Genomic DNA, 144179 nt, shown 5'->3' on the forward strand with positions numbered 1-144179 from the left:
GAAAAGAAACTAATTAGTGGAGTGGGAAATGGTGAAAGGAGGAGAGGCCTCATCTCTGGTTTCCTTTCTTTCCACTTTCTTTTCTCAAAGGAGGACCTTATAAGCTTCAAAAGATCCAAAGGATTTTGGACTTCACATCTTCCCATCAGCATCCTAGCATCACCTCCCCTCCCCCAGGACAACAGCCTGGCAGTAGTGTCAGCATTAGGAGCCAAGGACAGATTGGATACAGATTCCCCATGCTCGAAAGTAACTTCTTGAAAACCTCACAAATGAGAGAAAAAGACTTCCAGAAACCAGGAACTGTAAGTTATCTTTGCCACTTGTGCTCTCTAAGGTTATAAGATTTAGAATGAGCATTTTTAACCTTTTGTTAATATAGTTTTTGTTTTGGCTTTTAGAAGCCAATAAGATGCTCTGGGTGAGGAAACAGGACCTTTCCATCACAAATAGTAGACATTTTCAAAAGCTGGCTCCCCAAGGCTCCACATCAATATTTAGTAGGCAGAACAGTCTACATACTCCAATGACCAGGGCCCCCATTGGTCAGTCCCCCATTACATTCAAACCAATACAAGAATGTCTTTATGAATCCTTTATGTGAAAGACAGGAGAATGGGTCGAGCTCTCAGAAAGATGAGATTCACACTGAATTATATATTAGAGGGAGTTTGTTTGATGAATGTGAAATAGGAATCTCTTTGAGGTATATATCTAAAACAAGCATGGATGTGTATGGAAGATCAGCAAAGCAGACTGAAAAGGGAACTTTATACTAAGGAGATAAAAAATGAAGTAGCATAGACTTTCTTAAAAAAAACTATACAATCTATATGTGTGTGTATTTTATGTATGTGTGTGTGTGTGTGTGTATATACACATAAACTCATTGGACAACTCTGAAGGGTAAAAAAAAAATACACAGTAAGGTATTCCTAAAAGTATTCAGGACTTTTTTGATATATAATGTTCAAATCATCATGTACTACAGTTTGAACCAGGGATTTGGATCTGGGGTTGGAAAGGAATGAAGCTTCAGAAAACCGTAAAGAGAATTTGGGGAAATTTATATGCATATATTTCTATTCATGACAAGAGTGATGAGAGATGGATAGCCAGAGTGCTGCTCTCTTGCAGTGTTGGGGAAAATTAAGTAAGATTTCTAGCACCCCAGGTAAACCTCCGCTACAGCAAACTTTTGGGAAGATACGTTTCATTGGCCAAAGGATTACACAAGCATAGATGAATGTCAGTCTGTATCACTGGAGGAAAGTCTCCAAAACAATGAAGTAAAGCAATGAAGTAAACATCAAGTTCAGTAAATTTCTTTTGGATTTTGAGGTGAATTATTAAGTGGTACAATGACAAATGTAAGATTATAAACTTCTCTTTATTAACAAATACTACTAAGTTCAGATATATTTAATTAAAGATAAAATATGTTATATGCCACCTTTGATCAAAATCTAAATTTGAAATGACAAACTTTTTTAGGATATAATTTAAAATTGAAACAGTTCCTTGTCATTGAAATGTCTGGGCACTTATAGTTTAAGCAATATTAGTTCTTCAAATGAATAAAACTGTGTTGTTGCTTTTTTTTAATTTCCAAATTGTAGAAAAATGACTTTCATTTAGATCATTTTTTTTCATTTTACCTTTTAAGAAATTTATAAAGTACTATCTATGTATTTTATGTGGGAATTTGGTTAACAACTTATTACAAGTACCCTGGCAACAATTTTAAAATATCAATTAATTAAAACATAAAAATCTTGAGAAATAAGGAGCATAAATATGTTTTATACATTTACAGAGAAAGAAACTAAAACCCAGAATGTTAATGACTTGCCCAAGGCAATAGATGGTGCTCAGGAGAATAAGAAGATAGTAACATTTCTCTATTGGAGGTCTAGACAAAGATCATATTACTTCCTAATTACAAAGTATGCAAAGTATACTGTTTATCAATATCTGTATGCCAGGTGAAAATTTAGCCTCAATAGATTTCTTTCTAGAATTAAAACCAAAATATCCAAATACTGCGATTAATTGAAATAAAAGACATAAAGCATCTAGGTAAAATATTTTATTATTAATCATAATAATATAATAAACAAGGTTACAAAAATAACTTTATTAACTAATAATGTTGCCATTAATTACAGAAAATTTATAATACAAGTCATAACCACAGTGTTCCCTTGTTTGGGTAAGCTTCCAGCTACACCCATTCAATAGGCAGCATTATTATTTTCCTATTTACATGCAAGACAAATGGTCATAACATCCACAGTATTCCACTTAATGGGTTCTCAAAGACAAACACTTTCTGTGCAAATGGAAAAAGCCTATTTAAAAGGTACACTGTCAAGACATATAGTATCCAAAAGGTTTCTCATGGCTTACATTTCCTTTTGAAATTCTAATGGTTATACTTATTTTTAAAGATTGAAAATTAACTTTGGTTTTGGACTCTCATGAAAAAACACATACAAAGGCACACAAGTCGTTACTTTGAGATGAAACTTCCCTTTTCTCAAATAAGTTTATTTACAAAATATACTGAATAATTTATCTTAAAATGGCTCCTCCCTTCAAAAACTGCAGAGACACAAAGGGGTTTTGGCTGCATCCTGTCATTAGCCTGTATAATTAATACAGTGTCGTATATTCTCTTTGACACATCATTTATTCATCATGAATATAATGATTCTTCTCTAAAAGCAAATTGCACAGAAATATTAGGAAAACACTGGATGCAAACCTAATTTTGAACAGATAAAGTCTTTTCATTTCTTGACAGTGTTCCTTTTAAAGAAAGAGCTGTGGCTATAACATTCACTTTGTACAGTACCATTGGTACCAACAAGAAATATTCACAGGAATAAGTGAAATACAACTTTGCTATCACATCATTATTCTTCTCTTTTCTTGCCCTCCAGTGTCTCATGTTCCTCCTTATATCTTGAAATCACTTGAACACTTGGATAGCAAGTCCTAGCCTATTATAGAGATTTGACTCCATATAAACCATTTTACTGAGGCACTGCCACAGAAAACAGGTAAAAAAATCCCTACACATCATATAATAACACTTCCCCCCAATAAAAGTATATAAAAAGGTTGTATGCCTTCTGCCCAGCAGAAGGATAATAACATATTTTAGGTTTTTTTATCATTATTCTTAGTAGAACAGAATACCTACCAATGTATCAGTTAAGAAATACCCACTTTTAAAATTGTCGAAACAGAAATCGATTGCAATCTTTTAATCTAAGAAACCTTTCTTGATAGATCAAAATGATGTTTCATTCTAATTAAATGGTTATTTCCTATTTTCTCAAAAAGATCTTAGAGTTGCAAGGAAGATACATAAATTTTATTAGTGTTATACTTTATTCAAGATAAGGAACATTAATCAAAAATAGATTTTAATGTATTTTACCAAAAACTATCAATGTGATTACACATTATCATAATAGTTAAAAGTGACCTGGTTTCTCACCCTTACTATCTTTCTCTCTCTTTAAATTCCTATTATACTTTACAGAGTTCACTTTAAAACAAATGGAAGTTTTCTAAGAATTAGACCAAGGTATCAAATAATTCCAATTCTGGGGGGGGCAATCAGTTTTTGAGAATAAAGAATCATATTTTTAAAGTGTCAGAGTTGTGTCTTATGTTTTTAGGTATATCTGCTTTACTTATCTATTCATCTTCCCATTCATGGAAATGCACAATAACTGACAGTGAAACATTTGTTTTTCAAAAATAAAGGGAAAACATTTTTTTTAAAAAAGCATCTATACATGGTATAAAACTTTTTAAAAATAGTCTTTTATATGTGAGCTACAGTGATACTGAAACCATGACTATCTTAAGGAAATACATTTAAGCATGTGTCTTCTTTTCAACACACTCCATTTTTCCTGGTTAAAATGGTGATCAATAAAAGTGAATGAAACCAAACCAAGAGATTTAGAATGGATTCATCTTGCTTTACAGATAAGTTACTGCAAGAACTAAATCTGCCAGTTCTTATCTCAACGAATCTCAACTAACACATCTCTCTGGCTTCTAGCATCCTTCACTGAATAGGTTATCTCACAACCAGATTTCTTTCTTATTGGATCGTATCCCAAACAGTTCAACATAGTTTCAAAGAAGGTTATGTTAAAAATTAAACAGTGTGAAAGCTGCCTAGGACCTAGCTGTGGTTCTAGGTTTTAAGAGAGATAGAGACACACACACACACAGAAGGAGAGAGGCAGACAGACAGACAGACAGAGACAGAGACAGAGTTAAAGAATCAGAAGAAAAGATACAGAGATAGAGACAGATATAAGCACAGAGAAAAACACAGACAGAGAGTGAGTATTAAAATTTCATAGGGACTATATCCTGCCAGAACCAAATGAGTAAATAACTATAGCTCCCAATGATCTCGAATTCTGAAGGATTATTTGGATTTTTGTAAGAAACTTGCCACTTTACTCATTATCATAATGGATTGCAACCAATAAGACAGAACTCAGATGCTGTGTTTCCAAACAAAATCTACACATGAAGAGACAGGTCAAAAGACCTTGTTGGTCTTGTTTATTAAAAACTAAGTAAAATTTTTCATCAAAAAATCTCTTGTAGCTTTTCAACAGATCAGTTCACAGTGAACTTGGTGCGTTGCCATACTATAATGATTCTGTTTCATCATTAAAGATGGCTTCCTGTATAATTTTGTTCTTTCCTCCTCTAAACAGATTTTCCTTTATGGGATCATTTCTTAGAGCTAGGAGGGACAAAGAGGTCAACTTATCCAACTTCATTATTTCATATATCAGACACTGGAATCCAGAGAGAGATTAGAAGGGCCCCCATTAACACACATTATAAATGGCATGAACAAATTTGAACCAAGGTCTTCTGCCTCGAAATCCATCATTTTATCCCCAAAGACATACTGGATCGGGAGAGGGATTTTCCATCCAATTTCAATAAGTCCATATTGAGGAGATGCTTATAAAGTTGAGCTACATGATTAAAATACCATTTTTCAATACAAATCAAATTACTTCAATAACTGTTCTCAAAGTAATCTCGGTACTCATCTGGCAACTATAAGTTTTTAAAAGAATTAACTTGTTTTATTGTTTAAATATAAGAAAAGGAATAATTTATTTTGAGCATCTTTTAGTGAAAGAAATAAACTTTTCCCTCTTTATGTATCTATATAAAATCTAAAAGATTTTTTAGGTAAAGAGATATAAGAAACTTGAATAAATAAATGGACTTAAATTGAATAGGGAAAGATTATATGGATGTCCATTCTACTCTTCCTCTGTGAAAGGAAACAAAACCACCAATAAAGCACATAACATGCTAAGAGTTGGCAAATATCTAAAATAGGGCTTTTTAATCTTCAGTAGGTTATGATTACAGAGATGCCAATCAACTTTTGGTAGTGGTAACACACCTCATTTATCTGAACAAAAACCAAGTGAATTTGTTTTATTTCTGATACTATTCTGTACTCCTTTTCTAGCCTTCAGAAACTGCTATACTGCCTGACAAGAGACCAGAATTACATGATTCCCAAATGGTGGTGACCATAAACTACATGCCATGACTCTGTGTGTGTTGTGTGCGTGCACATGCATGTGTGTGTGTGTGTGCATATGTGTGCATGCACAAGTGCATGCACATGCACACATAAGGTTAAAGGGTATGGAATGAAAAAAATGAGAATGGTTATCTTAAATGATAATGGAATGTAATTAAATTTAAAGGAACTCATTAAAGACAGGATACTATATAATGCTGATGAGTTTGATATAGTATTATTTTTAAATTGTGGTTTATTCTTAAGGTCCCAACTTGGAAAGTGGCATAGGGAATTTAATTGGTCTGTTTCCTTAAAAATCCTTTATCATCTAGCAATAATAACTTTGTAATTTTTTTTACCCATTCAAGTATCTTCAGGAGATATGTTACTAGACTTGCACATACCTTAATTCACTTCAACATTTACAAAATAACACTGACAGACAGAATGACAGAAAACACTCATAAATATTGATGAGTATCTTAATAAACTTGACAGTCAAGTAGGGTGTTGGGTTTTTTTTTTAGGATTTTTATAAGTGACATTTTAGTTTCATGCGCTCTGTAAGAGGAGCTATAGTGGTAGAGGTTCCAGCCACCCTTATTTCAGCTATGACTGAGGTACCTTATATGTCAATATGATTTTGTGAATCCATTTTGCATAATAAGCTACTCGAACAAAAATCCCAGGGCGGTTTGGAATGGCACAGCCGCGACCAGGTACAATAACTCCAATGACCATTCTCATTTTATGTTGTTCACAAACCAATGGTCCACCATAATCTCCCTAGGAAAGGACATGCATAGCAAAAAGCATTATTTTAGAGATAAAAAGAGAGTTCTTTATAATTTAATACAGTCCATTACAGTTATATGAGGTTATAAATAAGCATTTATTGTTAATCCCATCCAAACAAAATGAAAATAATTACATCCCTAACAGGAGGCTTTGCACTGAGTAGAAGTTTGGAAAGCAGGGGGCATGTTCAAGGGTTAGGGAATAATCTAATTTAAGTGGAGTATCTGATACATTGTGGGGGAGGGAGGGGTGGCAAGATATTAGGATTTGCCTAACCCTAATTTTAGGTTTTCTTCCAGGTTGAAATGTCATTCCTTTTACTTGCCAAATACTCATAAGATTTCTACTAATGTGATCAAAAATGGTTTATCTCTTGTTTTATGTTTGGGGGACAGGGGACAAGGAATGCAAACAATTGCTCTGAATAAAACCATTTCACAAAGCCTTTAATACTTTCATAATCACAACATACCATAACATTGCAAAGCTTGTAGAAATGCCATTCAGTTATCACTGTATCCTATGGAACTTCCCTTTGTAATTGAGTTTTATAATGTCATGTTTTTTATGAAGTCATTTAATGAAATGAGATGGATTATTCTGGTATGATAATATAGCACACTTAGTGCAAACTTTTTGTCTTTTTAATATGAGAAAAATACAGAAGAAATACACAGGAGAACATAATTACTATCATACATTCTAGATTTATAGATCTTTTTACCTCACATGGTCCTGTTCCTATTTTTTCAGTCCCAGCACAGATTTCAGACTCATTTAGAGTGATCTTCCCTTGGTGATATTGACTACATTTCTCATTTCCCATGATAAACAAGTGTGCTACACGAAGGAGACCATCAAAGTTGATTACTTAAATTAAAAAAAAATTAAAATCACAGTTATATGTAGAGAAATCATATAGTGTTTAAATAGAAGTCCTATTTAAATAAGCAACATAGCATTTTAATTGAAAGTTAAATATCTTACATCCAGTGTATCCCCATCCATACACACTACAAGTAGTCTTTTCAGGAATTGTACAGCCGTAATTAGGTAAATCAATCGTACTAACAAAGTCATCCAGTACTGCAGGTCTGAAAAAAAAAAGTCAACACACTTCATTTTATTTGATATTTTTAGAAGTTTTACGACAGAAGAAGGCAAAGGTATACATTGCATTATGACCTGTTAACTTCTTTCTAAGTTAAGAAAAAAATAATCTTCAAATTTTAAGTACTAACTTTGCAAGCTTTAGTAAAACCAGGTCTGATCCTTCAGGTCCATATACTAATTGAGAGATATTTCGAACTTGTTTGTGTTTCTCTTCTCCTCTTCCATGAACATCATGAATTCCAAGCCAAGCTTCATAGTCTTTCAAATCTTTAGTTCTAAATAAAATATTGAAATGTAATATATAATTTTAGTATGACTTTGGTGGCTATGCTTTTACTTTATGTGTGTGTATTCTTCTTGGTCTGTTTGCATAATATAGCAAAAATCAAATGCAATTCAAAATGGCTGTAGTGTACAGCATAACAGTGTGGAAGGCAATACATTTGTAGGTGGAGATCCTGATTAAGCATAGTTATGCAATGATGATCCATAAAGTAGCTTAAATTGTATGTTTCCTACAAATCCCTGTAGCCTGCAATGTAGTGAAAGGAACACTGAAATTTAAATTCAAGCTCTACCATTTAACTTTTGTCTAGTCAGAATTCCTCTGTGGGCCTCAGCTCCTGTTTCTGTAAAATTAGGAGCTAGGACAAAACTATAGGTAAGGTCTTCTAGGTCTTAGGGGATATACCACTCATGCCCCAAAGTGCTATGTGAATTCTGTATCTTTAGAAGACCTGGGTTCAAATCCCCACCTTTGACACAACCTGGTTCTGTGACTCTGGGCAAGTCACTGAATCCCTCAATGCTCCAAGCAGCTATTTCAGAAGAGTTTCAGATATACTTTATAGTCTAAAAATTTTCCTCACCATGGCTAACTTCTACCAATTTAAAAAGTCTTTAAAAATCAATGAATAGATAATTTTGATATATTTAAATTTAAAATGAAAATAAAACACTGACAAAGATGCTTACTGGTTTAAAAAGGACAAAAGAAAAAAGGATCATGTCTACTAAGAACTAGGTGAGGTGGAAAATTTCTTAAGGCATACAACATACTGTGTCTCTCCCTTTCCTGAGGTTGATTTTCATAGGAATTTGTTTGAAGGATAATGCGTATGCTGGTTTACAAATGCCAAATGAAATGAGGCCAAGGGCAAAGGCTGTGGATTAAAATGTAAATAAGAGTAGTAAATCATGTACTGTCTTCTTGATTTATATCTCCAAATAATAAATATAAATGAATGGAATTAATAGCAAAACAAAAACTAACAAAATCAAAATTATTCTAAATTAAAACTTAATTTTTGAAATATCTTACCGAGAAGGGAAACATTGTCTTGCAGTTAAAACCCAACTTTCTTTTATTAATGAACCTCCACAGATATGCCTATTTCTGTGAGGAAAGCAATAAGAAAATGTAACAAGTAACATAACGAGTTTAACACACATTTATTAAAGCACATGCTAAAAGCAGTAAACTGCCACACCCTTTCCAGTAAGAATGAGAGTACCGAAATATTTATTATTCTCAGCGCAAGAGAAGAGGTGGAAAGCCAGATGAAGGTGCCTCATAGTGCCTTGGGGGATGGCAAGATGGAATATGAAGTATGATGTAGGGCAGGTTGGATATAAAAGGTTGAGGTGAGTTGGCACTCAACCACCAATCAGACAAGTTCAGACTTTGCTTATTTCTATATAGACATTTCTTGATAACAGAATTAGTCTTTATCTTCAATATTACGTATTACATGATTTTCTAATTTCATTATGCTTATCTATAATTACGTTATTTCCATGAAAGCTTCTACTATATAATGTATATGGAAACACAATGTGTACATATGTATGTGCATGTTGTATAGTTGTAACATACAATGCAATCTAAATAATATGCACTAAAATGAGGAATCAGAATTTAGATAACATAAAAAATGAAATTAAAATGAGTGTGGAAATTCCAAGAATGCTTTATCTAGTCTTGTGTGTGGTCTATGGTAGCAACCAGTAAAATGTTAGCTCCCTCAGGGCACTGACTGTTTTTAGGGTTTTAAAAAATTGTTGATATTTTTTCTTTTGCAGCACCATCATTTCCAAATGTATGCATTTCCCCCCCTAATTTAGGGGAGAAAGGAAGAAGGAAAGCAATTCAGCAAAACTAGCCAACATGTTAATCTATTCTGACAATAAATGTAAAATTTTTCCTGCATAATTCTCCACCTCTGTAAAAGAAAAAGGAACAGAAGTACATTTTCTCAGTTCTTTTTCAGGGACAGTCTTGTTCATTATAATTGTAAAGTGTAAAATGCTCTGTGTTGGTGGTGGTTGTTCTTGTCATTTACATTATTATAGGCACAGTATATAATACAAGGACTGTTTTTCATTATATCTTTATTATCTCCATACCTAGCCCAGTGCCTTGTTTATATTGGACTTTTGATAAATATTTGCTTAAAGGAATTAAATGAATAATAAAAAAAATGTAGTCTGGAAGTAAAAATATATCATCCCTGGAAAATTGCACAGCATATACAGTTCCCCCACCTCCTAACTTCCAATATTAGATTCTCATGGCCATTGGTTTTTTCTCAACTAGTTTGATTTATATAATGTTATACAAATATAAACAAAATAGCTTCTCCACTCATTTTCCTTTATAAGATTAGCCTGCAACAGAATCATTTCATACCATTCATTTTCTAGACATAAATCCCTAAAACAAAAATATTTTAAGTTCTGGATATGGTATCTGACATAAATAGATTTACACCAACAAAACTGATAAGTTCTAGAATGAGCAATTTGGTAGATCATTTATATAAAAGATTCTATATTGAGAATACATAAATATATAAATGTGTATATATACATTTATGTGTGTATATGTACACACATAGATACATACACACATATGGGAGGCAGCTATTCTTGGCATATATACATATACATATATATTTTTATTTTTGCTTATACATAATAGAAATGGAAGTGAGAGAAACTTTTAAAAATTAATAAACTGAATACATATTTAGGCATTCTGCCTGAAATGTAATAATTACCTGTGTTTCAAACTAACCATCCATCCCACATTTGTTTGCGTTGGGATTCCATTTACTACTCGTAACTGTTTTGTTTTTGCACAGGAAATGACAGGATCTAAAAACATAGCATTAAACATAGCATTAAAAAACAATACACCTGCATGAAGTCCAAATACATGCATACATTACGTTTGAAAGTATCATTTGTAAATTGATTGCTAAAAACTGAGAATGCATTTTTTTTTCCATTTAAAAATACTATTTACCAAATTGTGGCCTATAATCTACGTAACAGAAGTCTACTGTTAATAGTACAAGAGAACCTGTATTGGTAATTAAGGTGGGACTTTTTAATTGTTTTCCCTTTTGAAGCACTGAAGTAATCAAGTGCCTTTGATTAAGTCATACTAGGTATAAAGCCCCAGGCCCACACCCTTTTGCTGATTAGATATGGAGCCTTAGGGCCCTAAGAAGGGTATATAAACTCAGAGGTTAGCATTTTGTTCAGGGGCTCTCATTCACTGGGAGAGTGTCGTGTGATTTGACCAGACAAGACTCTGGGTAGCCATTGTTAAGAGCCCCCTGGCTTTGGAAAATCCAGATGTTGGTGCTTCTCTGGTAACTGTATATTGTGATTTGGTAAGACAGAAAGGTTGATCTGTTTATAATGTCTCTGTAATTTCTGTTTGTATTTGCTCTGAAGTTCAGGGTGCTGGCTTTTCCCCCTGAACTAACTAACTAACTAACTAACTAAAAACATATACACACACACACACACACACACACACACACACACACACACACACATATATATATACACATATATATACACACACATACATATATGTGTGTGTTTATATATATGTATATGTGTATATAGACATGTATATATATACACACATACATATGTATACACACAAACACACATACATGCCTACATATATATATATGTATATATATATTTGTATGTATGGTGTTCCTAAAGTCTGGACATATAGGCAAGTGACGGCAATGTGCAGTTATTGCATCAAGTTCATGTGAATCTTGCAAAGTGCATAACCTTTGCATCACAGATGATGGAAATCATATTGAAGATGTTACTTGTTAATATTCCAATTAAATAAAAATTTCATTCATTTCATTTTTTGAAAATATGCATTTTTGCCTATGTGTCTAGACTTTGGGAACACCCTGTATAGATAGATAGATAGATAGATAGATAGATAGATAGATAGATAGAGATAGATAGAAAAGCAGATCAAAGGACCTGTGCTGGCAGCTCTTGTTGCTGGTCCTGTTGGGTCTTTCACCCCCACAGCAGCTGCTAGCCCCATTGTTGTTACAGAACCTTATTACCACATGCAATAATGTTTTTAAATGAATAAAATTAAATCCCTGGGATCACAAAGGAGGCAAATTATATTGCAATAGTTATCAAAATGTTTAAAAAACAGGTTATGAACCCCAAGTTAAGAACCTTTTCTTTAAGACACATCAGATAAACTCTAGATGATTTCATTAATGATGAATTGATTTTGGTGACTCTAGGGCTAGGAACATTGGTGATGAGACTAATTCTGGGGCTGTGGGACAGATGTCCCATTTAGTAATTCCCAAACTGGTGGTGGATGTAGGGGAGTGTTGGGAAGAGTAGAAATGGGAACAGTTGTGATAGCTTAAACTCCATTCCTTCCTCCCCTTCACACTAGCAGGTATCAGTCTTGTTTCTTAATGCTGTCATTCTTAACCAGTCTTAGAGTAAGGTAAGAAATAAGGGTGGGGAGTATAGAGGAAGGAATGGTCCCAACTAATAGGAAATGGTAAAGGAGAGGGGAAAATAGAGAGAAATACCAAGCACAGACAGTGGGAGGGAAAGTGAATTATTCTGTCCTCTTCTTTAGGACAGCTATTCATGAAAATCTGTTAGCCCAAAAAACTCACAAAAAAAGTTTAGATCATGCAAATTAGTAACAACCAATCCAGCAATTCCAAAGCAAATAGGTTAATGTGGGATGCAGGGTTCACAAATTATGACCCATGGTACCAAGAAACTCAGTCTCAAACCATCAAGAATTCCACATTGTCCTCCCCCTGTCATTATTATGTGGGGTCTAGGAGAGGGCAAAGGTTTGAAAAGCCAGTTTATTGATCAGGACTCATTCTGCTACAATTGCAGTAGGCACTGATTCTTTTGTCATTTGCTCTAAATCCAAGGTCTACCAGAATTTTACAGCATGATATATGCAAACTTGCAGAGCCCTACCCTCTCATTTTACAAATGAGGAAAATGAAGCAGAGAAAGGTTAAGTGATTTGCTCAGGCTAACACATCTAATGATTATCTGAGACCAGCTATGAACCCAGCATTGTCCTGATTCCAAGTCAGTGTCCCCTCTTCTATACCATGATGGCTCCCACAAGTATAAACTCCCAAAGATTTCTTTTAAATATTATTGATAATTAAATGATTAGAAATACATTTCCCTAGAGATATAATAAGTTAGATCGCTTTTTGTCATGGTAGAGGGGCTTACATAGCTCAATGAAACTATGAGCCATACCCTGCTGAGTTACCCAAGATGGGCAGGTCATAATGGAGAGTTCTGACAAAAGGTGATCCACTGGAGAAGAAAATGGCAAACTACTCCAGTATCTTTACCAAGAAAACCCCATGGACAGCAATGAAATGATGAAAGAGATTACATTGGAAGATGAGCCCTCAGGTCAGAAGGTGTCTAATACACTACTGGGGAAGAGTGGAGGAAAACTACAAGTAGCTCCAATACTAATGAAACAGCTAGGCCAAAGCTGAAAGGAAACTCAGCTGAGGATATGCCTAATGATGAAAGGAAAGTCTGATTCTGTAAAGATCAATATTGCATAGGAACCTGGAATAGAGGATCTATGAACCAAGGTAAGCTGGATGTGGTCATGCACGAGGTGAAAAGATTAAACATTTACATCTTGGGTGTCAGTGAATTTGAATGTATGGGTATGGGTGGATTTAATTCAGGTGATCATTATATATACTACTATGGGCAAGACTCCCTTAAAAGAAATGGAATAGACCTCATAGTCAATATAAGGGTGAGAAAAGCACTACTGGGGTCTAATCTCAAAAATAACAGAATAATATCTGAATCCAAGGCAAACCATTCAATATGGTTTAATTCATTCAATAGTAATATAAGTCTATGCTCCAACCACTGTTGCCAAAGTTGATCAGTTCTAGGAACACCTACAACATCTAGAAATAACTCCCCCCAGGGCGAAGCCAAAATGGCGGCTGGTAAGCAGGGAATAATGTGAGCTCCGAACGGAGACCCTCCAAAAACTTATAAAAAATGGCTCTGAACCAATTATAGAATGGCTGAACCCACAAAACAGCAGAGGGAAGCAGGGCTCCAGCCCAGGACAGCCTGGATGGTCTCTGGGTGAGGTCTATCCCACATGGAGCTGGGAGCTGGGAGCTGGGAACGGAGTGGAGCAGAGCCCAGCCTGAGCGGCGTGGACCATCCAGACCAGAAGCGGGGCGGAGGGGGCCCTAGCGCCCTGATTCAGTGAGCTGCAGCAGTTACGAGACTTCTCAACCCACAAACACCAAAGACTGCGGAGAAGGTTAGTGGGAAAAGCTGCGGGAGTGGAAGGAGTTCGCGGTTCGGCTTCCAGCCCCGGGGGCAGCGGAGGTAGGGCAGCTACAGCTGTTGTTACTTCCGGCTCCAGGCCCACCTGGTGGGAGGAATTAAGTGGCCGATCAGAGCAGGGGTGCACAGCCTGCCGAAGATCTAAGCCCAGTTCGGGTTGGGGGTTGGGGAAGGAGGAGTGCTGGTGTGGCAGAGCTGGCACCTCCCCCCCAAACGTGGAACATAGAACTCTGTAATCTACAAGCAGTCGTACCCCACTGAAAAACTCAAGGGTCAAGTTAGTTGGCTGGGAATATGGCCAGGCCGCGAAAACGCACCCAGATTCAGTCTCAGACTTTGCATTCTTTCTTTGCTGACAAAGAAGACCAAAACATACAAACAGAAGAAATTAATAAAGTCAAAGAGCCTACAACAGAAACCTCCAAGAAAAACAGGAACTGGTCCCAGGCCATGGAAGAGTTCAAAAAGGAGTTGGAAAAGCAAGTTAGAGAAGTAGAGGAAAAATTGGGAAGAGAAATGAGAAGGATGCGAGAAAACCATGAAAAACAAGTCAATGACTTGCTAAAGGAGACCCAAAAAAATACTGAAAAATACACTGAAGAAAACAACACCTTAAAAAACAGACTAACTCAAATGGCAAAAGAGCTCCAAAAATCCAATGAGGAGAAGAATGCCTTGAAAGGCAGAATTAGCCAAATGGAAAAGGAGGTCCAAAAGACCACTGAAGAAAATACTACTTTAAAAATCAGATTGGAGCAAGTGGAAGCTAGTGACTTTATGAGAAATCAGGATATTATCAAACAGAACCAAAGGAATGAAAAAATGGAAGACAATGTGAAATATCTCCTTGGAAAAACCACTGACCTGGAAAATAGATCCAGGAGAGATAATTTAAAAATTATTGGACTACCTGAAAGCCATGATCAAAAAAAGAGCCTAGATACCATCTTTCAAGAAATTATCAAGGAGAACTGCCTTGATATTCTAGAGCCACAGGGCAAAATAGAAATTGAAAGAATCCATCGATCACCTCCTCAAATAGATCCCAAAAAGAAATCTCCTAGGAATATTGTTGCCAAATTCCAGAGCTCCCAGATCAAGGAGAAAATACTGTAAGCAGCCAGAAAGAAACAATTTGAGTATTGTGGAAACCCAATCAGAATAACCCAAGATCTGGCAGCTTCTACATTAAGAGATCGAAGGGCTTGGAATGCAATATTCCGGAGGTCAATGGAGCTAGGATTGAGACCTAGAATCACCTACCCAGCAAAACTGAGTGTCATGTTCCAAGGCAGGATATGGATTTTCAATAAAATAGAGGAGTTTCAAGCTTTCTCAGTGAAAAGACCAGAACTGAATGGAAAATTTGACTTTCAAACACAGGAATCAAGAGAAGCATGAAAAGGTAATCAAGAAACGGAAATTGCAAGGGACTTACTAAAGTTGAACTGTTTTGTTTACATTCCTACATGGAAAGATGATGTTTATGATTCATGAGACCTCAGTATTAGGGTAGTTGAAGGGAATATGCATATATATATATATGTGTGTGTGTGTGTATCTATGTGTATATGTATGCATGTGTATGTAGGTATATATATGTGTGTGCTTTTATATATGTATATACATACATACATATATATATATATATATATATGTAAAAGAGAGAGAGCAGACACAGGGTGAGTTGAAGATGAAGGGAAGATATATAAAAGAAATAAAATGAAATTAAGGGATGAGAGAGCAACATACTGAGAGAGGGAGATAGGGAGAGATAGAATGGGGTGGATTATCTCGCATAAAGGTGGCAAGAGGAAGCAGTTCTGTGGGAGGAGGGGAGAGGGCAGGTGAGGGGGGAATGAGTGAACCTTGCTCTCATCAGATTCGGCCTGAGGAGGGAATACCATACATACTCAGTTGGGTATCTTACCCCACAGGAAAGAAGAGGGAGGACGATAAAAAAAAATAAAAGGGGGGGGGGATGATGGAGGGGAGGGCAGATGGGGGTGGAGGTAATCAAAACAAACACTTTGGAAAGGGGACAGGGTCAAGGGAGAAAATTCAATAAAGCGGGATGGGTTGGGAAGGAGCAAAATGTAGTTAGCCTTCCACAACATGAGTATTGTGGAAGGGTTATACATAATGATACATGCGTGGCCTAGGTTGAAGTGCTCGACTTCTTAGGGAGGGTGGGTGGGAAGGGAAGAGGGGAGAGAATTTGGAACTCAAAGTTTTAAAAACAGATGTTCAAAAACAAAAAAAAAAGTTTTTGCATGCAACTAAAAAATAAGATACACAGGCAATGGGGCGTAGAAATTTATCTTGCCCTACAAGAAAGGAAGGGAAAAGGGGATGAGAGGGGAGGGGGGTGATAGAGGGGAGGGCTGACTGGGGAACAGGGCAACCAGAATATATGCCATCTTGGAGTGGGGGGGAGGGTAGAAATGGGGAGAAAATTTGTAATTCAAACTGTTGTGAAAATCAATGCTGAAAACCAAACATGTTAAATAAATAAATAAAGAAAGAAAAAAAAAAGAAATAACTCCCCCCAAAAAAGATGTCACATTCATCATAAGGGATTGGAATGCTAAAGTAGAACATCAAAAGATAATTCAAATAATAGGCAAGTTTGGCCTTGGAGTACAAAATGAAGCAGGACAGAGACTAATGCAGTTTTGTCAAGATAATTCATTTGTCATAGCAAACACTCCTTTCAACCCAAAAGGTTCCTCTACACATGTACATCACCAAATGTTCAATATCTAAATCAGACTGATTACATATTTTACAGTCAAAGGTAGAAAAGCTCTATACAGTCAGTTAAAACAAGACCTGCAGCTCATTGTGGCTCAGATTATGAGCTTATTATTGCAGAATTCAGACTTTAAGAAAGTAGGGAAAACTATCAGACCATATAGATATTATATAATATCCATTATGAGTATAGAGTAGAGGTGATGGATAAATTTGAGGGATTAGATCTAGATTAAAAAACTATGGACAGAGGTTGGTAATAGTATACAGGAGGCAGCAACAAAAAAAAAATCATTCCACAGAAAATGAAGAGCAAGAAAGCAAAATTGCTCTGATGAGTCTTTAGAAATAGCCAGGGAAAGAAGAAAAGCAAAAAGTAAAGGAGAAAGGGAAAGATATACTTGACTAAATGCAGAATTCCAGAGAATAGCAAAGAGAGATAAGAAGGTTTTCCTAAATCAGCAATGCAAAGAAATAGAAGAAAAAAATGAAATGGGTATAATGGCAACCAGGGTGGGACTTTTTGTTGTCTTTTGTTTTGGAGTGTTTTTCAGCACTAAGGCAATCAAGTGCCTTTGAGTCTTGCCTTTGTTTCAATCAAGAGCCTTTGGTTGAATCAGGAGTCTTTGATGACCTGCTTATGTCATGGGAAGGCTTAGGTCACATGGATTTGAGTCATGTGTTTGTGATGCCCTCTGACCTTGAAGAAGTATATATATACTCCGAGGTTAGCATTTTGCTTGGGACTCACTTAGTGGAAGAGTGTTGTGTGATTTGAAAAGACGAGACTCTGGGTAGCCATTCAGGAGCCCCTCAGCTTTGAAAAACCTAGATGTTTGTGTTTTTCTTCCCTATGTATGTAATACCTTGGTCAGATGGGTAGAAGCCTGTCTGTTGATTTGTGTTATTTTGCTCTGTTTGTATCATTTCTGCTTATAATTTCTGCTTGTGTTTTCTCTGTAGTTCAGGGTGCTGACTTTTTCCACTGAACTAAGTGAATGATATATGTATGTTTAATTAAAATAAGATTGTTAACCCCTTAAAGTTGCTTTCCTTAGAAAAGCTGTGCTAGCAGCCCTCCTGTGTGCTGGTGTTATTGGTCTTACATAACCATAGTAGTGGCAAGTAGCATTGTTGTTACAGTGGGAAAAGACGAGATCCCTTCAAGAAAATTAGATATATCAAGGGAACAGTTTGTGCCAAAATGAGCATGTTAAAAGACAAAAGATAATAGAGACTTAAGAGAAGCGGAAAAGATTAGGAAGAGGTGGAAAGAATATACAAAAGAATAATAGAAGAATGATCTTGACATCAATAACCACTATGGTGTCATTACTGATCTAGAGCCAGACATCCTGGAGAATGAAATCAGGTGGGCCTTAGGAAGCATTTCTAACAACAAGGCTCATGGAGGTGATGGAATTCCAGCTGAGCTATTTAAAATCCTAAAAGGTGATGATGTTAAAGTGCCAGATTCAGTATGTGAGCAAATTGGGAAAAATCAACAGTGGCCACTGAATTGGAAAAGATTAGTTTATGCCCCAATCCTAAGAATGGCAATGCAAAGCAATATTCAAATTACTGAACAAATGCACTCATTTCACATGCCAGCAAGGTTACACTTAAGATTCTGCAAGCTAGGCTTCAGCAATATGTGAATCAAGAAAAGCTGGCTTGAAAAAAATTCTTGGCAATCGGTCCCATCATTTCTTGGCAAATAGAGGGAGAAGAAATGGAAGCAGCATCAAATTTTATATTCTTGGGCTCAAAGATCATTGCAAACGGTGACTGCAGCCATGAAATTAAAAGACCCTTGCTCCTTGGAAGTAAAACTATGGCAAATCTGGACAGCATGCTAAAAAACAGAAATATCACCTTGCTGACAAAGGTCCATAGAGTCAAAGCTATGGTTTTTCCAGGAGCATTATATGGCCATGAGAGTTGGACTGCTGCTAAGCACCACAGAATCAACGCTTTTGAATTGTGGTACTAGAGAAAACTTTTGAGAGTCCCTTTGGCCAGCAAGGAGATGAAATCAGTCAATACTTAAAGAAATTAATTCATGCTATTCACTGGAAGGTCAAATACTGAAGCTGAAGCTTAACTACTTTGGCCATGTGATGAGAAGAAAAAGAAAAGAGGATGGCAGAGGAAGAGGTAGATAGACCGTGTCATGGAAATAATGAACATGAACTTGGACAAACTTTGAGAGATAGTAGAGAATAAAAGGCCCTGGCAAGCTATGGTCCAAAGGGTCATGAAGACTTAGACACAACTGAATGACTGAACAACAACACAGTAAAAATAACTATGTTGGAGGGATTTTTTTTCTTAAACTTTGAAAAGAACAAGTCTTTCCTTCCAGTGGTTGGTCACTGGAGCACTGTTCAATTTGAGGCATCATACATTACGGAGGATACTGACAAAATGAAGCATTTCCAGAGGACAGGGACAAAAATGACAGAGACTTGAAACAATATCATTTGGTGATGGCTTAAAGGAACTAGGCATTTTATCCTGGGCAAGAGGAAAAAATTAAGAGAAGTATGATTTCTATATTTAAACAACCAAGGAGCTCTTACATTGGGGAGAGATTTTAAGTCAGTTAAATTATATTCAACTACCAATCATTAGGTTGGAGCCCAACAGAGATACTTCTCAAAAGAGTATCATCTCCTTTATAAGATGAGAGCACAGAATAATTCTGAAGAGTATAACAGAATGGTTCACCTAGTAATTCTTTAATCTTTTCTCCGTAATGTGGTGAATTCTTAACATGTAGCATTAGATTAGATTTCAACTCTAAGATTCTGATATTCTAGAATGAGCATTTAGAAGTTCAATAAATATTTATTAGCTGCCTAATGTGTGCTAGGCATTGTGCTAAGCAATGGGGATACAAAATGAGGCAAAAGACAATCCCTGCCCACAAGGAGCTTACAATGTATTCATAATGCATTTATGAGGTAAAAATCTTAAAACATGTTAGCCTTTTACCCCACCCTCTGCTATTTCTAGTTGCCCTTCATATTCTTTGTTATTTTTATGTTTAACATACATGTCCAATGACTCCAGTGTTTATGTTAGTTTTCCATGTGCTTTGTTATGACTTACTTGATTTGTGAAATTGAAATAATCCTTTTACCTCCTTCAACCTAAGAAGGTATAAAAATGTAAAAGCTTTCAGTAGCTTAGCTGAGTTTGGTGTTTAGTAGACCCTTTAAAAATGATTTAAATAATCTTGAATAAAGTGGGAAACATGGAAGTATAACATTTTGAACATGAGGGAAGTATGGCAACTGAATAATTTTTAAATTATTTTTCTCATGCCTCCATGAAGTCAAATTTACATAAGTTCAGTTATCCTAATAGCTAAATCAACTCAGCAAGTGCATATTAAATGGCTATTATTGTATCAAGAATATTATGCTAGTTGCATTAGTTTATATCTCTAGTGGGAGATAAAAACCAAGACAGATGCTGGCCCTCAAGAAGCTGATATTCTAGTACTCATTCAAATTAAAATACAAAAACACATATCCAAAATCAAATACTACTACTTTACATGATCTATTTTGCCAGCATCTCTTTCTCTTTCCCTAACATACACATGTAATGATCCTCCAACAAAATTAACAAGTACATTTTAAAGAGATATTATTTATCTATTATGTAAAATTAAAGAATTTTAAATCCTTGACAATAATAAAAGTCTTAGGAAGAAAACTTAAGCAAATCATGAAAGATCTTTATACAGGCACAAAGGAAATATAATTGTATGTGTATGTATGTATATGCATAAATTAAGTGCTTATATGAAGATTACTTACGGTCTAAATTGACTATTGTGGGTGTAGTATCACCTTCACCTGTAAAAGTAAATGAAATGTTTTAAAATTGATGAGAAATGACTGGAAAAAGTCCTAAAATAAGTAGCTATGTAAAGGAAACAAAATACTTCAAGATGCTACATATTGCTGTGATTACCCTCTCTCCCTCCCCCTTCCTCCGTTCCTCTCTCTCTCTCTCTCTCTCTCTCTCTCTCTCTCTCTGTCTCTGTCTCTCTCTGTCTCTCCCCCTCTCCCTCCCTTTCACTTTGTACATATACACACAAAAATACATCTATATGTATATATGTAAATATGTGCTGCATGTGTATATATAGATATACATATCAGAAAGATATATTTGTGTATGTACAATGCCTTCAAAGCTTAAAAAATAAGGTAAAATTCTTCAAGGTAATTATAAATTGTTTCTACTGGAAGAAATTAGATGGCTGTACATATAAGTACTGGATGATTTATATTCTTTCATCGTTTCTTTTATAACTCTTTAGGAGGCTATCAGGTTTGGGCTTTTATGCCAGTTGGAGATTGAATGGATAGCAGTTTCAGTTACATTACTAAAATTAAATAACTGTTAATTTCTATTGAAATGCCAAAAATTGTCCAGTCATGGGAAATGTATTATCTTGAATAGGACTTAGTTATCTTAGAGGAAAAATGTAGATAACACAACTATTCTTGTCTGCCTTTGTTTTAGCTATTTAGATAAACTATTTTAATCTTATTTAATAATTTTTTCATTTAAAAAAACTTTTTTACTTAGACTGAATTTGAAACTAACAAAGGTGCAGAACTAAAGGAAATGAACATACTACATATATGTATATAAGAAATTCCAATGGTTATGAATCTGAGCTACTAATGTAGTGGTTATTTTGTTGCTAAGTGGAAATTTAGGGTTCCATTTCATGTTTCAAAGTTCACATTTTGAGGGTGGAATGCTACAAAAGGGTGAGAAGTTAAGGATGGAGATCTCTTTGATAGCTGTGTGGAACATTAATTTCAATTTCAAAAGACACTCTTTTTTACAAACCCCCTACCAGGGGTTAAATGCAACAAAAGAGACAGGCCAGGAAGATGCTTGGGATAGGGAATAATTAAGCAGTAATGAATGAGGCACAAGGCATTTCCTGGAGCTAAATGACTAGCTGTTCAGAATTGATGGCCTATAGTGCAGTCAGGCACAATTAACACTAGCTGGCTGTTAATCCCTGGAATTGCCCTGAACTCAAATAAATTAGCAATGGATGCAGGGTGTGTGTTGGTGGGGGGAGAGACATAAGGAATGCAAATTTGACAGTTATTTATTGTAAGGTATTTCTAAGGACTTATTGTCTAACATTTAATTTACAAACAGAGGAAAGATTGGTAAAAGGGTAGGAATATGAATCTCATCATTTCCCTTCCCCCCATCCAGTTTCCCTTTAGTTTATTTTGAGGTGGGTTTTGTCTTTGAATCAGCTGCTGACAGCTTATTAGTTGGTATGGATAGGAGGTCTACAAATTGGGAGAGGTGCAGGCTAGGGAAATTAAAACATCAAGGTTATTGGTTTCTCCGCCCAAGTCAATTACTTGCAATTTTTAAAATGAATAGCTTTGTGCTCCTTTGGTTGCTTTGATGTGAAAGACTGCAAGACAACAGAATGCTCCATCTAGCATCTTATGAAGGTGTGACTTGCAAGGCCTGTGGTTCATTATTGGAGTTTGAAAAAAAATATTTTATAATGTAGAAAGAAGTTGATTTAACTCTCTTATTTGATTAACATTAATAAACAAGGTACAGTTTTTTCTTCTTGCTCCTTTCCTCTTGGAAAGGGGAACTTTTGTGTTATTAAGGGTTAGGCTGCTTTTCTTAAAGAAAAGGACTGCAAAAATATATAATGAACAAAGTCTTTCATAGTAATAAAGATATTACATATGTCAGTTTCCAAAATGTCAAAGTTAAATCTAAGCTAGTAATTCAGACATCTGAACACTTTTTTAAAATGACCCTCCGGTATTAATTGATATTGGAATAAGACTTAGCATTTGAGAATGCTTTAAAAATGGTGTTTTTTGGTCAGGTCATACAATCTAAGTAATATGATTCTACTTATCTGATTTCTTTTTTTGATGGTAGTTTAAAAGCTGCATGTAATATTATTTTGGAAGACATTTTAGAATATAAAAGTTAAAAGGTTGTCTTCATATTATAGTAGAAGTTCTGAAATTAATTACATATTCTCAGCTTCTTGTGGAGCCATGCAGAGTCATCTTCACACTAGACATTTTCTGTTATGTCATTTCTAACCCTCCCTTCTCCCACCTTGCTTCTGCTCCACCCCCTAAACCAGACAAACAGAGACCATGCAAGGAAGGAGAGTAGTCACTGAGTTCTTAACCTCCTGAAACGTCATCTTCATGCTGGCCAATGTCCACCCTGCCATGTAAGCATGTGCTGGTAAATGTTTAAAAACTGGCTCTCCAAATGCATACACACACATATACATATATGTATATGGAAATATACACACATGTACATTTAATCTATACTGTTTACATTTTCTCCATCATTTTATTAAGCTTAGACAGTCAACAAAACAGTAAATCAAACCTTGATTTTTTTTTGCCAATTTCCAAGATATATGCACACTGAAAAAATACAATTGGCTCTCAAGAAATGGTTCTAGAGCATGCTTCAGCACACCTCTGCAATCTGTAGCCACACCATCCCTACCCTACTTTCCACCTTTTGCCTAAGAACTATAATGAAATCTTCAAAGCCGATGTCCCTGGTAAGTTTTGTAATTTAACCAAACTATTATTCTTCTTACTGTTTTTGTGATTTCTGAGACTGTAACTCACTTTCCTGGCTATCACTAGTTCATCAGAATGGACACTCGGGTAGTAATGGAACTAACTCAAATTTGTGTTTATATCCCCAGAAGTAAACACAGTGCTTGGCACATAATGATTTATAGATGCTTTTAATTCATTTGTTGATTCATTCATTCACTGAAGTCTAATAATTTACTTGTGTTGAAGTACTTGAAATATATATATATATATATATATATATATATATATATATATATATATATATATATATATATATATATATATATATATATATATACCAAGTAAAAATTTCTTCTGCCATTTTGAGAAAAAAAAATAAATATGATTATGAATGTTAGTAAATAATACTAGATTTGAGTGAAAATTCATGATTATGAGCTAATCTGAAAATAAAAATAAAAGTTTTATAAAAATAATTGTTTAATTTTTTAAGGTAATATGGCAAAGAATACTAGGTATGGAGCCTCAGGACCTAAGGTCACATTCTGGATTTGCCAATACCTGCCTCTAAGACCCCAATTAGTCAAGGCATTTGGTCTCAGTTTCCTTATCCGTAAAGTGAGGGGCTAGGCTAAAATATGTTTAATGCCACTTTGAACTCTGAAACTGTAATCCCATGATAAATATTCTTAAAAAAACAAATCCCCACAAATTTCTACAATGATATGAGTAATTGCTAAATAAAAGTATTTGGAATAGCAAATTGTAAATTTAGTCCTGGGCAGCTTTGGAAGTATTTGATTTTAGGGCCTTATATTTTGGTAATGGTGGAATATTGGTAGAAAAAAAATAGTAACCTTGGTTTGGGACCAGAGAGGAATAAAAATGGTGGAAACCAATTTCTTTATCAATTAGTTAGCAAGCTTTCATTGAATATGCGAATTGTTTTAGGTGCTAGCGATACAATAAAAAAGTGAAATAGTCCCTACTCTCAAAGATTTTACATTCTTTTGGGGAGAAAACATGTACATATTTAACAATATTCAGAATAAATCTGTACAGAAGAAATACAAGAGATGGAGGGAAAGGAATAGCAGTAGAGAGGAGAAGGGCTGAAAATGCCTCATATAGGAGCTGGATGCTTGTGCCACATATTGAAGGGAGAGAGGTAGAGATGGATCCAAAGTACATTCAAGGCATAGAGGATCACCAGTGCCAAGGTATGTTAGATGGGAGTTGGAGGATCCATGTGTGAAGAACAGAAAGAAGCCAAACAGAAAGTTTGTCTTAATTGTAGAGTATAAGAAGGGGAGTAAAGTCTAGTGAGCCTAGAAAAAATAGGTTGAGGCTAGGTTGTGAAGTGATTTGAAATCTAAAGAGATAAATTTATATTTTATGCCAGAGGCACAAAAGGTTTTTTTTTAATCAAGCAAAGGAGTTTCATGGTCAGATTTGTACTTAAGGAAATTCATTTTAGTAGCTTTGTGGCAAATGGGTGAGAAAAGGGGAGACTTGAAGCACAGGGGACAATTAGGAAGCCACTGAAATAGTCTAAACAAGAGATGATGAGAGCATGAACTAAGGTAGTGGCTCTGCGAATAGGGAGAATGGGTCAAATGTGAGAAGTGATGGAGAGGTAGAAATGGAGAGATTTGTCAACCATGCTTTGTAGACTTTGTCTCTATTACCGTGACTCTATGTTTTGTTCATTCATCTGGCCATCAACATATGCACACACATACATATTTTAGTTTGGCAGAAGATTTCTTTAAGCTGTTGCTTGGAAACTAATCTGAAACTTCTGGGCTGCTATAATGAATAAAGTTCTATATACAGTGCTATATAAATTATTCTTACTTCACAGTCTGGTTTCTGACCTCATTACTCAGTTGAAATTGTTCTCTCCAGTGCTACCAGTGATCTCTTAATTGACATATTTGATGAATTTTTCTCATATATACTCTCATTTTAACCTCACATGTTAAATCTGGGAGCTAGGTCCTATTATTATTTCCATTTTAAAGCAAAGAAAACTGAATGAGGCAGAGTCATTTTTGAGGCAAAATTCAAACTCGGGTCTTCCTGAGTCCTGGTACAGGACTGTATTCAATACACTACCTGGCTTCTTTTTCTATGAACAAATCATCTAAAGGAAAGGTATCTTAATTCACTGCAGCCAGACACATGTAGTGCCAAGTAAAGCAGGTTTGGTGTTATTGGACTGAGAGCCAGCCTCAGAACCCAGACAACCTGGCCTCAAGTCATGCATCTGACATACATTCTGGCAGTGTTAGCCTGTGTACACAGTCACTTAATCTCTCATTGCTCCAGGTGTTTCTCTAAGATTGTATGTTGCAAAAACAGTACTGCTCTGAACTAGCAGAAAGTTGCCTCACTGGATAATTCCCCATGACAATGAGATCACCAGTCTAGTCCCCATCCCTTATCCAGACAGGGATGGACAAAGTATGTGCAAAGTAGAGAACTGCCCAGGTTACAATAAGCAAGAAAACATAATAAAAGATACTTAAATATTTCTTTTATAGGTGAAGATTTTTTTCCTATCTAGAAAAAATCAATTTTCCATGACATATATAGGCTTTATCTTATGATGTCATGTCGCATGTTTTACGATGAAGGATACACAAAATCCTCCAGGGAACAGCTCCAAAAGACTCATGGTAGAAAAAGCTATCCACATCCAGAGAAAGAATTACAGTCTGAATATAGACTGAAGTAAACTATTTGCTCTCTCTCTCTCTCTCTCTCTCTCTCTCTCTCTCTCTCTCTCTCTCAGTTTTGTTTCTTCTTTCTCATGGTTCATTCCATTGGTTATAATTCTTCTGTACAACTTGACTATTGTGAAAATTAGTTTAATGTGAATGAACCTATAGAACCTATATCAGATTACATACTGTCTTGGGGGGGAGGAGGAGAGGGTGGGGGAGAAAATATGGAACTCAAAAACTTGTGGAACTGAGTGTTGTAAACTAAAAATAAAAAAAATAAATTTTTAAAAAATCATCCAGGGGAGAAAGGAATGATGAGGAACATATAGATGAGGAAATTGAGGCAAAAAGGGTTAAGTGACTTGCCCAGAGTTAAACAGTTAGTGTCTGAGGTCACATAAGTCTTCCTGACTCTAGGTCCGGTACTCTATCCACTGTTGCCACCTAGCTGCCCTGAGTTATTACATAGAAATCATATAGACATCATATTCAGACCACATATTGAAGAAGAAGAGAAAAAAATGGAATAAGGACAGGGAGGTAAAGGAAAATATATCAGAAATAAAGAAGAACAAAAGAAAAGAGAAATGAAAACAAGTTCTGGTTTTAAATTGATAAATTTCACTAGAAAGTTATATCTTTTTTATTGATACTGACATACGGAATTTTTAGTCTTTTTGCAAACAGCAGATACTCTGTCCAATAACAATCAAGCTGATTCTTGAGGATGTAATTCATAGATGATATGCTACTAAAATGGGTTATCAGATTCACTAGTAATTTTAATTTTCTTTAGAATTTAGAAACATATCTTTTGAAACATAGCCCACAAACCTGAAGCTTATGAGGTTGTTCTGTTTCTTGTTTGTCAATTATTTAATCTTCCTTTCTTTTTTAACTGCAAGGTTGTAAAATGTAGAACATTTTGTTTTCTTGGGTTATTTAAAATACATCTAGCTTTTCTTTGACTCCCTGGCACTTAGCACGGAGCCCAGCAAATACAAGGCACTCTAAAAATGATTTTTGACTAGAACACCATGCTCTGTGAACTCATCCACGTGCATAACTTTTCAACAATCCAAGTTGCAATCTATCCATAGCTGCCTGTCCTGTAAGACTCTCCACAGGATCATAAAAAAGTCCTTGGGACATGAAAATGACAATGCATTACTGAAAGATATCCCAGTAAAACCCAAACTCTGCAAAGTTCTGTTGTTGTTCAGTCGTTTCAGCCATGTCCAACTCTTCATGATGCATTTTAAATAACCCAACAAAATGTCCTACATTTCACAACCTTGTGATTAAAAAAGAAAGGAAGCTTAAACAGACAAATGAAAAACAGACCAACCTTACAAGCTTCAGGTTTGTGGGCTGTTTTTCGAAAGATATGTTTCTAAATTCTAAAGAAAATTAAAATTACTAGTGAATCAGATAACCCATTCTTAGTCACTTATCTTCTATAAATTAAGCAACTTGCCTGAAGGTCACACAGATAGTCAGTGTCTGGGGCCAGATTTGGACTCAGGAAGATGAGTTTTCCTGACTCCAGTCTCAGCACTCCATTGCACCACCTAGCTGCCTTGGAAAGTTCTACCACGTTGGAAAGTTTTCAGATATGTTCCTAGCAAAAGATTATTTTCCAAGGACCAACCTAGTTAATGTCATGGAAATTAACAAACAAGAAAACTCCAAAATGGCTCCCAATCCTACACGATCTCCCCTTCTACTTCTGTAACACAGTGGTAGAGTGATGGAACAGGGGCAGAGCATGTGAAAAATTACACCTGTAAATATTACTACAATGAACACAGTATAGTTAAAATATTTCAGCTGAAAAACATTAGAAGTAAGCACACTTACAGCGAGAGATTGGGCAGTAATCCCAAGGAACTAGTGGATTGCCTGTGTAACACCAGGGCCCATGGGCATCATCATCAGGATTGCGGCAGTAATTCTTATTCAGTTTACTAGCATCTGGTTCCCAGAAAGTATGCCTGCATAAAAACATGTCACAAACATCATAAGCTATTCACGCCAAGAAAACAAAATGTTACAAAGGAGACAGCCCATAGTTTGCATTATAGTTCTTAAACTTTCACCACTTATACAAATGTGTATGTATGTTTCAACAGACCCTTTCTTTAGAAACTTCCAATTTAAATTGGAGACATAAAGAATTCAGAAACTTTCATTTTATGTGACTGGAGTCCTTTCGTCTTCAATTGAAATATTTTAGTCAGAGATATAAGAACTGTAGGGCAGATATGCAACTTTTTTATCTGCTTGTTTTGCTATCTATTCCATAACTGCTCCTCTGAAGTGAAGAGAAAGAGAGAATAAAGGCCTCCCAAATGCAAAAGCCTTGAAAGTCAGGGGGAAAAAAGATTTTTTATTTAAAGCCACATATAAATATATGTTTATTTATTTCTTGTGTAAACATTTGTAGATTTTGCATCATTTGTAGTTGTCCAAAGAATATGAATTTAAGTGATAGTGGAAACTGAGATTCAGCCCTAGGGAAATCAAATTACAAAAAGTAAATTATATAGTAAAAATGGAAAACATAATCATCATACTAATTCTGAATTACTTCATACTTCTTCATGTTCATGAAATGTAATAGTACTGAGGAGTACGGTAAGACCTACTGAAAAGTGTTATTTGAGTAAGATTTTGATATATATGTATTTTACTACACATATTACTTCTTTTGTTTTGTACTTTGATTTTTTTAGTCTTCATTTTTATTTAATATTTTAGTTTTCAACATTGATTTCCACAAGATTTTGAGGTACAAAATTTCTCCCCATTTCTACCCTCCCCCCATTCCAAGATGGCATATATTCTGATTGCCTCGTTCCCCAGTCAGCCCTCCCTTCTGTCACCCCACTCCCCCGACCCGATCCCCTTTTCCCCTTACTTTCTTGCAGGGCAGTATAGATTTCTATGCCCCATTCCCTATGTATCTTGTTTCCCAGCTGCATGCAAAAAACAACTTTTTTTTGAGCATCTGCTTTTAAAACTTTGAGTTCCAAATTCTCTCCCCTCTTACTAGACATATTTCTAATGGTATCTTCAGCGTAAAGCCATTATTGAGTAAATAATTTGGTACATAAGACCTCCAATAGCTTGCCTATTCAAGCATCCCCCCTCTTCTAAATTTTAATCCTCTTCTTATCCACTGCCTCCTTCCTTGCTATGTACAAACATGCCCATTATCTTCCCTACCCTTAAGACTATCACTGGATCCTGCCAAGCCTTGAATGTATCCTGTAAATCTACATTTCCCCAATGCCTAAAAAAAAGACAGTCTACCATCATTGTCTCTATTTTATCACCTCCCATTTACTTCTTAATGCCACTGAAATTTCTCTTTTCAAGATCACCAATGAAGGAAGGAAAGAAGGACCAAATGTCTAAGACTTAATTAAGAAAATAAACAAACTAGGAGTTATCCTCAACTCTTTCCTCTTTGTACTGGTCCCTTTATATCCAGTCAGTGTCTGAATGTTGTTCATTTTACCTCCACAACATCCCATCTTCTTTACTTATGTGTCTGCCATACATGTGTCAGGCCCTTCTTATTTCTCATCTAGACTACTGAAATGTCCTCCTTGCTGATCTTCTTACCAGTCTCTCCCTTCTCCAATCCATTTTCATCATAGCTGCCAAACATACATTAATTATGCACATATTATATATTAGGTACCGTGCTATGTGCTAGGAATACAATAAAAAGCAAAAATACTGGCTCTGCTCTCAAGGAGCACTCATTCTAATGGAAGAAACAATATTTAAAAAAACTGCACATACGAAATATAGACAGTAATGTCAAGGGAAAGGCACTAGCAGTGAGGTAAGGAAGGATGGGAGAGTAAGGGACACCAGAAGAAGGTAATATTTGAACTGAGTCTTGAAGGTGGTGGAGGTAAGAAGGAAAATATTTCAGGCATGGGAGACAGCCAGTAAAAAGGTCCATAATGACCTTATCTCTCCCCTGCTCTAAGAGTTTTAAAGGCTCCTTGTTGCCTTTAGGGTTGGTCAGCTAGATGGTGCAGTGGATAGTGTGCTGGGTCTCCAGTCAGGAAGACTCATCTTCCTGAGTTGAAATCTGGCCTCAGACACTTAGTATCTTTGTGACCCTGGGCAAATTACTTCACCCTGTCTGCCTCGGTTTCCTCATTTGTAAAATGAGCCGGAAAAGGAAATAGCAAACCATTCCAGTATCTTTGCCAAGAAAACTCAAATGGGGTCACAGTGAATCAAATACAACTGAATAACAACAAAAAAATTGCCTTTCAGGTAAAATACAAATTCTTTTGCATTTAAAGTTTTACACAGCCTGGCCTCAACCTATGTTTCTAGAACAAGTTCACATCAATCACCCTAATTTACTCTACATGCCAGACAAATTGTTTTAGGTGCTGCTCCTCAACATAGCATTCCCTGATCTTCCTTCTTTTGTACAAGTGTACAATTTTGTACAATTCCATGCCTGGAATTCTTTCCCTTCTTAGTTCCATCTCTTGGAATATCTAACTGTATCGAAGACTGAACTAAAGTGCCAGTTCCGACATAAGAAGGCTTTTCCTGATTCCTCCCTATTGTTTGCACTTTTCCAACCCCCTCCTCCACTTTAGAATGTAAACTATCAGAAGTCTCTCTTTTCGTTTTTGTCCTTTTAGCCTCAGTGCCTAGAACAGTACCTGGCATGTAGCAGGTCCTGAAGAATGTCTCCTGATTTGAAAGAGAAAGACCACACGAAGTCTTAAATCCCACATTTCTGCCATTATCATGCCCCTTCTCCTCCCATTCCTGATGTCCAAATTCCAAGATATTCTTATGTGCAGTCTCTGTCCTATACACCCAGGGTTGCCATTTGCTAATTTTCATGACAGTGGGAAGATGTCAGTCATATGTAGTAAGTAGTAGAACAGGCATCCAAACCTAGCCCCTCTGACTCCAAACACAGCTCTCTTTTCACTCTCTCACACTGCCTCTACATTTATACTTTTCACAGTTCAGAGTACAGACTCAATCACACACTATATTTTTTAATCCATGTTTGTGCTATTCCCATATGTTGTTTACTCTATACATAAAATTGACTCACCGGTGTAAATCTTCCATATTCTTGTCCCACATGGAACAAGTCAGCCCAGATCTTGTTTTGGATAAATTTCCCATGTAATTCTTGCCATTTCCACGATAACAGTCTAATTTTTTTTTAAAAAAGACAAAAGTATGAGGAGATAATCATTGAAGAAATTTATGGCAGGATGTAAGGAAAATTATTCCTTTAAAAGCACTCAACTGAAAATAACAAAATGCAATAAAAAACTATTTACAAATAAATTGTTTACGATATACATGACACAGAATACAAAATTCCTACTCAAAGCCCAAGTCCTTTAACCTGGAAAAATTATATGCTGCTTTTTCTAAAAGCTAAATTGAGGATCTAAACAAGTTCACTGATTTTCTATATTAAAAATAAGTAAATATGAATTTAAGAATCATTGCAGCAATAAAACCAATAAAAGTTTCTAGCATGAATTTTTTAATGTCATTATATTAAGAATTAGAAAAGCCTATAGTAGATAGAGCACTAGACAAGGAATCCAGACGTCAGGGCTCTAGTTCCGTCTGTGCCATTGGTTCTTTGGGCAAACTTGGGCAGGTCACTCTAGAGCCATGGCTTCTTAAACTTTTGGTGTGTTTGTGTCATAGACCTCTTTGGCTCTCTGGTGACACTTACATGCTCTTTGTCAGATGGATGTTTTTAAGAAAAAAATCACAATTGAAGGAAATGGTAATAGTGAAAAATAAAGATTATATATTGTGTATACATGCATACATATGCATATATTATATATATAATATATATGTACATATATATTATGTATATATAATTTATTTATTTCCTATCCAAGTTCACAGACATACTCACACACCCTTCGCTCCCATTAAATTCATTTTATATACCTGGGGGAGGGGAGATTGGACATAATGTCAAGAACCTCTCATCTATTTTATGTTTAATATCCTTTCAATGCTAACAGTTCTAGGGAATTCTAAAGTATTTTCTAACATTTTTAGTTGTAGTCAAATGAGTGGCATGCTTAGTCTTAATATTTGTCTGGGCATTTATCTTAATGCCACTTATTGTTAGTTAACTTTGTGTATGTACATCTCCCCAACTACATTCCTTAGAAATAGGGAATATATCTTCCATGCCTTTTTTATCTCACACTTTACCTATCATAGTAATTTATCCCAATTAGTTGCTTGATGTAAATTGGCTGATTATTTGATTAATAATAATAGCTAATATTATGTAATGCATACTCTGTGACAGTCACCATGTGAAGTACTTTACAGATATCTCATTCCATCCTCACAACAACCTTGGGAGTTAGGTGCTGTTTTACCCATTTTACCAATGAGAAAACTAAGGACAATGGTAGTTAAGTGACCTGCCCAAGGTCACACAGACAATAACTGAGACCAGGTTTGAACTCAGATCTAGGAAGATGTCAGACTCAACACTCTATCTACTGAAATATATTCTTTTTCTTGTATTTACTTATGTGTGTACTTATCAATGTATCCACCCTGCCATCCTGTGTAGAATGAAGGTAAAGACTGTTACATTTTTTATTTCGATCTCCAAAATGTAGCAGGGTGCTTTGTATGCAGTAGGTGCTCAATAAGTATTTATTGAATATATTTTTCTGCAAATTGGTCTCTGTCTTTAATATGCTTTTCTGCTTTTCTTGCAGCCTTTCTTAGATGATTAATTTGTAAAGAACAAGGATCTTACCTGTGTAGATCTCTTTGTGCTATGTATGTTTAACAGTCCACACATTATGCTTAGTTAGACATTCAATATAAGAAAAAAATAATTATAATACTGTTTTGGGAAACTGGGTTCCATTTAACTGAAGTTTAATTGGAAATTTTTTCCAACATTATTGTTGAAAATGTTTCTTAAATATATTATTAAAACTAACTGAGTATATAAAAAATAATCTGATCTTGAATTAAGATGATCTTAGAGTGCCTTACAGTTATCATTTGAAAATGAACTATCATTAACCTATGTTGCAGAATCAGAAACTATGACATTGGTCTCTGCTGTCACTAGAACATACTATGATAAAAAAAATCAGGTAATATCAACTTTTTATTATAATTGAATATAACATAAATGCATTTTGATGATAATTAAATATTAACTTATCCAAGATGAGCATTTCTAAACTTTGTGTTTAGTCCCACAGGTTTTCTTTGTCCTCTATTCTTTTCCCTATAGAGGACTCCTTAAGAAAACTTAAGTGTGTGAATTTGACTTACTGGATAGTTAATTCATGAAGCTTTTTACGAAAATTCCCCATCAATGTGACAGAAAGTTGGAAAATAAATGCTTTTTTCCCACCAGAAAACTGTTTTGCTACTGTTGAAACAGTTCCTGAGCCAAAAATAAGTGTTTTGTACAGTTCTTATTTGGGGATATCCCAAAGAATTCAAAAAATAATGAATTTCAATATTAAATCAAAATCTTTTACATGATATAATTTCATTATATTTTAATAAAATGTAAATCCTAATTATGATGAGATTATGTACATCTCTAGCATCTCCATATAGATCTTAATCTCCAAATCTATTTCCTACCCCAACTTCTTCCTAGAATTCCAATCAGTTATTCAATTAATCAATCAACAAATTTCTCTTAAGTACTTACTATGTACCAAGCATTGGGGATGCAAAGCAAAAGCAAAAAATCAAAGAATTCAGACCATATCTAAATTAGACCATATGAGATGAGTGCTGGTGGAAAGTAACTCATATTTTCAATTGCCTATTGAATACTTCCGCCTGAAATGTTCTATTGGCGCATTCAAACTGAACATGCCTCAAAGTGAACTCAACACCTCTCACTTAAAACTGCCCTTCCTCCAAACTTTATCTCCATTAATGATATCACAAGCCTCCCAGTCTCTCAGATTCTCAGGCTCATAAGCTCTCAATCATCTTTTGATTTTCTTTCTCCGTTAGCCCATCCATTCAATCAACCATGCTGGTTCAGGGTCCTCCTCTTTGCTCACCTAGATTATTACGATAGCTTTCTAATTGGTCTTGTTTCCATTCTATCTCCTCTGCAGTCCATCACTACCTGAGTAATCTATCTTTCCTATGCACTTCTATTATCACTTTAGGGCTAGTAAAAAGCTTTCAATGACTACCTATTGTCTATCAAAGAAAGTTTATGCTCCTTTTTCTGGTTCTCCAACATCTAGATCTCACATGTTACCTAACTCTGTCTCTTCACTTCCTTTCAAGCATTTTTCATTCCAGCCAGAAGACCTCCCCATCTCCTTTTCTCCTCTTGATTCCTCCTATTCTGAGACTTTGATCATATCACGGTTCATGCATAACTGAGACTCTTTCTCTAATCCCCAACTTCTATCTTTGTTGAAGTCCTTTCCTTCAATATCCAATTCAGAATCCACCTCTTTCAAGAAGTCTTCCATATCCTCCAAGTGCAAGCGAGCACTGCCTCAGCAGTTCTCTTACAATATAGCACTTTCTATGGCTCTTATTAGCCGTCATCACATTTCTTCCTTATAGCTATGTATTCATGAACATCAGGTCATATTCCCCATGCCCATCTCATTACACTGCAAACTCCCTGAAAGTGGTGGCATTCTTCTCTTTGTATTCCTAGTGCTTAGCACAGTGCCTTGGAAACAGTAAAGGCTTAATCAATGTTTGTCAAATTGAAGTGAACACACTGCATATGTGTCTTAAAGCAGCTTAATGTAAATCCAAGGCTCATATAGGAATAGTATTAATTTCACCCTAACTACTGGTGCCTCTTTCAAAACAAATCTATGTGAACAAAACAGTTAAGTAGAAAACACAGATGTTATCAAACCCCCTTTTAATATTTCAACTTCTTGCTCTGACCATTACAAGAACATCTAATGAACAGTAAAACTGATTGGAGATTCAATTGCTTTCCCATCCACAACTCCTCCTTTCACAGCTGCTAATGAGCAGTGACACTGAGAAGATGGCGCTAGAAGATGGAAGGAGGGTTAGTAAAAGCAATGACTGTCATTCTTCTCTCTGTATTCCCAGTGTCTACCATAGTGTCTTGAGAACCATATTAAGAAATATATTGGTCAGATTGAATTAAATACACTGGACATGTGCCCTTAGGCAGCCTAATATAAATGCAAGTCTCATACAGTGGTATAGAAAGCACTAAGGTAAATTCCATAGACTGATCTTGGTTATATCCTGGACAATTCAGACATGATTATGCCATATCATACTTGTCTGTCTACATAGCTGTCTATAGATAGAAATATGTATCTGTTTATTCTTGCAAACATATATTTGCATATATACATGCATATATACCTATACATATACATAAATACATACATACTATATATGTAAAAATATACACACATACTATAGAAAGAGGTTCTTAAACTTATTTAGCCTACCGCCCCCTTTCCAAAAAAAAAAATTAATCAGTGCCCCTCCTGGAAATCTACTTTCTTTTTGTTTTGTTTTTGAAATTTGTGTCACTTCAAAAAATATTAATTTTTAAGTGATGCATCTTAAATTTAATAATTTATTATAAATTTGTGGGGGCTTTCCTGCATTGTAATTTTGATGATGCAATATTGTGTCATGTAACCATATAGTATCATATTGTAAACAAGTCATTACATACACACATTCCTGCTAATACATGGTAGACTTCCTGACAATGGGCAACATGCTTGCCTGCCAATACTTGCATTTTAAGACCTGTTAGAGGACTTGACCACTGATGGGTTATAACTTTCATTTTGTGTGTTTATTTGGACAATAATGTAATCACTACAACTTTAACTCTATTATACAACAGATGAAGTATGTATGAATGGTTTTTCAAAATTCTCTTATCTTTCCTTCTTTCCTTATGCTTTCCCTGCCCCCATATTTTATTCAGTGCCCCCCAATTGCACCTGAGGCTACTGCCACCCCCCTGCATCATTCCAGTACCCCCCAGAGGGTAGTATTACCCATTTTGGGAACCTCTGCAAATAGACTGACAGGAATGGGGGCCGTACCTGTGAATTCATTGCTATAGGGAAGTCCTTAGATGGGAGGAACCTCTCAATCAATGTATACTGGTATCTTCTCTGTAATTATAGTCTATATAGTAATTATATAGAGAGTTGCCTAGAATATTAAGAGGCTTGGCTAAGATCATACTACTATTATGTGTCAAGGATGGAACTTGAGCCTAGAATCTTCCTGGCTTCTAAACTGTCTCTCTCTGCACTATAAATAAATAAATAGATGGATAGTTACAGATGAATAGATAGATCATAGATATATGAGACAGACCAATATAAAATATAAACATGTACACGCTATTTTGTATAGATACACTGATAGCACCTGTCATCAATTCTGTCCTCAGTTTACTCACTCTTACCTAATTTAGTTATACACAAAATATATAATGATCCTGTACCTTGTTGACTTGAAACATCACATTTTGGAATCTGGGAACAATAGCCAATTCGAATGTTTGGATCTGTTGTAAAACACCAGGGTGATTCAGCCCCATCTGGATTTCGACAGTAATTTTCTCTTAAATCTCTATGAAAAAATAATCATTTTACTGTAAATCAGAAGTTTCATGTTCATGAAGTCAATACTATAATACTTCTAAAAATGCAGAATGTATGTGATGGATAAATGAAATCCAATGTATAAAGAATTCCTGAGATATAATTTGCAGCATTTTTAAAGACAAGTGTAAGTTTGTGTCAAATACATCTTTATTTACATTGTGTTAAGCTGAGAAGGGCCATAGTTAATGGTGATAATGTATTTGATGGGTAAGGCATGTTATTCCTTTAAATATATTTTAAGAAGCAGTACAATATAGAAGAGAATTGAATTGAGTCTGTAAATACTTTTGAAATTATGGAAGTTTTTAAATGGGAATATAAATATAACTCAATAAATTCAACAAATATACAATAGGGCTTATACAATTCTCCCCTTTCAACTTTTGTACATTTTCACAAACTTTCTCCCATACCTAGAAGAGACTCCTTCCATATCTATATCAATAACCTTACCTTCCTTCAAAGCCCAGTTCATGTGCCACCTCTTCCATGAAGTCTCTGATTCTTTCAACTAGAAGTAATTCTTTCTTTTTGAAACCCCATGTATTTTTGTTGACTTCTTCCATACACTTATCACTGTTTAATTTGTATTAAAATTTTTGTGCCTGCCCTAATCTCGCATTAGATTATAAGCTCCTTGAAGGCATGTGCTATCTTTTGTTTTATTTCTATTTCCAGTGCCTTGTGTATACCTAAATTTTGATGGATCTACAAAAAATTGAATCTTTTCTTTATCAGTCCATAAAAAGCTCTGCATAGTAGCTATCTAAAAAACTGGATGACTTCCATATTTTTGTTAATAATAATGGAAGCCAATATAGCACTTGTACTGTTCATCTTTTGACTACAACTCTCACTTTATGATTGGGCTACTACCTTTTCTGGTCATGCATATCCTTGATGATATTTTTATAACACATATACTATATATACAAGCCATTGTTGGTAATATGCCTGCTTATGTCTACCAGGGATCTCTTCATTACTCTTTGGGATTCCTACAATTTTGATTCTTCTGAGATTATGGTTTTCTATAATTTGTAGAAATAGAGGCATTCTTAGTCTGATAAGGATTGAACTAGATCACCTTCACATTCCTTTTCAGTATTTATATACTGTGATATTGGTATTTAGAAGCAGTTAAGTGGTACAATAGATATAACACCAGGTCTAGAATCAGGAAGACCTGAATTCAAATATAGCCTTAGATACATACTAGCTGTGTGACCATGGGCAAGTCACTCAACCACCTTCTGCCTCAGTTTCCTCAACTGTAAAATGTGAATCATACTAGCACCTACTTTACCAGGGTTGTTTTGAGGATCAAATAAGATAATATATATTAATACATGGGTTTCCCATATTACTTGTCACATAGCAGATGTTTAAAAATGCTTACTCCTATTATTACCACTAAACAATGGGCTTTGACAGCAAAGAGGAGCTTGGCATCATTAAAAATGCCTTACAGTTTCTGAAATGTAATCCAGCTCCCCTTCTTCTGCCTATTCAACTCTGGGACCAACTCAGGATTCATCTCTTGATTCTCTTCAAGATACACACCTATACACATTTACTTATGCATTTCATAAGTTCAAAGTTTGGGTTTTATCGTCTAGCATAGAAGTGACTGTGTATTTTAAATACTAGTATTTAAGTGATTGTACAACTCATTTACGAGAACCTAAAGTGTTACAGAGCTCTAAGGAATCATTGAAAGTTTATCTGTGATCAGGAGCATCTAGAGAACCTCGTAATCAATAGTGAATTTCTGTTATATCTGGGTTCTGTATACAGATGCCTCCATGAGTCTGGCAAATGCCTTTAGAGAACTGTTACCTATGTTACTCTGTTACCTCTCACATGGCAGTTACTTTAAAAAATATTTTTAACATATTAACTTCTTTATTTTATCAGTGACTTAAACTAGGAAAGTAAATACTGTAATAAATATAGAAAGTATGCTGAAATCCTCAATGGATAAATATAATTTTATGTAATTTTAAAAAATACTTTCAAAATTGTAATTAAATGCTCAACAACCAAATATAGTTTTGAAAATGTACACTTCTGGGAATTTTTCCTTATTTCTTTGCTTTCATAGACATTACAAGTCAGTGAAAACTAATTTTATTATAAGATTTTTTATTTCAAAAAAAATTCAGAAGCACTTCAAAGTTTATTGCACAATATGATTTTTAAAAATTTAAGTGATTTTATGTGGCATAATCACTCATTTACATCTAAGAGGCCTACCTGAAATAGAGAATTGTTTAAAGGAAAGAACTTGCAATTGGCTATAATATACAACAGTGAAGCTACCATATCATCAACCCACTTTCAGGTTGGCAACCACTCCTACTACATCTCTCATTTCATTTCTCTGAGTTCCTTAAGTCTTAGCACAGACTGTTTCATTTAAGGATGTAAGAACATTGATGGCCAAAGTTTCAAACTCATTGAATGGCATGTGTTCATAATTTGAGACCAACTCAAGCCTTTGGCTGTTCTAACCCTTATGAAAAAGCCAATTATTAAGAAAAAATTAATAAGAGTAAAAGTCTCTTTCTCTGTGACACCACATACTTACATTTTGATAAATTATGTGTGAGCACAAAAAGTGTATATTAAATTTCACATAAAATGTGCTTAGTTTACAATTTTAAATAAATAAGTATTTGGTGAAATAAGATTTGTTTTTTTTTATTTGACCCAAAATAACTAAATGAAAGCATTAGGTACACAGGAACCTTGCATATTTGCCAATGCCAAATTTTGTATAGTGTCTGAGGTGAGTGTCTAAATCTGGAAACACCTCATTAATCGAGGTTGGGCTAGAAAAGAAGACTAGACTCACCCTGATATTTTTCCTGAATTCTTTCCTCTCTATTGAAACATGAATTGTTTACAGCTGCTAATGAAGTGGGAATAAAGGGAAGAGGTAATTATGTGATTCATATTGCTTCATCACAAACGGTATCATTAAACAATATATCTTTGGCAAAGCTCTCATTTAGAAAAAAGATTCAGCATCTGGAAGAAAGAGCATTTTAATGGCACTAAAATTTGATGTAAAGTATTTCAAAAGTAATAAAAAACTTACCAATGTGCTACATTCTGCCAGGCTAACACACTACTAACAGATGAACTCATGAATAATCTATGACAAAATCTTAGGCTAGACAATGTGGCTTTCATTCTTTATTTTAAATTTTTTGTTTGCCTTTGTCTTAGTAAATTAAAGGATAATTCTTCATGAAATAATAGTTCAAAGGAAAAGAATCTGACTTGAATTTCTTAGACCCCGATTACTACTTTGACCTTCATAATTCACATGGATATAAAATATATGGACTCAGTTCATATGCTCATTGAAGGAAAAGTCACTTGGATGTTTATCACATAGTATATACAATAATCTCTTAAATATACATCATAATCTAACATTAATCTGGCATAATTTTAAGTGTTTCTCCTTTTCTCTTTTATAAGTATCTTTTGTTTTTCCATTTTGATTTTAACTTCTAATTTTGTGTCATCTTGGTCAGTTATAATGGATGATTCATTATGTAGACATGGAATGGGGGAAGATTGGGGGTGGGGCACTAACCAGTGAACAATAACAAAACAAGAAGCTTAGTATGAGCTCCGCAGCCAACACAGGCAAATTGTCTTTGAATATACATATGCGTGTGTGTATAGTATGTGTGTATATGTGTGTATAGCAGACTGACTAAATTACTTAATATCTCTGTTACTTAAACCTGCCAGTTTAAGCTCAAAGATTTATTTCTTGAAATACTAGAATTAAAAATGTATCCAAAGCATTTAGGTTTTAAGGAAAAAAAAGATCAAAAGTATTCTTAATCAAAATTTAATTACAACAAAGTCAAAGAACATTACTTACAGGTATTATATTTAATAAAGAGAAGACAGTATGTTACATTTTCAAAAGCAATCATTTTATCTTCTAGTAACTAAGTAGCCAGTTTAAATATACGTGGCAATATTGTCTATTTTACCAGAAAAGGAAAGTAGAATATAATTAATTTCGTTAAACGTTATATCCATATCATAGCAATTGGTTTCTTTGGCTTAAATTGTTCAAATAATTACTTTAGTTTCCCATTTAACATGGCTTGCTTGGATTTACTCTGAGAAATTTATTTGGGCTTTAAATATTTGTTTATACTTAATTTTTATCATAGTTTTCAAAAGTAAATGCTTCCTATACTACAAAATTATGTCTGAAAAAGGAAGTCTCACTCCCTTTTGTGGGAAAAAAAATCCAAAGAACACTTTTCTCCAAAGTGATTTGCAAACTCAAGAAAACACCTAAAAATTGGCATCCTTGCCATCCTTTGTTATCAAAACATGCATGCAGAGGGGAAAAAAGGTTTATGACCAAAAATGTTAAAGTTGACTTTCTTGTCTCCTCCTGTTCAAAGGACAAACTGGCGTAACAGTAATATTTTTCATCAAATTATACATACTTGCACTTGAAGTTCTCAGGAGTTATATCATGCTGATGAGGATATTGGGAGTCCCAGCGCTGGCACAGAATTCCATTCCATATTGTGTTCACAGCACCTCGATAACCTTCTCCTTGACCTCTGACACAGTGGGTTGTTTCCATAGGAATATCACTATTATTCATAGTACTATGAGCTATTTAAAACAAAGGAAGGACAGGAAGTACTGTTGTTACACATCATTGCCTTGGGCGCTCTTTCAAAGTCCATTTATATTGTTGGTGTATTCTTACCATTTTAGAAAGTTCTTAAAGTATTTGAGTTGAATCATAACACCAAATAACAGTTATAAATAGTATAATGCATTCATGTTTTCCCATGAATCCAAATCCTAGAAGGTCTACCACTGGGTACTTTCCTAAAGGCAAAATATATATATATATGTGGATATATGTGGGTATATACATACATACATACATACGTATGCATATATATGTGTACATATGTATATATACATATATAACATATTACAGTTGCACAGTACTAAAAATAAGTTTCTCTGATGCTCAAAATTATGAAGTTTTTAATGTGTTTACGCATGATCTTGCCTCTAACAAAATAATTAATACAGTCTGTAAACTCCATAGGAATTCATACTTACCAAAGTCCTAATGTAACTTTTTGCTAGTGTTTTAAAGAGCATACTTTAAATGTTCCTTTCACTCATGTTTAAACTCTGTTGTATCTGTTAACATTAATTTCTTCAGTCTCTTTCTAAGATCTTCTGCAGTACTTACCATTTTTCTTGATGGTTATGAAACTAACAGAATAAAAATGAACAAAATTCAGTTTCTACCACAATTTATGATCTTTGTTTTTGCCATTACATTGATTGAGTTCATAAAAATAAATAACTGTCTACCACTTTGAAAATATGACTTACAAACTATAGAAGAACTATATTTGATACTTTTCCAAATTATTATTTATGGACATTTCTTAAGTCTATCTACTCTAGGCCATTTACCCTTCTTTGTTCTAGAACTACCTATATCTATGTATTTTCCCTAATTCTGGCATGTTTCCCTTTATGAATGCCAGGGGGTAAATGTGGAATGCAGGGATCTAAGTCAAAGTTAATGGAGCAGGTTTAAACACCCCAGTCAGCTCTGCTTCTCTAGGTTCTCCTGAATGAGAGATAAGCAGAGAACCATAGTAATGTTCTACATCAGAATTTCACATCTGTACTCCAATCCTGAACCACAATTGCAGAGAAAAGCCAAATCAAATGTGGCTTCAGCAATGGAGAACTGAAAGGGATTTGCCTTGTTATTGGCCTCTTGTCCTTACCTGATCCTTAAGTATAATGTATGCTCCTTGAGGTCAGGAATTGTTTCATTTTTGTTTTTACATCCTTTGCACCCATAGTAGCACTGTGTGTGTGACCAGAAGGCTATTGGAATAAACACTTGTTCATTAACTAATAATTGCAAAACTTTTTGCATAAGCATTTAGAGGTTACAACTCTTCTTTGTCATTTTTATTTATTTCTATGTTGGAAGACAGTTTTCAATTTGGGGGGTTATTCTCGGAAGAGATCACAACCTGGGCCTAACCTGCCCTTCCAGCCTTGGTATCCCTGTCCCGCACTCTATGGTGCAGTCAAAGTGTCCTCCTTATTGTTCTTTATATAATACACTCCGTCTCCCATCCCCACCCCTGTGCACTGGGTATCCTCCATGCCCAGAATGCATTCTCTCCTCCCCTCTACATTTTGGAAACTTTTGTTTCCTTTAAGACTGAGCTGAAGAACCCCTATCTATATGAAGCCTTTCTGGATTTACTCAGTTTCTAATGCCCTTCCTCCCCAAACTCAGTGATTTTTATTTTGTTTATAGTCTGTATATACCTTTGTATTCATGTTTCTTCTAATAGAATGTAAGCTAGTCAAGAGCATGGACTGTTCCATTTTTGTCTGTGTATCCCTAGAATTTTGCACAGTGCTAGACAAGTATCAGGTGCTTAATAAATGCTTGTTGACTGAATATGACTGAAGTTTTAAGTAGGAAACCCATTTTACTTTGAAACAAAAGAGATCTGAGACTAATTAATAGTACAAAATCATTTTTATTATACTATGGAATGCATTATGTAGTTTTCTGATACTAAAATTGGTTTGCAATTTCTACCTACATACCACATTATAGCAGAATGACATATATACCAGAGACAGATTAGGTAATATAGAGAAGGCTGTAGCCTTGGTATTTAAAATACTCTTTTAATAGACAAAGAGACAGTGAGTACATAATTGACAAATAAGATAATCAAGAGCTGGTTGTACATGGAACCCAGTCCTAAAATGCAGCTAATACAAGACCAGCAAATGGAAGAATAAAAATATTGGTATCTGTGCAAGTGACATCCATATGTCGATGCTAGTCAATTTGCTGTTACACGAGTTTAGTGATATTGATCAACAAGGCTTTGGAGCTAATTAGTACTACTGTCAACAGAACTGGAACATCTATATTACTTCAAATCTATAGACAACTGGATTTCTAATGTTTTAAATTAGCTATAAATGGATTAAAAGGTAGCATGGGTTCAGTGGAAAGAGGTCTAGTTTAGGAATGAAAAGTCCCACCTCTGACACTTACTACCTGTATGATCTTGGGAAAGTCATTTAACCTCAATAGACCTTGGTTTCCTCATTGACAGAGTGGACTAGATAACCCCTAAGTTCTTTAGATCTAGGTAGTAGATCTATGCACCTACCATCCTTTAGTTGGATGAAACAGGGAAAGCACATGGTAAAACTTTGTTGAGAACATACAAATGATATGTATTCAAGATTATTTGAAAATATTTCATTTCCAGTTGTGAATTATGATATAAATAAGAAAATTAATTACCATTGAAATTCATCATTTAATTTAAATTGTAATGCCAGCATTTTTTAAAATATTTATCCCCAAAGGTACAGACATACATACTTGCATACTTGGGAACTCAGTCTTGCCTCCAGACTCCTTCAGTGAGGGGAAAGGGAAAAGCCAGAAAGAGTATACTCACCTGGAATACTTTGACACTTGCTCACTGGTCTTATGAACCTCTCTTTAGGGATCCCATTCCTCACCCTATTAGTATGTGCAACAGTGACATTTGCCAGATACCACCCAATGCTATTCAAAAAGAACTTGTCAGATAATTGCCAGATAATTCTGTGGTGAGCATGGGCTATAAACTTGGTACAAGATTCCAAATGTCAAAGGAAGTAAAGAAAAAGTTCTCCCCCTCCACATACAGGGTATCTTATATATTCGAGTGGATGCAAAGAGGTAAATCAGTATGCATATTCAAATTCAAAGAATTACATCCATAAATACTGATTTTGCCTTCATAAGATTTCTCATACATGTCCCCAACTCTCCTCTGACACTGACACTACGCTGGTGCAGGCCCTTATCATCTCAAGCCTAGGCTACTGAAAGAGCATGCTTGTGAGTCTTTCTGCTTCTACTCTATCCCCATTCCTCCATTCAGCTATCCAAATGATCTTTCTAAAGCGCAGATCTGACCACATCAGCCCACTATCCAACAGCCTAAAGTGTCTCTCTATCACCTCTAGGAACAAATAACAAATTCTCTGGTTGGCCTTTCAAGTCCTTCTGACCCCTTCCTACTTTTCCAGTCTTCTTATATCTTATTCCCCTCTATGTACTCTACAATCCAATGACATTGGCTTCCTTGCTATTCCTTAAATAAGAAAATCCATTTTCACAGGTTGTCTTCCCAAACCTGGGATGCTTTTCCTTCTTGCCTCCACCACCTGGCTTCCTTGACTTCCTTGAAACCCCAACTTCTATTTCCTCCTTCCCTTTTATTTTTAGTGTCTCCCCACTGTTAAAAATTTCATATTGAACTTGTATATATCTTCTTTATATATAGTTTTCTATGCATTCTCTCCCCATTAGACTGTGGATGGCTTGAGAGCAGGTACTGTGTTTTGTTTTTGCATCCCCACTGCTTAATAGAGTGTTTGGCACATAGTAAGCACTTAATAAATGTTTATTGACCAACCTAAGGCTGGATATTCAAAATAACTTTATATTTTAATGATTAGGGACCAGGTCTGTGATTTCATTGGTAGAGAGAACAGGAAATTCCCTCTTCCAGTACAGGTTATTGTGTTTTCTGCAACATTTAATCTTAGAAGCTTGGTAGACCAATGAAAGATAGTCACTAGCCAGATTTTATACAGCCAGTATACAGCAAAGGCAAGACCTGATCCCAGGTGCTCCTGGCCTATCCACTCCATCCCACTGCCTCTGAAAATGGCATATTATTATTATCTGAAGGGCTACAATTAAAGAAAAATCATGAAAAATTTTCTCTATCATATTCATGTTTGGTTAGTAAAAAATACATTGAAAGAAGAGATTGTGACATTTTCCATATCTTAATTACAATGATAATCTTTTTGATGTAGAAATAGTTAAAACAGATTTAACATGTTACTCAAATCTTAAGTTGAATAATGAACCATTCGTATAAAAAAAGTTGAAGAAAGTGCCCCAGACTGAGGTTATTTACCCATCCTTATTAAATATATAACCCGCAAAATGCTGACAAGGTCAATACAAAGCACTAGGGAATGAAAACTAGATGCTATTTATGGCATTGAGATGATCCAGGGCAGATTTAAATCATGAAACATATATATATATATATTTTAAATGTTTCAGGAATCTTGATGAGATAATAATTTGGGTCATTTACTTCACTTTCTTTTGATTTAATTGCTTCTTTTCAGCATGTATGTTTTTCTTAAACTTTTCACAGTGGTTGTTGAGATAGCCACTGAATCCTTCAGGGGAAAAAATAAAAATATAAAAACAAAAGCAAAAAAATCTCAAAACCACACAAATGTAAACAAATGAAAAAGTAAAACTAACCCTCATATTTCCAATTACTCAACAGTTTCTTGCCAGAGGAAGAAGTGGGGAAGAGAAAAGTTTATAAAAATTCTTTGGATTCAAAAAATTTAGAAGAATACAAACATAGCTAAAATATAATGATATGCATTTTCTAAGAATAAATATCAGTGTCTTATTGGGCTTCATCAGAGCATAAAGTTAACTCAGATTTAACAGCATTTTCCAGCTGACAATTGGTATAATCATCCTTATCTCAAAAAAATTGTAATTTTCAGCCACTAGACAGTTTTGCTTATTCCTGTGGTTAGTTCAGTGAAACTACTTCTCCCTGATTCGACCCACAAGCCATCAGTATTGAAGCCAGATTCTCTCTTTATATAAAACAAAACAAAAAAATCTTCTGAAATTGATTGAGTTATATATGTGCTTTTTGGTCCCCAGTTCCTAGGAATGACACTTGTAATTAAATGCCCCAAAACAAATAGTTCTTTTGTTTATTTATAAAGTAGTATAGCTGAGAATGTATTTATTTGTAAGAGAAATAAATGGCTATTAAAATGATTTTTCTAGCAATGAAGGTTTTCCAAGCTGGAGCCAGCTCAAAATAGCTGATTATTAAATTTTCAGCATGTACATTTACCACTCAGAAACTGGCAAATGCTATAAATCAGGTTTGATTTATTATTTTGTTGATTGTCTAGACTTAAGAAAATGAAAGAGAAAATCTTAATATTATAGATTAAACTGTATTTCATGCCTTACACATATGTATATGTGTGAATATGTGCATACATATTTAAATATACATATATATACACACACATAATTTGTTTTTGTTTCTAGAAAGCAAGTTGTTAAAAATTTATCACTGTACCCTTGTACAGAACCTTCAAAAAAGTATCCAGTAAATATCAGTTAATCATAATGATAATGAATGACCAGCTTACTGAAGGTTAACATGTTGCTGCTGCTAATACATTATTATTAAAATAGAATTAATTCTTCCTGAAGTATTAAAAAAGACCTATTCTTCTTTCTTAACACAAGTTGCCAACTATATCCCAGAGGCTTGGTGCAAAAAGAAAACAAATGTTTCACGCCAGTCAACTTGGGAGGGGATATAAAATGTTGGGAACGCTGCTTCTTTGGAGAAGTTAATTGAATTAGTGGACTAAAAGAGCGACTCATTGTCCTTAGCTGCCAAACAAATATCCCTGCAAATCAGCTGAAGCCGATCTACTTTAGCCAAGTAAGCATGTTTTTAAAACACTGCCTCACCACATGCAAAGAGAGTTTTTGAAGATATGTACATTAGGCCCATACTGAAAATAATGGGCATTCTTTTGAGAGTTTCTCACAAATAGAAAAGTTTGATGAGGGGGCTGTCAATGTCAGCCACTCTTTTGAAACAAATGCAAAGGCATTATTACATGATTTTTACTGGCCTAAGAGCTAAGGAATGTTTTCCTCTGATGATTCAAACAAACTTTTCTGTTTGGAAATGCTTTTAAGAAAACAACATTTGCTATTGAGATCCCTCCCCAGGCTATTAAAACATGATCATGTAAGTACTTCTTGGAACATCAATTTAATTTTGCTTAGATGTGTCCTATTGCAAAGACCAAAGATAGTATTTAGAAGTCAGGTCAAAGGCTTGTGATGAAAAGAACATTAATATAAGGGGAAGAGGCATTAAATAAAACTGAATTCTTGAAACAATTATGCCAGGGCCAGTGGTTTACAGAGAAAACAGTGGAAGACACCCTTCCCTCAAAGCTTGACCTTCTTAACTTCTCTACTTCTGTTAATAGGACCACCATGCTCCTAGCTGCCCATGCTCAAAATATGACATTTAATTGTTCTCCTTCCTTCATTCTTCACATCCATTCAGTTGCCAAGATCCAATAATACAACCTCTAAAGTATCTTTCACATCTTTCCCATCTACACTCAGACAGCAACTACCTTATCACTTCTCTGGACTTTTATAAAGGACTCCTATGTAGTCCCCTGCCTCTAGCTTTTTATTGCTCTGGTACAACCTTCGCATTGCTGCCATCTCCTGAAATGCATCTCTGATTGCATCATTTCTCTCTATAATTTTCCTAGGCCCTCTATTGCCTAATAATTAAAATGTGAATTCTCAGGTTAGCATTCACAACTCTACACAATGTGGCTCCAACCAATTTTTTTCAGCCTTGTTTTAAACTGTGCCTCTTCACATACTCTACGTTCCAGCCCAATTGGCCATTTGCCATTTGCCAGTGTCATCCAACTTGCCCCTGCCTTTGTGCCTATATTCATGTAGTATTCATTGTCTAGAAAGGAGTCCACTATTTTCAAATTATTTTAATTCCTACCTGAAATTCCAGAAATTCCAAAACCTATCTCAAGTGCCATCTCCTCCACAAAGCTTCCAGCTAAAAGAGATGGCTTGAATCATCGAAAATCATTGGTTTAGACTTCTCTTTTGCATTTCTCATGCTTTTGTTTGTTTTATAGTTATCTGCATGACTATCTCTCCTGATATACTTCATACTCCTTAAGGAAAGGAACTGTCCTTTATAACATTCTTTGCAAGTTAAACACTTAGCACAGTGCCTTGTACATTGTATTTAATATTTCTTGAAAGAAACGAGACAATTGTTCTACATCAATGGCATGGAGGTGACTCTGGATTTGCAAAAGCCCTACTAATAGAGCACCAGCTCAAAAAAAAATCCTACCTTGCTGGAAAGGTTTTAAGTATGAACCTGGCTTTACAAAGACCAGACTAGTTAATTATGATGAGGTCCAATACCAGTAATCTGGACACTTGGTTATAAATCCTTTGGCCATTTTAAAGCAAACAAAGAAAAGTACAAAATGGCCCTTAGTTCTCTGTGACCCTCTGTTTCTATGACAGTGGCAGAGTGGCAGAAAGGGGAACAGAAGTGCTAAGAATCGCAGTTTGCAGGTTGAATATAAACATGAATTGAGCTGTTGGCATCATTGCAAATGTGAGATCCTTTGGCCAACATAGAGACCCACTTTTGGTGGAACTAAATTGTATCAATCTTTGTGTCTTGTTACAATTAATAAAATTCATAAGAACTCACATTTACATAGCATTTTTAGATTTTCAAGGCACTTTACAAATGTTACCTCATTATCACAACAACTCTGGGAGGTAGGTGGTGTTATGTCCATTTAACTGAAGGTAACTGAAGGAGACAGGTTAAGTGACTTTCCTAAGGTTACATAGCTAGGGAATTTTTGAGGTTATATTTGAACTCCTATTTCCTGACTCCAGGTATAGTGCTCTATCCAAATGAAACCGCAAGACTTACAGAAGAAAGAGCTAAATGGAAAGACAGCTTATTGATTCTTCTTAGAGAAGCAAATAAAGTAATTGGTGGATTTTGTTTTTTTATATGCCCATAGGCAATAAGAAATGTAATTTTTAGATGAGATGATAATCCGAGATGCTTGATCATCTCAATAGAGGATTCATGGTGAGCATTTACAAAAAATATTTCTACAAAAACAATTAAATTTATGCACTAATATCTATTGCAGAGGTTAAGAGGCAGAGAAATTCTATGAAGAACTCAATAGCAGCCTCCAAATTAAGTCAACATATGCTTTCATGCTGATGGATTTTAACACAGAAGTCTGGATGCTAGAACTATTCCACAAACTATGGATCAGGACTAAGGAATGTCTTAGTTACATAAAAAACTCATCCCAACTAATCATGTCTAAACGATAAGTATTAATAAAATGTCATGCCAATATCCCTCCAGCAGCGTTCTTTCATATCTTTATCAAAAAACTGTGTGTTCTTGATGAGCTAGTTTATTGATGTGAACACAGTTCTCATGTTTGTGATTCTCATCCTGAGTCATCCTCAGGGTTGAAAGAGCTTCATAAAGTATGCCACTCAAACCAGCTAGGCAGACTTTTTAGGCACTGAAGTCAGTTTCTACTACCTTTCCACCCAGAAAATTGCAGATTACTCCATAGGTCACTGGGCAAATGCTTGATTGTCTTATAAAGATAGTTTAACTCTGACTTCTAGCCATAGCACAGCAAATAAACACTTGATCTTTCTCAGTGGTAAATCTTGGAGAAATCCAGGACAGTGGTGAAACTTTTCTCTTGTGAGCTTTACTAGTAACCTCCTGGTAACAAAGGGCAGAATAGAGCTTCATTATGAACTTAAAACGCCTCTCACTATAAACTGATATGGGAAAGTAGTAACAGCTTCTAATGCAAAACCTCAAATTGCTTGCACGTTTGCTTTGGATATGAAGCCAAGATTCATATCTGAATTGTTCATTGGACTCTATCCAAGCTTATACGGAAAGCTCTAGAGACAAGATTGTCCTAAAAGTCTTCAAAACTATTGGTTTATTACTTGGTACACTGCTTTGCTAGGACCCCTTAATATATTCTCATTCCATTGGGGGTTAGTGTGGGAGTGGGGGGCACATGGCTAACATTGTACTTCTTTGAGTTAGAATACAATACCAAAGTTATTATTTAGATTATGAAATGTTATAAAAGAGATTCACTAAAACAGCTGATCCATCGTGAACTGGTGCAGTACTTCTGTCCTTTGTTGAATTTATAAAATGCATAAATGTAATCAGTTTACTTCAAATATGAAAACTTTATCAGACTAACCTTTCTTAATCATAGAGAACAAACTAAATTTTAAAATATTAATGTCATATTTATTCTTAGGTTTTTACACAGAATTTTTAGTATTGGCTTAAAGTATTAAAGATGCTGCATAATATTTACAAATGGCACAATTTACCCTAAAAACGAAGCATGGCCACTCTGGAGAAAAATAAAAGCTCTCAACTACCTAGACACCTGCTTTTTGAAAACTTCAGTTTTTCCAAAAAAAAATTCTAGATTTGAAAGCAGATGGGGGTGGGGAGCCCATAGAAACAAAATCTTCTTTGGCAGTGAAAAAGCATTCAATGAGAACTCAGCAACGTTGATTCCTTGACATTGTCCATAAAAAGCCAGTCTTCCTGGACAAAAAGGGAAGGAGCACGAGAGAAGTGATGGGAGACAGAAGAGACAAAAAGAAAGAAAAGCAGGGAGAAGAAGAGGAAAGAAAACAGCCGTGAAGATCAGCAGCAGCCCAGTACAGGTGGTGGCAATTAGAAGCCACAATGCCAACAACAATCAGAAAACATGTTGAAAGGAGAGAAGAAAGCCAGAGGTAAAGAGACCAAAGATAGAAAAGCTCTGCTTACAGCCTGAGGGGAGAGGAGAGGCTAAGCAAGTATTCATCTATGCTTTAGCAGCCTGAAAAGGTCAGTCCTTTGACATGCTAGAGCCACATCAGACATGGAACAGCTATTCTATTGCTTAGATAATTGTAGGGCTCACCCTGGGGGAACAAGGTTAGCATCTGGTAATATGTTCACCATTTTTAATGATAATAACTGACATTTATATAGTGCTTTAAGGTTTGCAAAGCACTTTGGCCACCTTATCCTCATTAAGCCTCACCCCAATTCCATCATATTGATCCCTTTCACAGATGAGGAAACCGATATGCAGAGAAATCAAGTGAATTACCCTTGGCTGCATAGGTAATCAGTGTCATATAGGTAGGGGTTGAGTTCAGGTGCCTAGACTTAAAGTCTAGGGCCACAACACTGTACTGTATTACTTATTGATTCATTTTTGAGACCATAGAAAGAGCACTGACTCTGGAGTCAGAAGAAGTGGGGTGGAATCTCGTCTCTACCCCTTACTAGTTGTGTGACCTTGAACAAACCAAACCCCAAAGCACATTACACCTCAGTTTTCTCATCTGTACAAAAGGCAATAGTAATGCTTACTCTACCTACCTCATATAATTGTTGTAAGAAAACTGTTTTGTAGAGTATTTCATAACTAGGATAGGGACATATAACAATGTTATTATTTAGAATATGAAATGTTATAAAAGAGATTCACTAAAATAGCTGATCCATCGTGAAGTCATTATATATTACATATATTAGTCAAATACTCATATCAAAACACAGTTTTAGTGCTGTTAAAATCTGCTGAATTCTGTTAAAATCAAACATTAGGAAGAGCTTTAAGAAAACCATGGCCTGATGTCATATCTATAGAAATGTCATTTTCTGCTAATAAGGAATTAATAGGTGTTGGAATAAACATTTTCTAAAATACCCTAGAACAAATTCAAGTAACCCCAAATGTTGAGGTTTGTTGAATCATTAGAGCTCATCTAGCCTAATATCTGGCTGATAGAAGAATCTGGCCTACAGAGTCTTAGACAAGTAATCCAACTTGTGCTGGAATCTTTCCAATGATGGGAAGCTGATGACCTTACAAGGCAGTTTATTCCATTTTTATACTTCTTTAATTGTTAAGAAGTTCTCTCTTATCTTGAATCAAAACTTCCATCTACTGGTCCCACCCTCTGAGAATAAGCAGAATATGTCTAATGCAACTTCCAAGTTATATGGCAATCCTTCAAGCATTTCAAGCCATTGATTAGATCTTCAATGAGACTTTTTTCCCCTGAAGGGAATCCTCACCTGTGTCTGAAGACTAGACTATGAAATAGCAATAACAACAATAATAGGTGGCATCTGTATAGCACTTTAAAGGTTGCAGAGCACTGTACATGTTATCTTATATGATCCTCACAACAGCTCTGTGAAGTGGGTGCAATTTTATCTCCATTTTACAGCTGAGAAAAATGAGGCTTAAATTACTTGCCCAAAGGTACATAGCTAGTAGTAGTAAATAGTAAATATCTAAGGGAGGATCTTTCCTGAAGTTTTCCTGATTCTACATCCCACTGCACCCCACCTGGCTGCCTTAGCTGGAGTATGTGAAACAGAGAAGGAAGGGAAGAAAGAAGGTTTCACATGGCTACATCTGACATGTGACAGATATCAAGCTCTTCCCATAGAGGGTGAGAGTTATCCATTGAAGAAAAAATAACTTTTTGTTTATGGGAAAGAAGAGACACATGGGCCATTGGTAATTCCCTGCAGGGTAGTACCAACATAGTTATTTATCAACCTCATATAAATATAATTAGAAAGATGTTGTCTTCCCATGCTCCATATTTGGCACATGCTAGAGAGTCCCTGAGGATCATAAAACCTGAAGTACGTAGTGATTTACGAGAGGGCAAATTATGCCTCCAGAAGAAAACAGAAAGTTAGGGATTAAATCTTGGATGAAGAATTACAATCTTTAGGGGTATAGGTAGGGAATTCAAGTGAGGTAGGCTGATTTGTTCTCTTGGATACCACTGCGACTCAGTAGAATACAATCCAAGACAGGAATTTGACTTTAGAAGATTAGAGCATGGTGAAATGGAACATAATATATAAAAGAAGGTGAAGCAGAATTGTATATTTAGAAGATCAATATCTCATGTAAGGAAACTTAGGAATCATATGGGGAACATATGGTAGAGAGTTTTGAGTGAAGCTCAATGGAGAAAAAAAAAGAAAGTCTTGATATATACTGATGATATAAAACCTTTTCCTATGACTTTCTTTCTTGTCTTTTTTTCACTCTGGCCCTAGGTTGAGGGTAAATCAGGGAGAAATTGGCAAAATGGTTTGGGATTATCCTGGCAGCTATAAGAAGATGATGGTTATCCCCCTTTATTGGTAGTTTTTAGAAATGTTTTCAAGATGAACAGTAAGGACAGGTGTTAGGGAACATGCCTGGAATTCAAGGTACCTGGGATCTCTTTAGCTATGGAGTTTTAAGCTGCACTGCGCTAAGCTGAACAGTTGTTCACAATAAATCCAGCACGATTACAGTGAACCCCTGGGAGCAGAGAGCCACCAGGTTGCTGAACAAGGATTGAACCAACCCACATCAGAAATTGTATAGGTCAAAACTCTAAAACTGATCAATCAGTAGTGGAATTGGTCCTATGAAAAGCCCTTATATTCCAGCCTTGGTGAGATAGGGAGACCCATTCTTTAAGAGAGAGAGCAGGAAGCCATGCAATAGAATGATAGAGGGATGTTATGAGACCTGTACACTGCCATAAAGGGTTAGCTACCTTCTTCTTCCTTCTCCTGTTCTTGAAAGTCAGACTTCCAAATCATTATATGGGCAACAGGATGTTAAAAGACACCATTCCTGGGTTTTAGGCTAATGGGATTTCATTAGGTAGGGCATAGCAGCCAGGAATGTTATTGTTTGAGATCAAAACTTTGAAATTGATTTAGATAATGAAGAAAATACAGAGACTGGAGGGAGGATTTTTAATTTCAAATTTGGGAGCTATTCTCATGCCTAGTAGGCTGGTGAGCAGGAAGAGGAAACTGATTTCTTTCATTGTTCTTCTGTTTTCTCTTGTGATGCTGATATGAAATCTTTGATACACTCCCTTTCTCTTATTGTGTCTCCATGAGCTATGGGTTCAGGGAGTCCCATGACCCCATAAGATGCCCTGAGAAGGCAGCAAGAGGAGGTTTAGGAGATAGCTGGAGAAAGATTGTTATATATAGGAGTACTTGACCTATTTCATTCCATATTTGTTATATAAATTGTATGATCATAGTGTGCTAATTATCTGTCTTATGAATGTGAATGACTATAGAGAGGACAGAGATGGTAGGGAATTTAGAGCTATATAAGTATGGTAGACTTTATTTTTTGATATTTTGAATATTGTTTCATTTCCTATATTAATGCTGGACCTACCTACCACCACTGCTGAAGCCCCAGTACAGATGTCTGAAACCATAGGTGGCCATTTGGCATACAGTAGCATTTTAGGAAGGTACATGAGTCAATGAAACTCTTATGAAACCACTTCAATTGGTAGCTCAAGTGGTCTATCAATTCGTAGGCAACTAAGATTGAACTTTCTTGCCACATAACTAATACAATGACATCTTGCCTCCCTTTAAGCTTAAAGAGAGTGGTCAGGTTGGAAACATTTGAACCCGACAACCCAGGTCACAGATATAGTAATAATAATAATATGACAAGGAGAGTAAATATAGCATGGTAGATATAGAGCCATCTTCAGCATTGGGAAGAATTGGTTTAAGTCCTGTCCTTGATACATATGAGCAGTGTGACCCTGGACAAGTCACTTAACTCCAAGGCTCCAGGAAGATCTCTGAAACATAATATAAACCTCTCTCTTTCTCTGTCTCTCTCTGTCTCTCTCTCTCTCTCTCTCACACACACACATACACACACATGCATATATTCACACATACATATACATACATACATATCAATAAAATCCACAAATGTAACAATATATTTCAACTACCTAGATATCTAGCACATACTCGCAGGAAAAAAACAGAGCAACAGATAGAGCTCTGATTTTGCTTAATGATAGTTTTCATTTTTCAAAGGGTGAAGGAGGCAAACTGAACTGCTATTCTAGACGTAATCTGGACTGACAAAGATGAAATGGTTACAAAACTGGAAATGATAGAAACCTTGGTAAGAAGCAACCACTCTATTTTAAAATTCATGACAGAAGAGATGAAAGCCAGACATGCACCAGAGAGTTGGGAAGAAAGAATTTCAAAGAACTAAGAGAAAATAGAGATAGAGTTTTATGGCCTAAAATGCCAAATGCAAAGGCAGCTCAAGAGGTAGCTGAAGCTCTCAAGAATAAAATACATATGGTAGAAAAACAAACAGTTCCCATCTGGAGGGGTATATGGTTAAAGGAAACAATGTGGATGCATAGGCAACTCATCAAAAATTTTATATATTTAAGATATATACATATATATGTATGTATGTGTATATGCATGTGTATATATGATGAAAAGAGGGCAATTAATGGAGGATGAATACAAAATCATGTGATGGTCCTATAAGAATTATGACTGTGGTGATAAGGCACAAAATAGTCATAGATTGGTTATAAACACTAAAGAAGAAAGGGCATTTTTAACTATTTCAGAAACTAGAGGAAGATCAAAGAAGAGGTTCTTGTATTTGGACTATAAAAGATAAAATTAAAGAGGGTTTAACAGAACTGAAACCTAAGAGAAGTGAGAAGATTGCCAGAGACCACCTAACTACCTTTAATGAGTTCAAGTCATCAGGCCCATATGAATTTTATATCAAGGTAAAAACAAATACGATTCCTGTACAGCTTTCAGTGGTCTTTGAAAAGACTAGGAGAATAGAAGAGTTTGGCACAGGTCCATGGAGGAGTATATTTTGTCTAGATCTTCAAGGAAAAGAAGAATGTCAGTTTCAACAAACTGTAGGACTGCTTGACTTTGATTTTCTAATACCTTATGAAATCCAAGAATGGAATATTGAGTTCTGTGAACATTTAGAAAGAAAAGCAATGGTCACTAATAGCCAGAATAATTTTTTATCAGGAATAAGTCATGCCAAGCTAATAACATTTTCCTTCTTAGCAGGAACATTAGTCTAAGTAATACATATGAATATCAGCAAAGTGTTTAAGGTTTCTCAAGCTGATCTCATAGACAAGAAATGGAGGCATGAACCTGAAAGTTGTGTGGTTGCTGGTGTTATATGGATTTAGAACTTGTTGAATGAGTAGATGGAAAAAGTATTCATTAATGGGTCAATGTCAATTTGGAGAAAGATCTCTAGTGGAGTACCCAAGAATACTTTGACCATGTTCTCATTAAGATTTTCATCAGTAGCTTGAATAAAGTAATTTTATCAGTAATTTTTCTAAAGATACAACTGGCTTGTTTATCAAATTTGCTGAAGAAACAAAGCTGCAAAGCATAACACATTCATCGGGTGATGAAATAAGGATCCATGCTCCCCTCCAAAAAAAATTCAGAAAGTTAAAATGACAGACCAAATTGAATAAGATAAAATTTAACAGAGATAAATAGGAAACCCTACACTTGGGCTGAAAGAATCAACTACATGCAATAGATTAGAGGATAGGTGGCCAGACTTAAGTTTCTAGAAAAAACCTCTGAGTTGTATTGAATTGAAAGCTAAGAATGAATGTCAGTAAGAATGATATGTCAGCCAAAGAATCTAACACAACTTTGTGATGCATTAATAACAACAACAATAGATAGCATTTATGTAAATGTTTTTAGGTTTATAAAATGTTATCTCATTTGATCCTTACAACAATCTGGTGAGGTAGAATTATTGATATTTTCTACATTTTATTGATGAAGAATCTGAGGTTGACAGAAGCTAAGTAATATCTGAGGCAAAATTTGGCCTCCGCTGTTCCTGAGTCCAAATCCAGTACTCTATCTAATGAACCACCTCACTACCACATCAAGAGAAACATAGCACCCAGAAGTAGGAAGTATGCCCCAGTTCAGGGATTCTTAACCTTTTCTGTGTCATGAACCTCTTTGTCAGTCTAGAATCTGATAGAGGCCTTATCAGAAAAAAATGTTTTTAAATGCACTAAATAAAATAATAGAATTTATAAAGGGAACTCATATTAAAATACAGTTATCAATATTTTTAAAACAAGTTTATGAAGCCCAGGTTAAGAACTCTTGTCTAAAATGTTAAGAAAACCTTTAAGTAATGTATACCCTATTTTAAAAAATTGTAATGAACGTTAGAATATTTCCTCCAAACAATAAAAATATAAATACGGAGCAACCATCAGATCTCGAGAAAACTTAGCTTTCCAAAACAACTCATTCCTTGAAGAGTATGGATATAGATACTTGAGTTTTTATGTTATGGTGATGATATTTTCCTTAAGAAGTTTCTACTCTGATGCCTGGTTGTGACACAGAATTGAATCTAGGTGCTTCAAGTACAACCTCGGTGGAAAGGCTTTGAGTATGGGAATGGGAATGGATTAGATGTCTGTTGTCCAAGGATAAGTCATATTAAGTATGAAAAAGTAATATGGCATAGCAAAAAGGGAGCTGGACCTGGAGTTAGAAAAGACGTGGGTTTGAATCATACCACTGAAACTTACTGGTCATGTGATACACCGAGAAAAAGTCATCTGACTTTACTGAACTACAGTTTACTCATCTGTCAAATGGGGATAATATTACTTATAAAGAGTTATTAACGAGGATAAAATTACAAAGGGTAAAGCAGTTTGCAAACCCTTAAAGCAAAGTATAAATGGCAGCTATTATAACTGTCATCATCACCAGGGGCTTGGGCCCCACATGATACCTTTTATCCATCCCCTGGAACTGACAAGGGCCATTTACTAAGGTTTAATGCCCATCCATGCATTATCAAATGCACTATCAAATTGCTAAAGTATTCTTAAAATTCTTAAATCGAATTCTTAAAGTATTGAGTTTTATATGACGTTTTAATATCTCTTGTTCATAGAAACAGAGGCTAGAGCCAGGGGCGGGAAATCTGTGGCCACATGTGACCCTCTAGGTCCTCAAGTGCAGCCCTTTGATTGAATCCAAACCTCACAGAACAAATCCCCTTAATAAAAGGATTTGTTTTGTAAAACCTGGACTCAATCAAAAGGCTGTACCCAAGGACGTAGAAGGCCACATGTGGCCTCGAGGCTGCAGGTTCCCCAGTCCTGGACTAGACCTATATTCTTATTGACAAAGAAACTCCCAGATGAGTAAATTCCTTCAACTAATGCAGGTCAGCACTTTCTCTGCAATTTATAATCTGAGAGAAATGCCTACAGTTCTTAGAATTTTGGTGACTATGCCAGGGTTGAACTCATGTTTTCCTGGGGCTAAGGCCAGTTCTCTGTCTACTACACCACAGAACCTTCTACATTCATCTAATGCTCTAATATTAAGAGATGACTTCAGCAAGCATGTTAAATAATAAATAATGTGACAAAACTATCATTTATCCAGTTTTACAGATGAGGAAACTGTAATTTGGTGACTCACCCAGGCTCACAAAGGTATTTCCTATCAGAGCCTGGTTTTAAGCTCAGGTCTTCCAACTCTAAGGCACTCTTTGCACTACCACATGTATTTGGCTGGTAATCAGTTTTTTATTTTTACAAATTAGACACTAAACCAGAGGTTCTTAAACCTATTAAAACTCAGAATATTTTTAACATTCATAATCTGTGAAAATGCTAAGCTTTGGTTTGAGGTCTCTGGACTCCAGGCTAAGAATCCCTATGCTAGAAAAAAATCTCTTGAAAGACACTTCCATGACTGAAGCAATCAACATGTAAAATTGTTCAGACTAGCCTACCATACACTGGAACAGAAAGTTTCTGCCACATGTTGTCCTGCCTGTATGTGAAGACCTCCAAGGGAGAGGAACTCACCAAGCAGCTCAGTCTTTAAGTAGTTTGAATTGCTAGGAAATTTGACCTAAATCATGACTAGATTTGACTCTGCAACTTTCATCCATTGCTCTGAGTTCAGCATTCTGAGGCTAAGGAGAACTAGTCTACCCCTATTCAACAGGAAAGTCCCTGAAGTACTTGGAGAGACCTATTCTATTTCCCCCAAATCTGTTCATGCCTAATAAAATATGCCAAGTTCATTAATTTGATCCTCAGATGGCATGGTCTCAAGGCTCTTCATCACATCCTTGTTTCCCTCATCTGAATGCTCTCCAAATCATCAGTGTCTGTCCTAAAGTAAAGTTGCCAGAACTGAACTCAGTATACAAGATGTAACGTGACCAGGACAGAGCACAGGGAAACTATCTATTCCCTAGTTCTGAATCCCTTGCCTTCATTAATGGAGCCTAATACCCATTTTTTTTACTAACATATGTCACTATTAGCTCATTTCAAACTTATATTCCACTGGACACCTAGCTGCGTTTTTTCTCAAGCATTTAGCCATGATTCCCTCATTTGTATTTTGCTTTTTTTAAAGGCCAGTTTACAGACTTTATATTTATCCTATTAAATTCTATTGTGTTTTGGACCATTAAGTTCTTTTTAGGTCCAGACTCTACTATTTTTCCTAGGTTTTCATCATCTGAGAAACTGATAAACAATTTCTGCCTTCATTTCAAGTCATTAGTAAAATGATTAAAAGCACAGGGCCAAGAACAGATACCTGAGGCCGTTCACTGTAGCCTTCTTACCGAGGTGACATCAAAAGACTGATGGTTATTTTTTAGGTCTGACCATTCAAACAATTTTGAAATCATACAACTAAAATATCATCTACCCCACATCTCTCCTTGATACAAGAATAACATGACTTGGACACATGGTTTACTAATATCTAAGTAAAGAATGTCAGCATTCCCTGATCAACCAATTTAATAAATCCATCAAAAAGGAAAAATAAAATCTACTAGGTTGATGTAGAACAGTAGAAAGGGTATGAGTTTTAGAGTCAGAGAACCTGAGTTAAAATCTTGCCTTTTTCTTTAATCCTTGTGTGACAAATCACTTAAGCTCTCTGTGCCTCAGTTTACTCATCTCCAAAATGAAGGGGTTAGATTCTTCTAACTTCCTTTCCACCTCTAAATCCATCAATCAGAAAGCTTTAAAAAAAACTTAGTACTTATTACATACTTTATTAAGTCTTGTGCTAAGCACTGGGGATACAAAGAAAAATCCAAAATAACCCTTGCCCTCAGGGAGCTTACATTCTAATGAAGGAAATAACATATATAAATTAGTGCATAAAAAATTGCAGAATGTAAGAAGGTAGCCTTCAGGGAAAGGCAGGAGAAGCTGTGGAAATAAGGGAAAGGCCTCTTGGAAGAGGTACCCTTTTTATGTTCCTAAGAATTATTTTTAATGCAGCCATGCTGGTTCTTTGTGAATACCACTTATTTTTCTGGTTATTTACTAATCATCCACTCAAATAATGTATTCTAGAATCTGACCAAGAAATGAACTCAAGTCCTCTGATTTACAATTCACAATCTCTTCTCATTTGCCCTTTTAAAAAATCTTTTCTACATTTTCAGTACCTCTAGAACTAGCCAAAATCTTAAAAAAGTCACTAGTAAAGAGACATTAGTTATACTGATCAGTTCCTTAAGTACGCTGGTGAGGTACACCTTTACAGAGGCATGGTCTTATCATGGGTCTCTTCATGCCAAGTTCAATGAAAACTGATTTGGAATTTGTTTCCTTCACTTAGCATCTCTAACATTGCCTTACTTGTTTCTTACACATGCTTTTTTAAAACAGAAAAACTGAAGCTATGGATTTTTTTTGTCTCCTTTCCTAGATATTTTCATCCATGAATTTCTAGCTTTTTCTACTGTTATTCCCTATTCTACTTGCTGCCTCATAGCTACTACCTATGGTACCTAACTTAGTATAAAAATACACTTTTTTCCTATATAGTCAATCAGTAAGCAGTTATTAAGCTTTCATTTATAGTCAATATACAGTATAAAATAGTCAATTGAAGTCAATTGAATTATAGTCAATATACAGTATACAACAGACATATTATATAGTCAATACTATATAGTCAATCAGCAAGCATTTATTATGAGCCAGGCATTGCGCTAAGTGCTGGAGGTACAGAGAAATGTAAAAGATTCTGCTCTCAAAAAAATTAAAAAACAAAAAAACCCTCTGTTTTCAATGAGCTATTTCCTTTAATTTACCTTTTAAAGTTCTTTTGATCAGACTTGCAAGATTTCAAACAAATATATATTTTTCATCTCTTGTTAGGCACATTCTATCACTGACCAAAAGCTCATCAATCCTCTATTTAATCTGTGATACAGAAATCCAAAATCAAACATCCAAAACATGCTAAATTTTATCTTCTTGACTGACTCTTCTTTTCCTAAATCTGCCTCTTTTTTGAAGTCAGTGTCTTTCATCAGCTACAGTGATCAAAGAGTTACCTGTGCCCTTAAAATCTTGTTTCTTGTCTGAAATTTCATAGTCCTTACAAAGGTTTTTTATGGGTCCTTCTGGCAGTATCATTTATTCCTATATTAATTATAAAAATACGTAATAGCCTTCTGAGTAAAGAGGTCCTCCCTGACATCTTGAATATAATTTGTAAATAATTATTATTTACATACTTTTTTGTCTTCTTCCAACAGAATATAAACTCCTTGTCATTAGGAATTTTTTCATTCTTCGTATTTATGTATCCCCAGTGTCTAGCACAATGACTAGAACATTGTATGCATTTAATAAATGCTTGTTGATTGATTGGTTACATATCCTCCAAGAATATGGCAGCCTTCTCTATTATTATTAGTTGAACAAAATGCTGCTTCAGCAGGCAGTCACTAATTACCATGATTTGTCTCTTCTTCCTCTGGCCCTTACTGGATAATCTCTGACTTGATGGCACCGTAGAGCCACGTGGTCATTCCTCAGACAAAAAGGAGCAGCTTTCTCTTCTATGAGAAGAGCCCACAACATCTTTACTTAACTCAAAGCTTTAGACAATTCTTCTCTTTCAGGATTTCCCTCTTCATCTTCATTTCATTTTTCCTCTTTGTTTACACATTGAAGCTCTTCTGCTTCTTAAGGAACACTTGATTCTCCCTGATAACTTGGAGAACAGAAAGGTGTTCGGTCTACTCCTTTACACTGTTTTGTAAGAAGGAGACGAGACTGACCTTTGGACTTTGAGTCTTTTCAGACTCAGTTTCCTCATCTCTAAAATGGGGATTATAACAGCTTCCTCACAGGGTTGTTAGGATCAACTGAAATAATACATGCAAAGGACTTTACAAGTCAGAAAGCACAGTATAAATACTAGCTAGTATCATTGTACTTATTACTATTATTACTGCTTTTACTATATAATTGGGTTTTCACACCTTTTGTTTTATTTCCTGGGGTAGTTCTTATGGCCAGCTCTCCTGGAGAATAGCTGAGGCAGACTCTGTGGTAGTCTTCAACTCTGGAGTCTTCTTATCATCTAGTTAACACCTCACCTCCTTTTTAGCACCTTGATAGGTTCACTCATTTTCTCTCTCCAGTCTTTCCATCTTCTTCCCCTTCTCCCTTTATATTTTGCTTTGAAACCATTTCTTTAAGTAATTATTTTGCTTAACCTTGAGTTCTCCTGGTTGAAAGTGAATCTTTCTTCCCTTGCTCTAACCCAAACTTGCCCCACCGAACCCAGATGTCAACAGATCTCTTCTATGTTGATTCCATAACTGAATTTACAGTCAAATACTAGTACAATAGCTGAAAGAAATTCAAAACTTCTTTTCAGAGCCACTTCTGAAATCTACTTTGATACGGCAATGGATTACCCTTTATCTGGGCAAGAACATAAATCAGGTATCTGAATTATCACAGCATACAGAACTCTACACATTCAGAGGAGTTTGGCCTGATAGTACCCAGAGGAAAAACCAAGGCAATGAAGAATGTTGGTTGATCAGATTTCAACATGCATTTTGATGGACATATTATAGAACTTGTCTAACAATATATTTATCTGGAACAGGCAATACAAATGGCCAACAAAAAGGCTGAACACAAAGCTGAAAAGAAAGAGTAGGACTGCCTTCGGGAATTGCAGATTTTTTGTAATGACCCCCTTCTTTCCATGAAAGAAAAGGCCTATCTTTTCAATACTAATGTTTTGCTGGTGTTATTAAATGGCAACAAGACAGAGTACCCCACTGCCTCTGAGGAACTAAAAATAAGCATATGCAAAGAGCAATAGAGAAATCAATGATATGAGAATGCTGCAAAATATGATCGATGAAGAGCTCTGTAGAACAGTAATAACAGATGTCATCAAGACATTGTATGATAGGAAGAGAATATGGGACCATCACATGAGTGAGGGATGGAAGGTGGACAGAGTTCTCCACTGGTACACTCAAAATATTGGGAGAAAGGAACCCCACATAGTGAAGTTTTAGGAGAACAAAGACAAGAGTTACACAGGATGAGAATAGGCATAGATAGCCTGTGATTTGCTTTTTGTGTAGGAATGCCCAAATGGATGAGATCTCAGGACCATTTAAATACTAAATATTGCTGCCTTTGAAGTTTCAGTTGAGTGATAAGGCTAAAACCAGATTACAGAGGGGGTGAGGACTGGGTGAAAGAAGTAGAGACAATGAGCATGGATGGCATTTTCTCAGAAGAGAGGTAGAGACATAGGACAGCAGCTCATAGTGATGGCAAAATCTCAGGTCTCCCTTACTTTAAGAATGGGGGATGGGGCAACTAGGTGGCACAGTGAGTAGAGCCCTGGCCCTGGAGTCAGGAGGACCTGAGATCAAATCCGGCCTCAGATACTTGACACACTTACTAGCTGTGTGACCTTGGGCAAGTCACTTAGCCCCGATTGCCCTGCCTTTGCCCCTCCAAAAAAAAGGGAATGGAGGGAGTCAGTAGATAAAGACTGAAAATTAGAAAAAAAGTGATGGTAGTGGGGGCAGTCTGGTAGAGAACACAGGGATGGGATCAAGGGCACATGTAGAGGAGTTAGTCTTGCAAAGGAGAAGGGCCACCTCATTAGGAAATTGATGAAATGGAGAAATGAGAGATGTTGATAAGGCTTTTGGTTTGAAGAGGAAGGGAGACAAGGGAGCTCACAGAAAATAACTTCAATTTTCTCAAAAAAAAATAAAAGGCAAGGTCCTCAGCTGAGTTGAATATGGGGAGGCTTGCAGAGGGAAATTAAGGTTTGGAATAGCTTGTGTGAGGAGAATAGGCAATCAATTAGGGAGGAATAAAATGATTACCTTGCTACAAGGAGTTCACAGTTCAAGTTAGATGACATAAATTTGTACTGTACTGAGTCAACTTAGTTATATGACTTTCTTCAGGATTTAGTGGTTAGATGTAAATAGTAATGCAGGGATGTAGTGTGGCAAGGGATACATGGCAGCAAGACACAGGAGGAAAGGATCCAACGTGGTGGTAGAGTGGAGTTGAACTAGTTAACTACAAGCATAAAACTGAGAAAGGAGGAAAGGGAAACCAGGGCATTAGTAGTAGCAAACAGAAGTACTGAGGAGGGGAGTCAGTCAGTCATTCAGTTAACAAACATCTATCATGTATTTGCAATGTGCCAAGAATTGTGCTAAACATCTGGAAATATAAAGAAGAGCAAAAACACCATCCCTGCACTTAAGAGGCTCCCATTCTAATGGAGGACACAAAATGTAAAAAAATGTACACAGAAGATACATATGTACATACATATATACACAAATATGTATGTAAATAGTGCAAATTAAAAATAATCTTGGGGGGAAGGCATTAGTTGCAGGAACAGGGAAAGACCTCCTGCAGAAGGTAGAATTGGAGGCTGAAATAAGGGCAAAGAATATTTTTAAAAAAACTAATATATAGGGAGAGAAGGAATCATAGGAAGTTATGGTCATAGAGAAGAATGTCATTTTTTTTATTACGGAAGTAGATGATTGTTTGTAATGGTGAGGTATAAGATATGACCATTCTGTGTAAATATGAGGTGGAATGGACTAATCATTGGATTTGAGGAAACTGAGAAAACCAATATATTAAGGTTCCTGGCAGATCATTGACACGAATGTTGAAGTACCCTAGTAAAAGGGTAGGAATTGGAAAGGTGATGAAAGGAGTGATCCGGTAAATAAACTTATTGTGAAAGAGGAGAGAATTATAATAAGGCATGTAGACAAAATTCTTTTTAAAAAAAGTAGGTTAAGAACTAAGGGAAACTTGTTCAATATAGATCAGCTAGTGGATAGAATGCCAGATATAAAATCAGGAAAACTCAAGTTTTGAGTTCAAATGTGGCCTCAAACACTTATTAGCTCTGTGACTCTGGGCAAGTCATTTAGCCCTGTTTGCCTCAGTTCCTCATCTGTAAAATGAGCTGGAGAAGGAAATGGCAAACCCCTCTAGTATATTTGCCATGAAAAACCCAAATGGGGTCATGAAGAGTTGGACATGACTAAAAAAATGAACAACTTTTGGGTAGCTAAGGGCACAGTCGTAGCTAGGTGGCACAGTATAGAGAGTGCTGGCTTGGAGTCAAAAAATACTCATCTTTGTGTGTTCAAATCCAGCTTCAGACATTTACTAGCTGTGTGACAAGTCACTTAGCCCTGTTTGCCTCAGTTTTCTCATCTGTAAAATGAGCTGGAATCACAGTAGTATCTTTGCCAAGAAAACTCCAAATGGGGTCATAAAGAGTCAAATACAACTGAAAAACAACTCCACATAGATAAGGAATCCCATAGTGCCCAAAGAATGAAAGAGTTACAATAAGACATGGGAGGGGAAGGGTTAAGGTTGATGAAGGTTAAGAGGTGGGGGTTCAGGGTAATTAATTCTTAGCTTCCCCCTAACTCCAGTAACACCTTTATATAGGTATGCATATATGTGTGTATTCACATGTTTATGTCCACAATGCCTAACTTTTTTTGACGGGGGGGGGGGGGGGGTTGGGGGGTGATGTTAGAGTAGGTAGAGAGAAGTTTCTAGATCTGTGCTTTCATCCATTTTAGAATCTCCCATGATATGGAAATTCCCCCCACTAATGTAGATAGGCAACTCATCTGTGAATAATCATCTTAAAGAATTAAAGGTTGTGACTTACTCACAGCTATTATGTATCAAAGCCAAAGCTTGAACTCAGATCTTGTGTTTAAGGTTGGCCTTCTATTTACTATAGCACACTGCCTCTCACATTGTACAGAGCAGACATTTAATCCTTTAAAATTGGGAGAATTAATCAGAGAAAGTAGGACAGGGCCAAGAACTGTGATTTTAGGAACCAAAAGAGAGTTTGTTACATGGATTCTCCCTCCTAAAATTATCTTTTATTCTATTTGCCAGTACAGATAACACAACTCCCCTTTTCCCCAACCCTCCCAACCTTAAGGACAGAAAATTTTATTTAAGGCTTTCTGTTTCCAGTGCTTATCACAGTACTTTGCTCACAGTAAGTACTTAATGAATGCTTTTTTAAAAAAAAAATTGAGTTGAGTCATGAAACAGCCTGTGCAAAGACTTATGCAATGGCAAGAGGATGCTGAAAGAGAGCTGCAAAAAGGCAGGCTGAACTGGAATTGTGTGGTGCAAACTGCATATGAGAGCAGGCAGCTAGCCTAGGATTAGCTAGTGGGGCAGTGAAGGTGTTAGAAGTTTCTATTATGCTTATTACCCTTAATTCCTATATATGTCATTCATCAAGAGAGAGCCCAAGGTATATTGGCAGCACATGGATTCTCTCTGGGGAGAAATTGTTCTCTAACAGAAAGAGTGCAGGACCAGAAGCAGAGAAACAGAGGTCTCCGTTTTCACTTCTCCATTGACTCTGAGACCTTGAACATGTCCGTTAACCTCAATTTCTCTCCATATGTTCATCCACTGATATGATGAAGAACATTACCTGTCTCTGTACCTTGCTTATGAAATTATAGATATAAAGTACTTTGACGAGAATGACACTATGTGCATGTAAAAAAGTGAATACTATGATGAAAATTTTTTAAAATAAAAAAAAACAGTAAAATTCAAAGAATGGGTGGAATGAGCTGTTAACCTATCTCTTGGATAATTGTCCACTTAGACCCAGCCCTCAAGAGGAAAAGGAAGCAATAAATTTGTCTCTAACTCACCACATGTTTTAATTGCACAGTACTCCCAAGGGGTGTCAGGGTCAAGAGTATAGCACCATGGCCTCGGTTTGCCATCAGGATTGCGGCAATAATTATCATCAAAGCCCTTGTCAGGATATCTGCAAACCACACCAAGAAACGTGTCATGTAAATCTGCCTGGAAACACCACCCAGCCCTCTGTTCAAGGAGTGCTTTTCAACTAAGCACCGATCCCGTGAGCCAAGAAAAGGGAGGTTTCTTTGGGGTTGTGCATTATTAGAATTTGCTACCTATCAACCATGAGGTTGACATTCACATGCTATTGTGTGTGGGGTGCCAGATAGGGTTAATTCTGTTAATTATTTAAAGCCTTTCTGGTGGCCCAGAACCGAAAACAAAACTGAATGCCTATCTTATAGAACCCAATTAAAAATGGATTACATAAACATGACCTGCCATAGAATACTCTTTAAGAAAACTGGTCCTTTTGTAGGACATCTTTCTAAGTTTAAATTGAAAATTATGTTTCAATAGCTCCATTATTAATGACACCTTGATTCTGCTAATAGAGCATTTCGAGGTCATGTCCTCACTCTCCCAGTAGTAAAAAAGCAAATACTTAATGTATTGCTTTCTTCTCCATTAAACTTAGCAGAGTCTGACATCGTTGCTTGATATTAATTGTTACCACATTCCCTGTGGTATTACCTAAAAGAGAGGTGCCATTTTTAAAGTAGGGGTTTAATTAGAAAAGGACCAAATAAATGGCTTAGTAAATGCCAAACAAAAAGAGGAAATGAAGTTTCCTTATAATTATTTGATTGAATTTTTGTTCACATATTTAAAATTGAAGAAACTTCCTCAAAAAACCACATAAGATTTCAAGGCAAAGTGAAACGGATAATGGAGACAATTATCAGAATAATTCAGGCCCAAACTGCCTCTTGGAGAGAAAAAAAATCAGGAATTTGGATGCATCTTTGCTGCATAATTTCCACATAAACATCAGCCTGGCTGGTTAATCAGAACAACCCTGTGCTTTAGGTTTGTGTTTGTTTTAAGTCTCCACTTCGTATCGCTTGTAGAGATATTCCTGGGATTAATAATATATGTGACTCAGAAAAGGCACACATCACTAAAAAAGGAAGAATCTTATTTCATGGGATTATAGATTTAGAGTTTAAAGGGATCTTAAAAGTCATTTAGTCCATACCCCTCATTTTATAGATAAGGAAACAAAAAACCAAAAGAATGTAACCAGCTCAATATCACATGGGTAGTAAGTTACAAAACTGGGATTTAAACTCAATTTTTCTGGCTCTAAATTCAGCACACCTTTCACTATACAAATTGTCTGCTCTAGAGGGACTGAAAGGCCAGTATTAGCAGTAGTAGCCAATTTATTCTCTGCTCCTGTAGTTCAGACCTGCAGGACTATTAATGAATCTTCCTCTTCCATACCTCCCCCTTCCTCCAAGATATGCAAGAGTTAGGGAAATGAGTCATGTAAATGTTCTACCATACCCTATCTGATAGCATTGTCCCCAGAACTATCCTGATGGTGAGAATTCCAACCACTGGGGGCTTGAGTTAGTGCCAGATGGAGCTATAACTCTGTAATTATGTCCTCATCATGAACTCCTTTTCCCAGAACTCTGATGGTCCTGAGAACTGTGTCAAAAGTATCATACATATTAAGGGGAGGTTTCTGACTCTGTGTTTATTGGTCTACTGGTACAGTCAATATCATCCCCAAAGTGGGAATGCCAAAGGAGAACTTTCAAAACTAGAGCCAACACAAAATCAGGAGACGTCTTTACCTCTCTGGCAAGAATTTGTGTCGGTGTGGTGTCTGATGATCCCAGCGCTGACATATCTTGCCTGATTCAGTATGATCCATGGGACCTCGGTAACTTTCCCCATTGCAAGTCATACATTCAACTACCAAAAGAAAAGTAAATATTAGCATGTTTGTAACCTAAGACAACACAAAAAAGGATACCACTATTGTATTAAAACATCAATCTTTTCAACCATGAATTTTTTAAAAATGATACTTTAATACTGTACTCTGGCTTAGGATGTTATAAAATTGGTTTTTTTTTAAATGTTAGCGTAAAAATATCCTTTCAGTCAGCTTCAGAATAGTGTAATAGTAGATGGTGTATTGTGAAATCAAATTTAAAACCTTAAATTTAAAACATATTTAGGATGGTGTCAGATTACCCTGAATGTGAAGTACTAAATATCTAAGATTTGGATGTTTTAACTAGATCAAGAACAAAATGAGAACTTAATCACCATGCAAAAAGCATCTAGAAGACTGAGAATTTTAGCCTCTTCCAGGGCTACTTTCCCCTCAGAAGTCCTGAAACCGATTGTTTTTTGTACCATCTCAATTATTGACAGAGTATATTATTCACCCTATAATAATACAATAGGTTATAATAAAATAAAAGCCAGATACCCAAAGTAGAGGTCACAGGAAGGTAACCAACCAATTTAGGAAGTCAGAACACTGTCTTGTGTCAGAAACTATGTGTTATACAATGGACATATTTTTAAAGCATTCCACTGATCCACAGACTCTGTTGATAATGTTGACCAAAATAGGATTTCTCTGAAATTTGTCTTGCATGTAGATATTGTATTTAATTCTTATTATAAAATCACATAAGACAAGCTGCCCTATGTTTAATTCAGTGTACGATCACCTCTTAAAAAGTATAACCTGACTCTGTGAGCTAGCCAGCATCTATTAAGTATTTGCTATGTGTCAGATATTGTGCTAGGTCAGGGGTGGGGGACCTGCAGCCTTGAGGCCACATGTGGCCTTCTAGATCCTTAAGTGTGGTCTTTTGTATTCCAAATTTTACAGAACAATAAATTTGCTAGGTGCTAGTGATAAAAAGACCAACGATGAAACAATCCCTATTCATAAAGAGCTTACCTAGCAAACTAATATGTCTGTTTTAGACAATGGAGTTGCTTCACAAATGTTACACTGAGAACTCTAAATCCATCATTTTCTAGTCTTCTGTCTTGACCATTCCTTAACTGAATATGGGATTCTTCAAATGATTAAATGATGCTGTGGTTTACCATACATGCGGAAGAACAACGTCAGTGTTTCTCTTTCCAGAAAATTAGTTTTGTAACCATTACATAATTTGTTTGGAGTCTACTGCTATTATTTCAGGTAAACTGGATGTCTCTTGACATTAGACTGGAGAAAAACTGATTGTCTTCAAATTCAGTCTGCCCCAGTGATAAACAAGTAAAACTCAAAGGTTAGATTCAGCAATATATGAGCTTTTATTAATCATTTTATTATAATAGTGTTTTAGGTATAAACACATCACCACTTTGTTTCCCCACTCTCATTCATTTCTTTGTGGGCTAATCTGTACACCAAGACAAAGCATTTATTCAGTCTTTCCTTTACCTTGATACTAAGAAGCCCCAGACTCCTGAATTCTGTAAATACCTACTATGCAAATGAGGGAGGCTAATAGCACACTGCTGAAGCCATTTGGGTTGACCTAAGTCCTCTACGTGACTCATTTTCACAATGATATCCCTCAGATAGGTCAGGTGTCAGCACATTTCAGTTTCACATATGAATCGTTCACACGATTACGTAGTTCCAATCCTTCTATACTTTGCTGGGTGTTTTTATGCAAAATAAAGTGAAATTCTCTTTGTTCCTGCCTTTTCTTAGGATGACTGTGGAAAGTTCCATCATCTCACATAAGCAATATGTATATAATACTCAAATATAAGGTCTCCTATGTCTTTCTCTTACAGGTATAACTTTTCCCTAATATTTTAACACAATAACAAGAATTGACCCATACATTGTCATTGTGAGAATGAAGTGAAATAATAAATATAACGCATTTTGTAAAGTACCATATACATATTGGCTGTTACAATCAAACTCATGATTATTTATTGAACACATGCTTTGTACTCAATATTATAGTAAGTGCTGTGAGAGATGGAGAAAAGGTATGGAGAAAGGGTATAAAAATAAATATAAATAAAGGCTCCTATGTTTATGGAACCTATCATCTAGTTGGAGGAGCAAGATTTACAAACATAATAGGAGATATGTGATTGTCCATCATAGTAGTTTATGATTACATGCCAGAATATGTTATAAAGGTAAGTTCTACAAGATCAAATGGGCAACTGAGATCAGGTTGATACTGAAGGTATGATTTAAGATGGGCCTTAGAATATGGATAGGAAGAGAGGAGTCAGAGAAACAGGAGAGGCAGGGAAAGGAAGGAGAGGGCTGGGAAAACAATGTGTTCAGAGGTGCCCAGGGGAAAACACCCTAAGTAAAAAGAATGAGCCTGCTGAAGGAACAGACAGGATTAATAGCTGAGGGTGTTGGGGGGGGGGGTGAGGATAGCGATAGATGCAATTAGTTAGGTAGAGTGGCATCAGATTTAAAAATAAAAAGTCTTGAAAGACAGTCTAAGGAATTTGGACAATATCCCTGAGATCTAAGATCTAACTGCATATACACACATATACATATTTAGATTATATATATTACATCTAAATATACACACACACATACACATACACATATACACAATCAGAAAACTCAATTTTAAATGTAATCACTTATACCCTTCGGCATTTCCCTCCCCTCTTCCCTTTCTAAATAGTGGTAGGGGCTCTGTACTAGATACTTACCTGGCTGAGCCAAAGAGAAGGATAGGAGGGAGAAAGGAAAAATGGCTTCATCATCTTGCCTAAGGTGAGTAGCTTGAATCATTTAGTTCTTTAGGAACCTTTTTCCCTAACCCATGTTTCTAGTCAGACACAGGAGGACCACCTTCAGTAATTCAACGTGTGGCAAGAAAATGAGAGAAGAATAAACCAAAAGAGTATCTTCTCTTCCCCACTCCCAAGTCCACAAGATTTCAATCAAATTTGGATGGAATGGTGTGGCGCAGGACTTCCTACTAAAGGACCCCAGCAGGTGGCAATAGTTCTATAACACTGAAGAGGATAAGTATGGCCCTTTCACTTTGCTACTGGTCCTGCTCCACTTATTTTAAAGGCATCGATATAATCTTTACTATCTCTATAACAACAACAATGGATCCTTCACTTCAAAAGATCAAAATAAAATGTTGTGCTCAGCCATACAAACACAAGCCAAATAAAGTGTTCTGTTTTTAGGGAGCCTTCTTTTGGTAGGAAAAGACATGACCTAAATGATGGGCCTAAAGTGCAGGAAAAAAATCCCATAAAGACTGATGCAACTTTAACATTTTTCTCATGGCAGCAATAAACAAAAAAAGAACAGATCTGTTTTGTGTTCCATGAGTTGTCCACTATGAAAACATAAGTGATCTGTGTTTATATACTAAAGGAATGATTTGTAAATATTCTGTAGCTACGCCCATGCTATTTTTTAATCCCTTTACTAAGTTTTATTATATTGCGCTAGGAAAGAACATCTTCAGGTAGATAAAATCATTCTGATGTTTATTTGTATAAAGCGCATGCCAGTTTCTCTCTTAACTTCTTTTGGGTTGTTAACATCATTTCAAAAACTTCACACATAAACATAGAGTTAACTTATTTCTTTCCTTAAATGGATGACCTTAATTGAGTAGGGAAAACATATAATAAGGATTAGTAGAAATTCATTGATGGGGTGACTTTAAGAATATCGTAGGGAACAACAGATAATGGCAGAACACCATTTGAAAAACTTTTTAAAGATGTATGTTGTAATCATGCTTATGATTTTATTTTTTAGTCCATAGTTGTTTTCTAGATTGAGTTTTCTGTGTCAAATTTTGTCTATTAAATAAAAGTTGTGTTTTCCTTACATCGTGTGTAAAAGTTCTTAATGCTCTGAGAGAACATTTGTCATTTCAGTTAATAGAACTTATATGTGAAAGATTCAAATTTCAAAGAAAAGAATAATTGACATCTAATGGTAAAAATCTAGTTTATAACAGATTTCACTTAAATTTCAAACAACTTTTAGTCGGCTATTTCATTAGTAGGTTAGCCACTACCATCTTAGAAGTTAAACTTGCAAAATCTGTATCAAGTCATTTGTCCCAGAATAGAAAATGATGCCTCATCATAATATGAAAGTCACTTTGTATATTAAAAGGATATACCATTAAAAAATAAGCTTGGGTCTTAATAAGCTGGAAAGGCTTCAAGTGTGGTCCCAATAACAGGTTGTATCTGCTGTGGGGACCAGTCTTACTAAATTCCAAGAGGTTCCTCACTAGAAATATGACATAGGTCACAAGTATTTTGGTGATGGTGGCCAACCCATGAAACATAAAAACAAATACAAACCTTGTATTTTAAATGATGAATCAACTATTGGGCAAACTGAAGCATGAGCAACAGATATCTTTGAATCTGTCCCATTTTATTTTTTTATAAAAATAACAATAATAGTAATGATAAGCATACCTGAGTAGAAGACTTTCACTACAGGTTCTAGTTAAAAGTTTTTTATTTGGAGGTATTTTTCCCAGCTGCTAAATAAATTCTATATAATGTCTAATCTTGGGTTTTTCCACAGAAATAAGTTTTGAATATCCTTTTGTGATTGGAACTGCATTACAACCTTTTTAAAACATGGCTTATTATAACATCAATTCAAATAGCACAGGTTCTTCAAGCCACAGGATTAGTCTATAAAGATTAGTCCAAGCTCCCAAATATTCTATTGTATTTCTATTTCATATTTATAATAATTTCAAAATAAAGTGACTGTAAGCTGTAGTGATATGGGGATGAAATGGGAAGGGAAGTAGGGTCATCTCTTAGTCTTCTCTTTACTCTTATTTCTAATTTTAAGCCTTCTTTTCTGAGTGAGTGGGAATGAATGCAAACAATTCAGAGACCAAAAGTTCATAGGCTAATAAGATAAAGGAAGCCAGAAAAGTGCTCTTTGCTTTCACTTCCCCTCTAATAGTCTATGTTAGTCAGTCAGTCAAGCAGCCAGCCAGCCAGTCATCTGACTGAAGTCAGTACATTTGAGAGACAGCTCAGAACTTTTCCACATAAACTGTAGCAATGGAGACCCTCTAAAAATAGGAACTTCTGTCCCATGTGTAAATTTACTTCAAATGCTTTGTTATACCCTTGTTCATACAAAACAGACTTGTTCATAGTTACCATAGACAAGTTTATTTTTTTTTAAAGAAAACATGGAGAAAGTTATAATGAACAGAATGTGATATGGAATGGAAAGTGATAGTTTACAAAGCAAAAATGGAACTGGCTCTAGCACAAAGTTAAATTAACTTTAAATCAACGAACAATAAAAAATATTACTTTATAACAATTATCCAACAATGATAGTGATGAAAATCATCCTAATATCAAACGAATGCATGTGCAGGAAAATTGTCAAACAAGGCCTTTGGTTCACAGCAAACCAATGAAACATCTTGCTAGAAAACATGGGCACCATTCCAGTAAACCCCTGAGTACTTAAAAAAGAAAAAAAAACAGTGAATTCCTAATACAACAGAATTCATGTTTTGGGTGTATGATTTTTAAAATGTTGAATTTCTGACAAATTCATGGTTCCAGCTATTTTAGCAGCCAGATTGACCTAAGTAAATAAAACCACAGACAATGCTGAAATGCTTATTCTTCCATCTTGTGAGTCATTCAGATTTCCACTGCAATAGCATGGACAATGCCCATCTATGCTGCGGGAGGAGGTAAAAAAATGGATTTAGGGTGCCTTCAATCAAGAAAGCTTTGGAACCATTACTGTCATCTCTCAGATAATATTCTGTGTCATGCTTAGTGCTCCCCATATGTCCAGTAAAGCACAAGTACCATGTCCTCCAAAGCACACAGAGTAAAAAGGCTTACATTGTCCCAATCTATATTCTTCTCCGGTGTCTTCCAGGACAAAGCTTCCACAGAAGCAGCTGTCTGGTGAGTGGAATTGATACGTGACTAACAGGTCTACTCCCTAACCTGCCCCTTTGGGAATTGTAAGGAAGGGGCCGAAGCGAGGAGGAGCAATGTGTGTGTGCACACGTGCATACCCCTGAATGAAAGAGAGAGTTTCTCCCTCTCCTGTCCTCCCCCAGAAGGGATTCCTGAAGCTACCTCAAGGCTCTCACTGTGGGGTTTAACTCAGCCAGCTCCTATTTCCACCTGCAGGAGAGAACCATGTTCATTATTTGGCATTCGAACTAGAACTACATTCCCTCCATATTTAACAATCCTTTTAAAGATTAATCTCCAAATTAATCACATATAAACAGGACTCCACTTCTAATGCCCATTTCTATTGGTAATTTGATTAGTTACTATTAACAGTCAAGAGGGTTAGACTTCCACATTAAAGGGAAACAGTGTCCCACCATGCGTTAATGTTAATTTACCTTCTGAACACTGAGGAATGTCACAGACTTCATGGCGTACCTCTGGATTGCTTGTGAAGCACCAAGGTCCTCCTTCTTCCCCTCGAGGATTTCGACAGTAATTTTCCTGTAGGTCTTTCCCTCGATAGCTCGAAGGCAAAAAGCTAGTTTTAAAATGATAATCATTACAGTATAAGAGCATGCAAATCTTATTGTAAATGTTGCTTTATTAGTCACTGGGTACAGGGGTTATTTCTTATTCACCCACCCATTTGAAGAGAAATAAAACATTCTTGCCCTTCCTCCTTTTGTTTTAATCAAATCAGAAAAAAAATGCTTAAACTTCATTCTTTCTTTTGTTACACTGGTGTCACATTATAGCCATATGAAAATTTCATGATTTGAATTACAAGCTCAGCAACATTACTAGAATGTGTGTGTGTGTGTGTGTGTGTGAGAGAGAGAGAGAGAGAGAGAGAGAGGGGGGGGGGGGGGAGGGAGAGAGGGAGAGAGGGAGAGAGAGAGAGGAAGGATAAGTAATACTTTAAATAATACTGACAGAATCCTAAATTCTACTCAGTAGGCTCAAGATAGAACTGTGTTTGCTGTTCCTGGGCTGAATCCAAATCATGTTGTTATTATCTAATTCAGAGTTATGGTTCAGTCTTTTCAGTCCTGTCCAACTCTTTGTGACCCCATCTGGGGTTTTCTTGGCAAAGATACTGGAGTGGTTTACCATTTCCTTATCCAGATCATTATATAAATGAAGAGCTGAGGTGAACAGGGTTAAGTGACTTGCCCAAGGTTGCACAGCTAGTAAGTGTATGAGGCCAGATTTAAACTCAGGTGCCCTTGACTCTAGGCCTGGCACTAACTGCCCTCTACTTATAGTAAAGCAGCTAATGAGAGGGATAGCTTTAGTTGGCCTTTTTTATATTCCTTGTAAGCTAAAATACCACTATGGTGGTGGTATGATTTTCTACAGTGCTCTCTGCCTTGTGGTGAAGCACAGAAGGAGTAAAAGTTACGTGAATGGGGATTCCAATATCATAGATGTGTATACCTGTGTATCTATGATGTACCTATCTGTAGCATATGTGTGAAGCTCTTTCAAGTATTTTCCCTTGAAAAATTTTCCTGATAGTTAAGTATTTACCTGTTTTCCCCTTCTACTTGAAGAATTGGTTCTTCCTTCTACCTTGATCAATAGATTAACTGAGTATAGTAAAAAATGTAATTTACATTCATTTTCTATAACAAATAACTCAGGTCTATAGTTCTCTGATACATATTACCTTCCTTTAAAGAGATTTCAGCTCCTTTCCAACTATAATTTTTTAAATATAGTATTGTAAATTATTGTGGATGACTTAAGGGATTTCCAAGGGTAATTTGAACTATACCTGGTTTTCACTTTATTTTTAGCTTTGAAACCTCATCCCCATAAAATGTGGTTATATTGTTTTTTCAAATATCTTCAAATATTACGTAACTCACTTTTAAATGGATTTTCCATAAAAGGAAATAACTATAATTTATCAATCTGATCTTTCCAATATTAAATAGATTTTAATTCATACATTTTTAAAAAGCTCCTACTGAAATTATTCAAAAGAAATCATCTAATGATCTTTAAGAAGGATCTGAAATAGAATATTTAAACAATAAAAATAGACCAAGGGAATTGCCAAGTTATTGATTCATAATTCCAGATTTTATTCACTGAACTAGAAATCAGAAGATTCATTATTTCTTAACTTGTCCTGTCCTATACAGTGTATCATAGAATGTATCTGAAATGAATCTACTGTAACAAAATAGTTATTTTGCACAAGAAATCTTTTTAATGATAAACATTTAAAATACTGACACAGTTTATGTATAATGAGCCACTTGATAGCATTATGACTCTGAACATGTCATTGAACCTCTCTTGGCCTTGGTTTACTCATGTGTAAAATGAAGGAATTGGACTAGAGAAACTCTAAACTCTCTATCAGCTCTAAATCTGTGATTCTGGGAACTTATATGTACCACAGGGCATTGGTGAGGAAAATACTTTTTAAAATTTTAAAACTTTATATGCATGAGAGTTGTTACTATTACTATTGTTAAATAATCACTCACTGCATATGACAGAAAGATTTGTTTCTTTGAAACATAAGCCAGTTTCTCTCTTAGTTGCAAATGTTCCCCTATAACGTGTCTTTTTTATTTGTTTAGGTCATGACAAAAGAGAAGTTTTCTTTTTTTAAAGAACAGTTCCCACTCATTTTCCCCTCTGTTTTGGGAAATTGGTCAATGAATAATAGCCACTTCATTAGATTTCCCATTTTGACCACAGTCAGTGATTCTTTTTAATGATGAAAAGTTGGAGAAGGACCATGGCAATCTAGAATAATGGAAAGAAATCTTGTGTCCAAGGAACCTGCGTTCAAGTTTGTGTTTCAATATATGTGACTCTGTTACCCAGTGGCAAGTCATTCAAGCTTGGAGTTCCCCAGTAACTTCATTAAGAGTAGACATTAATGATGGTCAGTTTCATTCCCTACTCTCTGGCCTTTTCCTCAGTATTCCCCCCACCCTCCGCCCCTACAACTTCCTTGCAGTCCACACTAGAGAGCATGCTCTGGAGTTTCTCCCTGGGGCCTCACTGTCCAGCTTGGTTACTACTATTCCTTGCTTACTAGTTCGATTAAAGCCCATGCCCATTCACTTCACTCTGTATTCTCCAGCCACTTCCTTCTGAGCCTTATCAACTCCTTTGTTGCCCTCTCTTTGCCACCATCCTCTTATCTCCAGTTCTGAAAACATGATTAAATCAATGCTGCAATGGTTCCTGCAACTGGGGTGAGTCAGTCTTATCCCCTATGGCCCCAAAATCAACGTCTGTAACTTTCAGTAACAAGTAGTTGTCCCTGGCCACCACTCCCCTATATGTCTTGTTTCCCTGTTTCCCTCTATTATAAATGTTCTTAACTTGGCATTACTCAAGGTGGGGAGGGAGGGGAGGGAGAGAGAGAGAGAGAGAGAGAGAGAGAGAGAGAGAGAGAGAGAGAGAGAGAGAGAGAGAGAGAGAGGGGGGGAGAGAGAGAGAGAGAGAGAGAGAGAGAGAGAGAGAGAGAGAGGGAGAGAGAGAGAGAGAGAGACAAGAGAACACTGTTTTTACTGTGATTGATTTTCTTTGTAATCCTAAACATTTTTAAATGCATTTTAAAACATTATTCTGAGAAGGTGCCCATAAGCTTCACCAGTCTGCTAAAGTGCTCCAGGCACAAAAAAGGCTAAGAATTCTTACTCTACCAAAAAACTGAAGCTCTTTGAGGTCAGGGACTGGCTTTATTTTTGTATTTTTATCCCCAGAACTTTGCACATTATTTGGAGCATAATAAGCATCATATGTATGCACGTATGTATGTGTATGTGTATATATGTGTACATGTGTGAATATACATATTCTCCCCATTCATGCACATTCATTCTCTAGTAGAGAGTGTTTGTTTTTCCTTTCTTGGAAGAAAGAAAAAGAAGAATTAATGACATTATAGTTTGGGAAGGAGAAAGTAGCGTAGGAGAGGGGGAAATAGAGAGAGGAAAAGACGGAGAAGGAAGAAAAGAGGATGAGAGCAAGAGCAAGAGAGAGAAAGAAAGAGAGACGGCAAGAAACCTCAGGGAAATTTTTGTGGCAAACATTGTGCAGCCAGGGAATTTTAAAATTCCATTTCGGTTATCCATGTGAAGCATTTTCAAAACACAAACTAATATGTATGACAAATAGGTATTTTTAGATTTCTTTTCAAATTAGTTATTTTTTTTACTATGTTAAAACCAAGAATGCATAAATAACATATTTACAGAATGTAATAACCAGTGCTGTAAGAAAGTATAGTTATATTACTAAAGTTCAATATATCTTAATCTAATAATGATTGTTCCTATCAATGCTGTTTTATGAAAATGAGATGTTTTTTTGAGATAAGACCTAGGAACCTGTTTCCTACTAATGAAAAGAAAAATAAAATCCCCTGATATTTTTGGGTTCTTTGCCCACTCAAGAATGAGATCATCATTCTTTCCTCTGTTGTGAAACCAATGAACACATCATTACCTCATTTGCTAAATGACCTTTTATAATGTGAAAGTTTGCATCAGAGCATGAAGTAGGTCATCAATAAAATTTGTGCCTTCAGAAGCTATATGAATCAAGATCTAAGGCATTCATTCCAATAGTTACTTGTTCCAACTTTGTAGGAAATCTGTCTTTTAAAAATAGCATGTACAAAATATCTTTATACAAGAGTTCACATCCTTATATCATCTTTATTTTAAATATATAAAAAAGTAACATTAATGTAAATTTAGTGAACTAACATGCTACATTTATTAGAAAGTTTGAGTCGATGACATATGTGTACTTTTAATTTATCACTTGATATTTAATGGAGTTTTGCAAAGATCCAATTGCATGTATCAGTGTGTGCATGCATACATACATTCATATATATGTAATATAGTTATAGATGTATATTTACCTTTAACCTTTCTTGGTTTTGCTTTCCTCACTGATAAAATGAAGGGTTAAGAGTTTTAAATCCATGTTCCTACGCATCTCACAAAGCTGTTGTGCGGAAAGTACTTTGTAACTCTTCAGCATTCATAAGCATGTGAACTATTCTTCTTTTTAAATTAATAATAATAATACCTGTTTCATTGGCATAGGGAATTCCAAATGAGGAAACTACCTCTACCAACAAAATCAGAGATACATGGCAGCTAAATGCTTTAGTGGATAGACTTGCAGACATGGAGTCAAGAAGATTTGAGTTTGAATAATGTGTCAGGTACTTACTAGCTATGTGACCCTGAACAAGTCACTTATGCTCACTCAGCTTCAGTTTCTTCATCTGTAAAATGTGGATAATAATAATACCTGCTTCATTGAGTTGTTGTAAAGATCAATTGAGACATGAAAAATACTTGGTAAACCCTAAAGCCCTATATAGATGCTAGTTATCATTATTATTGTGGTTATTATTATATATTACTGGCTGCAAACATGTGTGTGCTTCATAATTATATGTGTGCATATATCCATCTGTCTGTATTTATTATGTATATATGTGTGTAAATATGTATATGAATATATATATATAATCACATACAGTGATATAACTGGATTTTTGTAAAAGACACATACATATAGGGTCATAAAACTGTAGTTAGAAGGGACCCAAGAGCTCCTTTAATCTACCTGTTACATAATGGAAAACTCCCCTTCAGAAGGCTAACTCAGGGCATTAGGGTTAAGTGATTTGCCCAAGGTCACACAGCTAAGCTAGTAAGTGTGTCAAGTGTCTGAGGCTGGATTTGAACTCAGGTCCTCCAGACTCCAGGGCCGGTGCTCTATCACTGCACCACCTAGGTGCCCCTCTATATACATTTGAATTTTTATATAATTTGTTTCTGTTTTATTTTGCTTTATTTTTCGATTTCTTTATACTGTTGCCTAAAAGTTAACTCCATCACCTTAAACTATTTTAGGCTATTCTTTTAACATGTCAGGAATTTCCCCATTTTATGATTGTGCATTGCTGGACGTGAACCATACACATGTCATTCTGACCTCTCTTCCAAGTTTTCATTATGACAATAGCCTCCACAAACATTTACTGATACACATATATACACATACGTATGACTACTACAAGTGGAGAAAAGGCACGATCACTTTTCTCATGCAGACCACATTCTAAAATGGACATATTAGTATGGGTATCTAAAAAGCAGGGCAAAAAAATAATGACTTGGGAATAAGTGGGCGTACCACTAGGTAAACTTCCTTTTGGATAGGAGTTATGTATTTAAAAAGTATTGTATAAACATTTTTATTTTAAATGCTTTAATAGAGCTTTTCATTTCAAGAAATGCAAGATGTCTCAAAGGTCCTAATGCAGCTTTAAGCTTTAGCCGATTAAAAATTCACCAAGACTTTTGGAACCCATATATTATTGTGATTCTGTAAATAATGGATCAGGCCCACCTTTGATATAGCAATTGACTATATAGATAAGAGCAATGGACTACAGGGTTCTAGTCCTGCCTCCTCTGCTACTAACTTGTAATATGTAAGCACATTTCTTCACATCTCTGAACACCAGTTGCCTTACGAGTAAACTTATGGGGTTAGGCTAATCTATGAGATCGTATCCAGCACTGTGATCCAGTGGACCAGGTTTGCTTAAAGCAAGGTACTTCTTATCAAACTGCTGAATAGAGGCAAATAAATAAGTAAAGACTGGTATTTTAGGAGCATTTTTGTTCCATGTCATCATCCCACCCCAATCTATGTAGATTTGGAAGGAAAGAAGGGCGAGTTGTATATGGTGAAAAAAAGGAATAGAACAAATTCTCCTGGATGTAGAAAGTGGGGAGACAAAAAGTTAGCTCATTAGTAGTACTGGCCTTAATATAGTAGATTTGCAGTTTCATGTGCAATATCTTTTTTATTTTACTGTGTTATAGAAATGCTTGTTTTATTCCATAAATTAAAAAAAAATATTCTATCAAAAGTTTTCCAGGAAACCAAGATCAAAAGATTCTTTTTTCTTTCCCTTTCTGTCTTTCTGGTGCATCTGGTCTTCAAGGCTGCTTAGTACTATAGTTGATAGAGCATTGGATCTGTAGTTAGGAAGACCTGAGATCAAATCTTACTTCAGTTACAATAGTTGTGTGCACCTGGACAAATCTGTTGACCACGGTTTCTTCTTAAGTAAAACTCCCAAAATACAATGACATAAAATGTGTACTGGACTTTGCAAAATTTAAATTGTTTTATGTATTCTAGTTATTATTATGATTATGAATATTATTATGCCTGAGTAAGATCAAGTTAAATCAAATTATTTATTAAGCACTGTTATGTTCCAGCCACTGTGGTAAGTGGTGGTATTTGTACTTTCTGTGCTTAACCTGAGGTGAAACTTCAGAGTTGCTTTTTGTTTTTTTTTTCCCTTTATTTTTGGTCATGTTGTAGACAGCTAGGTGGCTCAGTGGATATAGTGTTGAGCCTGGAGTCAGGAAGAATTCAAAAGTGGCCTCGGACACTGAGCAAAGTCATTTAACCTCTGTTTGCCTCAGTTTCCTCAACTGTAAAATGGGGGGAAATAACAGCATGTACTTTACAGGGTTGTTGTGAGGATCAAATCAGATGATAATTGTAAAGTGCTTAGCACAATATTGGGCACAAAATAGGTACCATATAAATCTTTATTCTGTCTCCTCCATTATGTTGCAGTCAATTTGTTCAAAGTTCTGAATATAGGATGAAGGCTAACTGGCTCTGGTGTTTTCTCCCATCCATCCATTCATTCGTTCATTCATGCATTCATTATATATTTATGAAACACTTCCTTTTTGTGAGGCTTCTGCTATGGACTATAGCATACTGGGCTCTCTAGTCCTGTTCATGGAGTCATAAAGGCATAAATTTTGACCTAGAGAGGACCTTGACATTATCTAGTCCATATCCCTTATTTTTCAGGTAAGGAAAATGAGGCAAGTTGAAGAGACTTCACACAGGTGGTTAAGAATAGAGACAGGATTTGAACAGGTCCTCTGATTATGATCCTATCAAAGCTTTTAAGGAGATGGGGGGCGGCTAGAAAAATATCTGAAATGGAATGCTCAAATTTATTTTTAAATTTAACTCAAACCCTCAAAATGTTAGCCTTAATTTTCTTCCCTGAGTATCTTATGTGGATGCAAAAAAGAATGAGTTTTATACATTCATTTATCTCATTATTGAAAATGTTGAACAGCAAGTAAAGAAACTAGACCTATATCCCCAGGTCACCTGATTTTTCTAGCTTATCTTTTCTATTCATTTGACCATCCATCATCATGATGCCATTAAGGCTATTTATAAAGTATTTCAATTTAAGGAGTCAACACATTACTTCAGCCAAGGGCATATTTCTTACTCCACCATCCCTAAATTATGGTCCAAGAATCAAGCACTTTATTTTAAAGTGTTTGCAGATACCACTTTCCAGAAGGACAACTAGTGGATGAAGGTCATTTCTTACTAAAACAGTGCAAGCATGGAGAGCTTGCAAAAACTAAATATGAAAGTCTCTCTGTAGTAAGGCCTTCTATCACAATGAAAAGCTAGTTGATAAAGCAGCCGATTGGACTTGACAGTTCCCAAGAAGGTCTATTAAAATTCATCCCCTCTAGTTCTGTGATGCCTCACCATCATAGAATATTGGGGTTGAAATAAGACCTCTGTGGGGTCCAGTGCATGTCCTGGCACTGTGGAAGGATCAATTTCAAATGTTATTCCTTTGTTCATGTAAAACTTACATCATTTTCTGTAAGGGCAGGATCTACGTGTAATTTTATCCTCCTAATGCAGGTCATGAAACCAAGCACAAGCCAAATTATTTTCTCTTTATTTTAATTCAAGGACAGCACTATGTTCTAGGGAAAACCAAATGTCATTTTGACTTTAAAATTACTTATTTTGAAAAGCAGTTGTAAGTCCCTGGTATTGAAATATTTACAGATGGTTAACTTAATTGTATAAAGTACTGTATTAATGAGAACAAGGTCATGAGTACCATTCTTGTGTTGGTCATCATCAGTTATCTTTGCTCTTTTCTGTGGTCAGAGCCTATACCCCTAATCCAAGTTAAATATTTTGCAAATGGCAAAAGGCCCATGATTATAACATAGTATGAAAGTGTGGATGGATTAGTGCAAATGTATTACCACTACTTGAGGTGGGGGAAAGGGACCAGGATAGACCATTAATATTACCATTTTTTGTTGTTCAAGCATTGATGAAATTTGATATTGAAATAACTCTAATTCTTAAATTCCATTATATTTCAGGCAGATAAACTAACTGCTCATTCAATTAAATTAATATCTGAGAATAATCTTGGAAAATAATGTGATTTCCTCTCCAAATCTTGGGAGTTATTAGCTATTTAAATGTTACTAGGGACTTATGTTTCTCATCTTCTAACCGTGCAATCTAGTAAATCTGTCCTTAATTCGCACACATCTTTAAATGGAAAGTACTACTGAGTGTAATCCCCCCAAATTCATAAATAATATTTCCACCAAGAAGGAGATTTTTTCTTCTTGCATCTGATGGCAGCCATGACTAAGGAGAGCATCAACAAGGAAACAATAGACATTTGCCCAGTAATCCACAGAATACACTCATTAGACTCCCTGAACTACTATGAATCCACAACTGTCTCCTATTACTCTTTCTCTTTCAAAAAGGACTTTCATGGATAGGAAGTTTTTGCATGCTTTGGGGTCAGTGGGCCACAGGCACAACCAGAAAAAGGACTTAGTAGAAAAATACAGTTTCAGCTAACTCTCCAAGGTATATCCATTGTACTAGGTCATCATGACTTCATAGGGATAGCTTGCATTAGTTATTTGTATTTCATAATATATGCAGTCATAAAGAATGAATATCTACATGAATAAAAGCAATTATAAAATAACAGAAGACCAATGAAATTTTTACACTAAATCTGTAAGGATAAATTGGCTTATCCTTTGCCAAATATCCCATACTTGCTAACTATGTGCACACACACACATACACACACATATACAAGCTGATTCAATGTATTTTATTGAATGATTTACATTATGGTAGAAGTATACTAAAATCTGGTTAAATAACTTATTTTCTTAAATTAATTTTTTAATATCTAGATTATTATTTCTTCGTACTATTCTTACCCGTGTTCGTGTGGTATCATCGAATTCCATGGCTGGCATTTGATACCACTCTTAGTTATAGATATGGTTCCCTTGTAGCTTCCCCCTTTACCAATGATACAATTTCTAATGTAGTCTATTGGAAGAAAGAGAAAATATTAAAAGCATGTGAGACATGTGCTTTACTTTTTAAAGATGGAAATAAAAACTCCATTCAGACCTGTAAGTAATTAGCTCAGCCTTACATATTATTTCAGTTAACAGAAAAAAGTTCTACTATAAGGATTCCACAAAAGCATTCAGAACATTTATTACCTAGAATTTTCAGAGGGCATTAAAAAAGTAATGATATTAGTAAAATATTTTAAAAATTGATGTTAAAATTAGCAAAGTAACAATAGAGCCTCTTGTTTAGATGAATGTGTTATTTGTGAATATGTGCTTTACTCTTATCTAAATTGTTTATAAATGTTGAATTGAGATTTTTTCCTGTCCTTATGTTGGTTTTACTTGCCAAATTAGAGGTAAGATAGCCAGAATCCATTATATATGCATGTGTGCACATGTGTGTTTAGAGGACCAATCTCATCTTCTGTTAAATGTGTAAGATAGTGATGTCAAATTCAAATAGAAACAGGGACCACTAAATCCCACCCAATATGTGGCTCTTAAGCAGGCCACATATTGACTTAGAAAACCACATGTTAACATTAAACGTGTATTATTATTTATTTTGTTAAATATTTCCCATTTATATTTTAATCTCGTTCAGCCACACTCAGAAGTGATATGGGACACTGAGAGCATGTTTGGACACCCCCAGTGTAAGATATTTATTCTTCCTGACTCATGGAGACAAGGTATACAAAAATATTCTATAACCATACAGTACTTTATAAATATAAATTCAGCATCATTATCCTTGAGCTTCTAGCCAAGGACCAGGGAAATGATCAAAGCAGATACATAATTTGCACACACAAATCCATGTGCCTAAAAATAATATTTCAATGTCCTAACAGACTTTATTAGGCACTTCTTTAAAGTTCCATTTTAAGAATGAATGTGTACTATTCATACTCATTAATAAAAGCTAAAAATAACATGCTTTTATAAACTATAGCTCTGATGATTTCAACCAATATGAAATATTATTATATAATTAATGTTCTTTGGCTGTCAACCATTAGATCATATGCTGGATAAAGTATCTTGTTAATATTCTCCATAATTTGTTCAGATTATCAAAACTGAAAAATTGTGGAATATCTTGGACTAGTTTTCACTTTTAAGTTTATTTAAGGATGCAGTTACAAAAAGCTTCTCTATTTTTTTTTGCCATAGATACAATCTTCTTATTTCCTTCAAATATCTCTATCAAAGCTATAGCAAAGTTATATTGTTACTACAGTAGTCAATTCAACTTAAATTGATGATCCACAAAAATATTAATTCAAAATAGAGAAATATAAAATAACATAGATAACTTTTTTAAACTTCATGTTTGGCGATTTTCAATCACAGCTTAAAATTCAAAATTTACATATAGAGTAGGATACCTTTGTGCTGGTATTGGAAAACATGACTAAAATCAACCTTATTTTAAAAATCATGTGTAGTTATGTTTCAGGGATATAATTTGACCCATTTGAATCTACTTCATAATGAATCACGTTATAATAGTATTTAATACTTTTTTATTAGACTTACTAAAACATTTTAAAATAAAAAATAAATGCCATATATACTGGCTTTCTATTATTCAGGGAATTTCAAACTTTTCACAAGAGAAAAGGAGCTTTGCTAAAATTTCTGACATCTTTTTCCAGGAGTTGAAATACTGTTCATTTTACTAGTGAGTCAGTGAGGGTTATGTTCTGCTGCTATTCTGTGATGTGTCTACCTGGTATGGCCAGGGCATGCCAGATGTAAAAAACAATTCTGTGGTTTGAGGACAGATTGCTAGTTTCACTCTCTTTTGGGAAGTTTCTTCAAACACTTAACACTTTTTACTGTATATATTTGATCAAAGCAAAAGCCTGTCATGACAGAATTAGTCAGTATGGAACCAATGGCCATTATTTAAAGCACATCTGAATAGATTGACTAGATTAGCCACAGTAAAGCAGCTGTCTCAAATTCTGCTATGTCAGGTCAGGGACTTTTTTTACCTTGAGATATAGAGATTTACAGTGAATCTTCTCAACACTGAGTAAGTAAAGAGCTCAGAGTTAACAATTTGATTGGCTATTTATGCAGGCTAAATTGAACCACAAAATATCATTTTAGATGAAAATTAATGGAACATTTCATTTCTAAGCCACTATTTTAAACACAAATTAGTTTTTAATTTCCCTGCTCAATTTTATCTAATTACCTGAAGAAATCATAGTCTCCACCTGAATCTTTCTTATGTAGAAAGGGTTTAATCATAGTAATTTTGAAATCATGTAGCCAAGTTACAATTACTGCCAACACTGTTTCATGGAATTTACAATTTAATTTGTTTGAAATAAGTACAATTTTGTTTTAGTACTTTATGATTTATATAGCACTTTCACATACATTATCTCATTTAATCTTTAGAACAACCTGGCAAAACAAGTAGAATAGGTGTTACTCTCCTCATTTTATAGACAATACTGAAGCTCAGAGACTTTAAGGGGCATTTTTGGCAGTACATACAAAATTCTTTGAGGAACAAGTCACAATTCCCCCTCAGGAGAACAGTCAGGCAATCTCTCCCAACTAAAAAATGCCCTAACTGAAATGGTCATGAATGTTTTTAGTGTGTCTTAATTTATTGTTGAGTCATTTTTCAGTCATGTCCACCTCTTCATGACCCCATTCGGGGTTTTCTTGGCAAAGATACTGAAATAGTTTGTCATTTCCTTCTCTGGCTCATTTTACAGATGAAGACCTGAGGCAAACAGAGTTAAATGACTGGCCCAGGATCACATGGCTAGCAAGTGTCTGAGTCCGGATTTGAACTCACAAAGATGAGTCTTCCTTACTCCAGGTCTGGTACTCTATCCACTGGGCCACCTAGCTGCCCCTCTTAATTGTTTAACTGACTGCATAATGAACCCAATCAGTTGTGAAGAATCAGTTTTTAAGTTATTTGGGGAGGGGGGAGTACTAATGAAATATTGATTCATTGGTAACATAAAAATAGCCTTAGTCATTTTAAAGGAAGCTCTGAATCCAACTGTTGCCCTTCTAGAGGCAGATGGGACACAGCAGAAGGTACACTGGACAGGGAATCAGAACACCAGACTCCAGCTCTCCCACTAACAAATTAATAAATGAGGACTTGGACACATCTCATGACCTCTCTGGACAGGTTTTCTCATCATCTGTAAGATGATGAGATTAGACTAGATGATCTTTCAGTTCGATTAAAGTTCTAAAAGTTATGATTTTGGAATAAAATGTAAAGTGAATCGTTACCTTTATTTTCATAAAGATCAAATTCATGGTCATGCTTCTTTCTCACTCCATTTGACATGCTATTGAAAGGGAACCAATGACATCGTTTTTTTGCTTTGTCAAAAGCAAAGGCCCTGAAAAAAATATCTGAATGAAAAAAAGGAATACCACTTTTATATAGCTTTTACAGTGGGGGTACATGGTATACCAAGGAGAAAAATATAACTATATACATATATATATATATATATATATATATATATATATATATATATATATATATATAACATCATCACATAGGCACAAAAGAAACTCAAATGACATTCCAACCCTTTCATGTGATCTTTACAATAGAGAATAAAATTAACTTTCTGTGGTCTATGCTTAAAATACCAGTTTTCTTACTCATGCATTTTCACTTTTAATTTTACATTTTCCTTGTAAAAATGAGAACTTTAAGCCATTGTATGAAAGCACTTATCCAATCATGCTTACTTTCTAAAATCATTTTTCTTTCAGTAAGAGAGCTCAATTAATAATATTTTTATTTAGAGAAGATTGATCATTTATAGGCTACCATAGTATACCCAATATTATAAAGTGCTCAAGAGAAAAAATTAAAGAAAATTCTAGTGAAAAACATTACTAAGATGTTTATATAATCATTTATTCTAAAAAAGTACTATGAGTGAGATTTTGTTCACTATCATTCTTGCAAGACAAACCTCTAGCTCCCTAAGTACAAACAGAGCTATATACACGAACATCATTAAAATAAAACAAATGTTTTATTTACCTTGATCATATGTAGATATTAATATTCCTTAAGTTAGCCTAATTGGCAAATTGAATTTTTCTCCCTTTTGCTATTTAAAAATTGTTATAAAATTCTTCTAAATGGACTCTTTCATGAATATTTGTATATTGCCATATGTAGGTATCCATAAATACAACCAATTTGAATTCCTACTTTGTAAGACTTCCCCTTTTAATTTTCTAAATGTATACTTTAAGCAACTCTTGATGCTCAATAATTTTACATTTTCAATAACTAGACATTTTGTGTGTTGTTAATCTAACTACTTTCAAGTGACTTAATTATAAAAATCTTGAAAGACAGTTAAGTGGATTTTGAAGAAGTTGATGAAAGTCTCACATGATATCCACTTCCCCAAAATTGATTTAAAGTCTTTCATGATTATTTTATAACTATCCTATTTTATTATATATCTGTATTTTCTCAAAATATGGCATTTATTTATTATCTCTGTGTAACATTATGCATATAAAGATATTTTTGAAACTATTTCCCATTTGAGAAAGTAACAATGGGAAGCAAAGTTCTTGATTTTAGAACATCACACATTGAACTAAAAAAATCTGTAAAACTGATTTTTTTTACTTCTCAGGATATGACATAAGAGAATAACATATGAGAAAGTCTGTTTTACTCAATTAGAAGCGAAGAATGTATAAATATTGCATCATGAATTATATTTAGTGACAATGGTTTCATCAGATAAGTCTAGTGTAACAACATTACTTCTTAGTGAATTACATTAAAGACATTCTCCATCATTATTCCTCTTATTGCACCTAATTGGGATTTGTTATCTTCTCAAGATAATGGTAGCAAATTGTCAGTGTTATCCCTCTCCAAATCTCCCTTTGTTTTAGCTCCCTCAACAAATTAAAATGTCTTGTTAAGGCCATCTATTCTGATGTTGTCCTTGTTATCTTAATTTTTCTCATTCTTCATTAGTTTCTATTTATTATATAGCCTCCAACTACCAGCTTTAGTTATCTCTTATAGTATCTAGTTTATGCATTCCTTCAATGCAGAGTGGTAACATGGAAAGGAGAAGGGTCTTCAAATAAAATTACCTGAGCTCAAATTTCAATTCAGTCATGTGACAGTGGGTAAGAAATTTGATCCCTCTGTGCCTAGTATAATGTGAGAAAGGCCGATGAAGTCCTTAGAGTCTGTAAGGACATGCCCTGTCTGGTGGGTTCTATAGATCATACACATTACATCCATGGCTTCAACCCAACACATAGGACTTTGGTAAACGTGTCTGGAGCACGTGTATGGGAGAGGCTCTTTGCCTTAATTCAGAGCATTGACCTATACAGTCTATTTCCTGTCAACTCACTGCATGATGATAAGACTTTTCATTCAATTCAATAAACATTTATTAAGCACTACTATGTGCTGGGCATTGTGCTAAGAAGTAGAGGTATTAATAAGAATAAGAGACTGTCCTGGCCCTCAAGAGGCTTATAATCTAATGAGGGAAGACAACACACAAAACGAAGCTGAAAAGGGGGTAGCAGTTGGGGTGGATTACAGGGATGAGGGAGAGAGGTATAACGAGCTGTTCTGGGCAGTCGAAGTCAAGCAGAGTTGCCAATGGAAAATGGCTGCTGAGATGAAACCGAGTATACATTTAGTAGGTTAGAGGAAACTCCCTCAGGAAACACTCTGAAGCACTTTCTCTTTCCTGGTACCATGTAAGTGAAGAGGAAGAAATGCTGTGGGCCTCAAGGTGGGGAAAAGGTAGTAACATCAGTGGAATGTCACAGCTGCCTTATCTTCACACTTGATAACCACGTGGCTTTGAATGCACGGTCCCTCTATTTTCTTTGCTTCTTTATGTTTATTCTTTCAATATTTTTTATCTTGGGTAAATGAGTATCAGAAAGGAATGGACCAAGTTATGACATTATGAGTTTTAAAAATGTTTGAAGAGTTATCAACAGTCCCCTCAGTGGCAGCAACTAATACAGCCAATAGTTGAATTCAGTAAGGAGACAGCCCTAACAAGCAACCTACTTAACTCTTCCCAGCAATGAATTGACCAAGAATCCAAGATACCATATCTTCTAAGTAATGGAGTAATTCGTCCAATTCTACAACAAAAAATGAATTTGTTGGGGATATCTTTATGGGAGAAAAGGATTCCCAGAGCCATCAAGTATCACTTTCACCCTGGTTTGGGACAGGTGTATATTTTCTAGCAGCCAATTTAAGTTTGGGTTAGTTCTCCTATTGTTGCACTTCAATTATTGTTATACGTTCTCAGCAAATATAACTTTGTAAAAGCTAATTGATATTCATTGGTTAATTGGTAGTTGACAGAAGTTAGCTAGTTAAGTGATGTTATGAGTTGATAACATTAGACAATGAATACCAGTTCCTCAGGAACCCTTGGATGGGACAAATATTAGCTATCTTTTAGGGACCTGATTTGCTAAGTTGAGTGATAGTTCAAAGAGTGAGCTCATAGCTGGTGCTACACAAGATTTCTTTATTTAAAAAAATACCTATTACAACCTGTACTACTTACCTTGAGGGGTTTTTGTGAGGAAAGGTCTTTGTAAACCTTTAAGCTTTATGTATAAATTTGAGTTTTTTTGGACATAGTTCATTTTACTTATTTATCATATTAATTCGACATTCTTCCCTTAATTTCCAGCCCTAAATATCTTGGAAAAAATCTTAATTAAATGATAGCATAATCATAAGGAGACCATTCAGATTTCTTGAGTATTTATTATATGCCAGGTGCTGTGGAAATAAAAATTAAGACATCTCATCTAGTGGAACAAGTATTGTATTTAGAGACAGAGGACCTACATTCAAGGCTTGTCTCATTGCCTCATTACTTATGTATACTTTTATAAGTATTTTAACCTTTTTGGGCCTCAGTTTTCTCATCTATAAAGTGAGAGAGTAGGTAATAGGTGACCTCTAAGGTTCTACTATCTCTGTGATGCTATGATATTATAATCTAAATATTCTACAGTCTATTACCTCACCACCATCTCTTGCAATCACTCAATTCAAGGGCCATTTTCTACACTAAAGTCATTTCTGATCCTTCCACGTACTACTGCACTCCCTCCTAAAATGACTTTGTATTTAATTGTGTGCGCATGTGTGTATTCTGTATATACACATACATACACATGCTGTCTCCCCATTGGGATGTATGCTTGTTGAGTTCAGGAACTGTTTCTCTCTTGTCTTTATACCCCTAACATTTATCAATAGCTAGCACATAATGTTGTTATTGTTCAGTCATTTCAGTCACATCCAACTCATCGTGACCCCATTTGGGTTTTTTTTGGCAAAGATACTAGAGTGGTTTGTCATTTCCTTCTCCAGCTCATTTTACAGATAAGGAAATTGAGGCAAACAGGGCTAAATGACTTGCCCAACGCTACAAACTAGTAAGTGTCTGAGGCCAGATTTGAACTCAGAAAGGTAAGTCTTCCTGACTTCATGGCAGTCTATCCACTGTGCCACCTAGCTGCCTTCTAGCACATAATAATAAGCCTACTATCTATCGCTTGATAGTAGGATAGTTCTCAGAACGGCAGATAGATAGTTGTCAGAACAGCAAATGAAATGAATGATATGATCAAAATGCAACCAACAAGAAGACATGATGACAGTTTAAATTAGTAATCTGTTCATCAGCTTATTAACCTAAAACATCTTCACACTGTAATTTTTCTATTTGTATTAGAACTGTAATTTTAGGTACAATCTCTCATCTTTGGGGCCTTACTTATGTGTTCTTCAGTAACAGAGGAGGTCAATCTAGAACACACAAATTTTGCCAAATTTACACAGATGTTTCCACATGTGGAGACTGGCTTTTTATTGTTGTTGTCATTTCCATCATCCTTTTTTCATTATCTCATTACAGTAAAATATGTTCTGAATGTGTTATACACACTTATACTATGCCGCTCTTTGAGTTTTTATGTCTTCTATGCCTTTTTATCTTTAATCAATTTTTAAATTTGATCTTAAGAATCCTCTTTTTATTTTAAACTCTTTCTTTGATGAATTTTAGTTGTTTTGTTTCCTCTCTTGCCAACTGAGAATCAATCAATAAACATTTATTTATTAAGCACCAACTATGTGCCAGGCATCTTGCCAAGCACTGGTGATAAAAAAGAGGCGAAAGATAATCTCTTCTCTCCAGGAGCTCCCAATCTAATGGAGGAGATGACAAATCAATCATCTAGTCATATTTCCTACACAGCAAAGATGAGGCTTAATAATACCGATATTCAAGACCTTTCACACTCTGATCCCAAAACACCTTTCCAGTTTAATTTATCAATATTCTACAACTCTGTGTTCAAGCCAAGTTGAAATACTAACCATTTCTCAGATCTTTTTCCTCTTTCTTATGCCTCTTTGTCACTATTAACAATGTTTTCCATGCTTACCTAACATGCATTTTACCAGCTACCTTACCCCCATCAATTTGTTATATCTTTTCCACCCTTTAAGAGAAGGAATAATACACAGCACAGAACTAGGAGAAAAGAAAAAGAATGGTTTCAGAATCTAGTTCTAACATTCACTAGCTATATCCAAGGACAAACCACTTCAACTGAGTTTGTTCATCTGTAAGATGGAAAGGAAACAATACCTAAAATTCTACCTTTTCCACATGGATGTTGTGAGAAACATATTTGAAACATTAAAGGACCATTTAAATATGAATTCTTATTGTTATTTAAAGCCTATTTCAGATATTATGTTCTCCACATCTTCACAGTCCAAAGTGATATGCTCTTCATGGAAATTATCATATGACTTTGTTTCTGCCTCTTTCATATTATAATTTGTGTTGTGGTTAATAAATATCCTTGGCTTATCTTACCTATTAGATACATTCCTTGATGTCAGGGACTATCTTATGCATCTTTCCATTCCTAAGATCTTAGCATAGTGCCTTATGATACCAGGCACTTAATAAATGTTTTATGTAACAAAGTCACTAATAACAGGCGAAATGCTTAGTAGTATTTTCTTAAGACAGAACACTAGTATTTCTGTATCTATGTTCCCACTTGGTCCAAACATGCTGTTTCAGTCATGATGATTTTTTTCCTAGAAGTTCAATATGACTTCCTTGTCTCTGGTCCATTAAACACTGGAGATGATATATGATTTCATAATATGCTATGAACTAAATTCAGAATATCACAATTTTCATATATAACTGGAAACTATAAAATTGGCAAAACTGACTAAAGCAGAGAATTCAGTTTGGAAATATAAAGAGAATACCATCCCATCCCTGTATCCAGGGAGACGTTTGCTATTTGTAACTCAGCCACAAACTAGAAAATGAAACTAACATGATTTAGGGGAAAGATTGCTGATCTAGGAGTGAGAAAATCTGAGTTAGAATCTGAGATCCTTTACTTACTAGCTACGTGACACTAGACCTCAGTTTCCTCATCCATAAAATGAAGGCATTAAACAAAGTGCTATCTAAGGTTCGTGGTGGTTCTAAGTCTGTGATAATAATGAAAATAACCAGCATTTATGCAGAACTTTAAGTTCTGTGAATTGGTCTACAAAATACCTGATTTTTTTCCTCGCAACAATTCCTTAAGGTTGGTACTTTATTGTCCCCATTTTACAGAAGAGGAAACTAAGGCTGAGAGAAGTTAAGTGACTTACCCAAAGACACATATTAGGTAAATGTCTGAGGCAGCGTTTGAACTCACTTATTACTGACCCCAGGTTCAGAACTCTATCCACTGTTCTACCTAGCTACCTCTATGGCTGATAACAGTAATAAGTGGCTTGATTTACTACATCCTAAGAAGACTGAAAAAAAGTGGTGCCTGTTGAATACATGGCTTATTGCCTAAAAGAACAGATATGCCTTACAGAAAGTATTCTCTTTCCCAACAGGAGGAAGAAAATGTATTCTGACAACCAGCTCCCAGTTTAGACCTACTGTTTCAGCCTGCCGATGGTTAGGTAGCACTTGCTCTGAAAAAGATTTATGAGTTTGCAATGACACATGGCAGCCAAAAAAGGCAATGTGACCTCGGGCTGCACTAAGAGAGGAAGAGCTGCCAGGAATAGGCTGGTGATAGTCCCGCTGTAATGTGCCCCCATCAGAGCTCATCTGGAGGATAACGTTGAGTTCTGGATGCCACAGGTTAAGAAAAACATTGATAGGAGATTATGTTGAGTTCTAGATGCCACAGTTTAAGAAAGACATTGATAGAAGAGTGTCCAAAGGAAGCCAGTCAAGATGGAGGAGAGCCTTAAGTTCATATTCTATTTAAATCAGTTGAAGGAACATTTAGCCTAAGGAAGAGAAGACTTGAGGTGGACATGATAGCTGTTTCCAAGTATTTAAAGGACTGTTATGCAGAGATGAGACTAGACTCATTCCTTCTGACAGCAGAGGGCAGAGCCAAGAGTGAGGAGTGGAAAGTTCAAAGATGCAAATTTAGACTTGATGTCAGGAAAAAACTTCCTAACAATTAGAACTGTCCAAAAATGGAATGGGCTGTCTCAAAAGAGGTGGTGGATTCACCTTCTCTGTAGGTCTTCAAAGAGAGACTAGGCAACCACTTGGACATACAGGGGATACAGGGGAATCTTTTCAGGGATGAATTAGACTATATGGCCTCTGAAGTTCTTTGCAAATCTCAAATTCAATAATTTCTGGGATCCAAATCCTTTCCTTTGGTGTGTTAACTATTTCTTGGAGCTTTATGCCATTTGTAAATTTAGTAAGCATAAAATCTATTCCCTCATCAAAATCAGTTATAAAAATGTTTTAAAAATTGGGCCAAGGGTAGGATCCTAAAACTCTGTATTGGAGATGTTCTTCCTGGTTGACACTGCTCTCTCTCTCTCTCTCTCTCTCTCTCTCTCTCTCTCTCTCTCTTTCTCTCTCTCTCTCTCTCTCCCTCTCTCTCCCCCTCCCTCTTTCACCATTCATCTGGACCTCTTTTCTTAGGCATTCATATTGTATGTACTACAGGGTGTTGCAAAAGAGTGCAGTTTTAAGTTCTAGTAGCTTAAGGCTTTAGAATACCATGTATTGTACACATCATATAAACACATATATGTACATATTATACATGTATTCTCCCCTTATAGATTTATCGCCTTGATTAGAATCTGTTTCATTTTTGTATTTGTATCACTAGTGCCAAACATAAGGTCTAATGCCTAGTAGGTACTTAATAAATGCTTGTTGGTTGATTAATGTGTTCATGACAGCTTTCATCATAGTTATTAGTTTATATGCCCTATTCCCCAACTAGACTGCAAATTACTATCTGTTCAATTTATTCAACTCCTCTCTTCTGACTTGGTATGATATGACAATGTGCCCACCTATGTTTCCAGAGTAAAGTCTTCATAAATTCCACCCCCACCCTGCCCTTCTCCAATAACTAGTTTGCTGAAAACAGTGACTGACAGATTGTTTAAGTAAAAATAAGGAAAGAAACAAACAAAAAACCACCAGGCATTTATTTAAGTATCATGTTAGGGTAGTCAGGGAAGAAGAAGGCAAAATTATCATGGAAGTCCCAACACAATTTCCTCCTCAAATCCCCACCTCATTTGTTTGCCCTTGAACATGAATGTCTCTTTTTTCCATTTAAAAAACCAGTCTTTGTAGGTAAGAGGTCCGGAAGGAAGGAATCCTGTGTAACCAAAGTTCACACTGATATTACACTTTGGGGTTTACAGAAGGATTAAAATCCTTCTAAGTAATTTATGCAAGTATTATTATTTTCATTTATAGAGGAAGAAACCAAGCCTAAAAGAGGTTAGGTGACTTTCCCACCACAACTAAGCACCATAGGTATGACCTAGTCCTAGATTGGCTGATTCCAAGTAAATTATTCTTTCCCGGGAATATGATGCTATACTCATGGAAAGGATTCTCCCTTGCATATATGTAAATGTACAAAGACTCCCTGAAAGAATTTTCCCAGCCTCTCTTCTGCAGCTCTGATTCTCATGGTACTACCGAGAAGGATTCTTACTAGATTTTGACCTCTATCCCCAAATCAAAGTAAGAAGTCCACTTAATTCTATATTATGTGAAAAGGTTAGGAACTAGACCTCAGATTTCATTAGTATATGGAACTACTGAAAGATGAAACTACCTCTGTCATTTCAGATAGGTACCTTCTATGCAAATTTGTTTCAGAGAGTTGCCTAGAAAACTGAGAGGTTAATTGACTTTTTTCCGAGTCACATAGCCAGAATCGGGGCTTGAACTTGGGTCTTCCTAGCTCAAAAGTCAGCACTCTGTCTCCACTATCATACTTCCTTCTATCCTGTGGGATAGAGTTATTTTTCATTGTCAAGTCACACAAAAACTGGCAAAGGATAGCAAGCCCTTCACTTGACTCTTCTAATGCCATTTCTAATGAGCTTATCACTTTTCATCTAAACATTTATCATATCTTCCCACTAATGCCTTTTCAGCATCCTCTTTTGCCAAAGCCAAGCTCTGTAGATATTGTCTGAGGCTCTCAACACCTTCTATTCTCAGTATCTTGAGCCTTTGACACAAGTTCCTATAAATCCTGGCTGTTGCCCAATTCTGCAATTCATATTCTCAAAATTCCTTCTGCTTCTGTTACCAATAAATATTTGTTCTGAATACACAGCCTAGAAGTTTAAAGGGAAGTAAATAAAATCAATCTAAATGAATTTCATTTTTAATAATCAAAGCTGCATACATAACAGAGGAAATCACAAAACACATAATAAATTTAAGAAAGATAAATCTCTTTTTTCATTAGACATTTTGAAAGTCCTGTTTTCTACTCCCATTTATGACTTGTGTTTCCTTCAACATAAGTCTCCTGTGGCAAGAAGTTTAAAAGACCCAAGTCTAGATTGCAAAGACTAACTACTACATGGCACATTGGACACCAGTAATTTTAAAACATAATGTAGTGTGTATAGGCAATGTGGGTGTATTCTATTATTGGAAAATTCCTATCAGAGCAACAAGGAACAACTTACTTGCAAGTGAATGGAAGGCCTTTATTCCTAATACATCTCTTGGCACATTTGTCCGTCGTGTTCAGCCTTTTGGTTTTAATATTCAGTGATGAGTCTAGTCTGATTAGAGTAGTCTTTGCTGACTTTTTGAATTCATGTAGGGTGTTTCTTTTCCTCTGGCCCTCTATGAGTAAAAACAATCAAAAGAAAAAAAAGCCTTGAAGGATGATATTCAAAAGAATGATTTTGCCTGACAATGTCAACCTCTGAAAATATGAAGTTAGATAAACCATAGTAAGGGAAGAAAAAGTTAATTGATAAGGACAAAACAAGGAACTGTCGTCACGCCTGGTCACTAATCTACAGTCTTTTAGAGAGTAGATGCTCTCTCAAACTGGGACAGAGTTCATTCTGAAGAAATAAATAACATGCTCTTCTCCAAACAGCATGAAAGCAAGAAACAGTGCCAGGAGCATATCATGTCATGTTTCATATTGTATTTTTGCATTTCTTCCTGTATTTCGTCCTTATATAATTATAATAACTGGCAACAGCCATTCAACCAAAGTTTTACAGGACAGAGAGAACTCACTAAAATCTGTGCATGGGACACATTGGCCATATTTGTTCTATATAACCATCAGGGCGAGGGGAAAATTATATTACTTAAAAATATTTTCTTTCTCATTTATTATATAAATACATCTTTCTTCCAGATAATAATTTTTTCTATCCCCTTATTGTTTCTCTTCCTATCTAGCCAAATGTGGTTAATCAAAATTTCATCTTTTAATGTGAGTCTCATTTTTCTTTATAAAAGAGTTCTTCAAGGCCACCAGATAGCATGAAGTTTTCCATTAAAAAGCCAAATAACCTAGGAGGACATGTTATTCATCCCAAACGGGCTTAATTTTATGTACAGTCTGGGATGAATTGAAAATATAATCTTTCACTTACCCATTTACCTCAATTGTCCCAACTCCTAATTGCTACCATCACTCGACCCTGTACAGTTAAGCCTGCTAATAGATTGCAGCTACTGGGCAATCAGGGTGACCACAGTCTATTAGATGCCTTATACGGAAGTCATTTCTGAAGCAAGAGAGCTTTCTTTCCTCTGCTTTACTATTTTCCCCTAAGGACTACACAAGCTGTTTCCTGGGTGGGGTGGTGGTGGGGAGAAGTATACATGTCTTTTCTGTACTTAAGAGCCAGAACAAGAGATAAGCGTTTGTAAGACGTCAGAAGATCAGGAAAGAAAGTAGGGAAACTGAGTAAAAACAGCAAAAAATTCAAACAAAAAATATGAAAAGTCCCAAGGTGTTGAAGCCTAAATAGGAGATGGGACTTTTATGAGGTGATAGTAGAGAATAGATAGTAGAGATAGAAAGAGAAAAAAGAAGGATGTGCGTGGTTTTTTTCTTTAATTAAATTTTGTTTTTGTTTTTCACTTAGTAAGCATTGCTCTTCTTCCTTTTCTCCCTCCCCCTGTGCATTGAGGAATAAAAAGAAATGAAAACCCTCACAACAAATATGCATAGTGAAGCCAAAGAAATTCCCACATTGGATCTTTCCAAAAATATACATCTCATTTTACATATTAGTCCATCATCGCTGTGTTGGAAGGTGGGTAAAATTCTTCATCATCAGTCCTAGCATATGGAAGTTTTGTTTTATTTGATTTTGCTCTGTTTTAAGGTAGTAACATGCATATAGGTGGCTTGTGGAAGCATTCTGTACTGTTGAATTTGCAGACATGAATGAAGAAGCAAGACAGACTGGGACAGTAACAAGGGGGACATTAAACATGCAAATAAAAGTAACAAAAAGGCAAAACTCCATGTTCGTAAAAACTTAGAAATACGGGATAATACAATGAGATGCCAGAAATGGCATCATACTTTGACTTTGCCAGCAACCACTGGCTCCTGTTGGTTTATTAGACATTCAGGCTTTATTTCTTAACTTCTGCTCTGACCTGAAGATTACTATAAATTAAAGAAACATGCATTTTATTCTCTGCTTTTATATGTCTCCAGAGCATGCTTTTCAAAACCTCCATGTTCCTTGAGAGAATAATTTTCACCCTATAATATGTATAGGTATACTCCTATGTACATCAATATATCAAGAATCCATATTTTCATCAAAATGGATTCCCCAGCTACTGATGCAGTGGCCTGATAAATTGTTGTTGCCAAAAAAGAAAAGTTCATCAGCTGATATATGACCCTTTCCAATGATGAGCCCATCCAAATTAGGCCAGTCTTTTGATTATAAACATAGGATCTATCCTATATTAGAAACTTTTCTAACTTGAGCAACCCTTCTTGCTCATGGGATTTAGAGCTATTTAAGCCCTAAAAATTATTCATTCCAATCCACCACCATTTACAGTTAAAAAACAAACCAACTATCCTTAGGCACAGGTAAGTGGAATGATTTTCCCAAGGTCATACAAGCAAAGCAACACAACCCAGGTTTTCCGATGTCAAATCTATGCCTTTTCCATGATTTCATAAGAAATATAACCCAGGGCCCCTTCGGCAGCTAAACAGAACTTTAACAGAAGACAGTTCCATGTAGATACTTGAAAAGGTAACAATAAAGTTTAGTCAAACAAAACAATGAATCAATAAATATTTGAGTCGATATTATGCATTTAGGACAGCACTAGCTGCCAGATTATAACTGTACCTCTCTCAGCAAACAACACTGGCTAACTTGCATAAGAACCAAATCTACTTATATCAGATTTCTATCTGAGAAGTTGTTTTGATCAGTATTAAAGTGTGAATGTTCATTAAAAATTTTTAAATATTAGATAAAAAGAAGTATGTGATAGGATCCATAGTTCCATTTTTGTCAGGGAGAGATTCAGAAGAAAGCATCATTCTCTCAAGTAAAGGATGTGAAAATTTCTTCAACTTCTGGCTTCTATTACAGTATTCTATTAACGAGAGATAAGTTTTTCCATCAAGAGTTTCTACTTCCTTTGACCTCTGTGTACTGTTTTCCAGCTGTCAGGAGTCATCCTAATCTTAAATATTTTGTCTTCATTTTTCATTTTGTATATTTCCCAGAAAATTTTTGGAAGTTAATGGAAGCAGAACGTCTATTAAAATAGGGTGACTTCCTTAACAACAACATAAGCAAAGTATATGGCTATTGGAATAGTTCTCCAAATGAATCAAATTAACTAAAAAGAAGGTGGTTCTTAAAATTGGCACAATGGCATCTTGTCCAGCTGATGTGAAATAGTTATGTGCAGTCAGGGGCAGGAGATGGCATAAAGCAGTTTGTAAGTCTGAAGAGAAGAAAAAATTGAAATCAGAAGAATGTTATGTTTGTAAATGGTTTTCATTAGAAAAGTAAAATCAAACAGAATTCCATGTTTGCCCTGAGATTTTATGTTCTTATACTTCTTTCATATCATGAATGAAAAAATGTTAATAAACACATTTGGGTGAAAGTAAGGACATATTTGTTGTAAATGCCACTTTGTTGTGCACTGTGGATGCTGAGGTTTGCTGAATGTTTGTTTTCTACTATCCTCATTTGTTCTTCTCTTTCAGTTTTTTTTTATTTTAATAGGTCAGTGACTCATTATTCAAAATTCTGATTCTAGGCAGTGCCATCATATAAAACTTCAGAACTCATAAACCTAGAAAATATACCTCCTCTCTAATGAAAGAACTAAATGCAAAAAAGATGTCATTCAAAAATGACAACTAAAGATAAAATTCTTTGCTATAAAATTTTAAGTTCCCGCTTTTCTCTGTGTGTGTGTTTATATATGTGTATGTACATATGTATGTGTATGTCTTTACAACTGATTCTTATTGTGTCAGAAATACCAAAGATTAAATTTGGAAGGATCTTACTACTTTTTTTGGGTGGTGGGAGGGAGGGTTGAGGGAAACTGAGTACAGCTCTTAAAGTTTCTAAACATTTATCCTGATTAAAATCTCTCTGGCTCCTCCACCCCTAAATTTATTTATATACAAATATGCATTTATATTACATATGTGTACCTGTATATATAATGCATATGATATATGTACATATATGTGTGTGTATGTATATACACACACTGTATATATTGAATAGAGATATGAGGATGGAGAAGTGTTTAGAAACTTTAATTAAGAGTTCTACTTAATATCCCTCCCTCCCTCTGAAAAAGGTAATACTATCCTTCCCAATTTAATCTTTAGTATTTTCAGTGCAATAAGAATCGGTTGTACAGACATACACATCGACATATAAACACACATAGTGAGAGAGAGTGAGAAAGAAAAGTTGGGACTATATTTTGTAACAAAGAATTTTATTTTTCGGTGTCATTTTTTGCATGCATATATGTATATGTATATAAGCAAATATATGTATATTTAAGATAGGGGTTCTTAACTTCTATTCTACAGACCTCCAAAGGGTCCCTACAGAGATCTCAAGGGACCCATAAAGCGGGACAGGATAAAAGAAATCTTTAATTTCACTAGCCTTTGGTTTCCTTTGAAATCCTATATATTTTATTTTATGCATTAAAACAGTATTCTGGGGAGTCCAAAGGCTTTACCAGGCTGCCAAAGTGTTCCCTGACACAAATAAGGTTAAGAGCTTTTGATAAAACAATGATTAAAACAAAGTAGAACTGTGGCCCTGGACCGGTCACTTAAAGTCTTTCAGTCTCCGTTTCAATTTCTATAAAATAAAGGTAATGTCAGTAGTACTTACCTGACAGTGTTGTTCTGTGGATTAAATCAAATGAGAGTGTATTTTAAACCTTTTGCACACCTTAGGGAACTTTAGGAATGTATGTCAGGTTTTTAAAATTATTATTATTGTTGTTGTTTACTCCTCCTCCTCCTCCTACTACTACGTATCTGATTATGCTGTGTCATCGTCCAGCTCAAAAATCTTTGAGTGGCCCCCTATTGCCTATAGAACAAAATACAAACTCTGAAACCTAACATTTAAGGTCTTTAATAACCTGGCTCCAGCTAACCTTTCCCATCTTATTTTATCTTATCACCATTCTTATACTCTATATTCGAAGCAAACTATACTCCCACATGTTCCACAAATTCAACATTTCCTCTCTCACCTCTCTGCTTTCCCATAGGCTACCTCATCCCTTCAAGAGACTCCCTTTTCATGTTCACTTCTAATAGCCTTTATACAGGGTGTTCCTAAATTCTGGACACATAGGAAATGTACAGTTATTGCAACGAGTTCACGTGAATCTTGCAAAGCACATGAACCTTTGCATCACAAATGGTGGAAATAATATTGAAGATGTTATTTGTTAATATTCCAATGAAATAATATGTTGTTGAAAATTTCATTCATTTCATTTCTTGAAAATAGGCATTTTTGCCTATGCGTCCAGACTTTAGGAACACCGCGTATTCCTTCAAGGATAAGCTCAGGTTTCACCTAGTCAGGAAGTCTTCCGACTGCCTTAGTGACGTGTTGTCTCCTAAAATTATAATCATGTCTGTTGCTGAGTCATTTCAATTGTATCAGACTCTTCATGACCCCATTTAGGGTTTTCTTGGCAAAGATACTGATGGGTTTGTCATTTCCTCCTCCAGTTCATTTTACAGAGGAAACTGGGGCAAACAGTATTAAGTGACCTACCCAGGGTCATATAGCTATTAAGTATTGGAGACCAGATTTGAACTCATGAAGATGAATTTTCCTGATTCCAAGCTCAGTGCTCAGAAGGGACCTCAGAAGCCATCTATCTAAGACCTTCATTTTATAGATGAGGAAACAGGCCCAGAGAAGTTAAATGATTTGCCCAATATCAAGGAGGTGACCTTGTAGACTTAATACAGTGGCTGGCACATAGTAGGCACTTAATAAATGTTTATTGAATTGATAATAGTACTCCTAAGCTTTGAATCATGGTTCAAATCCATTTCATATCTACACCACAGTGCTTTCTATATTCACTTATCTATGTACACATTGTAGCCATTCTCCAACCTCACAGCCAGGATATAGGCTCCTTAAGAGCAAGGGTTGCAGCCAGTGCCTTGTACATAATAAAGGTTTAAAAAATGTTTGTTGAATTGAAGACAGCTTTGACTAAAATGAAAGGGTGAAGCATCTCTGAAAATCACAATCATTCCTTCCCACTCTCAACAACCCCCCCAGGGAAAAGCTCTGGGTAATGGAAGAATATAGGAGAAATATTTTGGTGAATATGTTTCCTATCTAGTCCCTTATTTAATTTACTTATTCTAGACTTAAGATGGTTAGGAACCTAGTGAAAAGTAACAGCAAATAGTGCCAAATGTATTGAATCCAAAGTGCTTTAAGAAAGACATATTTCTCCCTTTGGTCCCTGGGCCAGATATTCAGTTCTCTTAATACCTCATATATTTTCCTCTATGTGGGAGCTCCCAGTGACTTCAAAGGGAGGTCAGTGCAGGAAAAGGATTTGCAGAGTGTGGAAAGAAACAGGAATCTGGCTCCATTCACTCTGAAAAGTCTGTCCATATGATTAAGGATTAGCAAGTATGAAGTGGTGAGATGTTAAGATGACAGTAAACAAATAATTAAAAGGAATGGAGAACAGAAGATGTGAGAATCTGGAAAGAAAGGCTCTGTAGAAAATTTACACTTTCATAATGATTTTCATAGACAACTAGAATTTCTGAGACACCAAAAGAAACCTATAAGATACAAAAGAAAGCTACAAAATCACAGCATTGAAAGATCCATAGATCCATTGATAAAAAAAATTAGTGCTGAAATCATATACAGATTTGAATGAATAGTTTATCTTTCAGAAATGACTCACAAATATGTCCTAGTTTGGTTTAGAAGATGAAATTGTGCTATCCTATATAAATCCGATTATCACTTTAGATAATAAGATCATAGATTTAGAGATGGAGAAGCTTTTAGATTCCATCTAATCTTGTTATTATTGTTCAGTTGTGTTCAACTCTTCATGACTCCATTCAGGGTTTTCTTGGCAAAGATATAGAGTACTTTGCCATTTCCTTCTCTAGCTCATTTTACAGATGAGAAAACTGAGGCAAACAGGATTAAGTGATTTGCCTAGGGTCACACAGACAGCAAGTATCTGGGGCCAGATCTGAAATCAGGTCTTTCTGACTTCAGGCCCCATACTCTATCCACTTCTACACCTACCTGCCTATAGTCTAATCCTGTCATTTTATAAGATGAAGAAACTGAGACCAAGAGAAGTTAGATGGCTTTCTGGGGTCACACAGGTAATAAATGGCAGAGTCCTAATCTGAACCCAGATTCTCAAACTCTAAGTGTAGCATACTTTCTTCTCCAAAGCTATTGTGGGAAACTTCCACCTACATAAGAAAGTGCTTCTGGTACCTCCCACTCTCCACTGATTGGTTGTCTCATAAACCTTTTCTTAATGTTTACCTGGTACCCAGTACCTTAGACCTTTACAACTGACCTAAGGCATCATGTCTTCCAAACTCCTCATTTAACAGATGGGGAAGTTGATAACTAGAGATAAAGTGACTTGCTTATAATCACTTTAGTATTACGGTGGAAACTGGTGATTTGAATGGAGGTTTCCTGGCTCACAGTCCCATGTTCTTCTACCACAGTATGCTGTTATTACTAGGTTGGTAAGTTTAAATTCTCTTTTTGTGTTGTTGTTTTTAACAACTCGCTGACATTTATATGATACTTTGTAGTTCACCAAGCAGTTTCCTTGTGACAATCCTGTGAAATAGTTATCATTATCCCCACTTTATAGATGTGAAAACTGAAGCTCACCGATATTAAATGACTTTCACTTGATTAGCCACCTAGAAAGATGCGGAAAGAGGTCTGGAACTTAGGTTTTTTGACTCCAGCTTCAGTGTTCTGTATATTGCACTAAGATGCCTCTAATACATAACTATAGCTCTATTTTCATATGTTATAAGACCAAAGAATACAATAATAACTGAAGAGCTCATGCTGCTAGATGACAAGAAAAAGAAACATCTTCTTTTGTATATTTCAAAATGGTCTATCAATTAAATTCATCATATTGTACACAGGTCCAAACAAAGGTTATACATCAAAAACTATTGTCCTACCTCCCAAACAAAGTAGTATCAACTCTCAGACATCCACTTCATGAATTATCTATGGCAAATTTGTAATTCCCTCTTGGTCTCCCCCTACTAGCCAACACACTTCTGAGAATGCAAAATCATTTCAACATTAGTTAAAGTAAAGTGTAATTAGGCAGGTAAATCCACTGCCAAACTCATATATTGTAATTCATTCCAAAAACAAATAGAGTTGTTCTCTCAATTATTTGCTGTGTAGACTAACATACAATTGAGAGGAATGTATGGTTAACAATACTATGATATTTTCTTTAAGAAAGTCTAACTTCCCAAATATCAGCCATTATTTCAACCTTATTTTAAAGGTTCCTACAAGTGTTGTTCCTAACCTATAAGAAACCAGCACAATAAAATTACTAGTAATCATAATTTACCTACTTAGTATATTTGGACATATCCAGATGAAGTGAAGTCTATTTTTTCCTTTCTCCAGAAGTCTCATCAAAAAGTATTCTAGTTGACCATTCTCAACTCAATGGCCTCCCTGCGTACACTTCACAAAATAGATACACCAAAGGGAAGCCAATTCCCAAAGGTTGATGATTTTCTTTCCTATCTATTTAGCTCATTCTTAGTGTTGTCAACCCCTGGATTTCATCAGAAACTGGATCATGAATCTGATTATTCATACCTAATTTAGTTCAAAAGATATAGCCAATTCTTTGTGTTGGACTTGGAAAAGGCTACATCTACCATCTGGTCATTCATTCCAAGCTTTGTATTCCCCCATGCCCTAGATGTTCACTGCTTTCTCACTTCAATATTCTAACCACTACAATGATAATACAACTAAATACAGATGTTTCCTCTTGTCCTGATAAGGACTATAAATTCCTAGGAGCAGCAAATGAAATATTCTCTAAACTACCCAGACAATAGTCATTCCCAAATGACTCCTATAAAACTCTGAAGTTTGAGGTAGAAAGTGAGAAAAAAAGAGTGAAGTTGATCTTGAGCCTAATCAAAGCCATACCCATATCATTTATGCCTTCCACGCATGGCAGCTACCCAAGGACAGATACCCAGGGAGGGAGGGGGAGAGAGAAGAAGAGAGAGGGAGGGAAAGAGAGGGAGCGAGGAGAAAGGCAAGCAAAGGGAGACAGAGAAGAAAGGAGAGGAAAAGAGAGCAGAGAGAGTTGAGAGAAGAGAGAACAAGATTACGTTTTTGTAGCATGCACTCATTTGGTGTTTGATTTCTATTTCTCAAATAAAAACCTGTATAAATCACAATTAGAGGCTGAATCTTGGATTGTAAAATGGGTCCATATATTGTTTTTTGAGAGGTGTCTTATCTAGAAAAGGATGAATCCCCACAATTCTGTCCATCACTCAGCTGCACTCCAATTCAAATCTTCTCCCCAGCTTTAAACTTCCCCAAACAGGCAAAGTTCCAAACTAATGTTAGCACTTTATTTCTATCCCACAATTCATACCCATTAGGCTAGTGAGGAAGGGAGGAGGGTATTGATGAGCCGTTAATTATCCTTTAAAAGGTTTTTCGACAGAAAAGAGAGGTTAAAAAGAAAATGTACGGAGGCTGTTTTTTTTAAGACATTTAAACTTAGAGGAGAGGAGATGCGGAAGGTAGGTTGTTGTTTTTTTTAATAAGCAAGGAAAAAGAAAAAAAACTAACCTGCAAAGGAAATGGTGATGGGAAGAAGAAGGAGGTGTTGAAGAACCTGATGCAGCACCAGTATTGGCAGAAGTTGGGTCACCCACATGGTGCTGGTCTTGCTGGCAGATCACACAGAAGGAGATGCCTGCTTGAAAGGATCCTGTGTAGAGGCAGTTACTAAAGGAGCCAGCCTGCACCGAGCTGCTTTTTATTACGATGAGCTAAGTTTGTTGTGTGATTAACTGGAAAGATCTAGGTCTGAACTCCCTCTTACGGTAAGAAACTGTTTAACAACAGCCCTTAACTCTTGTCCAACCTTCCCCCTTCCCCCCACCTCCCCTCTAAACAACACCAAACAGATTCCAGCCCCTTTCCCTAGCTTAGGAAGGAAACTTACAAAGAAAAGGTCACCTGGCTTGAGGCCAGCTTCAATTTGGAAGCGTAAGCACCAGATCCCTGTGACTCGAATCAGAATAGGGAAGAGGAGGAGGAAGATGCAGACCCGCCAGTTAAAACTAGGCAGGCGACAAGGACCAATCCTCTCCATTTAAAAGCAGCCAAATACAAGTGTTCAAATGTCTATTTGGGAAAAAGAGGAAGGGGAAGCAGAAATATCTGAAACCGGAGAGTTAACCCTCCAGCAAAATGTGCCCTAAGCTACTGATCCTGGGTGGTTTCACTGCTTGAACCACCTGGGGATTCCAGTTAAAGATATTCATTCCCTGGGGTTTTGGAGAATGAGGGAGGAAGGAAATCAGCCGAGCCTGGGGTCCGAACTTGCAAAGGGTGGGGCTAGAGCAGGTAGAGAGAGGTATAATGAGGAAGGAGTTGTAGTCCAGGGGAAAATAGCCACGTTCTCAGATGGGAAGGATCCCCTGGTAGCTATGGGCCAGAACACACACGTGCACACACACGCACACGCACATACTTCCAGGTGTTTGACAGACTCTACATCAGAAACTTGCCTGTTTGGGGAACTGGGATAAAATCAGGTGACATTGTCTCCAAGAATCTCTACAAGACTGCAACAGAAAGAAGGTCTGTCCCCACGGCACCTCTTTCCCACCTCACTCCGCAAGTCAAGGTAAATAAAATACAATATGAGAATAAATATTTCCTGTGACCTAATTTTCTTTTTAAAGAGAAGGGGGAAGCCCCCACAAATCCTAAGCTTTCTAGTAACTGGTGGTAGATTACTGTGCTGACCGCAGAGGAATATTTATTACATTGGAAAGAACTTCGACTCTCGGGTTTGAGGGAGCTGGGTGCAAATTCCCAATCCCCAATTGTAACTTTGTGTCCTCTCCCCCACCCCCGCCCCCCGCATTTGGGAATTACTATGTTTGGGAGGTTTGGTCAGCCAGGCGTCAGTCAAACGTTTATTAAGCTCCCAGGACACATAGAAAGCATAATGTCTAAAGCATAAAGTGTAATGAGCGGGATTCACATGTTAAATCACTTCCCACACCCTCTCTGGATAATCCCCCGGGCTTTTTTTTACTGCTGTTAACACAGGTACTTGGATTCTTATATCCCAATTTAGGAAAAGCTCAGAGGATTTTGACGGGAGTCCTGGGCCCTGCGGCAACTTTGAAGTAGCCTCAGGCTTCAGTTAGGTGCGGCCAGGAAATTAGAACAGTTATTCTCCCAATACTTGGACCAACCTTTTTGCCCTGCAGACGGAGAGGGAGAGAAGAAGAGGGGAGGGAGAAAAGGGAAAGGATAACTGGGGGAGTGGGGTTAGGAAATAGTCTTATGGAGCAATCTATTTTCATTCAGAAACGGGGAGCAAAATGAAAGTCACCAAAAGATTAACACCTGCCCCCAATCTCAGGTACCATAAGAATTGGTCCCATGCCTCCTCCCAAGGATCTCTTCCTCCCACTGACCCTCCCCACTACCAGCCCAACTAAATCAATTTGTCTTATTTTTTTTTACACGTTCTGGGCCACTTGGGAAATTTAGGAATTTAAAAATTTGCACTTAAGTAGGTTGAGAGAATGCTCATATTACCATGATTGAGCTATGATTATTACTGTCCTCTTCTCACTAAGAAACAAACATATGAAAAAAAAGAAGACAAAAAAAAACCTCTAATGAGGATTTCATAGGTTCATACATGTAGAATCACAGGGGACTCAGTTCTTAGGTACTCCAATAGCCACCTAACCCTCATTTTCCTCTCAACAAATGATCTCAAAATTCTAATATCCGATGTTTTGTCCATCATTGCAACACACTATTTTTTCTGTTGCATTGGCAGAAGGGCTCATTAGATTTGCTAGGGGATTTTTTTTGTGTGTGTGGGGGGTGGAATTAGATTAAAGTATTTAATCATCTTCTCTGGGAAGTGGAGGACACTATATCAATGATTTGTGTGTGTGTGTGTGTGTGTGTGTGAGAGAGAGAGACAGAGAGACAGAGAAAGACAGAGAGACAGAGAGAGAGAGAAGCAATGACTATAACATTAAAACAACTTACATGAATTACAGTGGCAGGCTTAAATTACGCTGAGTTATGATCAAAAAGCATTTATTCATTGATTCCTATGTGTCAGATTGTGCTAAGCATTGGGTATACTCAGAAAGGTAAAAACAGCTCCTGCCCTCAAGGAGTTCACATTCTGATGAGGAGATGATATAACAAGCTACTTACCGAGTAGATAGGAAGTCATCCCAGAGGGGAAGGCACTATCAGAAAGTGGTGAGATGAGGCTGGAAAAGGCCACCTACAGAAAGTGGGATTTCGGTTGAGATGTGAGGAATTCAGAGAAACCAAGACCCAGGGGGTTAAGAGGGAAAGATTTTCAGATTTGTAGGAACAACTAGTTCATGGAATGTGGGAATGAGCAAGTAGACCAGAGTAAGTGTGTGGAGGGCAAGTAAAGATAAGAAAGTGTCAGATTGTGAAGTGGCCTTAATAGCAACGGGGTTTATGTTTGATCCAGTAGGTAATAGGGAGCCACTGAAATTTATTGGGGGTGGCAGGGTTAACTCAGTTAAACCTATGGAAGATCACAGTAGAGGAGGGAGAAACTGGGGCAGGGAGTATTTAGTAGATCACAAAGTTTCATAATTTTTGATTATCAGACCTTGTAAAAACAACAAAAAATAGCAACCATTCATTGGCTTTTATTCTGTAATTTCCTCACCTCTTTCAGCAAAAAAAAAAAAAAAATCAATTGGGCCCTTTAGATTAGACACTTTAATTCTGCCTTTTTTCTCCACTCACCTCACATATTTCTTTGATGGGATGGGGGTGGGGGTGGCTGAAAGTTTAAATGAAAGTATGCATATGAAAGTACTTGGAGAGCTGTTAAGTCATATAAAGAGTATCCTAAAAGTACAAATGTAAAACAGCATTATCATCATAAACCATAACAAAGCATTTCTTGTGCCTTTCCTAATTAAAGTCCAAAATCCTCTTCACCCTCTTCCTTGCTTTCGTCTTTCTTTGTTGAAAGTAAAAGCTAAAAAAGTGAAATGTATGCCTACAATCAAGCAGTATGTTTGACTAACTCAGCAGCCAGGACAGATTTCAATTACAAGGAGATTTTTAAGCACAATACAAACATATTCAAGAAAGGATGGTAATTTACCTGCCTTGGAAACCGTAGGCAAAATTTTGCCTTGAGCAAAGAAACAGATACGATGGTTTCCAGAGGTCCCTTCCAAATATAATATCAGTGTGGAAAGTTCTGCCTTCATTTGAAAGTTCAAAGAAAAAGCCTTAAAATGTATATATTTTAAAATGCTAAATTCAGTTAAAAAAAAACCCTCTGGAGATCCTTCCCCCCACCCCCATGTCTTGAGCATGAAAGAGACAAGCTGGTGTGGCACAAAAACAACTGGGCCAGCAGTCAAGAAACCTGGGTTCTAGGCCCAGCTCAGCTAATCATTAGTTGTGGGACATTGGGTCAGGCACCTACTGTCGCTATATTTCACTTTTCCCACTTGTAAAATGAGGAACTTGAATTTTTACCAACTTCTGTAGTCCCTTCCATATTCTGTTTATTGTGAGAAACTTTAATAGGTTGGGTTTGTTTTTATTTCTATTTTTTTTTTCTGATTCTGTAGTCTTCTCAGCTATAGCTTTCAAGAAAGCCATAGGGCACTCTGGCATTATTAATCTTTTCTACACTGCCATGTCTTCCTTCCTAGCTTTTCTTTAATCTCCATTCCTCAGAAGACAATACAGGGTTATGCTAGAGTCTACGTATACCTACAAGAGACCTAATCATCAAATTTTCAGTGTGAGCATTTACAACTGGGAAAGTGACAAATGCTTTCAGTCAAGGTTTTGTGTATTGTTTTGTTGAATGTCTAAACTTCAGAAAATTAGGAGAAAATGTTAATAATGCAGATTAAATTTAAAAGTTTGTTGTGCATGTTTTAGAGCTGGTTGTTAACACACCAGCACATCCCCAAACTATCCTATCTTGAAACCACAACCCTTAATGATTTCATATTGACTGTCTTTAAAATATAAAGCGTACAGCTACTGCATAATTTTTTGATTGTACAAATTTCTCAGGAATAGGTAGTGACTGCCTTTAATCTGCCTTCATTTCCAATTAAATTAATTTACCAAATGTTTATTAAACATCTGTTACATGTCATATACCATGCCAGACTTTGGAGATAAATGACAAAAAATACTAACAATCCCTGGCCTCAGTCATTTTACATTCTACTGGAATGAAATAGAATGTGTACAGAAAAACAAATACAAAATCTATTCAAAGTAATTTCATGGGGAGGGGAATATTTACCATTGGTGAGCTGAGGAAGGATACTAATTTTTTATAAGAGGGGGTATTTGAGTTTGGCCTTGAAGGTAAATTAAGTATTCATGAAGTGGGAAAGCCTTCCAAGACTTTGTAAAGGAGATGAATGCTGAGTTTGGGAAACTGAAGCAACAGTTTGGGTGAGGTATAGCTTGTGAGGGGAAAAATGGGAAATCATTCTCAAAAGAGTGCTTTAAATGTTAAGTTGAGGAGTTTGTATTTTATCCTACAGGGATTTGGAGCCCAGCAAGGTTATTGGACAGAGGAGTGACATGGATAGACCTGTGCTTTAGTTTTTAGAGGCAGAAAAAGGCATAACCTAATGTAGGTGTTTGATGTTGTTATTCAGTTGTGTGCAACTTGGACCCAATTAGGGGTTTTCATTGGTGAAGATACCGGAGTGGTTTTCTATTTCTTTCTCCTGCTCATTTTACAGATGGGAAACTGAGGCAGGGTTAAGTGAATTGCCTAGGATTACACAGGAAATATCTAAGGCCAGATTTGAACTCAGAAAGATGAGTCTGGCACCCTATCTACTAGGCCACCTAGATGCCTGAAGTTAATTCAAATTTTGAGATCATTCATTGAGATGAAAGTTGAGGTAAAGGGGCTATTGGAGCATATGAACAAATTGTCTGTTTTAGGATTTATCAATTTCCCAGATGTACATGGGATGGATGGGAGAGGGGAGACACTGAAGGCAGAAATACCAATTAGGAGGCTGTTAAATTAGCCCAGGTTACAAGAGGTGATGAAGGCCTGAGTTACTAGGGTATTGACTATTGACCCTGGAGAAAATGGGAGAGATGTGAGAGGTGTTATTGGGGTAGAACTGACAAGCTTTGACAACTGATTAAATATAGAGATGATGAAAAGGAGAAGTTGAGGGTGTCACCCATGCTGTGAACTTGGGTGACTGCAAGAATGATGGTTTTGTGGAGAGAAAATGATGAATTCCACTTTGCATGTTGAGTTTGAAATGCCTGTAGAATATCTAGTTGGAGATGTCAACCAGATGGAACTGGCCAGAGCCGAACAGAGCAGGCTAGAGACAGGAGAGTGAGGAATCAAATAGAAGTTTAATTTCAAAGTGAGGGAAACAGCTTGCAAGCAAGGACACATGTGCTGGGGCCCTGCCCCTCGTGGGGACAGAGATATCCAACAGGAAGTTGGCAGTGCAGGACTGGAGCTTGAGAGAGATAAAGGATGAATATTTGACATCAAAACTTATACGTAAAATGAGATTGTTTTCCACTATGTGCTGGGGGTCTTCAATAGAAATCCTTTAAAAAGTACATCAAAGACCTGAAGACAAAAAGTCGGGGGGGAGGGGAAAAGTGATTGAAAAAGGACATCTGGCCTTTTCCATGTTCTTTCCAGAGGTTATCAATTCAAAAGTATTCCTAAAGCTAAGCAGACGACCAGCTAATGTTAAAGTTAAGACATATTAAACAAATAGATTCATTTGTTAATGGCACCAATTTCAATACTTCAAAGATCACTGACTTCAGTATGATTTCCTCCCCTCCACACAGAATGTAGTTCTTATCTGCATCAATGGAGGACCTTTATGAGATTAAAAAAAAAGTCTCCTATCATCTAATCTTCTGAGGAGAGCCTTCTGCATTTAGCTAGGCTTGGTATCAGACAATGGACATATGACACAATCCATCATTGAGTCTATATTCTAATCTTCTCTAGCTTGGTAGAAGCCAGCAGAACTCATACTGCATTGACAAAGGCTTTGGAAAACCAGAGTCGCCTTCATTCCACAGATAGGCCATCAGAGTAGAACTTTAGTTGAGAAACCCTAATACTAAAGACCTATGAACAAATGTCATCTGTTATCAGCCTACTTAACCAGATGAAAAGAATCAGGGAACCTAAATGGTTGGCATGTTCATTTGTAAAGTAACTCATGAGAAGCAACACTATGGATGGTACAGAATCTATGCCATAGATACACTAAATTAAGACTCCATTAGTTTAATAACATACATTCTCCTATCATGGGCTAAGCAAACAGTGTAACACTAAGGAAGTCACTGTTAACTGCCTAATAAACCAATTAAAAACTATCTGCCAATTGATGAGATTGGAGTTTGGAAACGCCCTATTTTCTTCTCAGTAGTCTCTCATGAATACTGACAAATGTGACCAATTCCTGATAAATTTCTCAAATAATGGGGTCTTTTGTACACATTTATCAGTGCTTGGAATAACTATCATAGAAAAAGACTTATCATAAGGAGGAGTACCTAGCAATATCCCCAAAGAAAGTGATCGTGAGAACAGTATTGTGTTTATTCACAGGGTATTACGAGAGGATAAATGTCCACTTGGGGATATGAGGAACTAAACCAACTAAAGAGTTCTTTGAAGTTTGTCAAAGGATTCATTTACAACAGTAGCCTCAAAAGTGGGGTCAAGGAAAACCTGAAGACCTGTGGTCTGAACTGAAAGAGATCCCAGGCTGGTGCCAAAAGGTGTTCTGTCAACTCATTGGGTAGGAAGATAGGTTGTATTCAGGGTGAGTTAGAGCCAGTTCACACTAGCTTGAGAGAAAACTGATTGTTAAATTTTCAGCATGAGCATTTATGCCTAAGAAATCAGTAAACATTAAAAATTAGAGCTTGATTTACTGTTTCCTTGGTTGTCCAACTTAAGAGAATGATGGAGGAAATGTTAACCAATGCAGATTAAATTTAAAAGTATTCTCTAAGTATCTTTTTTTAAGAGCTGATTGTTAAACATTTACCAGCATATCCCTTTATCCCAACCTCCATGTAATAACTAACGTTGGGACTTGTCTCTAACACAGCCATACCCACCCATGACCTCCAACAATTCCCCCAATCCACCCTCCCCCTCTGCTGTGCATGTTTCATATATAAGGACTATTTGTGCCCAACCAGTGGTAGAATTTCCGAGCTTGTATTGGTCTGATCAGTCACAATCAGACTGGTTCCTTGTCCCCAACATAGTGATGCCATTTTGATCCTCTTCCAGAAGGAAGAACAACAGCCAACCAACATATTTCCAACCCCTCCTGCTTCTGTGCTAGGAGATGGCTTTTCAGGCCAGTTATAATCTAACCACTACCTCAGACAACCAGAGAAATAACTGCACATGTGTCACTGTGGAGAGAAAAAAAAATCCCACTCCCTAACACTCATCACCTTGTAGCTGTAGCAGGTGACTCTCAGAAGATAGCTCTGGCCCATGAGACAAGTACCAGTGAGAGACCTGGTTCCAAATTTTTCAGTTTGGTTGGGCAGGCATCGATGGATTGTAATATACATGGATTGCAATACAACACAGATCTTCTTACATTATCATTTCCCCCAAAACATACTCGTCTTTTAAATATTCCTGTCTTTGTTGAGAGCACTACTATCTTTCCAGCCACATAGGCTGTCACCTTTGGTATCATCTTCCATGCATCCTTGGTGTCATTTTAGACTCTTCACTTTCTCTTACCCCCATTATCCAGTCTGTTGACAAATTCTGCCATTTCTAGTGCCACAGTATATTTCACATATACCCCATTCACTTGACTCACATAGTCATTGCCCTGGTTCAGGCCCCTTTCACTGCTCACCTAGATTATTGCAACGGCCTTGTAATTTTTCTCCCTGCCTTAACTCCCTTGTCTTAACCAATCCATCTTCCATACAGCTTACAGATTGACTTTCCTAAAGAACCCATCCAGCTATGCTATTCCCCTGCACCATAAACTCGATTGATTCCCTAATGACTCTAAGATCAAATATTGTTTCCTTCAGTAATTTATCTTGTCACTTTTATTTTCCTAAATTCCTATCCACATAGAAATGTAGTAGCAGTAGTACATGTGTTTATGCATACATATATATAGATATATATGTAAATTGTATATATTATATGTGCCTGTTTATATGTGTTATATATATATGTGTGTGTGTGTGCATATATATGTATATATACATTTAAATCTACATCCAAACAGTGCATAAAGCTAGATATTCACATACTGTCTTGACCATTAGAATGTCTGTGTCTTGGCAGCAAGGATTGTTTTTTTTTTTTCCTTTCTTTGTATTCCTAACACTTAGAAAACAGTAAATGAGACCTAAATTGTTGTTGACTATTAGACTGATTATATATTATTTTTTTACAAATACTGGAATTGTATGCAAAAAAGTTTTCATTGATGGGAAATGGGATCAAAAAAGTTGGAGGACAATGATCTATGAGATCATAGAATCATTAGGAATTTTAAATAGATGATTTAGAGTTTGGAGGCCAAATCCTATCAACTACATGGCCATTTAGATCAGTTGTGCATAAACCAATCACTGAGACAGCCAAAGTAAATTATTTAACCTAGTATTTGAGGTCCTTTATATTCTGGGACCAACCCTACTTTCTATCATCATTTTATATACTACTTCTCCAAGCTTAGAGAATGTGGATGTTCCCATGACACCCATATGTACAACCTGTGTGTCTTTTTCTAATGTTATTTCCTAAGCTTGGCATACTTGTTACCCACCCCCCTCCCAAACACAATTATTACCCATCCTTTAAAGCATAACTCAAAACAGAAAGCCTTTTCTTGTCCCAGTCACTCTCCAGTTCTACCTAACATAGCACTTTGCTTGCATCTTAGGTACTTTTCATTTATTTTTTACCTTAAAATTTTGAGTCTGTGTAATATGCCCTTATCAACTGCAAGAGGATGAGGACTATGGCTTAATCAGGGATTTCTAGTTCCCTGGGTCATTTCCCTCTGGACCCAGTTGGCCCTTAATGAATGTCTACTTGAATTGAAACCAGATTAAGTGACTTTATGTACACAACCAGATTTTGCCACATACCTCAAAGAATGATTTTGCTGTAGAATATTGTGGAATTTGTGGTGAGTGCTATATACTGCTGAAGCAATACTCAGGAAAAAGAAGAGTAACTATTAAGTGATAACATAACAAGGAAGAGATTTATTTGTGTTTCAAAATAGCAGAATTGAATTTTGTCACAGAATTAAGTCATGCCTATTTAAGCAGAAAGTCACTTCCTTGCATGCACCCTCTGATGTGAGTAAAACAAAAAAGTACTGACTCTTCAGAAAGTTCTTCTGAAGCTCTAAGAATAGGCATTTGATCACCAAAGAGCTGTTCTTTGATTTATTTCTTTTTCTTTTTTTTTTCTGTGTAAGCATAAGAAAGATACATGTTGAAAAATCATAGACAAATTCTAGCTATAGCTGAACTCTATCATGCTGAATTTTCACTTTAATTTCAATATTCTTTCCTGAGCCACAAGTGGCCCTTCTCTGAATCCAGGAGGGCCTAGTTAACTAACACTCATCACTCTGCACTTAAAACATAGCTTTTATGTATTTCCAGGTGTTAGCTGCTTTGTTAAAGCTGGAGTGCCCCCAGAGTTATAAAGCCTAAGCACTCCACACCTGGTCTGTTAGGCACTGACATATTAGGGAAAATGGCAAGAATTTGGGTTAATCTAGGAACTTTCCTATATTTAGAAATCAGCCCTGAGTAAAACAAAATTAGTGGAAGATTGCAGAAATGTTTATTTTGAGGATTTTTTTTCCAAGTGACTGTTTAACCCATTTATCTTGCATCTTAAAAGCTATGTAATAAAGCTGGGTTTTCCCTTTTACTGTATGTACATGTCCTGTCTTTATTGTGGTCTTGGGGATATCACAAGGGCAACTCCTTTTACCAGATGGTAATCAATGACAGGGATTAAATTTCAGACTTACTTTTTAAAAGTTTCACCTGGGTACCCTCATTTTTTTAAACTTGTATATAAACATGTAGAAAATACCTCATACTGACTCTTTACAAGACTATGTAATTTAAAGTTCTATTTGACTCTTTGGTTTGATCATTTTATCCCATATAAAATATAAATCTTGGTCAACTGAAAACTTTCAATTTTTTTTTGCTTCAGTAAGGCAGTGTCATCTGTGCTTCATAAGAAGCTTACACTTAAATTTCTAATCTATGACTTGATTCTTCTAGTGCTAAATTACTCCATGATAATGTTGGGTTCTTTAGAAGACTCATTAACTCTTCCAGGACCATAGGCATAGGACTCTTGGTTTCCTAATGATCTGAATTGACAAATTCTTCAACTCCCAACGTTTTTATCTTGTAATCAAACAAGTAGCCTTTGAAGTGGAGGAGCCAACTTCATTGTCCTTTAAAGTATCTAAACTATAGCCCTGGGTATTTGCTTCATTTGTATATGTATTTTGTAAATAATCATAATAATATTATGAAATAGAAACAACAAAAAGCACAAAGTCATGGAGAACAGCCTGGAGTGGGGGACAGATGGAGTACCTTGCTCAATATGTTCATCTGCTCCTAAATGGAGAGAGGAAAAAAATAACTGTAGAGTGAGCCAAAATTTCTCCACCATACAACTCTACAAGAGAACTAGGCCTACTATATTGACTATGTGATGACATTCTACAGAACACCCACTATGCAGAACATCAATCTACAGCTGTTCTTAGGCTACATTTTTATGAATTTTAAAAGAGTTAATCATTTTTTTTAATTCAGGCTTTCTCAAAAATAGGACATGTTACAGTTGAAGTTTTAAAGCATGAAACCAGCCAAGAATGTTGCTTTCTCGACATCAGTGAAGCAGAGTATTTATTCTAACAACTGTTAGCCTTCAAAGAGGGATGATTTTCTTCCTGCTCCATCCGTCTTTTTCCCTTGAGATGAGTGCTCTACACATTTTTACCCCTAAGTTTATTCTGAATTGCTAGAACCAGTTACTTAGAAGCAAAATTCTGGCTTCCCTATTACTCTTTAAATTCTGAACATCATCAAATATGTGTAGCCTTTAACACTTAAAAAATTCAAAACAAGCAGAATGTTAATGTCACACTTTTAGGGACAAGCTCATCAAAGGGGCAGAAACCTTTAAACTACTAATTTAATTGAGAGACTATTTAAATTAGAAAGGTAGAGTTTTTGTCATATGATTTCCGTTAGAGATGTTGAACACTCCTAGTTAGACAGCATGCAACATATGACCCAAAACACACCTGAATGCCACTAGAACCAGATTAAAATGTAATTGGGAAATATTTAACAACATAACTAAAAATACACTAAAACATAGGTAATGTTAATATTTGGTCATTTCAGTCAATATGCAGCCATACGGGATCCTTGTACCATTTAGTGGCCCAGTTTCTGTTTGAGTTTGACACTACTGATTTATGTAATAATATCAAGAAGCTATTCCGAGAATCCCTTGACATCTTTTCAATAAACTGTGTGCATAATGGGAAAGCTGATCATCCAGTTTAAGGAAGTAAAAGTCTTTTAGGAATGTGTCTCCATGCTGTAGATTTTTAGAGAGAATGAAGCATACCTGATCAAAATGGGAAAAATAATTCAAGAAGGATGTCAAGAAGAAAAGGAGGTAGAGAATTGAAACCAGAGTTAAGATCCTCTCTTATCATGTTCTATTTAGCATTATAGTGATTGTGGGTAAGTGCCTCTCTCCATTCTATAATTTAAACTCCATGAGGAAAGGGACCAGAAGAGAAGAAAAAAAGGAAAAAAATGAATCCTGAGAATTATAGTTATCAATTCGACTATCCTCAAAGAAGATGAATCTAAAATAAGAACAAAACACCCTGCCATACCTGATAGATGGGTAAAGAGGATCCCCAGGAGCCAAAAAAAAAAGAAACTACAGAACTTAATATATACACAACATGCAGAAGCAAATGATACTATGAGCCTAATGTTCCATAAACAAAATACCCTAGCTATAAGGGTAAAGATTTGCTATTTGCTAAAAACTTATGGGAAAACTGGAAAGCAGTATGGTAAAACTTGGGTTTAGACTAACAATCATATATTATGCCACGATTTATTTCTAAAAAGCCTTTAGAGTCAGGAGTTCAAGGTTCAAACTCCTCCCCTGTATTACCTCAAGCAAAGCTCTTAATATTCCTGGGCCTAATTTTCATAATCGGTAAAATGAAGGTGTTGGAATAGTATGAAAATGGTCTCCAGGCCTAGGAAGGAAAAAAAAAGGTTACAGTTGTTGGTAAATCTATATTAACTGATCCAGAGGAAGCCATACCTCCCTAAGAGGAGGCTAATGTAGATTAAAACTCTCATTCCTGGATAGGGCATTGGTAGCAGGTGAGCGCTCCTGACTTCTGCTCCCTATATCAGAGGGTCCTGGTGGGAGAGGGGGTATGATTGAGGCCTTTGGTACAGGTGGAAAGGAGAAGAGGTAAATGAGGCACTTACTCCGTATCCTACTGCCCTGATTCTGGGGAAGGTTGCTTTTTAGGAAGAGAAAGAGGAGGAACCTCCTGCAATGTCTACAAATATTGGAGTTAGTCATTCTGGTGCTACTGTAGGTCTGGGAGGAGAGGTTGTAGAAAGAGATCAGAAGTTACCAATAATCTCTCTGAAGCATTTGGTACTGCTGACCTTCTCCTCCTGGATCCTCTATCAGTATTTTCTGAAATTGCTGTCTCTCAGTTCTCCTGCCTATCTGAATGTTGCTTTGCTGTTTCTTTATCCAAATCACTGATCATGGATTCCCCACCCCCTTCACCCAACCCAAGGCTCTAACATGGGCCCTCCTCTCTTTCCTACATACTTCCTCACTTGGTAATCTCATCAGCTTTCATGAATTCAGTTATCATTTTTATGCATATGATTTCCCAAATTTATATATCCAGCCCTAATCTCTCCCCAGAGTCCTGTCCATACATCACTACATTTTGTACATCTTGAAGTGGGTATCTCGAAGGCATCTCAAATTCAACATGCCCAAAATAATCTTTCCTCCCAAAATATGTTTTCATCTCTTTCATCTTAAAGTTGGAACTTTGACAAAAAAAGGTGACTATAGAGAATGACTGGCTAGGCATGTAGATGAGTATTCAAAAGGGACATTTTTGTTTATAGAACCCCGGCTTAAGATAGTGGAATGATGGTATCATGGATAGGAATGGAATATGTTTCACCAGAAATGCATGTTTAGCCAGAGATTTGCTCCTCTGCATAAACCTACTTGAGAGGTAAGACAGTATAATGGAAAGGCATGTGAAATGTAAAGTCAGGAGTGACTTCGGTGCAAATCCTGCTTCTGGCATACAATATCTTTGTGGGCATGAACAAGTTGCTTAATCTCTTGGAGCCTGTTACCTCACCTACAAAATAAAGAGAATTTATAAGTGTAGTATTTACCTACCTCCTAGGTTTGTTTTGAAGTTCAGATAGGTCAGTGTTTGTAAAAGCACTTTGGAAACTGTTAAAGAGCTAGAGGAGTATTAGTTATGACTTTCAAAGCTTTAATCCAGAAGTGGATATAGGAATACAAATATGCAGATATAATAATACTTTTCTCACTACTGGCTATTTCTTAGAACTTTTATTTTTACATTTTAATAGCAGGCGAATAAAGGAAGAATATTGTGTCTGACAAAAAAAGGATAAAGGGATGCACAGCAATTCAAACGAGTATAAAGCTAGGAAATGGGTCAAAAACAAAAAAGGAATATAAATAAATACATGTTACATATACACATACATATTCACATTTTTAAAGATAAGTAAATATGTAGGCATACTATATATATATATAAAATATATATACCTATATATGCTTATGTACGTACATTTTTATATCTCTATACACACCAGTGTGGAAATCTGAAAACTTCAACAAATACTTATGAAATAGCTAATAAGCAGAGAGTGGCTAATGCAAAAAAAATATGAAATGATCCTTGCCTTTTGGGAAATTATATTCTTTTGGGGGAAGAAATAATTGTGGAGAAGAGCATTTGCACGAGATGAAGGGAAAGAGCCAGAGGTAACATCAGTGTGGAAGTGTGTTAGGGACTACCCACCAGCTGAAGGTTGACTTGACAAGATAGAAATAAGACACTTTAACTAACTGGAATTTTGTTAGAATTCTCATAATTTTGAGCCACAATATCTGAGAAATTCCTGACTTACCTTGCTGTTAATTTTATCTTTTCGATAATAGAGAAAGTGATGAAGGAAACTGGTCATCTTAAACAGAATCACAAGGAGGAACTCATTTTTGATATGGAAGGCATGAGATCCTTGAGAGAAAGTAATTATGTCATTATAAAATTACTGATTGACAGGGAGGGAAATTTTGGCCATATTCAGAAGTATATCCTAGAGCAGTAATGTCAAACTCAGAAACTGGGGCCACTAAATGACACATAAGGATCCCTGCAGGTCACATATTGACTTAGAAAATCTTATATTAATGTTATCTGTGGTTTATTGTATTTTTGTTTTTTGTTAAATATTTCTCATTGCATTTTAATCTGGTTCAGACCTCACTTGAGAGCACTGTGGACTACATGCTGCCCATGGACCACTTCTGGCCTAGAGTATAAGAATTTTTTTAAAGTTCTGAGAAAAACTAAATATGTTCCCCTGGCCTGAGACTCTGAAAGAGAATAGGAACTGAGAGGGCTAAGCCTCTTTAAAATGATATTTGGATAGTACAATATCACCGGATCTCTATGGAGACAAAAGGAGGAAGCATCTAAAGTAACATGTAATTCCAAAGAAGTTCAAAGAAATAGAAATGACTTAAACTTAGTGCTTTCTTTGCTGCCCATTCGTTCAATCCAATCCAGTCCTTTAACATTTTTAATGCCTGCTATATACAAGGCAGCCCTAGGTTCTAGAGCTAAAAAGACAAAATGAAAATAACCCCATTCCTCAAAGATCTTAAATTCTAATGTTCTACTGGGGTTATCCAATATCTAAGAAACTAAGTATATGTGGGATATCATGAGAAGGAAGGAGAGAGCATTAACACATCAGAGTATCAAAGGAATCAGAGCTTTTCTCATCTATAGGAAATAGCATGTGGACTAAGCCTTTGAAGAGGACTATGGATTCTCAGAGAATGAGGTGGGAAAAGGAGTACATTCTAGGCATAAGTACATAAGGAGGCAGAAAATAACATGCTAAGTTCAGGGAACCTTTAGCAGGCCAGTTTTTCCTGGATACGGGGTATGTGAAGGGATATAATGGATAGTAAGCCTAGAAATGTAGGCTGGAGCTTTGTGGTTAGCTTTAAATGAAGTCAAATCAAGTGTTTACTATTGTTGTTATTGTTGTCCAGTAGCATCTTCATGAGCCTGTGGACCATACATGCCAGGTCCTTCTATCTTCCACTATCTCTTGAAGTCTGCCCAACTTCATGCTTGTTGCTTCCATGACACTGTCTATTCATCTCATCCTCTGCTGTCCTCTTTTCCTTTTGCCTTCAATCTTTCCCAACACCAGGATCTTTTCCAATGAGTCCTATCTTCTCATTATGTGGCCAAAGTCGTTATGCTTCAGCTTCAGTATTTGATTTTCCAGTGAAAAGCCTGAATTAATTCCTTTAAAGCAGGGCTGTCCAAACATGTCCTGACTATAAGCATAGAAATTTACATAAATGCTTTAGTAAACTAAGCTGAGCTACCACAGAGCTCTCACTAAAATGGCAAAATATATTGTCTATTGTTTCAATAAAAACCTAAGGTTGGTGTTGCAACAATCTGCTAGCAGCTGCTGTAGGGGTGTAAGACCCACCAACATCTGGCACATAGAAAGCTGCCAACACAGGTTCTTTTGATCTGCTTTACTAAGGAAAGCAATGTTAAGGGGTTAACAATCTTATTTTAATCCAGCATACAAATATCATTCACTTAGTTCAGGGGAAAAAGCCAGCACCCTGAACTTCAGAGCAAATACAAACAAATTACAAACATCAATAGACAGACCTTGTCTGATTCAAATCCCAATACATAGTTACCAGAGTTTAACAAAGTCCCAACATCTGGGTTTACAAGCTGGAGGGCTCTTAACTGCAGCTGCTCAGAGTCTCCACATTAGCACTCCACCAAGAGTGATAGCCCTAAGCAAATAACTCTGTCCTTGCTTTTTATACACTCTTTAGCCATCATCAATCGTCATCTGAGTGACCAGAACTCAGGCTCCTAGTATTGGCTCTGGTCTTAGCAACTCCCCTTAGGACCCTGAGGGCTTTGCGCCCACACAGGCTTAGCACCTAGTAGACAAGGGTTTGGGCCTGGGGTTTAGCATCTAGTAATACTCAAAGGTACCCAACTTAATTGATATTATAGTTGGACAGCTGTGCTTTGAAGTATTGACTGATTTGATCTCCTTGTTCTCAAAAGTCTTCTCCAGCACCACAATTCAAAAGTGTTGATTCTGTGATGCCCAGCTTTTCTTATAGTCCATCTCTCACAGTCATACACTGCTACTGGAAAAGCCATAGCTTTGACTATATGGACCTTTGTGGGCAAGGTGATATCTCTCAGCTTTTTACTATGCTGTCCAGATTTGCCATAGCTTTCCTTCCAAGGAGCAAGCATCTTTTAGTTTCATAGCTGCAGTCAATGTCTGTAATGATCTTTGAACCCAAGAATATAAAATCCGGTGCTGCTTCCCATTTCTTCACCCACCCCCACCCCCACTGCCTGCTCCATTTGCCAGGAAGTGATAGGATTTTAGTGTTTTGTTTTGTTTTTATGTTAAACTTCAGGCCAGCTTTTTCACTCACCTTTTTCACCCTGATTAAGAGACTTCCTAATCCTTCTTCACTTTTTGCCATCAGAGTATTACTTGCATGTCTGAGGTTGTTGATATTTCTTCTAGAAATCTTAATTCTGGCTTTTTGTTTATCCAGCATGGCATTTTGCATGATGTATTTGACATATACGTTAAATAAGGTAAAAATGTATAGCCTAGTCATACTCCTTTTCCAATCTTAAACCATTTGGTTGTTCCATGTTCAATTCTAACTGTTGCTTCTTGACCCTCATACAGGTTCTTCAGGAGATGAATAAGATAATCTGGTATTCCCATCTATAATATTAATTAAGGTGGGACTTTTTTTTACTGTTTTCTCTTTTAGAATATTAAAGTAATCAAGTGCCTTTGATTAAGTCTTACTAGGTGTGAAGCCCCAGTCCTATACCCTTTTGCTGATTAGATGTGAAGCCTTCAGGCCCTAATAAGGGTATACATACTCGGAGGTTAGCATTTTGCTTTGGGGCTCTCACTCACTGGAAGAAGTGTCCTGTGATTTGACTAGAAGAGACTTTGTGCAGCTGTTGTTAAGAGCCCTCAGCTTGAAAACCCAAATGTTGGTGCTTCCCTGATAACTATGTACTGAGATGTTAGACAGAAAGCTAGAAGCCTTTCTACTGGTTTGTGTTATTTGATCTGTTGATAATTTCTGTTTGTATTCTCCCTGAAGTTCATGGTGCTGGCTTTTCTCCCTGAACTACGTGAATGACATATGTATGTTTGATTAAAGATTTGTCACCCCTTAAAGAGATTGTTAACCCCTAAAAGTTGATTTTCTTAGCAAAGCAGATCAAAGAACTTGTGCTGGCAGCCCTTCAGTGTGCTGGTGTTGGTGGTGGCTGTGTAAAGCTGCCCAGAGTCTCATCTAGTCAAATCACATGACACACTTCCAGTGAGTGAGAGCTCCAAAGCAAAATGCTAACCTCAGAGTGTATATATATCCTTCTCAGGGCCTAAAGGCTTCACACCTAATTGGCAAAAGGGTGTGGGCCTAGGGCTTCGCACCTAGTAAGATGTAATCAAAGGCACTTGATTAGTTTAATATTCTAAAAGAGGAAACAGTAAAAAAAAAAAAATCCCACCTTAATTAATATTACACCGTCGGTCTGACTATAGTTCCTCAGGCATTTTATCTATCAGATTTAACCCCTTAAATCTATTCATCACCTCCACTTCACATTCACAAGAGATGTTATTTAAGTCACACCTATATGGTCTGATGGTTTTCCCTTCTTTCTTCAATTTAAGTCTGAATTTTGCAGTAAGAAGCTCATGATCTGAGCCACAGTAAACTCAAGGTCTTGTTTTAACTGACTGTATAGAGCTTCTCCACCTTTGACCACAATATATACAATAACTCTGATTTAGATATTGAACATTTGGTGATGTCCATGTGTAGAGTCGACTTTTAGGTTGTTGAACAGGAGTGTTTGCTATGACAAGCAAGTTATCTTGACAAAACTCTATAAGTCTCTACCTTGCTTTATTTTGTACTCCAAGGCCTGTTATTCCAATTATCTTTTGATTTCCTACTTTAGCATTTCAATCCTCTACGATGAATTTGACACCTTTTTTGGATGTTATTCCTAGATGTTGTAGGTGTTCAGAACTGATCAGCTTTTGCCTCTTTGGCATCAATGGTTGGAGCATAGACTTGTATTACTGGGAATGTTGAATGGTTTGCCTTGGATTCAAACATATATCCTTCTGTCATTTATGAGATTATACCCTAGTACTGCTTTTCTCACCATTTTTTTGACTATGAGGGCTATTTCATTTCTTCTAAGGGATTCTTACCCACAGTAGTATATGTAATGGTTATCTGAATTAAATTCACTCATTCCCGTCCATTTAGGTTCACTGACACCCAATGTGTCCATGTTTAATCTTTCCATCTCCTAGTTGACCACATCTAGCTTACCTTAGTTCATAAATCTTACATTCCAAGTTCCTATGCAATGTTGATCTTTAAAATGTTGGACTGGGGGTGGAGCCAAGATGGTGGCTGGAAAGCAGGGACTTGCATGAGCTCCCCACCACATACCTCCAAAAACCTATAAAAAATGGCTTTGAACAAATTCTAGAACTGCAGAACCCACAAAATAGCAGAGGGAAGCAGGGATCCAGCTCAGGACAGCCTGGATGGTCACTGGATGAGGTCTATCATGCACAGAGTGGAGGGGAGTGGAGCTCAGCGTGGGAGGCAGCAGGACCAGCCAGACCAGGAGCCGGGCAGAACAGGCCCTAGCACCCTGAATCAGTGAGCTGTGGCAGTTACCAGACTTCTCAACCCACAAACACCAAAGACAACAGAGAAGGTTAGTGGGAAAAGTTTTGGGGGACAGAGTTCACGGTTCGGCCACAGCCCCAGGGGCAGTGGGGGAAGTGTAGCTACAGAACTACAGCTGCAGTTACTTCCAGCCCCAGGCCCATGTGGTGGGAGGAATTAAGTGGCAGATCAGAGCAGGAGTGCAGAGCCTGCTGAAGATTTGCGTCAAGTCCAGGTTGGTAGTTCTTGAGGAAGGAAGAGTGCTGAGGTGGCAGAGCTGGCTATATAGAAATATCTCTGAAATCAACAGTGCATCCCCTCAAGCTTGGAACAAAGTACTCTTTGCTCTACAAGCAGTCATACCCCGACGAAAAACTCAAGGGTCAAGTAAGTTGGCTGGGAACATGGCCAGGCAGCGAAAACGCACCCAGATTCAGTCTCAGACTGGAAAAACCACTGACCGAGAAAATAGATCCAGGAGACATAATTTTAAAATTATTGGACTACCTGAAAGCCATGATCAAAAAAAGAGCCTAGATAGCATCCTTCAAGAAATTATCAAGGAGAATTGCCCTGATATTCTAGAACCAGAGGGTAAAATAGAAATTGAAAGAATCCACAGATCGCCTCCTCAAATAGATCCCAAAAAGAAAACTCCTAGGAACATTGTCGCCAAATTCCAGAGCTCCCAGGTCAAGGAGAAAATGCTGCAAGCAGCCAGAAAGCAACAATTTGAATGTTGTGGAAGAACAATCAGGATAACACAGGATCTGGCAGCTTCCACATTAAGTGACCGAAGGGCTTGGAATACAATATTCTGGAGGTCAATGGAGCTAGGATTAAAACCAAGAATCACCTACCCAGCAAAACTGAGTATCATGCTCCAAGGCAAAATATGGATTTTCAATAAAACAGAGGACTTTCAAGCTTTCTCAGTGAAAAGACCAGAGCTGAATAGAAAATTTGACTTTCAAACACAAGAATAAAGAGAAGCATGAAAAGGTAAACAAGAAAGAGAAATCATAAGGGACTTACTAAAGTTGAACTGTTTTGTTTATATTCTTACATAGAAAGATGATGTGTATGACTCATGAGACCTCAATATCATAGTAGCTGAAAGAAATATGCATATATATGTGTATACATATGTATACATATATGTGTCTATGTATGTATATATGTAGGTATATATACATATATATACACACAAACGGCACAGGGTGAGTTGAATATGAAAGGATGATATCTAAAAATATAAAATCAATTTAAGGGATAAGAGAGGAATATGCTGAGAGAGGGGGAAAGGGAGAGATAGAATGGGGTAAATTATCTCGCATAAAAGTGGCAAGAAAAAGTGGTTCTGTAGGAAGGGAAGAGGGGGCAGGTGAGGGGGAATGAGTAAATCTTGCTCTCATCGGATTTGACCTGAGGAGGGAAGACCATACACACTCAATTGGGTATCTTACGCCACAGGAAAGAAGGAGGAAGAAGATAAAAAAGGGGGGACGATAGAAGGGAGGGCAGACGGGAGGAGGAGGTAATCAAAAACAAACACTTTCAAAAAGGTACAAGGACAAGGGAGAAAATTCAATAAAGGGGGATAGGTTAGGAAGGAGCAAAACATAGTTAATCTTTTACAACATGAGTATTGTGGAAGGGTTTTACATAATGATACGCCTGTGGCCTATGTTGAATTGCTTGCCTTCTTAGGGAGGGTGGGTGGGAAGGGAAGAGGGGAGAGAATTTGGAACTCAAAGTTTTAAAAACAGACATTCAAAAACAGTAACAACAATAAAAAGTTTTTGCATGCAACTAGGAAAAAGATACACAGGCAATGGGGCATAGAAATTTATCTTGCCCTACAAGAGAAGAAGGGAAAGGGGGATGGGAGGGGAGTGGGGTGACAGATGGGAGGGCCGACTGGGGAACAGGGCAACCAGAATATAAGCCATCTTGGAGTGGGGGGAGGATAGAAATGGGGAAAAAATTTGTAATTCAAACTTTCGTGAAAATCAATGCTGAAAACTAAATATATTAAATAAATTTAAAAAAAATAAAAAAATAATAAAATAAAATGTTGGACTTTACTTTCTGCAGCTAAGCTTCCTTTCAGCTTTGACTCAGCTATTTCATTAGTACCAGAGATACCTCTACTTGTCTTCCCATCTTCCCCTTTGTTTGTTGTTTATCCTTCATTCTCAAAGAGGACTGATGACATCAAGAGGGTGATGTTTTGGCTTGCAGGTAAATTGGATTTAAGTGAGGCAGGGCTGTGCAAAGTCACCAGCCTCACTCTCCTCCAGAGCCATGTGGGTCGAGTGGCAAGATATAGATCCAGTATCATATTGGACACTTTCTGACCTGAGGGGCCCATCTTTCAATATAATCCCTTTTATTATTTCAGTTTTATCCATGGGGTTTTCTTGGCAAAGATACTGGAGTGGCTTGTCATTTCCTTCTCCAATGGATAACCTTTTGTCAGAACTCTCCACTGAGACCTGACCATCTAGGGTAACCCTGCTCAGCATAGCTCATAGTTTTAGTGAGCTACACAAACAAGGCAGTGATGGGGGGAGGGGCAGTATGATGGTAAGCAGGGTGGGACTTTTTGCCTTTGTTTTTTCTTTAGGAGTGCTTCTCAGCACTAAAGCAGTCAAGTACCTTTGATGAGTCTTGTCTTTCAAATGCAATGGCAAGCAAAATGGGGTCTTTTGTTTTGGAGTGCTTCTCAGCACTGAGGCAGTCAGGTATCTTTGAGTCTTGCCTTTGTTTGAATCAAGAGTCATTGATTGGAAACAATGTATATGATGTGGTGCTGGTGAGTACAGATCTTTCCCACCCTCTTTTCCCTGTTGGGCTTGAACAGAGTGTATGAGCTCTGAGGTTGGCTGTTTGCTTTTGGGGGTATACTCATTGGAAAAGCTTTGGTGTGGAGACTCTGGGTAGCCGTTAAGGAGCCCCTCAACCCCAGCTTCGAAAACCCAGAGATCGGTGCTTCTCTCTCTGTCTGGTAACTATAGTCAGATGGAAACCTATCTGTTGATCTGTTTATATTTTCTCTGTTTGTAATTTTTGTTTGTATTTGCTCTGAAGTTCAGGATGCTGACTTTTTCCCCTGAATTAAGTGAATTATATATGTATGTTTAATTAAAGTGAAATGATAAACCCCTTAAAGATGCTTCCCTTAGAAAAGTAGATTAAAGAACCTGTGCTAACAGCTGTGCTGTGTGCTGGTGTTGGTCTTACACAGCCACAGTAGTGGCCTTGTTGTTACAGGGTGAGGGGGAAAGTGTCTCTCTGTTAATTATTTCCTGTTTTTCTTTGTATATAGTTTACTTTCTGTATATTCATTTGTATGTTGTCTCCTCCACTATATTGTAAGTTCTTTGAAGGAAAGGACTGTCTTTTGCCTTTTTTTGTATCCCCAGTACTGAGCACTGGGCAACTAGATAGCCCAGTGAATAGAGTGCTGGGCCTAGAGTCAGAAAGACAAGTTCAAATCTGGCCTCGGACACTTACTAGATGGTTAACCCTGGGCGAGTCACTTAACTCTGTTTGCCTCAGTTTCCTCATCTGTAAAATAAGCTAGAGAAGGAAATGGCAAACCACTCCAGTATCTTTGCCAAGAAAAATCTCAAATGGGGTCACAAAGAGTTGGACATAACTGACAGAACTGAACAATAACACTTAGCACAGTTCCTGTTAACTAGTAGGCACTTACTAAATGTTTATTGATATGGCAGAAAAGTAATAACAAGTAATACAGATGGAAGTATAAAATTTTAAAAATGCTAATGTGTCGATTTGCTTGACTCTCCAGACTCTTTCCTATCTCTTTGCTTTTCTCCATGAACTCTGTGACTCAGTGCTACAGGTCTCCTTGCTTTTCCTGAAACACTTTTCCTCCATCTCTTGACTCAAGGAATTTTTAATCCAACATCTGGAATGCTCTCCTTCCATCTCTGACCTTCCCTTCCTTCAAGTCTCCACTAAAGTCCCACCTTCTCCAAAAAGTGTTTTCTAGCTTTCTTTTATCTTAGTGCCTTCTCTTTAAGCCTACCCCAAATTTATCCTGTATGTATCTTGGTTGTACATAGTTTTTTGCATGTTGTCTCCCTCCTTTGACCATGAACTCGTTGACAACAGAGATTATTTGTAGGGTAGTGGTGGGAGCGGGGAGGGGTAATTGTCTTTTCCTGGTGCTGAAGTGCCTAGTAAGTGCTAGTGCTAGCACTAGTGCTAGATAGAGTTTCAGTGTAGGGTGGGATGAGTGAATTGATAGTAATAGAAATACAAAAATAAGAGAATAAAACATAATTGACAGAAGAAAGCACAAAAAGGCAAAAGGGAATGCAAATAGAGCAATTTTGTTACTATCTTGTTAAATCTAATATGTACTTAAAAAGGAAAAAAAAACTCCCTGTCACAGAAATTAATAATTCCTTTTACAGGCCTTTGTCTTGTTCTTCTTTATACATGAAAATGTATTTTCTGATGATTGTTTCATTCAGAAAAGAAGAAAAGTTTTTAAATTAAACTATTAAAATAAAAGTATACCTTTCCACATCCTGATGAACCTTTAAGGGACCAAAAAAAAGTGAGGAGGTAATATTGAAATTCTTAGTAACTCAAGCCAAGATTAAAGGAGAAGTAAGTTCTGGAATTCCTAAGGATACTAAAGGACAAACATTTTCCCAAAAGAAAAGAGTTATGGAAGGAGGACAAATGTTCCAAAGCTATGTCTGATCAGCAGAGAAAGTTTTCAGATTTTTGTAATGTTTAATTATGTACTAAAATACATTTTGTTTTCCAATATTAAATTATCTGTGTGCATATAATTATTTAAATTTTTTCATCTAGGAAATATTTTGCTCCACTGGCCAATGGGGAGGAGGGAAAGCTACCTGATATACCCTCTGAACTCCGTTTGATCCTGATTTGTCATGATTTTGTGAATGAATAAATGAAAAATAATTTATTAAGCATTTAGTATGTTCAGAGTAATGTTCTAAGTGCTTGAAGTGAAAAAAAAAATTAAAACGTGGAACTGTCCCTATTTTCAAGGTTCTCACACTTTGATATGGAGAAATAACGTATGGGATATTTTTGTTGGAAGTTAGAGCCCCAGGATCCTTAGAGTGTAATAATCAACTAACCAAGCATTTATTAAACACCTACCAAATGATTGGTAAACCCTAGCCAGGACTGCCATATCATCCAAAGTCCAGGTCTGTTCTACACCCTATGCTATCTGTTTCAACCTCCCCTTTCAGAGTTGACTTTGGCCCTTAGAATGTAAGGACCTTGAGGGTAGAAATCATCTTTTCTCTTTTTTTATCCTCAGCACTTAGTGGCATGACTAGCACATAATAAGTGCTTTATTGTATTTGCTCTCTCTCTCTCTCTCTCACTCTCACTCTTTCTCTCTCTGTCTCTCTTTCCCCCTCTCCCCTTACAGGCAGACATACACAAGTGGGGGTGATCTAAATACAAAGAAAGAAGTAATTTCTTCTTGCAAAGAGTTTATATTCTAATGAGGAAAGCAACAAATGTGTGTGTGTGTGTGTGTGTGTGATGATGTTGTGTTTGTTGAGTCATCTTTCAGTCGTGCTCACTATTCGTGACCCCATTTGGGGTTTTCTTGACAAAGATACTGGAGTGGTTTACCATTTCCTTCTCCAGCTCATTTTACATGTGGGGAAACTGAGGCAAATAGGTAAAGTGACTTGCCCAGGATCGCACAGCTAGTAAATGTCTGAGCCTGGATTTGAATTCACAAAAAAGAATCTTCCTGACTCCAGGCCCAGGGCTCTATCCACTTCACTACCCAGCTGCTACGTAATGCAATACAACAAAATACAACACGATACAATGTAATACAATATAATATGATATAACAAATACATATACACACAGATACACATACAAAACAAGTAGTTAAATGCAAGGTAGTTTAGAGAGTCAGGCAATAGCAGTTGAAGGGATAAGGAAAGGCTTCATACAGAGGATAGTACTTGAGGCAGAGGGAAGGAGGTTGCAAATCCCAGGCATGTTCACTGCAAAGGCATGGATATGGGAAACCGTGTGAGAAACGGAGCAGGGCAGTTTGTTTCTAACAAAATATATAGGAGGGAGAGTAATATCCAATGAGGCTATAAAGATATTGGGACTCTGTTGTTGAGGGCTCAAAAAGCTCAACAGAGGAGTTTATACTTTATCCTAGAGGCAATAGGAAGCCACTGGAGTTGACCGAATAGAGGAATTACCTATTTAGATTTATGCCCAAGGAGAATTACTTTGGCTCTGTAAAGAATGGACTCAAGTGAAGAAAGAGAGATTTGAGTCAGGGTGTTGAATTAAGAGGCCGTTTCAATAATGTAGGCCAAAGGTAATAAGGGTATGAACTAAGGAATGAGTGACGAGAAAGGGTGAGATGCAAGAGATATTGTAGAAGTCTAGACAAACTATTGCAACATGAGCTGCTTTCATTTTAATAATTTAATAATTTATTGCCAGTGTTGATTTGACCTGAGTTCTAGCACCTTTTAGCGTTGTTTTCATGTAAAAATTGTTATAGCTATTATGTATATTATCGTTTTCGGGTTGCTTTCTTTAGCATACACATTCTATACAGAGTATCCTTATGTTACTTTAAATTCTTCATATTCATCATTCCTTGTGATGAAATAATATTTGGTGCAAGATTCACCCCACCCAGTGATTGGATATGCGGTGTGAAGAAAGAGTAAGGAGTCAAGGATAATGCCAAGATTATGATGAGCCTGGGAGATTGGAAGGAGGTTAGAACCTTTGACAAAAATAAGGAATTCTGTTTAGAAGACGAGAGGGTTGGGCAAGGGGAAACAAGGAGTTCAGTATGGGGTTTATTTAGTTTAATATGCCTGTGGGATGCTGTATCAACAATCCAGCTACCACCTGCTGTGGGGTTATAAGATCCACCAACAACCAGCACCCAGAAAGCTACGAACGCAGGTCCTTTTGATCGGCTTTACTTGAGGAAAGCAATGTTAAGGGGTTAACAATCTTACTTTAATCCAGCATACAAGTATCATTTGTTTAGTTTAGGGCAAAAAACCAGCACCCTGAATTACAGACCAAATACAATTCAACATCTGGGTGTACAGCCAGGGAGCTCACTATAATGGCCGGCCCAGAGTCACACGCCACTCCTGCTGTGGCCCAGAGCTCTGAGAGAGAACACTAACCTCTGAGCTTATATATCCTCTTCAGGGCTGCGACCTCACCCAGGGCTGGGCTTGGAGAAGTTCCCCACCCCCAATATCACATCAGACACAAATCAATGGCTCCCAGTGGTCTCAGTGCTGAGAAATACAACTTTATCTGCCCCATTCAAACAAAGGCCAGAATCATTAAAGGCCAACAGCAAAAAGTCCCACCTTAATTACTATTACAGATGCCCTGTTTGAAATGTCCAGTACTCAATGCAGACTAAAGTTCAGGAGGGAGATTGGGACTGGACATGGACATGCATGCACACATACAGATAGATATAGCAGTAGACGTAGACACCAATGAGATAGATCAGCCATCTGCTAGAAGTGACAGTTAAACCCATGGGAGCTGAGGTTACTGAGAGGGGAAAAAAGAGAGGAAAAGACAGAACCCCTTAGGGATTGTGATATGAATGATGAACCCACAAAGGAGACTGAAATGAAAACTATCATATAGAAAGGAGGAAAACCAGGAGAGAGAGAGACAGAGACAGAGAGACGAGAGTATACCATATTTCATCGTATAATCATTGCAGATTTTATGCCAATTTTTTTTGCAAAAAAGTGGGGTGCGACCATTGTGTGAAACTTTTTTAAAAATTGTGCCAGTATTATTTGTGTTTTAGTTTCTAACAGCCTCCCACCAACTTTTCCCTCACTGAAAACTGCCTTTCCACAGCTGTATTTCGATGCTTTCAGTGAATAAATTACTTTCAGCTTAAAGCCCACAGAGTAGTTTTTATATTTACCCATAATCAGAAAGAAATGCTTCACATGTTAATGTATTGATGGCAGAATAATTGTACAGTTTAGCAATCGCAAGAAGATGCAAGTCTTACCATATCATGTGACTTACTCGTTGCAGCCTTGCCTGCACACCCACTCCCCTTGGGTCTATGGCTCTTCATTGGGTTGAGTGACAATACCCTTAGTATTTCAGTGCTCTAAACAAACCATGCAAGTTGGCTTTTGGAAATGTACTGACAATGCCCGTGGGCCGAGAATTCTAGGCCCAGGGCTGACAGTGCACTGAGAGAATAAATGCATAACCATATGCCACTGGTGAATACATTGCTGCTCTGTTTACCTTTTAAGCAATGTGATGAACAGAATTATACCTTGTGACAATTATATGATGAAAGGTTATAAACCAATTTTTGGACTGAAAAAAAAAAACCAGGGTGAGACTAATGGTGAAATGGTGTAATGATCATGATTATTAGGTAAAATAGCATATTTAGAAGAAGGTAAATAATTATTTCAAATGCAATATATAAGTTGAGAAACCTAGTCTAAAGATGAGGAATGAGGAAGGATTTGGCAATTAAGTGATTATTAACTTTGGAGAGAGTAGCTTCAATTGCATGATGAGGTGACAAAAAAACAAATTACTAAGGTCTGATGAAGGAGTTAGAGGAAAGAAAGAGACAAGGATAAACAGCTTTTTCAAGCAATTTGATAAAAGGAAGAGAGATAGAAAACTATATGTAAAGAGAATAGTGGTGTCTAGTAAAGGCTTTTTTTTTAGTTTGGGATGACTTGGGCATGTTTGATGGCAATAGGAAAGAAATTTGTAGACAAGGAAAGATTAAAGTTTAGAGACAAGGAAGATTGAAAGGAAAATCATCCGGAGAAAATGGGAGGGGATTCTGGAAAGGAGATGGGCCACCTCATTATGAGAGACTAGGGAAAATTGGAGAGAGAAATGATGTCAGGTGGTTTTGAAATAAAGAGAGAGAAAAGGGAGCTCCCATTGATTGCCCTCAGTTTTTTTTTTCAATTTAAATTTATTTATTTAACATATTTAGTTTTCAGCATTGATTTTCACAAGAGTTTGAATTACAAATTTTCTCCCCATTTCTACCCTCCCCCCCACTCCAAGATGGCATATATTCTGATTGCCCTGTGCCCTCAGTTTTTTTTCAGAAATGTAAGAAGTAAGTCACCAACTGAGGAGGAGGAGAGAGGGAAGGTGTGGCAGCCTGGAAGAGGGAAAAGAAGTAGATGGTAACACATCTTCTTTGATATTATTTCCACAAGTAAAACCATATATATTTCTAATGTTGAATCATTTGGTAGTATAGTGGCAAGCAGGGTGTGACTTTTTCCTGTTTTTTGTTTTTGAGTGCTTCTCAGCACTAAGGTGAGTCTTGCCTTTGAGTCTTGCCTTTGTTTAAATCAAGAGTCTTTGATTGAATTGGGAGTCTTTGATGACTTGCTTAAGTCACAGGAAGGCCTAGGTCATATGGGTTTGAGTCGCATGGTTGTGATGCCCTCTAAAGAAGAGTATATATACTTTGAGGTTAGCGTTTTGCTTGGGGCTCACTCACTGAAAGAGTGTCCTCTGATTTGACCAGACAAGACTTTGGGTAGCCATAATGGAGCCCCCCAGCTTTGAAAAAAACCAGATGTTTGGACTTCTTTCTCTTGTAACTATGTATGTAATGTCTTGGACAGACAGCTAGAAGCCTGTCTGCTGATTTGTGTTATTTTGCTCTGTTTATATAATTTCTGCTTGTAATTTCTGCTTGTGTTTTCTCTAAAGTTAAGAGTGCTCATTTTTCCCCCTGAACTAAGTGAATGATATACGTATGTTTAATTAAAGTGAGATTGTAAACCCCTTAAAGTTGCTTTCCTTAGAAAAGCAGATCAGAGAACCTGGGCTAGCAGCCCTCCTGTGTGCTGGCATTATTGGCCTTACACAGCCACCGTAGAGGCAAGTAGTATTGTTGTTACAGGTAGCACCAAGGATTTTGCTGAGGAAAGCTTTCTTTTTCTGACCTTTAGTAGCTATTTCTGCTGAGGAAGCAGGGGCTATAGCCCCTGGGGAAGCAGTTGGCAAGTAGCATCTACATAAGGGCTGATTACCTGGATAATGGTTTGGGAATATAATTTAGAAGCAAGGTCAGTGGTCTGGGGCGGGGGGGAGGGGGAATGTTCACAGTCACTCCTGGGGTTCTTGGACTTACCTGACTGTGAGTGGCAGCTAGTTGGCTGTAGGAGTTGACTAAGGGTACTCACTGCCTTAGTTAATTAATGCTCTTATCAGTGATGGTTGGGAAGACTGGGCAGAAAAGTGGGTTAGTGATCTCTTTGGTAATGCTGTTCCCAGAGCTCTTGGGATCTAACATCCTGAACTAGCCGGGTCTGAGGAGAGATGATGGTTGAGGTGGTAGTAGTTGTTTGACTGACACATTAACCCCTGTCTCTCACTGAGGATGCCTTGCTACTAACGGTCTTGCTTGTCTGACCATTTCACATTAATTGCTTTTTGGGGAATTTGGAAGAGAATGATTGGCCCATTCTCTATAGAGATTTTTTTCCTGCATGAAGGTTGTAAGGGATAGGGTAGAAATGATATGGGTAGGGGTGTAGGGGGTGCTACTCCTGGGATTCTAGCTTACCTCGAGTCAGGAAGAACTGAGTTCAAATGCAGCCTTTGATATTTCCAAGCTGTGTCATTCTGAGCAAGTCACTTAACCTCTGTCTCAGTTTTCTCCTCCATAAAATAGGGATAATAGCCCCCAATTCCTAGGGTTGTTGTGAGGATCAGATGAGACAGTAATGGTTATATGCTCAGCACAGTGCCTGGTATGCAGTAAGCACTATATAAACGTTAACATTTGTTGTTGTTGTTACCTTCTGTTGATGACAGTTGGTTAATGGTTGGTATTGGTGGAGGTGAAGAGGGTTGATCCATTCTCCATAGGGATTGCTCCCCTCAATTAAGGCTGTGGGGGTCATAGTGGAAGCAGAAGAAGTCATTAGAATATAATCCTATTCTCAGGGCTCTTGGGTTCATTTGTGTTCAAGGTTTGGGTGGTAATGGTAAATTTTTGGGTGTCATGGTAAATTTTCACATACACACATATACATAAATGTGTGTGTGTATGTCTGTGTATAAAATCCTTCTCCAGAATGTAAGATTTCTGAAAACAAGAACTTTTTCTTATACTTCTTTCAGTCCTTCATAATAGCACCTTGCTTTGCATGTTTTAAGGGTTCAAAAAATCTTTTATCATTGAAGATTTCAGCCCTATCCTCTAATTTTGAAAATGAACTATATATGATCTTATGTACTTCAATTATATAGTGACATTTGCCTCGACTAATATAATGAATCCAATTATCTTGACCAAACTATTCTCCTAAAAGAGACATTTTGCAATTAATGACTTCTTCAAGGAATCAGGAAAGAATACAGAAATTACACTTGACTGTGGAGGAAGATTAACAAACAATTGAGCTGTTTTGAAAGATAGAGAGATCAGTATCTTTCAAAGGGGAAGTTGCATAACTGTCTTTATCTCATCAGATTCCCCAAGAAAGAGAATTCTACAATGGTAAGAAGCCTGGCATTCCTCCAGAATGGAGTTTATCTTATGCCCTAAAGCTATAAGGAGACTCCTCTGGGAAGCAGATGCCATGAAATAGTTGTTTATGACCAAAACAACCTCTGCAGAATGAACAGAGTAATGCAGAAAATTGCCAAATCATGTATTAAAAGAGGAACAAAGGGAACAGAAAAATGGTAAGAGTAGTTACAAAAAGTCTGTCAAACACAGATGTCTTCTGCTGAAAACTCAGGCCACATCCTCTAGGACTTGGGGGTAAAAAGTGGTTTTTCGGAAGTCTCTTTTTTTTTCTCTTATGCTACACTGTGCCTTAGATAATTGCCTTATGTACATGCTCCCTTACAAATATTAATCATGTGAAAAAAAACCTACCCCAATTCTTGCACCTGTAATTGTCTAAATGGCATTTATTTTAATTTGGTACTTCACCAAAAGCTATGAAGTCACTGAAAAGAAATAGAAGAAATAGTGATTTCCTAGTCTTTGATTATCATTTTCTGCAGATGTTAACTTTTGTAGTCTTGATAGCTTGGTGAAAGGAGGTGTTAGCTGGTGGTGCTGTAACACCAACAACTTGAATGATTGTAATGAAGTTTTAAAACTAATATCTTTTTGGGTATTTTTAGCTGATATATGCCCCTCCCTGGGTTATATCCTTTCTGAATATCTTCATCAGTAGAATTTTTAACTTCCAGTAATGGAAGACTTTATACTTAATAGAATACGGTACCTGTAATTTGTATTTCTATCATAATAAAAAATGTTTTCATATTGTAATTGGACTCAATATATCTATATTGCTAGTATAATGTGGATATATTCACCGGGCCCAATTCAATCCACAAAGAGACATTTATTCTGATTTCCTGACTGTTAGGCAATGAGAAGAAATATTTTTCTTGTCCTTACAATGCATCCTCTTTAATGCTCTCTCTATGCCCTCTTAGAATCCTTGCTCTTGAGGTGGTCCTTTGCTGTCTTTTCATTTTCCCTTCGCTACTCCCCAGAGTGTGGGCATATATATATAAAATAAAAATCTCAGTTCAACTCACTCTGAAGCACTGCTCCACCTCCACATCAGCAGCTTTTCCCACCTCCATGTGCATCCACATATAAAACCACATTTATAACAACAGAAGTAAACAAAGTATACTATATTAACTACTTTTCTTTATCTTTTCTCCTTTTGAAATTTTCTTTATTATTGGAAAATTAGAATTGCATAATCAAAGGGAAATAAATATCATTCATACTGAAAGTAAAAGAAAATGGTAAATTAATAAATACCTTTCAGTAATTAAATATGTCTATGCATATATATGTATATTCATGTATATTTGTAGATATAATACATACATGTATATACACACATATGTAAACAGACAAATGGTAACTAATTTGTACCTTTTCGGAATGAAAATAGTTTTATTTAATCAGGATGAAAATTAAATACAAACATTTACATATAGTGTATCATTTTTTAAATTTCTGATTTTCCTATTGTGACTTATTCTTTGATTTATAGTCCTATGTTTATATTAGCTCATAAATCCATATATTAAGAATGATAGCTTTACTTGATTTTTAAATTTTATTTTTATAATAACTTTTTCTAAGCTAAAATCCATTAATAATTTAAGAAAGAACCTCTAGATAATGTTGTATAGTGGAGAAAACATTTTGTGGATGTGGAAAGAAAAAAAAATGTGACAGAAGTTGCTGTTCCTTACACAAAGAAAACTTTGAAAGACAAACACACACCAAAAGTTTAATTTTTAACAGGAAAAAGATTTAATCATGATATTTTTAATATCAAGAATGACTCCCAAGTAATGTGTTTTATATTAACCAAATGACACTTTACACTTTTTTTACAACCAGTCCAGCAACCCCTGATATTCATAATTCAAAAAATATAAGCAGACCTTTCAGACTTCACTGAATTTATTAAAATTTGGCAGAATGCCTGAAAAAAGTTTTAAAATGAAGTTTAAAATTGGAAAGAAAAATAACCTCTTGAAATGAATCAGCAGAGCATATGTAGGTTGTGTCTACACTGGCGAAATAAAGCCCTTTTTGTGCTTATCTATCATCTAATACTTCTTCCTTTCTTTTTTTAAAAAATTATTTCTTTAAAGCAAGGCTCCAAAACAAATTTATGGCACTCTATTTTTGTTCATTCTGGCAGATTTACCCAAATTGTATACTCAATATGTACCATGGAATTTTAAGGTGAAGATAGTAGTTTGACTTTCTTTTAGTAATAAGATACTGTCTAATGTATTAATATACGTTTTTTTTATCCTTAAGATTACATCCGAAGCTTGATTGCTCATTTTACTGTGTATCATGGTGGCTTCCATTAATAAAGCTCTACTCTGTGTTTGATTTGAGTATGTAGGTGGTCCTTGATTCTTGGAGATTATGCAAGAAGAATACAAGCTTGGTTAGGTCCTACCAAATTGGAAAGATCTCTAGTACAGGCCCAGGGATAGACCATATCTGCTTTCCAAGGGCTGGCCTAAGTTCAGAAATCTTCATCATCAGGCTGTCCACTGAGTGATGAAATTTTTTGGCCACATTGACATTCGAAGATCAATCTCCTAGGTTGTAGAATAGTCCTAAAATGGGTTGATAGAGTTGATACCCACACCTATGAAATCACATGTTCTTGAACTATTAAATTGTTATATAAATATCATTCGTGCTAAGAATAAAAGGAAATGGTGAATTAACAAACCTTTCACACATTAAGTTGGGATCTTATCATCACCTCATTTTGCTTACTCAGTTCTATTTAATTTCATTTCAACAAATATTTATTAAGTGTACTGTTTGCAAGGCAATATTCTTGGTGCTGCTGCTACAAAGATAAATATAATGCATATAAAGGGGGTCTAGCACATGCACAGAGCCCATCAACGTACCCAGATGAAGCAGTTCTCCACATGGAAGGGGCTGGGATGTCTGCTTCCAGAGGAGTTGTAAAGTGGAAAGGCCTTGGGAAAACTGTGGAACATGTGTAGAAATTCTGTAACTTGTTCTGGGGTACTAACCACATAATAGACAGCAGTCTCCTTTATTGGCTGAATTTGTGGAACCAATAAATGGGGTTATTGGTCTTAGCCTCAGCCTATCTCATCTCTCTGGTTTGATCTAGGGCAAAATTTTATTGCTTCCCCTCTCACCCCTGCCCCCCCCCCCAAATGAGTTCTGTAAGTTCCTGATCTAGGTCTCTGTCTGAGCAACAGTAGATGGACTCAGCTCTTATAAGCCAACTAGAAAGCTCTGTTGGTTCAGATGATGAAATTGTATGCTTCCCTTTGCTCTTAGATTCCTGCCTTGGTTGTTCTTCTACAGTCTGGGGGAAATGCTGAAACTTAGACCCCATTTTTCTCCTGGGGTACGAGACATCCCTCTCCTTTTTTCTTCTGAACTTCCTCCTTTCTCAGAACACTGTGGAGAGCCTCCCTAACAAGGAACAACACTTCCATATACAGATACCTTTCTCAATCTACCCTGGATCTATGACCTAGAATTGCATAGTTGGCTCCTAAACTTCATGGTGCCCTGGTATGGATCTGTTGGCCCCTACCATAGATCTACGACCTATGCATATCAATACAGGAATCCACCTACCCTAGAGTGCTACGCATGACATGCTCCTAACAAGTTTCCATTGTCCAGATACCTACCTCCCCTTACTCACCTGGAACTCCTTGAGACTTTTTCTGTTTTCCCCCATCAGGATTAGGTCTAAGGCATTTTCTAGATCTGTGTGAAGGAGTTTGGTGGAGGATAGCTCATCTATACTGATTTCTACAACTTTGCCATCTTGGTCTAGCAGGAAGCAAATTTTGGAGGGCCTTTA

At 36.3% G+C, this 144179-nt stretch overlaps 1 protein-coding gene across 5 annotated transcripts; it reads right to left on the bottom strand.

The window, feature by feature from the left end:
• Nucleotides 1-5710: 5710 nt before the first annotated feature.
• Nucleotides 5711-109166, bottom strand: HGF (hepatocyte growth factor). Of its 5 annotated transcripts, none has more exons than XM_036760345.1 (18): nucleotides 109008-109166; nucleotides 99264-99426; nucleotides 89450-89508; nucleotides 86021-86135; nucleotides 76274-76416; nucleotides 69683-69803; nucleotides 67883-68001; nucleotides 41509-41683; nucleotides 36853-36980; nucleotides 31420-31522; nucleotides 28167-28300; nucleotides 20782-20820; nucleotides 10573-10669; nucleotides 8835-8909; nucleotides 7642-7788; nucleotides 7388-7494; nucleotides 7125-7270; nucleotides 5711-6388 (listed from the first exon to the last, which is right to left on the bottom strand). In XM_036760345.1, exons 1-18 carry the CDS (start codon nucleotides 109093-109095, stop codon nucleotides 6212-6214), a joined length of 2136 nt encoding a protein of 711 aa, XP_036616240.1. In that variant the 5' UTR covers nucleotides 109096-109166; the 3' UTR covers nucleotides 5711-6211. The 5 variants fall into 5 exon arrangements, with proteins under 5 accessions (XP_036616240.1, XP_036616239.1, XP_036616238.1 ...); XM_036760344.1 differs by having other exon boundaries at nucleotides 76274-76401; nucleotides 89450-89562; XM_036760343.1 differs by having other exon boundaries at nucleotides 89450-89562.
• Nucleotides 109167-144179: the final 35013 nt, after the last annotated feature.

Source organism: Trichosurus vulpecula, chromosome 5, assembly GCF_011100635.1.
Source record: "Trichosurus vulpecula isolate mTriVul1 chromosome 5, mTriVul1.pri, whole genome shotgun sequence".
Lineage (NCBI taxonomy): Eukaryota > Metazoa > Chordata > Mammalia > Diprotodontia > Phalangeridae > Trichosurus > Trichosurus vulpecula.

Excerpts from the sequence above, each read along its gene's own strand:
- HGF (XM_036760343.1), bottom strand. The coding sequence starts at position 109,095 with ATGTGGGTGACCCAACTTCTGCCAATACTGGTGCTGCATCAGGTTCTT. Across the intron at positions 68,002-69,682 it reads CACAAATTCTTGCCAGAGAG|ATATCCTGACAAGGGCTTTG; the intron begins GTAAAGACGTCT and ends TGTGGTTTGCAG. Across the intron at positions 20,821-28,166 it reads TTACTGCCCAATCTCTCGCT|GTGAAGGTGATACTACACCC; the intron begins GTAAGTGTGCTT and ends TTACTTTTACAG.